Here is a 106,178-nt window from a genome sequence, read left to right on the forward strand (position 1 = left end):
CCCTTGGAAACTAACGCTTGTCTGCCCAGCCTAGGTGCACTGGGTAGAATTCAGTCCCATATAGTCTATTGCTAGAACAAAATGCCTTATGATGCCATTAATTAGCTATATTAATGGCAATAATCTGATGTGTTTTCAATATAGGTTATGAACTGCATGGCATTGAAAACCTACCAGAAGGACCTGGTCTTGTTATTTATTACCATGGGGCAATTCCTTTGGACTACCTTTTCTTCATTGCAAGGTTGTATGTCACGCAGAGGAAGATTTGTTGTTCAGTGGTTGATCGATTTGTCTTTAAAATCCCAGGTGATACACATTTCTTTCCTTTTGCATTCAGTATACTAATTTATATGCCACCTTTTCTGCAAGGAGCTCATGGGGGCATCCACGGCTCTCCTTATCATCCATTTTATGCCCACAGAAACCTCTTCAGTAAGGCCAGGCTGATTTGTGAGGGCTGACTGGGTACCTGCATCTGAGTTAACCCACTCTATGCTGACATTATTACCAGTGAGTCCATTTACAGTAGCACCAGCAATTCTGGGTCATTTCCTCTGTCATCATCTGATGGAATTCATTCTGCTCAGATGGGTGGCCTACCCTCCAGAGGGTCTTTTCTGCACACAGGTCTTGTGGGTAGCATCACTTTGACAGAACTACCACCATAACCAGCAATTTAATGGCTTGGAACACTTCAGTCCTTTACCTTATAGGGAATTTGTGATATGTTTTATTATGTGTTTATAATTATGTGTTTCTATTATTAGTTTATTTTTGAAAAGACCATATAGCTTTCAGCACAGCTTCTAGGGTGGTTTATACAAACAAGATAAAATGCATCAAAACAAACAACATATATGTTAATTAATGCATTAAGGAACCTGTGATAATTTAAAAACATGCAAATGTTTGTGCTGGGGGCCTTTCTGGGAAAGAGATTTTACACTGAGCACTGTCACTGAGAAGGGGCTCTCTGGTTACCAACCACATTAACTTAATAATAGGGAGAGATGTCAGAAACTGGGAACAAAGACTACAGTACATGGGCAGGTTGACCCAAGAACGGACATTGTTTCAGGCACCTGTGTGCTAAGACATGAAAGAGATTTAAAGATGAGCACTCAAACTCTGAAGTGTGCTTAAAAAGGCTATAAGTCAGGTGATGTTCTTTCAGTACTGGTGAGATGTTCCCTCTGAACAGTTCTAGTCAACTGCCCAGCAGCTGTATTCTGAAGAGAAATCTTGGAACTGACTTCAAAGGCAACCCGTTGGTTCAGCCCTACGCTGCAATTAAAGACTTGTGAAAGATGGCTATTTATTTATTTATCGATTTATATCCTGCCTTTTCCCTACAAAGGGCTCAAGGCAGCTTACATCATTCTCCTCCTCTTATCCCCACAACAACCCTGTGAGGTAGGTTGGGCTGAGAGAAGACCAGGAGGAATGAGGCATGTCTTCTACTGCAGGCAGGGAAGCAGGGGTGATATCACAAGTCAGGCTCCCACCTGCCTTCCCGCTTCTAAAATATAGACCATTCTTTGGCAGAAACAATTTCTTCAGTGGACTTCCAGTAAGCATAACCAGCAAAGAGCAAGTCCCTGAACATGTACCAGTTTGCTGAACCCAGTCTAGAAACTATTTCTGAGCATTCTTCTTCTGAGTAGCCCTGAGGCCCCTCCCTCTGGGATCTCTTTTTTGGAGATGGGCAAGCCTCTTCTCTGTCCTTCACCCTGCTAATTGGTCAGCCAATGTTGCATCTTGGGCTCAAGAATTGTACCAGGCTCAGCTGGTTGCAGGAATTTTAATTCCACTTCCTCTCCCTACTGCTATAAATCCTGATTATTCAGGATTTACTTTTGTCTAATACCTGGGGGAAGTGTCCTTGAGATAAATTGTTCCATTACTCTCATTTCAGTGACTGAGAATTCCAGTTCCTAGGGCCCCTTGTTATCTGACGAGTCTCTGTCTGCCTGATCTTAGAATGTGTGCCAAGAATAACTGTCCTTCTTATTTCTAGCAGGGAGTGCTGAATGGCACTACTGGTCTTAGTGGGTTAGTAAAAATGCCCCTTATACCCCATTTATCAGTCCTTGGGAAGGGTACCTTTCATTCTATGATCCTTTCTTCACAATACATGCCTGGAAGGGGTTCCATCTCCATTTTGCTCTTGCACCCAACTCCATTATGCTTCCTTGTGAGTTGTTCCCATGCGTAATGAGGCTGGTAGGCACCACAGGAGAGGAGTCCTCATGCCTGTTGTCAGTGCAGCAGCATCACTCTCTGCTCCAGGATCAGGCAGCTTTGGATTGTCTTGAAGCTGCATATCCCTGTTTGATTAGCAAATGTTGAACAAGATGCAGCAGGACACCATTGGTGGGAGGGGTGGGATTTTACAAGGAAGGGCAATTAATAGGAGCAGGGGTCATTCACTCACTGAGCTTCCTGGGGTGGGTGACTCAAGCAGGAACATGCCTGGTGCCAAGTAGCTCTGACCCTTCATGGTGGCCCACTTCATGATGACCTGGACCTCTAGAATACTCTCCTGTCTGTGACTCAGGAAGAAGAGACTTAAATGGCAAAATGCATTTGTTCACTCAGGTTTTCCCTAACTTGTAACTGATTAAGGCACTGCTCCATTTACTGATTTTGTTTCAATGTTTTTAAGGTATATTTTTAATTTTATTTTTAAACTGTTTTATTGTGGCTAAAGTGTGATTCTATGAAAACACTTTTTAAATCTGAATGATAAAGGATATAAAATGCATTAAATGAATAGGTAAAAATTAATAGGAGTATTTGATCCAGATAGCAATATGAGTCTTGATAAGAAATTATTATAGGAAACTATTATAGGAAAGTTGGGCTATTATAGGAAAAAAACCTTTTGCCAATCATTGCTCTATGGTCTCATTTTCTGATTGGATTATTTTACTGCTTTCTTGAAGGCTTTCGAAGACTTCTTGAGAAATTGTTCATGAACTGTACAAAGGAAGATTGTTATTCTGCTCTCAAAACTTACCTGTTGGGTGTTGCACCTGGAGGAACACGAGAAGGGCTCTATAGCAATAGTGACTATCCTATCGTATGGGCTAAACGAATAGGTTTTGCTCAGCTTGCCATAGATACAAAAGTGGTGAGTAATAGGAGAAAGTGTAAATATATGTAGCAATAGTTGAAGAATATCATCCATAGGACATCAGAAAAGAATGGGTTACAGATGTTTATACACTGTTCCCTGTCTGACACCCTCTAATGTCATCCACGGAGCCCTTCGGTCCTGTGGTGCTGCAGCTTAACACCAGGTTAGTCAGGAAGAAGATTGAACTCCTGCATGATTGGTTGCAGTTCTGGCCACAGGATATTCAGTGCAGCACCAAGATAGGCTGGAGGACTCAAGGATGGAGATAGTTGTAAGGTTTGCCAAGCTTCCAACTCTGTCAGCATGGAACCACTTCATCATGGAGCACACCTTGAGGGGCTGCACCTGCTGGTGGATCATAGGGAATGTAACTAATACGCTAGCTTAGTTATGCTAGCTGAACAGTTTCCCTGACCTACCTGAAAGAGGTAGTCTCAGATATGGTTCTGAAGGAAACCAGGATGGTATTTTCAGTAAATGGATGTGAGCTTGAATGCAAACATTGTAAAACACAAAGTGAAGATGACGGATCGTACCATAGAGAACACGATCTTGCTTACTGTCTGGCAGTGCAGGCAACAAGGAGGCTTACTTTGCTGCCTCCACTGTGCCCTGCGGTAACCACCCAGCTGTGCTTTTGCGGGTAGCCCAGGATCCTGGTGCCTTCCAGGGTACCTAAGTGGTCATGTTTCCCCCGATCAACCTGCCTAGGCACTGAGCTCATCAGAAGGCAAGCTCCTGCAGGTTCCACATGGACCTATGGCCTGAATGGAGTCCATTCTTAAATGTAGTTTAAGGGGGACAGGCAGGCACCAACATTGTGTTTTGTCCAGTGTCTCTTGAAAACATTTTTATTTTGGGAAGCTTTCTTTGGTTGATGAGTGACTTTTATATTAGTATGCATTTTGGTTAAATGGTTTTAATCATATCATCATCATCATTTTTCATTCACTGCTCCAGAATCATTGAAGATGTGCACCAGTGTATCAATGCTGCAAAAAATAATACCCACATTCAAACCCTCATATAATATAATGATTTTTGATTTAATTTATTTCACATATTCGCCTAATACATTCCCTTTGTTTTTGAGAACTGTTGCAAAGTTGTTTTCTGGATTTGTTTTCTGCCTACAGCTTCTGTCTTGCCTGACAAACCTTTGAAGGCTTCTTGTTATGTTAGCTGTCTAGCATTCAGTAGTTGCTGTTTCCCCAGCAGATCAGGCCTTTCCAGCCCATGACCACTTTTCAGATATCTAGAAATATGTTGCAAAACCCTTTGTGTTTTGTAAGTCAGTTTGTGGAGGAGAACCTTCCATGCCAGTTAAGGATGAGGCTGGTAGTTTGCCCATATTCTCACTATTCTTTCTGTTTCACTTAGCCCATAATCCCCATGTTTACAGAGAACCATCGTGAGGGATACAAGGTAATTGGACAATCAGGTAAGATGGATATTTTGTTTGTTGCCATAATTTAAAAAAGGGGGTTAGTCTTCATTTCTGAAGTTGATCTATGCCAGTATAACATGAATACATTAACTTGCTATGTGGTGTACCACAAAGGATTTTGCCTTTGTTTTCAAGATGGCATCTTTGGGGGGGGGGTCATTTTTTCTCCTACTGGAGGAAAGTTTTGTCAGTGACAATATGGTTCATGTACAATTTTGACTCTTTTCAAGCAAACAGTTATATTAATTTGTAAAAACAACCTGTTGAGTTATGGAATCAATCCTATCTATGCAAACAGAGGAGGGAAAATGGTGTCTCCTCCTTCAACTCCCTGAATTGTCTCAAAGCCTGATCTGGAGAATGATCTGGGGTGGGCATGAGAAAGCATGGAACATGGTGAAGTCACATCATGCTTTCATTTAGCAGACTTTCTGTGCTCAAGCACAGTTCCAATGAATGAATGCCTTCCTTATGATATCTGTTAAGATAGGACCTCATTCTGCTGAAATAATCCACCTCAGAGTCTTAGCTATCTAATCATGAACTTCCAAAACTGTCTCATGTATGTTACCTTACTTTGCTGTTAAACAGGACTACAGAAAATGATGTACGAAAAATTTCGATTACCATTTGCTTCTGTCTATGGTGGGTTTCCAGTCAAATGGAGGACGTACCTTGGTGAGCCCATTCCATATGATCCAAATATAACTGCTGAAGAGCTGGCCAAAAAGGTATGCTTTTTTTCCCCTATCCTTCCTATCCATTTTTCTTCCTTCCTTCCTTCCTGAGTGTACAATCTCAGGCCTGTTGATATGTCTGTGGAAGTCCTCATTTTCCCCACCTGATTTTTACTAGGATAGTAATAATGACCTTTCCCAAATTTTAATTGTAGAGATGAATGCCAGTGCCATTCCACACCACTGATGTTCAGGCATGACGGTGAGGATGAGGGTGGTGCTGACTGGCATTTTTGGCTAGAACAGCATATGCTTTCAGGAATCAGGTTGCAAAAATGTGCTGAAATTAACATCAGCGTAAGTGATTACTGCTGCTGGGCTTGCCTTTGTGAGTCCCTTTGAGTATATTGAGTAATTTATGCTGGGATGGTTCTCTTGTAACAAGGTTCACGCTTTTCTCCATGTCATGGTTACTCTGACCTTGTGATCCACCACAAATACAACTAGCAGTGAAGCTGGGAAGAAAAATCAGAGCAGAGACAGGATACTTCCCCTGTTATGTCACCAATCGTATTCAACTTTGTGAGCAATTTAATAAGCAATTTAACAGGTGTCCACAGTTTGATCCTTTCATCTATTGCATCAACAGGCTTGGTGCAGCACCACACAATGAAAGGTAGCTTGCCTTCTTAGCTGAGCTTATAACCACACTTCTGCCTCATGCAAAAACAAAGTGGGAAGTTGGAGTCAACTGGAACACAGTGGAAAGTGGGTGTCAATGGGAATGAACCCTGCCTTCCTTCCCAAGTCTTTCAGTGGCAAATGGAAGTGGTAGTGTGTTCTCTCCCTTTCCTGATGAGGCAGCCTTTTTTATGGGGGCACAACATAATATTCCTGGGTAATTTCTCTTCTATGAGTGGGGCTTTTGCTGGAAGTTCACGGCAGTTGTGTTCAGCAAACAGAAAATGATTTTTACATTCGTGCCAAGAAATCTCTCTGAGGAGATCAGTTCACAACTGAGGGACTCTCAACACAAAAGCTTTCACTTACTGCCACCCTCACTCTCCGTCAAAGGTGGGCCTGGGATGCTGATCATAGCCTGTGAGGGTTAATGGCAGAAGAATTCCGTGTTGTCAATCCTCCCCAGTTACGAGGTGCATGGAGGGCTGTATACACCAGAGAGCACATCATGGGAGCGGATGGGATTGCGCCCCATATTATTCAAAATGAGCACAACAACACAAGGATGAAATAAGGTTTCTTTTGCTTCTTTAAAATCAGCCTTGAGATGTTTAGGCACATGAGGATGCAATAGGCAGGAGCCTGCTCTTCAGTTTATAGAATGTATTTTATTGGCCTTTTCTCTCTCTCTCGACAGGCAAGGATAGCCCTGGAGGCTTTAAGAGACAAACACCAAAAGCGACCAGGAAGCATAGGACGAGCTCTCCTGGAACGATTTCAGTGCCACACGAAGGAGGAGTGATTGTGCTGACTGTTCTAGATAATCGTGCCTCTTGCCTTGTTGTAATGCTTGTTCTGATTTCTTCTGCATTATTGTAATGCTGCTTTATGGCTCACTGGTTTAAATAACAGCTTTACAGTGCTGCATCTTCTACTACTGGCCACTTACTTGCTTAGGATTCATCATGTTAGCTGCTCCTGTGACTGACATGCAGTCGTGGGCAGGAGGAGCACACCGGGGAGGATGGCCTTGGTGTTTTCAGATGGCTGAGTCTGGGCAAGGCTGGAGGGAAGGGGCCCCAAATTCAGAGTCCTGGCTCTGACCACAGAGCACTCCACAGAGTTTCCCAGCGTCGTCTAGACAGTGCCCGGCAGCTGTAGCATTGTACCCTTCGCATAGATACATTTGTGGTGATCTTCCTGTTTTCTGAAAGGAACTTTGTTTATACATCCAGCAAAAAGTTAATGATGCTATGTCACTCAAGTGGCATATAAATTAAGTTGGTGGTGGTGGGTACATGTAGTTCTTTGCTGAAAATAGATTCTCATGAGTTGGTCTATTTTGTCCAATGGAATCGGTGGAGTAGTGGGCAGGGATTAGCCGGGACATTGCAGTCTTTTGGATCCCCGTCTGCCAACAACTCCGACCACAAAAGGAGAAACTGAAGCACATGAACTTTAGTATCATGAGTGCCAAACAGGTTCGTTCAAATGCACTAAGCAACAGAAGGCATTGCTTTGGCTCCAGAGTATCCTGTTCCATTCTCATTGCAGAGGAAATCAAAGGATGTTGTGAGCATGAATGCAAATCAGTGGGCAGTAGAAACTGAGGTACACTAATAATAATATTACAAAGAATATATATACAGTGGTACCTTGGCTCAAAAACACCTCAGTTCATGACCAAATTGGGTTGGGAACAGAAATTTCAGAAAAAATTTGACTCAAGTCACGAACTCCACATTGGGTGATGATTGTGATCGTGCCCATCTTCCCTGCATGATTGTGCTCGGGGGGGGGGGGGGGGAGATGGCCGCAATTGCAAAAAATGCCCTGCACAAGCACACCCACGAGCACACCTGTCTTCCCACTCCCCCCACAGCGTGATCTCCCCCTTCAACCTAGGTCTAATGTACTGTACTTTGTTACTTTGTTGTTCTTTGTTACTGTGTTTCAAATTTTTGTGATTAAAAAAATATTTACAGAATGGATTCACCTTATTTACATTGAACCTTATGGGGGAATTTGACTTGGCTCGAGACCAATTCGGGTAGCGACCATAGTTGTGGAACAGATTAAGTTTGTGAGCCAAGGTACTACTGTATATAAAGAATATTAAGAAACATGTATTTTATAGCATTTATATACAGAAAACCACAAGGGATGGAATTGCTCCTCATTCATTGTTTCATGAATCAGGGGAAGGGGAATAGCAATACTGTTTACTTATTCTATAGTATCAGTTAACATGAGTTTTGATCTCAAAGTTACTTGAGTGAAATATCCTGATTAAAGATGTGGCTAGTGGTTCTCCCCATGTTCCTCTGTTTTATTTAGCTCATAATCCCTATGATTGCATATATTTTAACATGACAGATATCATGCACTTGGAAAACAGGCAACATTGCTATTCCATTTATCTCCAAATTATCAAGAGGGCTTTGATTTGTTTTAATGGAAGGGGGTTGTGTGATTTTGCCAATTTGTGTAAGTGTGAATGTGCCAATATATGTAGAAATTCATTTCCACCAAATCATCATGGACTCAGAGGGAGCATGCAAAATCACACCCATGTTATTTAAACACAAGAACAGCAACACCATGCTGAAATCCATAAACAGAACCTATTGTTTTTGTTCTTTTTGCTGCTTTATAATTAGGAATGAAATGAATACTCTTCAACATCTTTATTAATGATTTGGATGAGGAAGTACAAGGAAAGATAATCAAATTTGCAGATGATACAAAACTGGGTGGAATAGCAAACACCCCAGAAGACCGACTGTAGATCCAGGGTGATCTTGATAAACTTGAACACTGGACTGAAAGCAACAAAATGAAATTCAGTAAGGACAAGTGCCAAGTCCTCCACATAGGAAAAAGAAACCAAATGCATCGATCCAAGACGGTGAATATGTGGCTCAACAGTACTGAAAAAGAAAAAGATCTCAGAGTATTTGCAGACGATGGACTAATTATGAACCAACAAAGACTGAAGATGTCACTTTATACTGAAAGTTATAATTTCATTTGAAATGGATGAATGTTCTAAATGATAATATTGGGAACATCTACAAGAAGACCCCCTAAAATAATATTGGCATATTTAAGAAGACTCCATATTTATATTCCAGACCACTGGCCCTTTATGGATTGACTCCATAAAAGTCAATGGAAAGGTCAATTTCAAGAAAGCTGTGATCATGAAATTACTAGAGAAGGAGGGCTTTTATCACTGGATCACCATTAGTCAGAGGTGACTTGGAAGCACATAACAGCAACAAAGGTCACAGCGAACTGGCAGCAATGCTGATGTGAAGAAAAGAAAAACTGAGCATGCTCAGATACCAATCAGGAGGAAAAATATCACAATTAGACTATTATTACTCTATTGACTATTGGATAAGAAATCAAGTCACACATAGAAGACTTGAGGAAGATATGACCAAATATTACTGTGAGTTCAAAGAAGGAGAAACATGTCAATCAAGAGAACTTGTCATGATAAGTTCATGCTATGTTTTAGGAGGTCTTAGATCAAATCTTCAGTAAAAGGTCATATTGTTGGAGGGTATTTCTGTTTGGTGAATGGGTGGTTTAATGCTCTTCAACATCTTTATTAATGATTTGGATGAGGAAGTACAAGGAAAGATAATCAAATTTGCAGATGATACAAAACTGGGTGGAATAGCAAACACCCTAGAAGACCGACTGTAGATCCAGGGTGATCTTGATAAACTTGAACACTGATTAATGATTGAACACTTGTTAATGATTGAAACTTCACTGTACATCACTAACTGAGGCTTCTATCTCCAGCCAAAATGAATATATCAAATCATATGTAGCAAAAGCACCCTTAAGTCACTGGATCACTGTGTTAAAGAGTTTGACTAAATAAATCCTTCTCAGCCTTTAAAACTTGCACATGATTATAACCATTTACTTTTGTAGAATATTTCAGAACTTGAGATTTGGACTTATTATTTCTAAAGATAGAACTTGGAATTATATCCAGGTTTTTTAAATTTTACTTTCACTTTGACTTCTACAATTAGTATAATTCTTCTCATGCCTAGAGGAACTCAGTAATGCTTCAGCCTAGCTTTTTATAATCAAGTACTATAGGAAGTGAAAAGCAGGAGGAAGTGAAAAAGAATGGTAGCAATTTTAAGACGTTTCATTTCACTTTCGAATATAAGTAGAATGCAAGAATTACAGCATTGAATTTACAAGAGCTGAACAGGGCTGTGAAGGATGAGACATTCTGGAAGGCAGTCATTCAAAGGGTTCCATAAATCAGAGATGATTTGATGAGACATAACAATGGCAACAAATGAATAGATCAACAGCAACAAATTTGCAACTATGTTCTGACATAATGAATTCTCTCTGTGTGTTACTGAGGAAACAAATATAGCAAACACTGCACATGGAGATTTTTTTCTTAGAACTGCATCAGTGTGAAAAGTTGATTAACGTCAAGTGTGTCCACAGTGCAATAATAGATGAAGCCACTATCTGTTCTAAATTATCAAGATCTGTCTATGTCATCCTGTATTGCATGTAAATCAATAACTTACTATGGCATGTTAACAGTCACTTATTAAGACAGCTGTTAGTACTGCCCTGTAAGACTCTAGTGAACCCACAACTGGACCCCTGCATCCAGTTTGGGGCTCCACATTATAAGAGAGACATAGAAGGGTTACAAACAGTTCACTGTAGGGTCACAAGGATGGTAGCCAGCTTGTGGAGAATGACACATGAGATGAAATTGAGTGAGCTTTGTCAGTTTGCTAGCACAAAATTGGACACAGAAGACTAAGTGTAAAGAGAAGCCTTTTTTTTCATGTCTTCCCAGAAAGGGAATCCAACTTGGAAGTCAGTGAATGGGAAACGGAAATGGAGCAGGTGGTTGCACAGCTTGAAGAAGCCAGGTCCACTGATGACTTAAAGCTGAAGCCAGTTTCACATCTTTAAACAACACACATTTTCAAATGCATTTTTATGTCATGTGTGCATTACATTCTACATGTTACATTTTAAGGTATAAACATTTTAAAAATATAAGGTATGGGAAAAGCCCTATGACAGGATTTCTTGCTGATCAGAAATCTTCTCGAATGTCCCTTCTTTCATTTATAGTATCCTTTCACATTATCATTGATGTTTATCCATGTTTATTGTTAGAAATCAGCAATAATATTTGAATTATGACTTTGTTTATGTCTTCAAGAGTTTTTGCTTTGCTTGCTCTGGCTTCCTCATAAGGTGAGTTTTAAAATGGAACAAGACAATTGTGTTTCATACTATCTTAATGTACACATGCACATACAAACTAGTATGTATATATGTGTAACAAGCAACAGATGTCTGTGGGCGCTTTTAGGTAGATTGTGCACAGTGTATTCTTGCTGTTAGTTTTTACTCAAATTGGGATAGCTATTTCTAAGTTGTATCACATGCAGTTCTTTTAAAGGCCAAGCACATTGTCTATTTTGTCCTTACCACATACTTGCCTTAAAAAAGAAAAGAAGAAGAAGAGGAAGAGGAGAAAACTGGTTTGCTTATGTATCCATGCATGAGATGAGTATATGTACCACATGAGATGATATACAGATTCGGATGGCACCATCCCTTGTGGGTATATTCTGACTGCTAAAGATTATAGGCATCCAAAGAAAGGAAGCTGGGACACAGAGGCTAGAATTGCCTCCATGCTCCCTTGTCCTCCAAAACATTTAGGACATCTCTCTAATTTTTCTCTCTCTTGTGAATGAAGAAGAGGCTGAGGCACCATCAGGATCCCTTAGAGGACAATGGTGCCTCCCCAATTTGCTCCCAGAACACCCCCCCCTCCACTCCAAACTGTCTCCACGGATAGTCTTCTATCTCCAGAGCCTTGCCATAGATATATTTATGCCAGCAGCAATGGCAGTGGGTTGTCCTCCTACGTCAGAATCCTACCTCTGACTTCAGAAGGCATTTCCAAGGTCGGACTCTGACTTATTATATGCCTCCCACAGATAATGTTTGGAGCCATAGGATTGCATCCTAAGAGACCCAAATAATAGATAGAAAAGGCAAGGACAAGAGAAATCAGTATATTTCAATTAGGGAGGGAAGGGAGTGCTACAGAAAGAGCAAGGCACTATGTGGCTGTGCAGTCAGGGACCTTGCATTCTGGTGGTGACAATGCTGTAGCTACCTGACTCAGGGAAAGGGCAACACAGCAGATGCCACTTTGGAATTGCTTGGAAGAGTTATAAAAATTCTGTGGGAAAAGACTATCTTGGGATTCTCTGTTCTCTACCAATTACAAAAATGGGAAAAGAGCCTGAAGCTGCTATAAACTTATTGAAAATAGGCTATCCCATGTTGTCCAAAGACATCCAGGGGAAGCATTTCTAGTGAGTGAGGATGGGGAGACTGAATGGAGTCTAAGCCATTATTAAGGACCCTGGAGGCACAAAAATCCATGGATCAAAGCATCTGGAGGCTCAACTAGCTGTTTAGTCCTGCTCTGGATAAGCACACCAAGTAAAGCATGGTTTGACAGGAAAGCATAAGGGTAATGTGGGTCCATTAAACATGGGCTTTGTGCCACAGTAGTATAGAGACGCAGTACAGATAGAGACTGTGGAACCCACATTATTCTTAGAACTGTAACACAACAGCATGAGGAATGCTCAGACAGAAAGAATGAACATCAGCTGTTGAAACTAGGAGGTCATTATAGGGTTTCCCAGAAAGAATACAAACTATTTGATTGTTCAGTCTGTTACAAAAATTTTATGATGTTTTTACTGTTATTGTACTTTATCAATTTCTTTGAATGTTTGCTGTAGAGAAACTACTACTACATGATACAAAAGGAACAAAAGTTTGGCTCCTCCTACTGAATGCAGGAAGGTTCCTTGCCACCTGATCCATGTACACTCAGCTAGCTATTTGAAGTGGCATACCAAAAATTGAAAGCCAAAAAGCTACCAGGATCAGGGCTTGTGTCTTGACATGGCTGAACTAATATGTAGGGATCCTGGTTCCTTTCAGGGCTATTGGTTAGCTAGTTCAAGGTTTCTCCATGGGTTAGATGACTGGGTGCTAGCATGACAACTAGGTCACCGCTGCAAGCACTTCCTAGTAGTAGGGAAACACCCTTATAATGTAATCAAGCGGGAGTAATGTTTATTATTTATCTTCTAATTATGCAGCATTACAGAGCCTTAGTCTTACTTCTGGTAAATTGTTCCTTATTCAGATTGTGCTAGTTGGAGGAAAAAAAAAAAAAGATTCCCCGAACAAGCTGTCATGGTCAAGTCTTTTACATAGGAGGTTTCGGTTGCAGTCACCACACCTTTATTTAGTGCTTTCAGAGTTATTGTTGGGATTGTTTTCTTCATAGTCCCACTGATAAAAGATCTGTTAGCTAATCAGTTTTGTATTATCAGGCCTTCCAGCTGGATGCTAGTCATAGAATTGGTATGAGTCTTGATGGTTATATACCTACTTCAGAATCAGAAGCATCCTGCTTGTATATCCTTGTGGAAACTGGGTGAAATGGTGCTGTTCCACTAATGATCGCTTACAGATTTCTGGTGGGCAACTGGTTGGCTAGTGTGTCAACCATTAGCATTAGGTATATGTAACACTCCCTGCATTCATATTGTCTACTTCTGTCTATGAACCAGAATGGGAGGAAAAGAGTTACTGTTTCCCCTGTCCCTTTTCTCTCCTTCTATCTTTCCTAGAAAGATGAACAGGTCACATGACCTTTTCCGAACCGTCCAACAATGGACCTCCTTTTTGAAACAAGATATTGTTTCAAGTCACATATGGATTGTTTGTGAGTAAATTAACCTTTTTAAAACCCTTTGTTACAAATCTCTCAGTGTGGATTCTAACAAATCTAGGTGTTACCAACAGCCTCTTAAACTACTGTTTAATGCTAACCTGCACTGAACCTATATATAAATAAATAACCTATATATAAATAAATATAGAACAAGTTTCCAATAGGCTATGGGTGTAGGATTTATGTTTGTGAAATTTCTATCTGTTTTTCAAAGTGAGTGAGATAAAGTTTTCTTGGATTGAAATGTAAGAGAACTGATTTTTGGCATGGATTTGATTTTTTATTTTTATTTTATTACATTTAAGAGATGAAAATTCCTTTGATTATTTTATTGTATGCTTCTGGCATGAAACACTGCAGTTTTATAAGCTTTTGAGAGATGTAAGGGAGAGAAGAAAATGCCACCATATTTTAAAATGATGCTTTTTGTCTGGGAGGGCAAAGAATTATTTGAGCTACTTCTCAAATGCAAATTTGGATTAATTACTTTTCACATGGCAAAATACTGCTACTGGTTCAAGTATTTGCAAAATTCCAACTTTGACAAATACCAACTTCAGAATTTGGGAAGGTTTTTAAAATTCAGTCTTAGAGGCAAATTACCTAGTTGGATTCATTATGGAATATTCCCCCAGAAATGAAGAGCAAAAGAAAGGATGGGATAGAAAGAATGAAATAGCTAAAGTCATTATTTTGAGCTATTTGAGAAACTCTGATCTAGAATGCTTTGTATAACTAAAGCAAAAGAGATTTTTGAACAGATTAAGGCAACTTTTTCAAAAGCAGGAGTCCCATTCCTTCCAATTCTTCCTGACTGAGAAGGGAATACATCATATAACTTTTGTGATTTATACCCCTGGGCAGAATGAATCAGCTGAAAAACATAACAGATCTCTTATGGGTGTAATATGATGCCATCTTATATATTCATGTCTCTCTAATAAATGGTGGGTAGAGGATATAATGACAGCTGAATTACCTCCACAAGAGATGGGCCACAAGAGGTGGCAAACACAAGCACCATACAAGGAATGGCACAATAGCAAATCAAACCTAGGACATTTAAAACTGTTTGGATGCAAAGCACACAGCAGTATTCCAAGACAAAAGAGGCAGAAGTTAGACTCCAAAACAAAAGACACTATGCCTGTCAGTTATTACCCTGGAAGCAAGGCCTACCAGAGACTGGTGAAGTCTGAACAAGGTATGTTTCAGTGTTCAGTGAGTTCTCAGGGTTGAGAAGAGGTGTTACATCTGGTGAAAGAGAAGAACCAGATGAACCAAGACAACTCTTCATATTTCTAGAGTTTCCACAGACCTAAACAGATGAGAATCCAGACCTGGTGATGCACCTAATGCACCAGAGGCTGAGTACATTCCAGTAAGAGAAAGCACAGTGGAAGATACCAAGATAAACCGAGGTAACCAAAGGGCCAGAACAAAGTCTCAAATGCTCCTCAAAATTAACGGAGAAATTTCTGCACCATGCTTAATCTACCTCGCCAGATTTGTGCTAGCAGAAGAATGTTCATCCTGAAAATATTGCCTAATGCCAAAGGCAACAGATGAAGGCCAGCAGCTTAGGAAGAAATAGAGGCTATAAAGAAAAATAGAATTACCACCTGGTGAATAGGTAATCAATTGTAAGTGGGTGTTCAAAGAAAAACAAAATGCAGACAGCAAATAGAACAGCTTTTATAATTTGATATAGCTGTGAAAAGGGATATTTGAAGATAATCAAAGCTGTATTAAGATTTTTCAGTTAGAGAAATTCCATCCCCAGATGAAGCACATCAGAGTGAAATACTATCATGTATGTGAAATGAGCAGAGAAAAGCAGATCCAGCTGAAATATTGCCCAAATATTTGGGCAAACAAATAAAGAATTGTTTTGAAACAAGATATTCTGCATGAACATCTCTTACATACAAGACATCTAAAAATGTTTTAATAAATAAATAAATAAATAAATAAATAAATAAATCTATGGATGGTTTGTGAGTAAATAAACTTTTTTACCTTTTGTTGTAAGCCTCTCAGTATGGATTTTAACAGATCCAGGTGCAAGCAACAGTCTTTTAACTAAATCCACTGTTAAATGCTTATTCTGCTGAACCTGTATATTACAGTAGAACAGCTTCCCAACAATTAGGTTGATCCACCATGGCTCTTCCTATGTTCTTGCCTTTCTGCAATCTTGCTTTTCACCCATTAGTGCGCATGTTTGCATGATATGCCTACCCAACTTAGCAGTAAACCACAGTGGGCTGGTTGCTGTGCACCTGAGAGCTGACTGGTCTCACTGTGGGTTGCTGGTCTCCTCCCTCCACCTTCTCAGTCCTCCTAGAGACGTCCTAGGACCCACTGTGGGAGGACCAAATTGTTTCTTCCCCTTTTCACTTCAGCTGTGAGCCATTTGGGGTTCACTGTGGCTTTTTCCACTTTACCCTTTTTATCCATGATGATAATACAAGTAGGTTGTCAAACTGGATTTTGTGATTATTGTTTGGAGAGCTACAGACAATGGGAACTTTCAGATTGTGTGAACCCAGTCACAGTGCTTATTGCTTATGAACATGTAAAAGAATAATTGTTGGAGTTGCTTTGCCCTTGCTGCCTCATGCTTGAAGATGAAGGTGTGGAAGGGCAAGGCAACCCCAATTAAACCCTTGCTGGAGGGCTCTGGTTGCAAACTCGGAGTCCTCTGGGTCTACTTTTCCCATGCCACATCCTCTTGGATGGGTGAATTCACAGTATGCTAAAGAAATTCTTCTATTATCACTGACCATTGATCAGAGTTAACAAACAAATATTTACCCCACCCTCCCAAGTTTCCTCCCAGGTTCCAGCAAGTTTGAGGAGGAAGTGAAGAGAATCACCCTTTCATTTCCACTCAGTCAGAGATAACAGGAAGATACCTGCCACCTTCCCAAAACAGCATGGGCTAGGCAATCTTAATAATTTGTGATAATTTGCCTTGCATACTTTTAGGACTCCTGTGGCAAACATTGTTTGGTTTCTGGAGCACACCAAAGAATTTCAGATCAGTCTGTGCTTTATAGACCACAGCAAAGCCTTTTGACTATGTGGCTCATGAGAAGCTATAGATGGTGGACATGGAGCTACTGTTAGGTGAGAATATGGAGACAAAAGGTTTCCTATAGGTAAAGAATCAGGCAAGGTGCATATTATCTCCTTATCAGTTCAGTCTGTACACAGAACACATAAGGAAAGCTGTATTAGAATTAGAAAAAGGAGTGAAAATTGGCAGAAAACGCAGAAATAATTTCATATATGTAGATTAGATGATACTACTGGTAGAAAGCATCAATGGATTGAAATGATTCCAGATGAAAGGGAAAGAAGAAAGTGCAAAAGCAGGACTGGAGCTGAACATCAGAAATTCACTGTTAAAAATGAAGAAATTGTGAAAGATTTTACATACCTCAGCTCAGTCATCAATTCAAATGGAGGCTGTAGCCAACAAATTTAAAGAAAACTGAGACTTGGAAGGGCAGCAATGAAGGAACTGGAAAAAATCAAGTATAAAAGCACTTGATCATGTACAGCATTGTATTCCCAATCACCATGTAGGGATGTAAATGCTGGAATGTGAATAAGGGTGATAGGAAGAAAATTGATGCATTCAAAACATGGTGCTGGAGGAGAACTTTGTGACTACCTTGCACCAACAGACAGATTCTAGATGGATTCTTGGATTCTAGATCAAATCAACCAAGACCTGTCTTTAGAAATAAAAATGATAATACTGAGTCAGTAACAATTTGAACATATCATGAGAAGATAAGACTCTCTGGGGAAGAGAATCATTCTAGGGAAAGTTGAGGGTAGAAGAAGAAAAGGAAGACCAAGTATGAGATGGACTGACTCCGTAATGGAAGCCACAACCTTGAACTTACCAGAGCAAAGCAGGGCTGTCATGAACAGGACAATCTGGGGGGCTTTCACACACAGGGTTGCCACCAATTGATTGCTCATAACAATAGCAGCAGCAGCTATTTAGGAGAAATGTGATTAAAGAGCAACTGCTACAAATAGTCCACTATCATCCACTGGTGTAATATTTACTGAAACGTTAAAACAGAAGTGATTGCTGCATTAGTGCATTAGTTTATTTTCTATATTTCAATTAAACGGATTGAAATTGTTGTAAGCCATCCTGAGGCTATGCAAAGGATGGGATAGAAATGTTTAAAATAAATAAATATCATTACAATATAAAATAACATGTATTATAGATAGAATTAATATTGATAAATCTGAAAAATATACCATCAGTGAAACTAATTTGGGGTGGAACTAGCTTACAGTCAATATTTATATCTGCTGGGTAAAAGGCCTTTGAATAATGATTCCACTGAAGTGCAGGATTTATTTAGTTTACTCAGAGCTGTTTTATCAGTTTCTTTTGGTACCTGTGAATGCATTAATATTTGCATTGTTTAACATTTGATTGCATGTTGCAATCTAGTAGGACTTATCTTACATTATGGTGATGCACTTCTCTCTCTCCCCATGTGCTAGAGGTGATACAGAGAACCCCTTCACTATCTGGTGCTCCACAACAAGGGATTGAAACACCCTGTGATGTTCATGGAAGAGGACATTTTTCTGACACACTCCCTAACATGTGAGCTAGCTCCTTGCAAGATTTTATGGAATAACAGTACCAGCCACCTGATCACAGAATAAGAATATTTAATGTAGAGATGTGTCTCCTTCTATAGCAGTCTTCATGCTTTTCCACATATTCTCACTGCCTTTGCAGTAGCCTTTGCACAACCCAAAATACCATCTGGTTCTCCCAAAACAAATTTAAACCACACTAGTTCATGCATTGTGATTTTCTGGCCTGTTAATAGCAATGCTTAGGCTGTATGCATTGAGGCACTACTTGAAATGCGTAAACAATTTCCACTCCGTCCAGTTGGCTTGCTTCTCTTATCTGAAGAGGTTTTTCTGTGGTTCACCTGACCAAGAGAGAAACAGTGCCTACATAGACAACCCTCCTTGTAGCAACAGATTTATAAATCCCTGTTCAGTGTTTTTGGTTTTAAGAATTAATTTCCTTGAACCACCCCTCAAGACAGATAACACAAAGTGGTGCCACAAAATATGCACTTATTAATCAAATAGTATTAGAGATTAACAAAATGTTGCAATGATGAAACAAATAAAGCACATATTACATACAACACAATTATAATGATTAAGCATAATAGAAATAGTAGCCAATATATTTCCTGGTAAAATTCTGTTTCTCTCAACCAACAAAGCAGCCATAATTACAATCTTATGTTTAGCATAGCTACACTAATTAGATTTGCTAGTGGGTTCCCCACCCCCACCCCTTCCTGGATCTTTTTGGTCAACTATGTCAAAATCTTATTGCTTATAGCATTCTGCCTAGCAATAGCTCAACTTTCTTTAGCTTAAATACACAGAAAAACATTCTGTTACATTCATATATTGCAACACTGGTGCCCTCTGGATGTTGAGAGTGATGGGTGTTTATGTACAAAACATTGATAGGGTATCAGGTTGTGAGAGGCTGCAACTAAGGAATAAGAAGAAAGACAATCTATCACTAATAAATAGATTTTGATAAGTAGCTACAGTCATATAAGTGATGCAATACCCTGGAGGAGTAACAAGGAGATAAATACCTCCTACCACCAAACAATTACAGATTGAACAGATTCAGTCAGTGGAATCACTATGCCACCTGAAGAAATGAAGTAAAATGCTTGACTGAATACTGAATAAAATCTCTCAGGCTGGGACAACTCTTGTAAGTTCATCAGTTTAAAGAGGAGTGAAAAAGAAGAGGTACAATGGTAATCTGCTTGCATATTTGATAGTCATTTTAAGCTGAGACTGGGGACTGGACTCCAATTTGAAAACTGAGATTGACTTCCATAACCAATAGGCATAAATAGATTGCCTGATGAAACAGAAGATTTTAACTTACTGAATTTCTCATAGCCCAAACTTATGTATGTCCATTCAGAAGGAACACTTACTGAATTCAGTCACAATTATTCTGAGGTAAGACAATATAGGATTACATACTTAAAACTTCTCTTTCGGTTTTCTGTTTAAAAGGAAATAGTTTACAAGTGGTATTGTACACAGTTGTTTGGAGTGTTGTTACATTGATTAAAATAGCATCTATATCATATTGATTGAGAATCTAATAGCCTACTTAAGAAAGCACTGAAATGATTGTCCAACTTTCAGAGGTAAGAAGTGTACTGTTTTTCATGTAATGTCCCATTTCCATGCACTGCTTCATTTGCAGAAATGTATTATGTGTTCCTATTTAAGTCAGGGTGTGTGGAAATGTTTTATAAGTATAGACAAGTGTCAGTGGTGTTAGACCTACTGTGAAATTGATCAACGCATAATCATGCCTATGCTGTGGCAGTAAGAGCAGCAGAATTAGTTATTGACTCCATTGCATCCTCAGGTAGCCGACCAGCAGAGCTATTCCAGGTGGTTTGGAGGTTATTAACAATATCCTAGGTATGCAGGTGGCGCAGTGGTTTGTGCTGCTGTGCTGGTTGATCAAAAGGTCACCGGTTCGAATCTGAACAACGGGGTGAGTTCCCGTTGCTCAGTTCCAGCTCTTGTCAACCTTGCAGTTCGAAAGCATGCAAATGCAAGTAGATAAAAAGGTACCACTTCGGTGAGAAGGTAACAGTGTTCTGTGCACTTCGGTGTTTAGTCATGCTGGCCACATGACCATGGAAATTGTCTGCAGACAAACACTGGCTCCCTCGGCTAGGAAATGGAGATGAACACCGCTCCCTAGAGTCAGACATGACTAGACTTAACATCAAGAGAAAACCTTTACCTCTACCTTTTACCTTTAACAATATCCTAGTGATTGGTAGGTTGGCACCCTCAGACCACAGTAGGGATGGCCTTGCTGTCAGTGTCAAACTCTGCAGAATCCCATCTGGCTGCAGCATGACAACAGGCCTTCTTTATGGTAATGCCCTCTCTCTGGGACAATGTCCTTTCTTCAGTGTGGCGCACACCAACTACCAGGTGCTTTCTAGGATTATTAAAAGCAAACTTGTTCACCCTGGCTTTCCCCAACCATTAACTTACCTTAATGTAAATTTGTTTCAGTTTGTATTGTTTTGTTATATATTGTGAACAGCTTCAGTTTTCTTTTAAATGGGAAACAATATATAAATATTCCAAATCAATAAAATAAATAAAGGGGAAAGATTTGAGTGGCCTTAGCAAGATTGCAGATGGAAAACAAAAAACAAAACAGCATATAACAAGAAACAGCTTATACTTCCTTGAAGTATATTCCTTGAAAAGATAAAACCACTCTGTGACTTAAAAAGATAAACTCTATAAGCAATTGAATGGAAAATATAATTATGTTACAATGGATTGAATATTGTGAATTAAAATTTAACATCTGGAAGCTATTCTAACTACTAGAGCACGGGAGGGCAACATGACAGGATGGTGGAAGAGAGGATGGTGGATGTAGTGAAGACAGTGGTGGCCATGGCGAAGGCCAGAGCTCCTCTGTTTCCTCTGCTCTCTCTCTAGATATCTGTTACACACTCATACACACAATGTATACAGTCTTACATCCTTCTGAAATCTTTAAAGACATGGTGGAAGGAAAGGACAGATACATCGTGATTGTACTGTATGTCATACCTATACCTGCATAGGTAGACAGTGACAATGTTTGATGGGATATAACAACCCATCATGGGTAACTACTATGTTGTGCTGCCATGTCATCTGAATCCACACTGGCTACATTCACTTAGTATTACAAGAAAGCCTGCATAGTTTCCATGATTTGCAGTTTAGTACCACGATCTACCTGAAAATCAAGTCTGTCTACTTTACTGTGCTTTCCATTTTCCCTGTTCAGTCCTCCTGCTGTTAGCACATATACAATCAGTCACTGCACCTGAAGTTCATTCCCTGCCGATGTTGTCTGCCTCTTCCTCTTAGGCTGGGGTGGCTTCTGCAATTACAGCCTTTTCCAGAGAATTCTGTGGCAGCTGCATAACAGGACTGTGGAATCCGTGGTCCTAGGCTCAGGCAATGTGACAAGTCATGGTGGTACAGAGAAACCATAGAACAAGCCATTGTTTCTTTTTATGGTTTCTAAACCCCAAACTTATCATGATGAAATACCATGGCTGGGCTCAGACAGCATCACAGACCAACAATGGTACAAATTCACCATGGCTTGTTGCATTGTCTGAACTCAGCCACTGAGGGACAGCAAACTACCCTCAAAACCAATGCTTTGTTGTAGTGGTTGCTAAGTCTTGTGTTACCTGTGCCCAGCAGATTTATCTCATGAACTGCTGTGGCAAGAAGTAAATGAATTGTTCACTAAGAGAGAGGAAAAACCTCATGAAAACTTATGTGGTATCCCTAGTATAAGCCCTGGGATGTGCATTTTCCAGGGTATCTAATGTCCATGCTAAATTCTTAGGAACACTGGAAAAATTGTACTTCTAAAGATCTCTAATATATAGGGACTGTAACCTTGTTATTTTTAAAAAATATATCAATACACTCAGTGATTGTACCCAGTTTCAGCAGCCCAGTTTCAGCAGCCAGTCAGGATATACTATTTTAGAATAGATGGACAGGTAACATATTACATAAGGGAGAATTTTCAATAAAATTAAGCAGAGTAGTGTGAGGGGCTCTCAGGCAATGATCCTTGTGACAGGCTCAGAGATATAACAGTCCCCTTTTCCATGAAGAGTTGGAATGTATGGGCATGGGCAATTTGGGTGCCATGGCAGTTTTGACATATGTGGAGAATATATATATATATAAAATGGAGCCCCATTGATGGAGAGTCCCATCCCTAGTGAGAAAGCAATATCCACCAGTGAGTTAAGCAACTGGCCAAGTAAAACTTACTGATATCCTTTATATCTATATATAGCAATTACTCTATATAACCATCCTAAACTGATAGATTAATAAGTGAAGGCATGACAAGGGCACAAATACAATTAAAAATCCCATAGGTTTTTCAGGAGTACAAACTCAATGATGCCAATTAAACTAATTATGATGGTTGAGATCCAGCAAGGTATGGATGCTCTCCACCACTGAATGCCACATGTATAACTAGCTGTCAACTGAACAGAAGGTGTGGGTTTGTGCTCATGGCTCAAGCATTCCCTTGAAACCAAGGTTGACCATTTGGAGGATCAAAGAGAGGCAGAGAGGTTAGATGATAGGACAACTCCTGAGTGGCAGCTCCTCTGCTGTCATGGAAAATGGAGGTGTCAGGGAAGGAGGGCATCCTTATGAGGAAGAAGAAAACGATCCCTTTGAATGGACCCATTCCTTGGAAGGCATGTATGTATCCTCTCACACCAAGGATATGCCTACTGGAGTTGATACTACAGGTAGTGGGATATTCAGTCATTAGACACATTGATAGCTGAGCTTGCAATGGGCATGTAGATCACATGGTGAATTGTCTGCCTGCTGTGAAGGTTGCAGCTATCTAGATAGCCCTGTAAATAGTGCAGCGATACAGTCAGTGGTCATGATCCATGTTGATACCAAAGCTGTGGCAAAATGTATCTTTCCAAGCTAGGAGAACAGATATCAAAATGGCAAATGAAGTTTGGTGTAAGCAAGTGCAAAGTCATGCATGTTGTTTTGTTGGGGCAAAATTCCAACTTCAAGTATAAGCTGATGGGATTTCAGCTACCAGTGACTGATCAAGAAAAGGATTTTAGGGTTGTGGAGGACACCTTGATGAGAAAGTTGGTCCAGTTCATAGTTACTTTGGAAAAGGAAGACTCCATGCTAATCATAATTAGGAAAGGAATTGACAATAAAACTGCCAAGATTGTACTTCTATACAAATCATTGGTATGCCCACACTTAGAATACTTTTTACATTTCTGATTGCCTTATCTGAAAAAGAACATTACTGAGTTGGAACAAGTAGAAAAATTATCAAGGGGCTGGAGCAACTCCTGCATGCCTGCATATTCCAGTTGCTGAGGAGCTTGGGCAGGTTGAGGTCTTGTACCCATCCTGCTTGAGGAGTTCTGTGGGCAGCTGGTTTGCCACTGTGTGAACACAAAACTGGACTGGATACACCATTGGTATGATCCATCATAGCTCTTTTAATGTTCTTATGTTCTTTCTCCAGCTTATTTTGACACATTTTGTTTTGTTTTGTTTTATCCAGGAAGTAAAAAGAAACACATCCTGAAGTGTTTTCACAGAAAGCATACCCATGATTTCCTCCACAAACCTAACATACATATTTGGAGAATGGATAGGCATGATGCATTCTGAGAAATACTTACTTTTGGGGATCAAGTGGTCTCTGTTGGCATTAATAGTTGTTCCTATCTGGATTTTTTGTTATGTCTATCTATCTGTTTTTGTCGTCCTGATTTATGATAAAATTCCTGTGATGAAGGAACATTTCTCCAATGGATGTGTTTTAACGTTAGCATATCTGTGGGATATCTTTGGAAGAATATGGCATGGTAAGAAAAAGTGGCCTGTTTGCCTTTTTCTTCTTTTACTGTGCATTGTCTGTCGTGCCATTGGCCATACTGGCTGGGCAGGGTGGCAGCTGTAGTGCATGACATCGGGTGTATCCAGGCTGCATATTGCTCCGACAAATTAAAAGCGAGGCATCCAATAAGGAGGGAAAGTGCCTGACCACTTCTTTCTGTTCTTGGCTCCATTTCCAACTCTTTCTTTTCTTTTCCCCTCAACATAATCCAGTTTCATAAACCTTTATCTTCATCGAACTCTTGTTGTACATATTAGCAAACTAGGTCCAAACTTAGGAACTCCATCCCCGCAGCAGTCTTCTATATTCTAACATGAGGAAAGACTGGTCCACTAGATAGTTTTCCTTTAACTACCAAATATATAATTTATTGTGTAATATAAACAAACTTTTAATTACACCATCACTTAGATGGACAGGCATACACTGTCAATATACTGACCTTAGCAATCAGGAATATATAGAGGTTTATATATGGCATGGGCAAGCTGCCTAGCCAGCTTGTATCTTCATCAGTTTGCTATCTCAGGTCTGAGAGCTATACCTACATCCATTCATTAGATAATATCTGTATTGATAAATTTATATAAATATTTTAGTCTTATCATGATGGGACTGGACTCACAAGCAAAAACTAATGTTTGTGTACCAAGCCTAAGCACTATTTGTAGACTGCTGTATCTTAAAATTCTTGGTGCTACAAAAATGGCTTATAATGCACTTCTCTAGATCATTGACTTTATTCTATGTTTTATAAATAGGTTATGAACTGCATGGCATTGAAAACCTACCAGAAGGATCTGGGCTTATTATTTACTACCATGGAGCTATTCCTTTGGACTATATTTTCTTCATAGCAAGGTTATATCTTGTGCAAAAGAGGCTTTGCCATTCTGTGGTTGATCGATTTGCCAAAAAATTCCCAGGTGATATAAATTTGTTTTCATTTGTATTTAATTTACTAATTTAGACTCCATCTTTCCTCCAAGCAGCTCATGGTGGCATACATGATGGCATACCTCAGCATGCTATCCACACAACAACCCTTTAAGGTAGTCATGCTAAAAGACTCTCACGCTGTGTTGCATGGGCAACTTAGCATTTGAACCTCAGTCAATCTGCTGTAACTGTGACTCTAGCCAGTACACTGGCTCCAGCTGATTTGGCCATTTCGAGCACCCCACCAGATACTTTTCAAATGGCTTTTCCAGGCACCAAACATCAAATCAGCAAGATTTGCAGATATCAGGATCTGAGCGATTGGCTTTGGTAGGGCTGCCATTGTGAATGGCTATTTAAATGCCTGAAGCACTGCAGTCTGCCTTACGTGGTACACATTTCTGCAGGCTTGCAGTCTAGGAACAATATACAGTTAATTCATTAAATCATGTGGATATTTCACCAATTATTCTGGTTCCTGACTTCTAACAGAGCAGAGGAAGCTGCCCAACTGGTCTAGGGACACTATAATAGCAAGGAAGCAAACTCCCAAAGAGAAGCCAAGAAGGAGAGCTAATGGGAGTTTCACAGCAGAGTTGCAGAGGAAGAGGACACAAAAGCAGAGGCAAAGGAGGGAGTGGCCTGGAGTAGCACAGGGACTGTCTGTTCCAAATGGATGTGCTCACCGTGTGTTGCTGAGAGCTGCAATTGAAGGGAAGTCAACTCATTACTTTCAGCAGCTGTGTGGGCAGGAAGATTCATTCTGGTCCTGACTCCCAGGTGAGCAGAGCAGAGCAGAAGCAGCTGGCCTGACTGGTCTAGGAGCTTTCTCTACATTTGGCACTAAAACGACAGAACTGGGAGTGCTGATAGGAGTCTGGCAATGGAGTTGTAAGCGGGAGGTAAAGAAGACTCTGTTGTTAACCTTCAGGAAAGACAGGAAAAGCACAGGCTGTTACAATAAGATCATCAAAGAACGTATCAAAAACGACAACAGAGACTATGGACTGAGAAGACTCCCCAGTGGTGGTGACCTGCAAGGACTGTGCAATGCTTGTTTCCTTGCTTAAACTAGAAGTCATCTCATTCAACACCAAGCAAGAGGTTGAGGGTTAGTCAAGTAGTGGCAATGATGCCCAGGCCTGCAAGAACAAGACGAATCTGAGTTGTGAGAGAAGAGTGCCATGTGGGGAGACTCCCTGCTGCCTGAAATGGACAAACACATGCCATAAAGAGCCATGGACTCATCAGGTATGCTGTCTCCTTGGAGGACAGATTAGATATGTAGCTGAAGAATTGCCAAGTCTCATAAAGCTCACTGATACATATTCCTTCCTTTTTATTCATGTGGGAACAAATGACACTGGCATACAGAATTTTGAAGAAAGCATGTCAGACTTTGAAGCCTTGTGGGGAGAAAGTCAATAAATTTAAGGCCCAGACAGTTTTCTCTTCCATCCTTTCAGTTCCTGGAAGAGGAATAAAAGGGAAAAGAAGAATACTCTTCATGAATGCCTGGCTTCAAAGGTGAGGCAAACATGCAAGAGTTGGATTCTGACACCGTGGACTACACCTCCTGGAAGATGGCAAGGGATGGGTTGCACCTTACAAGGAATGGAAAGAATGTGTATGGACACAGCATGAAGAAATTTATCAGGAGGGCTTTAAACGTCGTCATAAAGGGGAGAGAGAGGTATACCTGGTGGTAAAAATGGACAAAGGCACCACAATGGAAAAGGCAGGTCTAAGAGCACAATAATAGTTTTCCAAAAGTATAGACAGAATGCTAGAGTATAAGCACATGGTTTTCACTGTATATATACTAATGCCTGGAGTTTGGGAAACAAACAGCACAAACCTGAACTCTTAATACAGGAGGGTGAGTTCAACATGCTGTATTCCAGTGATCTGGACCAACCATTCCCAGCTTTGGTTGGCGTGCCAGTACTGCTGGAGAGTGTCTAACTACAGTGATTTGTGCACTGATAACTTCAGAATTAGACTACTGTAAAGTTCTCTGTGTGAGTCTACCCTTGTGCTTGGTTCAGAATCTGTAGTGCATAATGCAGCAATGAGGATGTTCAATTGAATCCTTGGTTGTACACATATTACTCCTGTGAAGAAGAACTGTAGAAGAACTGTACTGACTGCCTCTTAACTATTGAGACATTTTCAAGATTTTGTTGTTGATATCAAACAACTCAGGATACCTAGTTGGCTGCCTCCCCCTATATACTCCAGATCATACTCTGAGACCTCCTGAGGAGGCTATATTGGTAATTAATAGGATGTGACCACACAGCTTCCTTGACAGATGCCTGCACTCATTGTAATGCTCTTCCATGTGGGGCTGAAGAAAAGAAATTGTAGCCATCTTTAAATGTCTTCCTTCAGTCTTTAAAATGCACTTGTTTGCTCAGGCTTTCCTTGACTTGGAAGAGTTTATGGTGCTGCTCTGTGTACTGAACTTGTAATATATTTAAAAAGTATGTATTGTTTTTATTGTTGCTAATAGTTTTTGACTGGATCATATAATTTTATGTAAACCACCTGGAATCCTGAAATGCCAAGTAGTAAAAAAGTAACTTTATGTAAACAAATAAAACTATTTAATCCAATAGTAGGGATAAAAAGGGATTTTACAAAGAAAATATATTTGGTTTGAAAGGAAACAAATATTCTTTTAATTCAACATGTTTGGCTGCCATATTTACTGATTGTATAATGTTACTGCTTTTTTACAGGTTATCAAATCCTTTTTGAGAAATTGTCTATGATAACTGGTACAAAGGAAGCTTGTCTTTCTGTTCTCAAATGTAATTTGTTGGGTGTTTCACCAGGAGGAACGCGAGAAGCCCTCTTTAGTGATGAAAATTATAAAATGATATGGGCTAAACGTATAGGTTTTGCTCAGCTTGCCATAGATGCAAAAGTGGTGAGTATATCCTGTGACAATCAAAGTATATCTCCCTTAATACTCATATTTATCATCTTAAAAACATATTTTAAGATACTTGAAAAAATGCTATCATGCCCCTCCCCATTCTACTTTTCTCAAAGGTAAATATACACATTTCTTTCATCTTTCCAAATAGGTCTTAGTTTCTAGTCTGCTAGAAAACTTTGCTGTACTTCTCTAAACTTGTTCCAATTTATTCTACTCCTTCTTAAAGTGTGGTGGTAAGACAGTTGCTTTCGTGATCTGTCTGCTTTCTCTAGCCTTCATTGTGTTTACGGGCTCATTCTTTATGAAGGCTAGAGAGCAGAGCTGTCACTTTCTTATACTGGGTTCTCCAACTGTGTCCATGACCACATTTGTGATCCCAAGGAAGTGTTGTGAATGAAAGTCACAAAATGGCAATGCAGCGGCCACCACAAATCAAATAAAGGCACCCCACCTCCCACTCCCACCCACAAATAAAATAAAGTTAGAGAGCAATCCTTTACATGCCTTTGTTGCTGTTCTGTGCTGTCGTCTCTGATGCATGGTGACCAGCTGTTTTTGCCCCTTTTTGCCTGAGCATGAATCAGGCATTCCCCTCCTACTCCAGCAGTCACCTCTGGACAGAAAGTAAGGGTGCCCCATCAGCTCCCTTGTCCTTTCTGCGGCACTTCAGGACATAAGCCCTGTTACTGCAAGAAAGACTGCTTGAAAGGCCCAGCAAGCTGAGCCCAGCTCATAATTGCAGTTCTCAAAAGGAGAACTCTCATTCCTTCCTGTGGTGTCTCCTGGGAGATCACATGGAAGACTGAGAGGGGAGGAGGGAGGGAGGAGCCTGATCATCCGATGGGTATGTTACAGAAAAAACACAATGTGGGCTAAGCACAGTTGCTTATTTTGATGTGTGAACCCTACCACTGAGAGCCAGTGTAGTTTAGTGGTTAGCATTGCACAGAATACCTGGTTCCTATTCTCCACTTGATCACAAAGTTCCCTTGATGACTTTGGGCCAGTCACTGACAGTCAGCCTCAGCAGGTTGTAGTGAGGATAAGATTGAGAGGAGGAGGATGTAAGCCATCTTGAGTTCCTTGCAGGAAAAGAGGCAAGAAATAAACATAATAAATAAATAACCTGTAATTAGGTGGGTAGGGATGCAGGTGGCGCAGTGGTTTAAACCGCTGTGCTGCTGGGCTGGTTGATCAAAAGGGTGCCAGTTCGAATCTGCACAATGGGGTGAGTTCCTGTTGCTCCTTCCCAGCTCCTGCCAACCTTGCAGTTCAAAGGCATGCAAATGCAAGTAGAAAAAAAGGTACCACTTTGGTGGGCAGGTAACAGCATTCCATGTACCTTGGTGTTTAGTCATGCTGGCCACATGACCACGGAGATTGTCTGTAGACAAACACTGGCTCCCTTGGCTAGGAAATGGAGATGAGCACCGCCCCCTAGAGTCAGGCATGACTGGACTTAATGTCAAGGGGAAACCTTTACCTTTACCTTTAATTAAGTAGGTATAAGATTGCAGCCTAAAAGATGCATCAATAAAAATGAACTGCAGCTCATCCTAACCCCCCACCTTATTTGAATCTTAAGTTCGAAAATGTATGTATGTATTTATGTATTTATTAAATTTCTATCCCACTTGTTAGCCAAAATGGAACTGAAGATATTGGTTGCATGCATAGGTGGAGCAGGCATATCAACAGGAATGTGTTCTTTTTGCAGCTAACAGATTCGGGATAGAGGGATCAAGAAGGGGGCAGAGGCAGGGGACAGCATAAAGTGCAAGGTGCACATGTACTGCAACAGGGGTCTCCAAAGTGTTTGGACCCATGGGCACCTGGGACACTGCTATGGGCATCAGCACAAACTGCTTCCCATAGTAGATGCAGCTTGTCACCTAATGGTTACCATGGATACATTGCTAATTAAAGAAGTATGGGATCAGAATAATTGGACAGCTGCGTGCTGAAGTACCTCCTTTAAAACAAAGACAGAAACCTTTGACAAGCCATTTTGTTTTCAGGAGCAGCAGCTTGTCAGGGTCCAGGACATGGATAGCGGGACTCAAGACAGAGGCACCAGGACCCAGGCAGCAGAAATTAAGGCACTGCAGTCTAAATACTACAGTGGTACCTTGGCTCACAAACTTAATCCGTTCCACAACTCTGGTTATGAGCCAAATTGGTTGTGACCCAAGTCAAATTTCCCCATATTGTTCAATGTAAATAAGGTCAATCTGTTCTGTAACTATTTTTATCAGAAAAATTTGAAACAAAGTGACAAACAACAAAGTACAGTACAGTACAGTGGAGAACACTAACCTAGGTGGGGGAAGGCTATTGTTTTGAGGGAGAGCCCCCTCCATAAGGACATTGGGGAGATCTCTTTCAGGGGTTTCCTCTCTTCTTTGTCTCTTAGCTGCAGGGTCAATTTTGGTGAAAAATCTGTCTATAGTTACTTGTTTTTTTCCTGTGCTGCATAACCCTTCGGAAATGAGAGACCACATTATCGTTCATCAGATTCAACACTCTGTTCGTTACAGTTACGTTGGGGTGGTGCTTCTCAAAGAAATCCTGGCACTCATTCCATGTTTTCATAATGGATTGTATCACATCACTGCTAACCTCCTCCCTGTCTTCCTCTTCCTCAGAGGGATCCTCCTCAGCAAGTGCCTTCTGCTGCTCACTCTGGAGTTCAGCAAGTTCTTCTGTCGTCAGCTCCTCTGTGTCTTCCCTACATGAACGCAACTGCGAACATGGCCATCTCCCCACTCGGGGTGATGGGGTGGGGAGATGGCCGCGATCGTGCTGCTTGGGAAGGGGGGAGATGGCCGAGATTACGCCCATCTTGCCTGATCATGCATGTCTTCCCTGCACAAACGCAATTGCAATCATGGCCATCTCCCCACTTGGACAGGTGGGGAGATGGCCACAATCTTGGTTGCCACCCAATGCGGAGTTCACAACCCAAGTCAAAATTTTCATGAAATTTTTGTTCATGATCTGATTTGGTTGTGAAACAAGGCATTCGTGAGCTGAGGCACCACTTTAGTAGTTGGGTCAGGGGCAAAACATGGTCAAGAAACAGGCCAAAGTCCTGAACCAGGAGTGCCTATTAGAAAACGACAGGAGCATGGTCATGAGCGAGGCAGAGATCAAGAATCAGGAAGAAAAACAGAGCAGAGAACAGATACTTGGGGCAGAATAAGCAAGGAGGGATTCAGGAATGGCAGAAACTGCAATAAGCAAGTCAGAATTGGCACAAGCAATTGGCAGGTTACATGCTGTGGGTAGACCACACTACAGGAAGCAGAAAGACCTATATTGCAATGGAGGAAAGAGCTTGCTTTTACATGGCTCTTCCTCCATAACAGCCAGCTGGTACCTACCAGGAGGCTGAGAGCCCCAGCAAGAATGGCAGGATCATCTGGGACTGATCCTGCCATTCCTGTGGGGGCCATTCTGGTTGTGACCATCATATGGAGCCCCAGAGTTGCCCAGAGTCTGACACAAGTGCAGCTGCAGCAAGAACATCCTTTCCCAGTATGGCAGCTTCCTTTTAAAAATTGCTCATGCATGCACATGTGTGGAGTCTGATTCCAATAACTAAGAACAGACCAAATAGTCCTAATCAATTAATTGTTTTACTCTCCAAGTATGAAGTAGTCTAATTAAAATCAGGTTGGTATTTTGCTCATGTTCTCAAAATGTTTTTCTCTTTACTTAGCCCATAATTCCCATGTTCACACAGAATAATCGTGAGGGATATAGGACGCTTGGAAAAATAGGTAAGATGGATATTCTATTTGTTTTACTAATTTCCTAAATTGTTTGGGTTTTTTTTTAAATGAGACATAGATCTACAGCATTAACCACACTGGCCTGTTGAATAATGTTGAGCACTAAAGATGTCAAAGGGCTTTTGTCTTCATTTTCAAAATGGTAAATTTACAGAGATTCTTTTCCCTTTGGCCTAATGTTGTCCATCACAATCTGGTTCACGTACACTTATTTATTTTAAGCTAACAGCTATAGAAATTGGTTAAAATGTTTTTGTGCTACTGGAAGCAATTTTAGGAGTGGAACCAGAAGAAGGATGATGATTGTTCCCCCTGACTACATTCAAACCCTGAACTAGAAGTCTGGAACCCCCCTAGAGCAGGTTTTCCGGCAGTACAGAGGAGGCAGAACATTCCATTGTGCCTGCAGACTTCTGCTAGTACGGCATCAGAATTAATTTCCTACATCTTTATTAAGTGGACTGTAGATTGTAGTGTTCTGTTCAGTTTTCTATTGCTTGCTGTTCTGAGAATGCCAGTGGTGAAGGTGAGGGATATAAACTCTGGAAAAGCTAGGCTCTAACCTTTGCATGCTTCTCTTTCAACCAACATTTTCATCAGGGTATAAGTAAGCACGAGATCAACCCTTCCCAACCTGAAGCCTTGTAGATGTGTTGGACTAAAATGTCCATGACCCCAGCCATAGCATTACCATCTGGGTATGATGGGTATTGTAGGATAACAGCTCTGGAAGGCATTAGCCTGGAAAAAGTGTGTTGGATGATATGTCTTGCGACCAACTTTCCCTAATAATGCATAGTACAGTATTAAGTGACTCTATCAGCATGCCCAGGATTTTATCATCCTTGCAAGTGGCAGGCATTTGATCTAGTGGACAATGAGGGACAGAGGCCAGGTTGTACACACAGGCATCACATCTCTGTAGCTGATCTAGCCACCAAATTATTGGGTTCCTGGGCTATTGAGGGGGAAGCTGCATCATTTTGCCCCAAGTCTGTTTCCATAAGCCTGTTTTCAGGAGCCCTTTGGCTCTCATACCTCGGGCTGAGCCACCAGCTCTTGCCTCCAACAGCTTGGTGGTTTGATGGACTTGCAGAAAGTAGGACAGATATAAACATTCAGCAGCCAATCATGTTTTGTCAGCATGTTTAACATTTTAGCACCCCTTCAAATGGCAGCCTTTTGATCTAGAATATTCTGGAACAGGGGTGGGAAAGTAGCAAATATGGTGATGTTGCATCACAGTTTGCCTGTTAAAACAAAGGTCTGCAGGATAAATTCATTCTTATATTGTATGTGCATGCGCGCGCACACACACACACACACACAAACAAATGCACATTAGGACTTCAATTTGCAGATGTAATTTCATATTAGATTCTTACCAATCTGAAAACTGCTTTATGTATCTTAGTACATCACCTTTCTTTACTTTTTATACAGGGGCACTGAAAGAAATGTATGAAAATCTTCGAATACCAGTGGTTCCTATATATGGTGGATTTCCTGTCAAATGGACAACATATATAGGAGAGCCCATTCCACATGATCCAAATATAACTGCTGAAGAGCTGGCCAAAAAGGTATACTGATTTCTTTCTTAGAGTATAAATCTCAGCAATATTTACTCTACCTCAGGATGTCATTACGTTTTATTTATACTGATTTTCACCAGTAAAATAATAATGACAGTTTCCAAAGTTTAATTTTAAAGATAAAGGCAAATTAGTTTAAAGGGACATGGGGCCTGTTCATCAAAATGGATCTACAAGCCCCCTGATGAGGATGATGCCAGTGTCTGCTGGGTCTTAATTCACACAGAATACCCTACCACACGACAGGCTGCAAAAACCATTCACTGTAAACCAAATATGTAGCATCCTGTGATCATTCAGCCTCTGCCACATTATATAAAGCACAATTCAGCCAAATATGCTTGGCACTCCTATCTGGTCCCTACTCTATTAAATTTCCATGTCCCCCTCCTCCATTCTATTGTAATAAATTTCCTTTGTATCTCTAGATTTGTCTGGGTGTGTCTTTTCCAAGTAACATAGAGCTAATTTCAGTGCCATTGGGTGAACCTTACTGAAACTGATTTTGGACTGGGGGACATGGGACAAGAAAAGAGTGGGAGCTCATGGCCAGTCATCCTTTATATCCATGAGACTCGAGGCTCCCCTACTCTGAGCTGTAGTTAATGAGCTGGGGTGCTGGTTTATTCCCTGCCTTCCTTGTAGAGAAGTGGGGTAGAGTTCATCTTTCCTTTACATGATTTTTTTTCTTCTTGTAACAGGCAAAGCTTGCTTTACAGGCTTTAATAGACAAACACCAGACACGACCAGGAAGCATTGGGAGAGCACTGTTGGAACGATTTCATCACTATAGGAAGAATGACTAATTATACTTAATGTACTATATAATATAATGTGTCGTCTTATTCCATGTCATGTTCTTATTTCTGGTATGTTATTTTAACAATGCTGCTTTGGATAATCAGCTTAAACGGAATCTTTAAAAAATTGTAACCTATCTTCTATGACTGACTCCTTAGTCGATTTGACTTAGTAATTGTTAGGCAAATGTTTGTTACTTAAAGTTTTATATCCAACCCTAAAGGTGGCTATTTTGTGGTGTTTAGCAAAATTTTGATTGCAATCTTACCTTTCTAAAGTGGTATATAAATGAATTTGCCCTGGTGGTGGTGGTGATATGTGGTCCTTTGCTGAAAATATCAGCAGAATGGAAACCAGTGGAGCAGAGAGCAGGGCCACCTGTGGTGCAGCAGCCTTTTCAGCCTAAAACAACCAGCAATCCATGCCACAAAAAGTAAAAACTGAGGCACATGAAGTTTACAAGCACTGGCACAAAACCATTTCTACTCAGCCACAGTGAAAATGATAATGCTAATAATAATACCCCTACAGTCACACAGAAAAGCAGTCTTCTGAGTAGCAAGTATTGTGAAGATCCAAACCTACCCTCCTCATGCTTTCACCTGATGTTGCAGATTCTGAGTTATTAGAAGGTGTTTTAAGACTTGGTCATGAAATGGATTGGAAGGGCACTGGGAAATCATCTCTACCCAGTTTCATAGTAGACAAGGATAGGGAGGAACCTGCTTGTTCTCAAGCATCACCAGATCCAGCCATGGGAAAAGTGTTTGAAGAACATTCCTTGATAACTGAGCAGGAAAAAAGGAGCATGTCCAAGCTTTCTCCTATGGGATGGCATTTGTTGAAGAGGCAAAAGTAAAAGCAACTAGCCCGATAAAATTCAGGCCTTCAGGCCATTTCCTTGTATAATTAGGTTGAGTGAGGCTCTCTAGTTGCTCTAGCCCTGCATGAAAGCTAGCATGGAGGCAAAACCAAGTTTATTAGGATTCTGCTAGATCCTGGACATTCCTTTGCAGGTCCCCTGTACTATATCACACCCTGACTCCCATTAATGGGATCCTGCTATGGATTAAAACCTTGGATTTTAATATTTTGCTGCTGGCTTCTGTTTGGATTCCCTCAGTCTACTGAACTTGGCCATGCTAAAGACTCTGGAGGAGTGTTTGAATTATGCTATAGTAAAAGAGTGTGATGATTCCTTAAGAAATCACACTGAAGTTGCTGAAGTTTTAAGGGAGCAATCACTGGTAACTTTTTTGCATATAATGAACATCATCATAAAAGCGTGTCTTTGGGACCATAGCTTTTGTTCTAGCAACAACCCAAGTGACTGTAACTGTATGAGTGCAAAGCAGGGGAGAGGCAATTCACATAGCTGTACAGAAGCATCTGTTTAGCCCACATTCTCCTGTTCCACCAATAAGTCTCATTACAGAGAAAATCAGGTGACTTTAAGATCATGAGTGCAAAAGTAAATGCGTGTGCACATGCCTGCACACACATCGGGATAATCCACAGTGCAACATACAATGACAATGATATACCATCATGGAAAAAAACACTATTTTAACTCAGTAGCTTGTTCTAAGAACTTCCAAAATCCACCCATCTGTATGTATTCATTATCATTGTCTCTTCAGGGCAACACAATTGAAAATTAGTCTTCTGTGTTTTTCTGCACAGGTGTTCATTGGCTGTTAAGCAGCTGCGGCTCTTTTCAGTTTTGTTACAGAACTGAGATCTGAACTACAAAGTAGTTCTCCTTTGACCGAACCCTAAGGATTCCAATTTGAGACAAGCCAGCCGTATTGTCCCCACGTTCAGCAAAAGTAGAGAAAAGGAACAGGGAGTTGAACTGAGAACAACCACATAAGACTAGGTCAAGCAGTTCAGTTTCTTTTTTTCCATGAAATTTTATTTCCTTATTTGTTTCCAAATTAAAAGCAACAAAATGAGTGTAATTACGAATGTAATTCTTATAATAATTACGAATGCTGAAGAAACTATACCCATCCACTGGGTTAAGAATGAGTTCCATTCCTGAGATAATTTTAAAGTCAAATTTGTATGTAAGTTGATCACATATATAAAAAGCATATAAAACAATAAACACTTTCTTATACACTAAAACATCTTAAACAAATACAGCATTTTCACAATGCTAACAATATAGTAATGATAAAGTAACTACAGGTACTGAAGAGAGAATATGTATGTGTGTACAGTACAGTTCTTAAAACAGTTTAGATAGAAAGATAGGTAGAAAAAATAGTAAAGAAATTATTAAAGGTTAACACTTCTTGGGCTAATTTTAAGCCTAACATTAACTGGATGATGATGGAGATAGGCCTGGTATTGGAGAGGATGGATCTGCTGCTGGAGTGTCAAGGCTTGCTAGTGCTGCTGGGGGGGGGGGGGTTACTGCTTTCTAGTTCTGACTTCACTGCTGTCCAGTGCCCCTCACCACTTTCCCCCCTTTTTACCTCTTTCCTCACTTCCTTCCTCTCTTCCTATTCTACCCTTCGTTCTTCCCTCTCCATGCTGCCTGCATTCATTGCATGCTGCCTGTGGGCACCAGCTTGCTGCTTGACAGAAATTCTGAGTTTGCTTGTTCATAAATAGAGGTTGTTCTTAACTTGGACATTCATAACTGGGGGACTGGGTTTATAACTGATCTACTTATGCCAATTATGTGGAAGCTCAATACCAAATGAAAGAGTAAACATAAAAAGTATCTAACATATACAAGAAAGTATGCAGGTGCATATGATTCTCTCTCTCTCTCTCTCTCTCTTAGTCAGAAAATATATAGGTAACTGAGGGTCAGTGTAGTGTAATGGTTAGAGCACTAGATTGGGACTCAGGAAATCTGGATTCTAGTCCCTGTTCCAACCATGAAGCTCACTGGGTGACCTTGGGCCAGTCACAGACTCTCAGTCTAATTATTTCACAGGGTTGTTGTGAGGATGAAATGGAGAGGAGGAGGAGCCGGATTATGTAAGCCACAGGAAAAAGGAATGTGGAATATAAATATAATAAATACAATAAACAAACCCGTACTTGTTTGAAATTTGATCAAAAGTTTGAAGAGTTACAACACAGAAAATAAATGGAAGCAGTAGTACCCTAGTACCATCCTTAAAATTGGGATTGCTTGCTTGCTGAACTTCTTAGGTTTATACATAATGATAGTCATAGTGAGAGTGAAGGTCACTTCCTTTCTCTTCCATGCCTTTATATCCTTCTCCACCAGGGGCAGGGGGAAGAATGCTGGGCAAAAGCTGCCCTCCTAACATGGAAGGCTGAAGATTAGCTCCAAGATACAAAGCACAGTGCTTGCCTTCCTTCAATACTATTCTTCACCATACATTCAAGGCATGTTGGCTTGGGAAGCATTTGCAGCTTCTGACCAATCATATTAAATAGGGCATTTCATGCAACTGAATGGATTTTTGGTTTGTTTTGAAGTAGCTTCCTGGTGACTGATCAGCACTGATCCCATTTTGAGGCAAAGATAATAGACATCTTCATCCCCAGCTTCATCCCCAGTTAATGATGGAAGAAAGGCACAAGAACAGCACTGAAATTCTAGATCAAGCAATTCGGTTTCTAATGGTGTTGCTAAAATGCATGTTGCAAAGGCAAGGGTAAAATGTAGTAAAATATGAGCATGCTGGATAGCAAGAGTGGCATCTGGTAACATTTTTGGCCAAATGTCTGCAATATGAGCCTGTTGCTGCATACCAGCCTTGAGACCTGTTGAGTCATTGCAAGAATCACTCAGAGGGCTGATTAAAACGTTGCAATAAGCCACACTGATGATGGTTACAGGGTTACAACTCACATTACAACTCACATTTACGGATGATCACCCATTCCATGGCTTCTTGCTCTCCCCTTCTCTCTCAGATATCTTTGTGGTGTCTTTATTTGTCATCACCTTAGTCTCTGCATCAGCACTGTTTTTGCACTGGACTTGGTCCACTGGGTTGCAGGCTACTGAGGAAAATCCCTTCTACCTGCATCAGACGAGCACATGGAATTAAAGTTCAGGGCCCTTATGACTTTTTATTTCCTGTAAAATTTTGCTCTAGTGAAAGAATACCTTTCAGATATTTAACTGAGCATACTGATATCCTTTTCTAGTCAATGTCCTTGTAAATTTCATCCTCTAGTTTGGGGCTGGCCTAGCTACTGCACACCATTTTTAAAGGCTGATTCATATCACATGGTAGTAGGAACTTCATTTTATACGTCTCCATGTCCCAGCCCAAAACCACAATTTCCCTCTCAATCTCCTTCTCTTTTTAAAGACATCCAGAGACTTAAGAGCTTCTTATCGAAGCTGTTAAAATTCCTTTTTTCCTAAGGGGAAAAAGAGAGATCAGTGCTCATTAGTGATTTTCCAAGCACCTAAAGGCTTGGAACAAAGAACAAAATGCACACCATGATAAAAACTAAATGTGGCTACAGTATTTTCCAAATACTTGTTTCCAGTAAGGGAAGTCTCTTCCTAATGGTACATCACCAGGCAGGTCTGAGGGTCCTGGTACCACTAAAGTATCCTCACTTTTATAAAGTGCTTCTAGTATCCGGCAGGGCCTTTACTGTTTATCTGCATCACCAAACCTTCGCTTACAAAGGGGTGGGGGTGTCTTCATTTATCTCAGCTAGCTAGCCTGTGATGCAGATTCCAGCTAACCATATCCTATCACAAGCTGTTTTCTTTGACAAAGTAAAACTTTGCCCTGTTTTGTCCCACATTAGGGGCTCTCTGTTACGACTCTTTCCTTTTCTGTTTCTTGACTTGAGATACCTGTGTTATTTTAACTTCCTTTGGTCATACAAGACTTTCATGTGGGAGAAATATTATATCTGATTTAACATTCCTATGCAGGATCAAGAGCTTTGGGTCATTTCTCTCAACAAGGATTTGTTTTGTTCTTTACTATTACCAGCCAGTTGTCTATTGTCTTTTCTAGACTGAAAAAGATATTTCCACTGCTAGATAATTGTCCATGAATGGGCAGCAATATGCAGCCCCAGATTTACTTGTAAGAATTGTGTGATTACAATGTTAACCATCATAGCCAACCCATCTGGTTCTGCTGGTTTTAACCATTTTCATACCAGTTCTTCTAGTGTGTTGTCATTTTCATGGGAGTGAGGAGGCCTTTTCTTTAGATCTTAAATGCCTGTCTGAAAATTTCCCAGTTATTTGATATTTATCCAAAATGAACAGTTTTATTTTTCCATAGTCTAAGACATCAACATTATGAAGTACATGCTGCTTGGTGGGCCCTGTTAAATGAGATGATATTCTCTAGGCCACCTGGTCATTGCCACTACACATTCAAAGGCAATTTCTGTGAAATCATATTTAGTTAGCTATGTCACCCTGAAGGTTGCACTGGGCATCTGCTCAACTGTCAAAGGAGCCATTAGCCCTTTTAGGCATATTTCTCTTACAAAGATGTCCTGTACTACCTGTTGACTCAGTAGTCTTTCTGACAGTTCTTTCTGGGATTTTTCCATCCATTGATCCAGGTGCATCAAAATATTTTCCCCTCCAGATTTCTCTTTCTGGAAACAGGGAATTATATTTTCCCTTCTGTTTACCACTTGTGATAAATTGTTAAAGAGAATGCCTCTCAGACTTATTTTAATCTTTCTGAGCAATTTCAGAAAGCTAAATAATTTCCAGCATGGCCTTAAACAAGAGGTAGTTGGATCATCACAAGGGAGGCACAATCTCATATATAGTTCCATCACCTCCATTCTTTCCAAAACAAACATTTCCTGTGTAGTGTTTCAAATACGGCACTACTTGATTTCTCATCTTTCCTCCACCTGCTTCCTTCTGTCTTCAGTTAGTTTATACTTTCCCTCTTGTGGCTTGATCTTATTAACCACACATGACAAGCATATCCCACCTACCCTGAGAATGTCACAGTTACTTTCATGTGGTGCAGTGAAACTAACCAAATTTCTACCTACACACAGTCTCTCTCAGGCTTTAAAGTGGATACATCTGTTTAGTTAGTATACTATTTAGTTGATTACTTTGTATACTACATTTTCCACAATATATTGTTCTAAAAACAGTTTACAAAAACAAACACAGTGCTCATCATTCTTATACATTACATACAGCATTAACTCAACTACAGTTCCTTGGAACCATGACAGAAATGTAAATATGAGCAAGACATCGCAGTAGGAACATATGCAATATGGAACACCAATAATGCCAACATTACACTTGCGTTAACCAGTTTACTAAACAGTTTGAGTTACAAAACCTAACAAGATGATCCTTTCCCCATAACTCACAGAAAAAAAGGGATGTAAACAGACCCTCAGCATTTCAAACTGTCTACTGGCAAGTTCTCTCCCCCCCACACCACATGCAAATTCCCTCATCAGACACGTTCATCCCCATGCAACGTCTCCCCTGGCTGCCTCTGGGTGCAGCAGAACATCAGGAGAGGGAAAACAGAAGTATCTTTGAATACGGATGGCTTCAGGTTCTCCTAAAGGCGACATAAAGATCTTCACATGCACCAAAACAGAAGCATCTCCTTTCCAACACCCTACATGAAGTATGGAAACACACATATAAATGAGAAATAAATTGTCTGGGTTTACATGTCATGACAAGCAACCCTGTGTGGTTACTGTGCTTTGCATGTTTTTCTTCAACTTACTGGTCAGATGAAAAGGGTCATGACAGTAAATCTCTTCCCCCTCCAGGTGGTATCCCAGAAGACACTGTGGGGAGAAATAAGGCTTCTTTCTTTGACAAGCATGAGCACAAGCCACCTTAGGTTTCTCATGACTGTCAAGCAGTCTTTGTAATGCAACCACTCTTGCCAAGCAGCTCTCTGGCTCTGATCTTCATACTGTGATGGCTTGATTTAGACAATAGAACAAGCCATCGTGGTATGGAGAAACTATAGAATTGACCTTTGTTTCTGTTTGCAGTTTTGAAAGACCAAATGTACCATGCTAAAACACCATGATGGGGTTCAGATGACATCAGAAACCAACAATTGTAAAATCCATTGGGTCCTACCATGTCATTTGTACCCAGCCACAGAGTTCATGCCAAATTGTTTCATAGTACCTACCTGTTAACTATTTTATTTTAGAATTGTTGAAAAATAAAACTAAGGGAAATGCACCCTGTGCAGCAGAATTTTCACAGTTTGGAAGGGTGTTCATGCGACTTGGCTTGGCCTTACTTTCGCAAGTCTGGATATCCCAAAAGCACAATGGCAGCCTGTCACATCAGAAACCAAGAACCTGCAAGAAAGAGTGTTTGCAGGTATGCCCCCTCAATTTCTCTTCTGTGCAGGCACCCCAGGGCCTTTGGAGGGTTCTGGGAAGTCCCAACTGTCTTCTCAGTTTTGCCATTTACCCCAATTTGACAGGACCTCAGGAAGTGGCAAAATGGTAGGAAATTCTTCTACTCTGTGTGTGAGTGTGAGAGAGAGGGCGGGGGGAGTTACTTGCATTAGCATGTACAATGCTTGTCTGCCTTCCAGCAGGACAGTTTCCCCAAGATTAGGAGTGTTCCCTTTCAAGAGCAGGAGGAGCACCTGAGGAACACCAGGAACATAGATCTCTCCCAAATAAGGACATTACACTGTGAAGCGGGAGAAAAACTCCCCTTCCATGAACCATATTCTCCTGGAGCCTTGTCATCCCATTTGACAGCACAATCAGAGGTACTGGTGCTGGCAGTTTAGGCACCTGCTGGATTTGGACAGCATGCCTCCACCTGCCCATGATTTACCTGTCCATGTTGCACTAAGGTGACTAATCCCAATGGGATTAAACAACCCGGTCCCTTTAAATGACAGCCAAAGTTTTTGTTTAAAAAATCAAACAAAAAGACTCCAATGTTGAATACACTTGCTCATGCTCAGTATTGGACTTTACTTAAAAAATACTGGGTAAACATAGACATTCCCCTGAAGTACTGCTGGGAATTCTTAGGGAGAGGACACCTTTCAGATTTTCTGCAACAGGATTCTCATGGTGGCTTTTGCAATCTGGAAAAAACCCCAGATAAAATCAAACCACAGCCCACAGAAAATGGCTCACTGGGACACTGGGATACTGCAGAAAGGAGAATTGGAGGGACACAGCCCCCTCCACCCCCATGCATGGGGCATTTATCCACAGTGTGTGGGTAAAATTCCCAGGGGAGCTGTGTGTTGTGCAAAGCAGCCTACTTTACCCCTTTTTAAAAATGTCACATCAGTACATTAGGGGAAAAAATAGAGCACTAACAAGATTTTTATTTAAACCAAAAATAATGAGCAAGCTTTTTAGGGCTCTTCCAAAAACTCAATGTTATGTTAAACTGCAAACAAACAAACAAACAAACAAACAAACAAACAAAAGGCTGTGTTATTTTGGGGGCTGATAGAAAAGTACCACTGTGAACAATCTTGTAGTTTCAGAAATGTAGAAAATCCAAGTTCTTTATGTCTCGTGAGACATGGGCTTATGGTATGTGTTTGGCAGAGGAACATCTTGTTACTTTGCCCTGGGTATGTAACAATTATATTTAGACTGTGGGGTAGGAATTATACCAAGTATAAGGGATGTTTGCTTCCTGTTGAGGTAGCCCTCTTCTCCATTCTCCCTTGCATTCAGAACATGCATGTAAATAATACTTGATTCACAGTACATTTCTCTACTTATCCAGTGATTTAAATGAACTTTACTCCTACCAATGCAGCTAGGGCTGAATCTTGGAGCCAAAGTCCAGGACCCTGCTCCAAAGGACCACTCAGGGAATGGCAGGTGATTAGGACAGCAACAAACAGGCCTAGGGTGAACAGCTGGGCTGCCATGTGCCTGCCAGGGTCAAAGGAGCTGACACTGGTCAGTATAGAATCATTTCTGCTAAATTTGAAGAAAACATTGCATGGACAGTAGAAGATAAGCCAGTCATGTACATGATTATGGCTATGGATGCACATTTTATTCTTCTTATTAAATAAACTATTGTTCCTTTCTAAACCAAGCAGTGCTTATTTCCAATTTTATGTCTTCTGCATCTGAACCACAAGAGAAAACACAACTGCGACATGTTCAAATACTATTATTTTTAATCAGGGTTTATTATTTTTAATCAGACATCTGAGTGAAGCTGCCTTTCCCCTTCCTCCCTACCTGCAGATATTTAAAGTCTGCTCTCGCCAGAAGCTGCATGTCTGCGGTGGCGCCCCATCTGTGGAATGCAATCCCCAGAGAGGTCCGCCTGGCGCTGTCGTTATTTGTTTTTTGGCACCAGGCCAAGACTTTTTTATTCAAACAGTATTTTAATAATCTTTAATATTTATAGTTTTAATTATGCAGCCAGTGTGTTTCCAAGTTTTAATTGTAATTGTATTGTTTTATTTATTTGTTGATGTGAACCATCCTGAGGTTATGTAGCAATGGGGATGGCATATAAAAACTTTAAATAAATAAATAAATAAATAAATAATTTAGGGTGCAGCTGGTTGGAGGAAAGACCTGTTTTACAGGCTGGGACACCTAGCTGAAGCTGTTTCCTTCTGCCTTCCCTTGCAGGTATGCAAGGGCTATTCCTGACAGGCATGATTCCTCAGCATGAGCAGAAGGGGCTATTCATCTCTAATTAACTCAATACACTATCAGAGGCCATATCTTGGAGAACAAAGGAGCAATTGCAGACATTCACTTGCTCCTCTGTAGCTGTTGCATTAAGGGACAGTGCTCTCTGCTTTATACTGTTATTTTGAAATGTTCCTGGGAAATGTATTACATAATATATTTGGAAGTGGGTGCAGGACAATGGCATTCAATGTGTATAAGTGCAAGGTCTTGCACTTGGGACACAGGAGTAAGTGCCACAGGTACAGGATGGGGGAAAAGTGGCTGAAGATCCCAAAAGGGATCTTGGGGTACTGTTGAGAGCAGTCTGAATAGCAGTGACACTGCAGTTAAGAAGGCAAACACCACCTTTGGATGTATATCCAGAAGTGTGGCTTCCAGATCTTGGGAGGTGTTGATATTGTTCTACACGACTCTGGTGTGCCACAACTGGAGTACTGTGTCCAGTTTTGGGCTCCATTATAGGAGAGACATAGCTAGGTTAGAATCGGTTTAGCATAGCATCACAAGACTGTTAGCTGAGTTGGGAGGGATGACATATGAGCAGAGGTTGAGGGAACTGGGTCTTTTCAGCCTGGAGGAGACTCTGAGGGGATCTTTTAGTAACTTATAGGTATGTGGAGGAGGGTTGTGACCTGTTCTTCTGTAGAGAGCAGGATGCATTCCAATGGGGCAAAGCTCAAGGAACCAGGCTTCAGGTTGGATGCCAGGAAGTACTTCCTGATGGTTAGGACCCCTAGGATATGGGATGGGCTTCCAAGGAAGGTTGTTGAGGCCCTATCAATGAGCAGTGAGGGTGTTCAAGGACAGATTGGGCAACCACATGTGGGAGATTGCATGAGTGGAGCTGGCTGGAGTCAGAGGGTCAGGGTAGATGACCTAGGAGACCCCTTCTGACTTACTTTGTTTCTATGTTTCTATAATCTAGGTGGGGAAAGGGGATGCCTTATCAGTAGAGAGATGGGTAGGGGTAGGTATGACATTGGGGATTTACAGGGCAATTGAAGAGAATAGAGACTAGTCATTGTATACCTATCCTTCTTTCTGGTTTTCTCTCCAACCTGTTTCTGACTGTCTGGAATGCATTCTTTCCCAGCTGTGCTCTCCTGCCACATGATCACGTAATCATGTGATGGGAGAGCACATGAATGGAATGGTATTTGCTCTGGTCTGTGGGAATTCAATCTCCCTCTGTAGGCTTCTTGTCCACTCAAGTGTCACTTGAGTGTTTGGACCTTGTATTATTAGGTACCTTACACAGATTAAAGATTCCACATCTTGCTATTCTTCAGTGTCCCTACCTAAACTGATGAGGTGGCTTGGATTCAGTTTTGTAGACACATAAAATAATGGTTCTAGTTCCCAGCCAAAGCTACTGGATCTGGGCTGGTTCAGGATTTCATGGACCCCATGATAACCATACTTGATTTGGATTTCCTCATAGGGCAGGGATAGTGATCTGAAAGTGTGGGAATTTATATCTCTCACTTTCAGATCATTTCCTATTGAAGTTCAGACTCCCACCAACTTATCCTCTCTTCAAGAGTGAAGAACCTTTTAAAATGCTCCACCTTCAGAGACAAATGGTTTCTACTGGATGCCAAAGGGCTCTGGGATATTTTCTTGCTGGTATTCTTGTAAAAGCCCAGATACCACAGGACTCTACACTATCTCCAGTGTTGATCAACTTCTACATGAAAGTGCCAAGTGAGATTATCCAGAAACCCAGTTATAACACTTCTCCTCATCTATTCCAGTTAAGGAAGTGGATGTTCTGAATCGGTACTTGCTCACAGTAATGGATAGGATGAGGGCCAGTGATTAACTGAGACTTAACTGAGACATCACTGTTAGTGGTGATTTATCTGCCCAGCTAGGTGATATTTCAACATGTTTGGGCTGTGCAGAGGAAGGTTTGTGCAAGACGAGGAGCTTTGCTGTACAGGCACTGATTGGACGAATGCCTAGAGATTGAAAATGACTGATAAGACACACAAGCTGGCACTCCTCTCTGCAGCTGCAGGAGAGCATCATGGGCACAGCGGAAGAGAATGAAGTAGAGAATCACGCAGAAGCTGGCATCAGGTTGGCAGAACATTTGCTAATGCCCGGCTAGCTTGTAGCTATAAATGCCATGAGGCCATTGCTGTTATTATTGTTTCAATATGTTTGCCTCCACCTGCTGCTTTGCAGCCCTTACATAGAAGGTCATATACTCTAGTTTATCCTGAAAGGCTGCCTTCACCCATATGGACTGGCCTAGAGTAGAACTTTGGAGGGGGCCCTTCATATGCTACTTCTTCAGAGGTGCATTTGGTGGCAACCTGAGAGTGGACTTAAAGGCATGGCTGAAAAAAAAGGTGCTGAGATTGAAGAATATATTCTCACTATATATGCAGAACTAGACTTTGCAATTCATTGTAGCCAGTAAATTATAGCACAAGAAGGAACACTTATTTATTCAAGCTGTATCCGACTTCCCACCAAGGAAGAGGCACTCGAAGCTGCTTACAATCATAGATACATACAAATGCAACCAAAACAAACACCCTCCAGTCACTTTGAAATGTTTCTTGCTGTAGCACAGAGAAGAGCCGGCACAAAATCTCTGCATGACTAAAACTCCAGGTACAGGTGCGAAGCATTGTCTGCTGGCCTCAAGGTGCATCTGGCTGGTGGGTGACTTCTTCCTTTCCTGGTTGCCTGCCTCAGCAGTCTCGTGGGCACCCACCAGCCTTCTTCAGAGCTCCTCTGAAACCAGCGGAACTGCCTCCCAAGCTTGCTTCTAGTAGGAAAACTGTCCTGTCTATCCCAAAAACCTGCAGTCACATTCTGAAAGAGGACACGCAGTCACGTACCGCCGGCTGGAGGCCACCTTCTTGCTGATGTCACTCGCCCACACTACACCTGGAAGGGCCATTTCTTGTCTTGTGATCCTGTAAGCACGGCAGCGGCTGGAGAACCTCAGAGCTCCGTGGAGAGCGCCGCGCGAGAGCGGCCCGCGCCTGCTGCTGGAAACAGAGCAGAGGGCGAGGAAGGGGAGCGCTTGTCCCGCAGAACTCCCAGGCCCCGAGACGCACTTCCATCTTGACCTGCGAGAGCGCCCCGGCCGCGCTCGGAGCGCCGCGCGTGGAAGCCGCTTCCCCTCCCCGTGCGTGGGCGCCGAGGACGCGCCTCTCCCTCGTTCGGGAAGGCTCGCCGCAGATGCCGTGCCGCCGCCGCCGCCGCTAGCGGAGCCCTTCTTGCCCCCACTCAGTGCGAGCGGGTGGATAACCATGAGCAGCTATGAGGTCAGCCGGTGGGTGGCCACGAAAGAGCCTTGAGGGGGTTCCCTTCGCATGAAAAGTGGGTGCGCCGAGCAGTCCGGAGAGGTTGAGTCAGGGCTAGGCGTGCGAAATGCTGGCGGATGCGCGGTGGTGCTTCTCGACTCGCATGAAATCAGACGGATGTGGCGGAGAGGGTGGGAGCGGGAGGGTCTTCGCAGGAGCGCTTTCCTTTCTGCCTGCCTCTGGATGCCTTTCGCGTGTCTAGCCAATGCGCCGAAGCTCAGCCTCGGTTCCTGAGAGCACCTGACGGAGCGTTTGCTTCTTTGCGGGAGCGCTGATGGCGCTCTTTGCGAGGTTTGTGCCACGGAAGGCCCTCTGGGCAACTTCTTGGGATCATCTGTGGAGACGGTGCAGAATGGGGCTTTCTTTGCACGAGCTCCAGCGCTCGGGAGTTGCAGGCTTCTTTGGAGTCTTTTCTGCATTAAGGATTTAAGAAGTGCGATCCTTAAACGTTCTCGAACTGGGGTATTCATGGAGGCTTTTTTGGCCTTGCTCCCCATTTAATAGAAAGAAATATGAAGATGGTGTTGCTGGTACAACTATGGAGGCCAGGAGCACAACTATAGGGGATGGATTTATTCACAATGTCTCTGGGAATAATCATGCTGACTCATAGGGCTGTTGTAAATGTTGTCACCCCTAAACACATGCCATGCATTTATTTGTGTTTATTGGGAGTGGTCATGCTTCCCCATCTGATTGGGTATGATTGCTTCATGGCAGACACGTTTTGCAGGAAACGACAGTTCAGGTGGAAAAAAAACATGTCCCCTTCCGCTTACATGCCAGTGCTTATGAACTAACTCAATTGATCAGGAAGCAGAAGAAATGTGGGCAGATATAGTATTAGGGAAGAATGCAGAAAGACAATTCATGTAGCAAAAAGAAAAGAAAAGCCTGGATGGGTGGTTTAAGAAATACAATTGTTGAAGACAGGAAAGAAGCAAAAGGTAACAGAATCCCAAACATAACTTTTCAGTGACTATCATTTGAAAGAAAAAGAACCATTACAAAGGCTAGTGTAAAGAAGTACAAAAGAACAATAAAAGAGGAAAAATAGGAGACCTCTTGTAGAAGATTCAAGAAATCAAAGAGGAATCCATACCTAGATTAAGAATACTGAAAAACTAAATGAGATCATACCATCTGACAAGGATAAAATATAGAGAGGATGGAAGCAATATACAGAAGAAATGAAAGGATGGCAGATTCTTTTGAAGAGGAGTCCTATGAGGAAGAACCTGCAATATCAGAAAGTGAACTGAAAGCTGCTTTGAAATCACTTGGAAGGAATAAAGCACTCAGAATAAAATGAATAAAACCATTCCAAGCTGCAGAGATTGAATCAGTCCAAATCCTAACAATACTATGCCAATATATGTGAAAAACAAAACTATGATTCACAGGCAGGAAATATTCAATATACATTCTATTCCTCAAGAAAGGAGATGCTAAGGTGTTCAGCAGCTATAGGACTATTGCATTAATTTCCCATGCAAGCAAAGGGATGCTGAAGGTTTTGCAGCTAAGGATTTTATCCTGTATAGAGTGAAAAATGTCTGACATTCAAGACAGGTTCTGAAAAGGAAGACATACTCAAGATCAAGTCACAAGGAAATGTCGGCTACTGGAGCACACCAGTTTCAGAAGATCAGTCCACAATTTATAGACTTCAAGAAAGATGTTAGTGTAAATCATGAGACTCTATGAATGGTCCTGAAAGAAATTGATGTGCTTCTGGCTTGATTTTCCTGATACATAAACTGTACACTGGACAAGAAACTACTTTTAGGACAGAATATGGAGAAACAGAATGGTTTCCTTCAGGTAAAGGTGTTAGACAAGTGTGCATTTTATTTTTTTTTATCTGTTGAATCTGTACACTGAACATATAAGAAAGCTGGATTAGGAAGGAGGAGTGAAAACTACAGACGATACATCAATATTTTAAGGTATGCAGATAATCCCGTATTAATGGCAGAAAGCAGCAGTTCAATGACTCGACTCCTGATGAAAGTGAAATGAAGTGCAAAAGCAGGATTTCAGCTGAATATTAATAAAACAAAAACATGACTGCAGAAGAATTACTTTAATGTCAGTAATGAAGAAATTGAAATGATAAAGGATTTTCCATACCTTGAGTCAGTCATCAGTTCAGTTCAGACTGTAGCCAAGAAATTTGAAGAAGACTGAGACTTAGAAGGGCAGCCATCAAGAAACAAGTGAAGTTGTTTCATTGGAAATGAAGGCCAAGATAATCCAAACTATTGTATTCTCCACCACAGTGTCTGTGTGTAAAAGCAGGACACTGAAGAAAGTTGACAGGAAAGACAAGCTGATGCATTCAAAACATGGCACTGGAGGACAGTTTTGTGAATACCATGGACCAACTGAAAGAGGAACAAGTGGGTCCTACAGGAAATTAAGCAGGAACTTTCTCTGGAAGCAACAATGATGAAAATGTTGTACTTTGGGCATATCAGGAGGAGGTGAGACTAACTGGAGAAGCCAGGTGAAAATTGAAAGAAGCAGAGGAAGATCAAATATGAGATGAATCAATTCCACAAAGGAAGTCAAAGCCTTGGGTTTACAAGAGCTGAGCAGGGCTGCCAAGAACAGGACATTCTGGAGGTCATTTATTCATAGGGTTACCAGAGGTAACTTGATGGTATGCAAAAAGACCAAAGTGCAATGGTACCATTGCAATGAAAATTAGTAATGAGTATGGTTAGAATGTTTGACCAGGAGCGATCTGGTCTCTAGCCCCCACTTAGCTATGAAACACACTGGGTGATCCGAGGCCAGTCATTGACTCTTAGCCTAACCTACCTTGTAAGGTGTTGTGAGGATAAAATGGGAAAAAAGGTCTTATCATACAAGCCTCTCGGGTTTCTTGGAGGGAAAAAAGGCAGGCTATAAGTGTAATAATAAACAGCATAAAATTTGTTCCTATACATCTTTCTGTAGAGTGTGGGGAAGAAAGAAAGGGCCAGAGGGCATAATTATGCTGCTATTTCCCCCTTTTCACCTGAATGGATTTTTTGCAGGAAGAAAAAAGATTGAAGAAGTGGTGGATAAATGCTGATGGTTAATGGGTAATACTAGATGATATCTGGATCCCCAGTTAAATTCTGTGAATAAGGCAGGGTGATAGTGTGACATAAACTGTTGTCTGGAAGCACTCTTTAATACAGGATACTTCTAGCTAATAAGGTAAGCAGGATGCCAACAAGGGGAGGGAGGCAAACAGGAACAGAGTACTAAGGAACAGATTAACTAAATTTGACTGTAATATCATAATAATAATTATTATTATAATTATTATTATTAGAACATTTCTATGCCGTCCCTTGCCGAAGCCTCGGGGCAGCTTACAACACAATACAACACAATACAATACAAAAATAACAATATAAAATTAAAATTAATAATATAAATAAATAAGAAATATAAACGATATAAAAGAAGTTATAAAAGAAAAGAAAAGAAAAGAAAAGAAAAGAAAAGAAAAGAAAAGAAGTCGCCCTGGCCAGATAAATAAGTAAATATTGTTAACAATTAAAATGACGTTTAAATAAAAAGGTCTTCACCTGGCGCCGAAAAACAAATAACTACAAATAATGTAGTTTAGCATTATGAGAATGAGTTGCATAGGCTCATGCACAACTCCTTTCCCCTCTTTCTGCAGAAAAGGGTTCTGGCTCCTAGGAAAAGTCCGAAAGCTTTTACTTCTGTTTTTGTTGAGCCACAACTGGTTGTGTCATCCAAATCATAAACTGTGGTTACTCTTAACGATGGTTAAAACCATATGGTTGAAACAAACTGGCTTTTTAAAATATGGGCTGAAGTTAGCTTGTTTCCATTCATTAGCTAACATTAGTTGTTTTTGAGCAAGACGGTAAGCAAACACTTCCAAATTTCTCCTTGAAGGCATAGTTGAGGAAAGCAGAAAGAGAAGAGTGTGTGATTCTACCAAAGGTTCTAATCTCTTGTGACATTAACCAGTAGTTTTGTGTTATGCCTGAGTCTCAACACTATGTCTTCTGTATTGCCAGTGCTTTCTGAACATTACTGGAAGGCATCCCATTAGCAAATATGTGTTGGCAAGCATGGTCCTCCTGCTGACCACTGTGGTTTCTGCATTGGCAAATGCAGACTTGCCGTTACCTTCTGGCAGGCAGTGCTCCTTACACCTGTTGTGGTCTAGTATCTCTTGCTCCTTACACCTTTCTGCTCTAGAATCTGAGCTATGAATTGAAAAGTCATCAGTTCAAGTCTTGGATGACCCATGAGATTAGTCAAGTCATTTATACCATCTGTAATATGAGTAGACTAATACTTGGGATAGTGTAAGCAAATAATACTCTCTGAAGCTTGATAAAATTTACAGCAAAGGATAGCTCAAAGGCTTTAGCCTTGACTTGGGATAGACTAGATGTGGATTAATTTGTCATGTAAATTCTTTCCTTACCAAATTTGCTTAATGGGAAGCATTAAAACCTATTGTTTAGTTTTAAATTAGTACAAGAAGTCAGGCAGCCATCATGGCTACACTTAGGAAGTAAGTCCCATTCAACTCTGTAAGACTTACTTCTATGTAGATACATTTTGTCATTCTGCCAAAATAAACTGCACTCCACACCATCTTTTGTCTCCCAGAGAGCTGTTATGTAGTAGTCTCTAAACATGTAAATAATACAGATTGGCTAGTTTATGTCTGAATGTCTTTGGACAGTTCAGTGGCTTCTATTGCTTGTTGTGAGTGAAACCTTTGGCAGCACACTTTAGCTTTTCTGAGATGAAACTACTATAATTCCAATGGAAAGAATTTCATTTCACTTTTCTACTTTTTCTTAACAGGAGGTGATTAGTGTGAATAAATGCTATGTACCTGGACAGCTACTTGTGACTGACTCTGAATGCCTGACATACCTGCTAGAAGAATGGATTGTTCTGAAATATCTTCTATATATGATCATCTGTATAATACTTCTATGGTGTAGCATTGCAGTATTTTCTAGTATTGTTCCTTTATGCATTATGCTTTTTATCTACCTTTCTGCTTTATTCCTCCTGATCTATCAGAGGACTCATAAACTAAATGGACCTTATTACAGTGATGCATGGAATGATGTACGATTAATTTTATCAACCATATGGGATGGATTTGCAAGATTTTGGCATGGTAAGTAACTTTGGATATGTGAACCCTAGCATCTAAGACAAAAGATCTCCCTTCTATAGATACTCACCATACAGGTATGGATGTATTAGTATAGAAAAGAATGTTTTTTATTGCTAAGGATTGTTTCAAATGATGCATATGATGTGAGTCAATCAGCCAAAGTGACCTCCAAGGGCCACTTCGGTACAAGCTTTTCTTCAAAGTCACCTAGCACTGCTACCTACTGAATTTCAGAGAATAGGAGGACTCTTCCCTTTATATATGTGGCAATGTAATTCAAAGCAAGCGTGCAGAGTGAGATAGAAGTCCATCAAAGACACTTGTCTGCAATCCCCTAAAGTGGAGAGAAAATGTGTGCTTGCCTATAAATGCCCTGCATTTCCCTGCAAACCCTTCAACCAAAAATGACTAAAATGCCATGGAACATGGAAAGCAATAAAAATGTTCACAGATTGCAATATTCGAAACAAATGGTTATTGATACTGCATAATGAATAATGGTTCTAATAAACTGTCCAAACTCCTTTCTTTAACTCATCTCTTTAACACCAGCCTTTTACTTAATAAATATCTTTCTCTCACCCCTCTAACTCTTCTCCCACCCTTCTGACTTCTTACTGTCTTAACTCTTCTAATGCTTCTTGTTTTCAACAAATGGAAGGAATGCTTGGACATTCTCTGGCAGGCAGTAGGACAGTTTGGATTCCCATTTCCAAGGAGAGTGAGAGTACCCTGACCTTAGAGCTGGGAACTGAAGCTCCAGTCCCCCTTCCCCACCATCTGATAGCTGGTGCATCAGCTGTGCTCCAAGATTGGGAAGGTTTAAAGAACACTGGGCCGGGAGGGAGGGGGCAGCCAAGACACAGAGAATACCAAAACTTTTCCAGCCTCCTTCTTTCCTCCTCCAAATTGGCCTGCTATGTGATTTTTTTAAAAAAAGATTACCTAGCAAAGATGCAAAATGGGAAGGTGAAGATTGCATCTGCTGTTCCTCCCACTCTGTAGCAGATGCCTCCAAGCCTCCAAATTTGCCTATAAGCCTCCAGATTTCCACATACATGTAGGCATAGAAAAAAGTTGCAACTCCTAGTGTGCGCCAGCCAGCCATGCTAAATGTCTCTGTCAACACTGATTTCTAAGGCGTGAACCTATGTCTGTTTAGGCAGGAAAAATCCTACAACTTCCTGGCTGGCTGGGACGTGCTGGAAATTGGACTTTTTTTGTGTAAACTTTCCAAACTGCCTCTCACTTTACAAGTCATTTCAGCAGCTTTCCTATTACCATTCTTATTTGTTAATCAGACACAAAATGTGAGATTTTCAGGTAGAACTATTTGCATAGGAAGTTATATGGTTATTGTGTGTTTTCAAATAATTGTATCAATTGGACCTATATTACATAATTCATTTCTATTCATTAATTTCATTTCTACACTGGCCAGTAGCATAAGCTGTTTGGGAGGATGGAAAAAAAAAACAAACCTCAAAATGCAACCTAATAAAAAATATAATATAAAGCCTTTAACAAAGAAAAACTTACTCCCCTAACATTAGAAGCCCTACCATATATCTCTAGATGCCTGGGATTAGAGAAAAGTCTTAACCTGACAGCAAAAAGTAATGTGCAAGCAGGGTATCAATTAATCGAACTTGAAATAATCCATTTATATTTTGCATTCCGAACAGGATATGAACTACATGGCACAGAAAATCTGCCAGATGGACCAGGTTTAATTATTTATTACCATGGAGCAATACCAATAGACTACCTGTACTTTTTAACTAGACTTTTTGTTCTGAAACGCCGATTTTGTTACTCACTAGCTGATGACTTCCTGTTCAAGTTTCCAGGTGATCTATTTTGTTAATATAAAAGGGTCACATATATCAGCTAATACATGTGATAAAAAAATATGTTTTCATGCTTCTTGTTTCCCCAAAGTTTGCAACCTCAGGGAAGCCCTTTAAAGAATCCTTTTCCTAGTGAAGAAGGAACGACAGAGAATCAAGGAGTAGGTTGTAGCAACCAGTCACCAAATGTTTTTAATGAGTCTCTTAATATCACACAGCCTTTGTGGCCATTCAAAATGCATCATTACAGTGAAAAGCATGCAAAGAAACTTATTCCCATCTTTTGGGTCCTTTCCTGAGTTTGTTTGTTTATTTAAAATATTTATATGCCATCCTGTCGCAAAAAGCCTCAGGACGGTTTACAGCATAAAATATAACATAAATAAATTCCCAACCCACACTGGTTGCAGTTAAAAACATAGAAAAGACAGTATTAAAACTTATTACAATATCACTGGAATAAAAAGGCCTTAACCTGGTGCAGAGAAACAAATAATGATGGTGCCAGGCGGACTTCTCTGGGGAGCGTTCCATTGAGTTTATCATCAAGTGGAGCAAGTTGATGCATCCATCTATAATAGGTATTAGAATTAAAGTTTGGTCCACACTCATACCTCTAGATATGATGCTCATGCAATGAAGTGGAGATGGCACCCATTTCTCATTGGTAGCATCCATCTTTTGGGACCGTTTTCCACATGTGGTTCCGAAGGCAGAAATTGTGCCAAGTTTCAAATGCCTCTTCAAAGCACACATTCACAAAGGCTGTCCCTATCCTGTGAGGGATGTTATTACCCCTGCATTTTATTATTAATTTAACTTTAATAACCCTGTGTTTATGTCATGATACTGCATTTCTCATGTGACCCACAGGAAGCACAATCCAGTGTGACTGCTCCTAACCTTCAAAACTTGAGTGATGATTGGCATCCTGTTAAGGGTGGAAGGAATGTGGAGATGAAAATCATCAATAAAGATGACCCACTTACAGCTCTCTAAGTGTTTTGATGTGGTTGATGAAGAGGACAGGCTGAGGCACTGTCCTCTTCCCCTCCCTGCCCAACCTTGGAAATGCCTACCAAATGGAAGCTTCAAGGTCACTATTACAACCTTGGAGCCACAACCAGGGTGCTTCTTTCCATGCCAGCTGTGAGGGCAGATGGAGGGGCCTCCAATATGCATGTGTCAGCTTCAACTTCAGAGCAAGTTTCTAAGATCAGACCTGGAAATCCATATTTTTCTGCAGCCATCTAGACTTTATCTAATGGCCATAGCAGTGCACTCTTAAAGATGTTACTATATTAGCTAATATTAAAGCATTATAAATAATACTAAATTATCTGCCCATTTTCTGCTCATTTTCTAAACACTGGATCTCATTTAGTAGTTCCAAATGCTGGTACAGTTTCCAGTTGTACATGAATGGCAGTTTTGATACTTAGCCTTTAAAATTTAAGGTACAAGAGCTAATATATGTTCTCTAAGGCTACAATTTTAAACATATTTTCTTGTGACAAATCACAATGAACTCAGTAAGACTTATAGCTGAGTAGAAATACCTAGGATTGTGCTGCTTGTTTCACACCTCTGATGGATATGTGTAAAAATTAATAACTTTTACAGATTTCTGTTATTTTATGTAACATGTGATGGGATTCTTGTCTAAATCATTAGAAGATGAGTTACATATTATCTGCATTTTACATGAGAGCACCTGGATTTTTCATTTCTAATGATTCCCTTCCTTGACAAGCACTATACTAGGATTGTTGGGATTATTAATTGGGTGAAGTGTATGTTTAAGTGCATTTGATCCTTACTCAAATCAGAGTTCAGACTGTGCAGGACCATAATTCAAAATTGTATATATTGGAAAGGAGAGAGAGAAAGGGAGCACTGGGATTTCCATCTAATTCCTGCAATGCTTATATTTCTTGTATTTTACTTGTACTTGGGCCACTTTTCCAAATATACTACATACCCCAAAACTAGATTTTCTTACCCCAGAAATAATTTAAGCCCCAATAAATTCTACCCTTCTGAGCATGACTTTATATGGCCAAAGAGATAAAATACTCCCATTCCATGCTGTTACTAAGCATGAGTTCCAAAGTATCATTTTGCAACAGTCTCCAATTTCTGGAATAAGAGGACATATATATAAATCACAGTTAGAAATTAATCTGATCACAGACTCTTGAGAATAGATTCTGTGAATTTTTCTTCATTACATCTCTCTGGAATAGCCACAGCACACTGAGCAACAAAGAATTCTGAAAAAATGTATACTTGAATTTTATTTACTAAAAACAATGTACTAGAAGTATCTTAAATCTTTACTTAGCTGGCATCTTGGCTGCTGGTCATTTAAAAATATGTAAAGCGGGGAGCAAGAGTGAGATTTCCTATTGAAGGTTTCCATTATTCCTCTTTTATGATCCTAGGTAAATAAAAGATTCTTCCCTAATTCAGTCCACACACACTTTTCTATTTTCTTTCTCTTAAATTATAATAAAGTTTTATTTGCTTGCCTTAAGAAAAGAAAATGTAACATTATGGGCTCAATCTTATATAAGTATACTCATAACTAAAACCCATTGAGTTAAATATGACTTGACTTCCAGGTAAGTAGTTATAAGGATTACAATCTAAGTGCAAATGTAGAGTAGTTGTATGTTACTGCATTGCCATTGCATGTTACTTATTTCTTACCGATTTACTTTTTAAAAAATTTCTTATAGGTATTAGAGCATTAGCAGCTATGATGAACATTATCCGTAATACAAAAGAAGGGGGCTTAAATGTTCTAAAAAAGGGACATCTACTGGGAATTTCACCAGGAGGCGTTAGAGAAGCACTCTTTAGTGATGAATCCTACAAACTCGTTTGGCATAAACGTACGGGCTTTGCTCAATTGGCTGTGGATGCTAAAGTGGTGAGCATTCTGCATACGCAATATTACATCCAAATATAACTGAATTATTGCACAAAATATGAAACTCTATAGTTAGAGGACATCTTTTTATATTTAAAATATTTACTTAGTATCAGCCATTTGACAATTATCTTCATGCTTCTAGTCTTCAGTGTAAATGAGATCCCTATTTGCCAAAGACAGGTAAGTGGCAAAAGAAATGAAGCAAGGATTATTTTCTGTGTTTTTAGACCTGTTTCTTATAGTGACACAGTACAGTTTATCTGAAAGGATATTGATGAGATTGAAATTTGATGAGAGGTCCAGGAGAATAAACAGAATTGCATTCTTCTTGTCCTCTCAGCAAAGGTCATCCTACAGGGTGTCCAAAGCAGTTTCTGCTCCAAAAACAGACTTGAAACCCAATTGAAATTGAATCAAATAATCAGTCCCTTTCAAGAGGGTCTGGAGTTGACCATCAAATATTCACTCAAGCTTGCCTGGAAAGGGGAGGCTGGGAACTGGCCTATAGTTATAAACATCTTCTAGGTCCAGGCTGAAAGTTCTCCAAAAGTGCCCTAATTACTACCTACTTTATAGAACTTAGTCTCACCCACTTTCTTCAAAAGGAATTGACAACCTCCTGGGCCCCATAACTACATCTCAGTGCCAGCTTGTGTTTGTATAATGAAACATATAGGCAAAGAAAGTGGGTGGGGAAGCCTGGGTACTGGAGCCAGTCATACTCCTGCAAAGAATCTGGAAGCATGAGCTTCAGTAAAGAGGTATGTTAAAAGACTCATGTAGAGAAACCCTTTCACAGTTCATTTTATTGCAAAGCCAAATTAAATAATAAAAGTAGATCATGCAAAAATATCTAATGCCCTTTTTGTCCCTCAGTTTTGCACTCAAGTAAATTCCTGGACCACAACTCTCACAACTGCTTGCTCTCTCCCCTTCAGTTGTTAAACTCCCCAGAAACCAATGGATCCATTGCAGCTTGGGAATGAATTCTCCCAGCAAGACAGCTAACCCCAGAAACAAATAGAATATGAATTTTAATAAATACAGCTGTTGCCCATTTGGCCATAAGATGGCACAGCCCTTCACAGTTCTCTGCTGCCATTCCTGCTGCCAAAAGCTAAAACAGTAGCAATAGCTTTGCAGCCCTCCTGAAGCATGCCTGCTCACATTGTAAGTTTCCCTTTCTCTTGTCTGCTTCATTGGCTGGAAGGGAAATGTCATTCCATGCACTTGGTTTTAGCGCAGTGGAGAGGCGTTCTACAGGCGTATAAGCTTGATCTTTGTGCCTAGAATGAAAAGGAGGAATAGAAATCAAAGGGAAAGCACTGCTTTTTATGCAGAAGAGTAAAAGAAATCTCTGAAATGTTAAAGCCAAATACATGGAATCAGATATAACATCACAGGGTGGACAAAATGTAATAGTTAGGGCCAATAAATTAGAAATATTTTTACAAATGTCTTTTGAAAGTTTTGAATCATAAATGATCTTCAACAGCATAATTTGTCAGAGACATTCAAACTTCCTTAAGAGAGAGAGACAGCATATAAAGTTCATGGATACATAAAACAAGCTACACAAGCTTTGCAGGCATGACTGAGCATGAAATATCAATACTCAAAAGTTGTCAGATGTAGATGTGCCTTGACAAAGTTTTCCAGTTTTGTACCTAAAACCAGCTCTTTCACACCCTTTCTGAATGATATGATGCACATCCCTGCTAGTTTTCAGCCTAAACATTTATCCAAGTATTGTTCACACCACAACAATTATGATAATTATTCACTATAATGTTTTCTGGAAGACTGGAAGTTTGCAAGTTTCTTGCAGGTTGCAAGTTTCTTGCAGGTTGAAGGCATGGGATGTTCTCTACTAGCATTCCAGAGATGTGTTTTAAAATAGTACAGAGAGGTGGAGAGATACAGGGAACAACCGTTGAAACAGAAGAAGGCAGAAGGAAATGTAGCAACAGGAGACAAATAGATCATTATGAGGGTGACTGGTATAGCAAAAGGTTTGCTGACCTGAGGTTACCTCCCTACCTGAGCTAGTGCCACCTTATCAGAAGTAGCTCAGGAATTCAAGGCCTGCATGGTAACCATGGGTCTGTCCCTGTAGTAGCTGGCCCCATCGATATGGCAAGATATACTTAGGAAGGTTCCATTTGGATGCCAGGAAGCACTTCCTGACAGTCAGGACCCCGAGCGTGTGGAATGGGCTTCCACGAGAGGTCGTTGAGGCCCCATCGATGCGGGTGTTCAAGGATAGGCTGGATGTCCGCATGGTGGGCATGTTGTGAGTGGAGCCGGCTGGTGCCAGAGGTCAGACTAGATGGCCCGGAAGGACCCTTCTGACTCGCTCTGTTTCTATGTTTCTAAGTGGTTTCTGTATAGGGTGGAATAATGATGACCTGGACTTAAAAGAACTTTCTATTGGTTTGGTGTCATTAACAAACCACAACCTGATGTGGTTTAAACCTGTTGGTACTCAGAGCTTCTGTAGGTGTGGGGGACCAATTAAGATGGTATGTTCCAGATATTTGAACGACCCAGATGTTCTTCTGATGGCTATTAAGAATTTTCCTGTTACACAGAAGGCCCGCTGTGACGACTTCGCCAAGCATATCAGGGAGAAAATCGCTCAGATTCGTCACGAGCTTGACTCTACTATTGAATCAGATTCTACTGGGGAGGTGCCAATGATGCCGTTGAGTCCACAATTAATGGATGACTTTCAGTTGTTGAGGCCTGATGATGTGGACAAGGTGCTTGGAAAAGTACGTCCTACCACCTGCTTACTAGACCCTTGCCCATCTTGGCTACTCAAGAAAGCCAAGGACGGGAATGGGACCTGGATCCTGGAAGTGGTCAACGCCTCTTTAAGAGACGGCCGGGTACCAGCCCCTTTAAAGGAGGTGGTAGTCCGGCCATTCCTAAAGAAGGCCTCCCTGGATCCAGAGGTGGCCACCAATTATAGACCGGTGGCCAACATCCCGTTCTTGGGCAAGGTGCTAGAGCGGGTGGTGGCGGGACAGCTCCAAGCACTCTTGGATGAAACTGATTATCTGGACCCATTTCAGTCTGGCTTCAGACCCGAGTACAGTTCTGAATCTGCCTTGGTCGCCCTGTATGATGACCTGTGCAGGGAGAGAGACAGGGGGAGTGCGTCCCTGTTAGTTCTCCTGGACCTCTCAGCAGCTTTCGATACCATCGACCATGGTATCCTTCTGGATAGACTAGCAGGATTGGGAGTTGGAGGCACCGCGTTGCGGTGGTTCCGCTCCTATCTCAAAGGCTGATTCCAGAAGGTGGTGCTGGGGGACTATGGTTCAGTACCATGGCAGTTATCCCATGGAGTTCCGCAGGGTTCCATTTTGTCCCCCTTGATATTTAACATCTATATGAAACCACTGGGAGAGGTCATCAGGAGGTGTGGGCTTATGCTTATATGCTTATGCTGTGAGCCACCCCGAGGCTTTGTTGCGATGGAGGCGGCATAGACATGTTTTAAATAAATAAATACTTCAATAGGCAAACCTTGGTTGATCTCAGGAATGAGAAATGACCCAGGCTATTAACACAATGACTCCTGAATGTCTTCTCCCACAGACTGGGGCCAAATGAGCCCCCAGCTTTCCAGGGGACCGTAGGTAATGAAATGAGTGGGACAATGAGAATGTGTTTGGTTGAAGATGGACTAGACTTCACTATAAAGCCTATTCAGTGTTAATGTGGCTAGTGATAAAATTGTGCTTTTCTGTCACCACTGAATCTCCACAGCAGAGGTTTCTGCATGGACAGAAGCCTATTGCACTTTGTCTCACAAGAAGAAAATGCTTGATAGACCTTTGTCACCAATGTGTGGCATTTTGCAGTTAAAATCCGTCATATCTATTCCCACTTGAATGCTATAGTTGAGATAGTCTAGTGGCCCCTGCTTGTCCAGTTACAATTGAAACATTTCAATTTGTGCAGCCCAAGGATGAGGACATTAACTTGGAAAGGTGAGGGCTACCACTTGTGTGTGAGACACTGCTGTTCCTGGTTTTTAAAAGCAGTGTGGGTTGTGGGGTGGTGGGGATAGGCTGAGTGGATACGGGTAGTGGTCAGCCTCTTTACAGAAAATTGTGATTCCATCTTGCCTACAAGAGGGGATGATAAGCTCTTAAAAACAAAACAACCCCTCCATGGATCCTAATGTACTGCAGCCAGTATCTGGTGTGCAGCTGATACAGTTTTTAGAGAGGCCGTCACCTGCTGGATCTCAAATAGAGAACTATGGATATATTAATATGATTATTAATAAACGTATTTATTGTAACATGAAACTAATCTGCTCTTAGCATAATGGCTCCCAAAATTAAAATGATTAAATAAATACTACATTTATAGCAAATGAAAGAGGCAGAGGCTAGCCAATTAGGGTATGAGAAACCATATCATTACAGAAATATCAAGACAGGCAAAACCCTGGCTTGGGATTTGAGAGACCACTATTATTTGGCTTTCAGTAAAGCAGTCATCTCCACCTGTTCACATATTGTTTTTCAAAGTTGTGAGCCAAATGTGTTTGGAAAGCTGACAAACAGATCTCCACCCCTTTTAATTGTAATTAAGAAATATTTTCACAATCCCAGCTAAGTATATTGGCTCATAACAGGCTCCTTAGATGTAGGTTTGGGTTGGGAAAGAGAGTATGACATCTTCATGGGTGGATCCACAAAGCAGTTTGACAGTGTGCATTGAAAGTTGCAAAACCTGCTTTTGGAAGCACCAAGTAGGCTTGTGTGTGTGTGAGAGAGAAAGATGCTGTGTGGGGAACAGCACAGGAGTTTCAGGTAGGGATGGATGGAAAAATCTAGCAGTCTAGTTCTAAAGTTCATCCTTTTCACATGTGGTCACCTGTAAGTCCATTGCATCCTGTTTCTGTAATATTAAGCAAATACTTGTTTTAAAAACCCCATGTAAACCGTATTATGAGATAGTCAAAGTATTCCTGCACATGCCCCTGGTGAAAATAGACATGATGCCAAGATGTGACTTTCCACCCAAACACATTATACAGGGGGAAAACATGACCACTGCACTGTAGTGTAGCTTTGTGAGCCAATGCATCATGTCTATTATTGATAAAATTTGCTTGTACTTTCCTTTTGTGGTCTGGATGTTTGTTCTTGTTCATACAGCCCATATAACCCTGGTAAATCTTTATATAGTGTTTAGACCTCCGTCGGAGGCAATTTATGTAGGTATGCTTTGTGAAATTTAACAATGCAATATTAAATTTTCACTTTCTGTCTCCTTCCTTAGCCCATCATTCCTATGTATACGCAAAATGTACGGGAAGGATTTAGAGTTTTTGGACGAACAAGTAAGTCATATTTCCATGGTATATCTATATACATTTATATCTATATTTAAATTTTAATTTGAAAAATGAATTTAAAATGTAGCTTGATTTTTAAAAAAATATCCAGTCTGCTGCAGTTCTATGCTTTCCATAGCATCCAATTCCCTGTGCAAAGTCATCCAGTCCATTGAACAGAGAGTGTCAGCTTTGTGTGAGTATCAGTGTGTAGGAAGTTCCCAGGCATACAAGCCAGATCTGGACAATTCTTTTAGTTCTGGAATTACGAAAAAACAAAACAAAAACCCAGTTCTACTCAGTTGCTGGGAAATGGTGGTATGGGAGCAGTCATCATATCTGGAATAGGACTTCTCCTTGACTAAGCCACCAAGATGGCAGACAAAAACTACTAGGTTTTCTATGCAGGTCCAGTATCATAGATGGGCGTGATTGAGAACCTGCCAAAGGTTTATACTCCAGCAGGGTTCCACTGACAAAAGCATCACAGAGCTGCTTTTCCTCTTCACCAAAGCAACCTCCTTGTTTACCTGCCTCTGTTTCTGGCTAAGATAGTGGTGCTGGGGGTGGTGAGAAGGAGTCATATCAGATAGCACTGCCTGCTTTCTTGTTGCTTCCAATTTCTGCCTGGCTGGACAGAAGCCATCAAGAAGAGGAGGGTTAATATCAGCTAGGAATGATGATTGCGAGAAGGTAGTCATTGAAGGGAACCATTGAAAATATGTTTACCAAGTACCTTCAGAAACTGGAGCTAGCACTGTTTCCAAAGCAGCTCTTCCTGGTAAAAGAGCAGAGGAAAATATTGGTCGGTAATTTTTACTCTCATCCTCTTTTGCTTTAATTCCAAGGGGGTGATGTCCAAAAGAAAGATTCTTCACAGGATGCAAGAAGTAGAATGTATTGCATGGCATCATCTCTTCCCTTGCGACTGAGCAAGGTGCTTTCTTGAGGCCCAAACAAAGTGTTGAAAAGGCTTTATTACCCATCACCCAACTATAGCAGAAACAAGCCAACTTCAGCACGATGTAACCATAGGTTCTCGTTGACCTCCATTGTCCTTGTCAGGGAAGGAACATTTGAGTAAGTAGGTGGCTGGCCAGTGTCAAAATTCATCTGACAGCAACTAGTGGCCATGGATACCTGAACAGCAGTGAAAAGGTTGTAGGCAATTCCCTGAAAGGGTTACAAGTGGCCTCTCCTGTTTTCTGACTTTTAAATTTCAGAATTAGTACAAGAACTGTGACCAAAATGTGATTGACTACTTCCCCCCCTCAGTACCTGAAAGAGATAGATTCAAGTGCTTTCAGTCTCCTCCTGAGTAAGCAATTCTTCTTGTAACATACAAAACTGGAAAAGCTAAATACCAGTATTAAGGCATAGACACTGAAGCACAAATATATTTTCCTTCTTGCTTGCCCACCTTCTTCATTCTTGGACACGAGTGGTAAAAAGAACCCAGACACATTTTAGGAACTAACTTGAGAGAAGTGACTTAATGAATTGATATTTCTGGATTGGGAAGCTTCCCTCTAAAAGATATTTATCCTCTTCAGTATTGCCACCACCTATGGAGAAACTATTTCTCCTCTAGGCATTTCCACCAGTGCAGTTTCTTATTTCCAGTACATGCTTATAGTTCAGGATCTAAAGAACTCATCTAACCTCGAATTCCCCAAAATGATTTTTTTGCTACTATTTCTTTTAGAATACCTAAAAAGGTTCTAGTAGCCTGGTATAAGAGGCTTAGGCAGGAGGTGGCCAGTAACACTAGAGACTAGATGAACTATTAAATGAGTTAATATATTATTAAGTTTATACTTCATACATAACAAAATACCAATATGTATTCAGGGTTTAAAAAAGATCACTTGCTGACAGTTCTTAAGGATTTAAGAGACACTGATCTGGCTTGCACTATCATGTGATGCACTGCAGATTTTTAAATAAATGCTAGGTTGCTTATGCAAGCTTGGGCCATAGTTTGGCATATCATCTGAACCAGGATGGCATGGCTTGCTGGTTGGGAAAACAACCCTCCAACCCAATTTACATCCTGTTGTATGGTTATTGTAAGATTGTTTCCTCCTCCATCAGGCCATGATGTCCAAAGTCAGATGACAGCAAACCATGGCAATGTCCGGCTGCCAGAGCTGGAATGTTCAAGAAGGCTGCTGGCATGGTGAGCTGCAGTTGTGATACACTGCACTGATCATGCAGTGCACTGTTGCTACTATGCACCTTGGAGGTAACAATCCAAAGGCCCCTAGTATCACCTTAGGGGAGGGTACAGGATATTTTAGATTCCCAGATCAACAGAGCTCCATAACAGGGTACCTGCAGCCTGAATCCCCTCTCAGTTGGTACAGAAAAAGCTACTCCAGCTGCATTTCCAAGGTCTGGTACACAGTGTCAGAGATGGGCTAAAGGGATTGTTTTAGGGTACCGAGAGAGGAAGAGACTATAGACCACAGGTTATGGTGTATCCTGTGTCCTTTGAAACCTCTTCCTTCATAATCCAGGCCTTAGCTATTCTATTTCTTCTCAGTTTTTTCTTAGTCCTTCTACAAGCCAGGAGACCTTCTCACTTATTACTCACTCACTCTGTCGTCCTGAACTCCTGTTAGCTCCTTAAATGTCATTCCTTAACTTTTATCCTTATCTTTTTCTACCTGGCTGGAATTTTCAAGCAATCAAAACTGAACTTACCTGATCAGGGTCCCATCTATAGATATTCAAAGAGATACTTTCTTTTTCAGAGCATCACTAAGCAATTGTTACACAGATATTCAACAGTAACAAAACAAGGTCTCAGGCCTATCCAGCTACAATATAGTTTCTTAGAGGCCACAAAAAGTAAACATATGGAAAATCCACATCCCCCTCGCCCCCAGTCTTTGGGGGTAATTTGCAATAAATTCCAAATAACAAAATTTATGTATGTATGGGCATGCAACTGTTAAAGCCATCCTAAACCAAACATAGAAATATGTTCTGCTGAAAATATTATTTCAGAACATGACCACAGTTCAGCAAAATGCTTCGAATTTACACTGTGCTGCAGATGTATTAACAGAGTTGTTGTTTTAATTTCCTTCTCTGAATTGAAAGCTGTGGAACTGCATAGACTAGGGCCAGCCTTCCTTTCCCCATGCAGTGATCATTCTGTATCCAGGTATTCCACTGACTTCAAGTTCACAAAACTTTTCCCATTAACTTTAACAGAAAGCTTGTTTGTTTGTTGGCACAAAAGGATATGCATGTGAATTTCCTGCTACTACTGAAATGAATTCTGGGTATGGTACATTAATCAATGTATTACAGCTGTAAACATGGGTGATCCTCCCAGGGAGCTTCAGCTATGGGGTGGTAAATATAGCCTGACTTCAGTTAAGAAAAATTTTCAGTTCCAAGAACTGAGAATGAATTTTTAAATATTTTAAACGTACTTGTAAACTATAGAATGAAAATTTATATTTTGGATGTAATTCAGTTTCTTTCTCCCCCTTTTAACAAAATAGTACTAAGTAGGTGGCTATATGAATATGTTAGATGGCCTGTCCTTCCTCCATATGGTGGATTTCCTGTCAAATTTCGTACCTACATTGGAGAGCCTATTCCATATGATCCAAATGTAACTGCTGTGGAATTAGCCATAAAGGTATTATGTTCTCTTTATGTATGTTTTATTTATGTATGTTCTTTTATCATCAGTACTTTTACTTTATAGGTCACATTTCCATACAATGCATTCAAAGCTGCTCACAACACTACAGCAATACAAAAGCAAGAATGCATATCAATACATCAGCTGCACCAACACATCATTACAATAACAACCCAACTATTTGTTTTTGGTGCCAGGAGAAGACCTTATTTTCCTAAACATTTTATTCATTATTTCTGCTGTTTTAACTGTTACTTTGTTTTAAATATTTTCACAGCTGATAGGTTTTGTTTTGTTTTTATATTTTATAGTTTTCATTTTTTTTAACTTTGATATTATTATGTTATGGCAACTAGATTCTGAGAAGTGAGAACTTTTAGGAGTTCCAAAATGTAAGCAATCAAGTTAAATATTCCCTAAGAATTGAAGATAGAAATGCTTCTGATTACTTGGACTTCAGTTTCCTAAGCAGCAGTACATGCAATGTTTGTTTCATTACAAGTTTATTTACACTGAGGTCAAGATGAGGAGCTACAATATCACTAATTCAACAGATTTCTGCTTCCTCTCAGCTGTCTAGGAATTTACTGCAGGGATCCAAAGTCATATATCTTCTCCATTTCTGTGCCACAGGGCTCACTCAATTCCTTCCCTACGCCTTGTAAAACAAAACCTTCCAGTTCAAGAATTATTTGATTGGGAGAGACTCTTCAGTCTCTTTGTAATCAGTGGCACTGAGTTGTAAGGCATCCCAGGAAGGTAACACAAACTGAAGTCAGCACTCAACTCATAACACTATTCTCCCTTCTGAAGAGTTGTGGACTTCAGAGCATTAACAACAAACAAGCAGGCAGACCAAAATAACTGTGGTTGCTGCAAGACAAAAATTAAGCAAAATGTGGAAGAACATTTTAGCAAAAATCTAAGCAGTATACTTCCACAAAAATAGGTTTAAAAATCCTAGTAATACTACCCAAGTGTAGCACAATGAGAGCATTCAGTTTGGAAACAAACTCAGAAATCTAGGGAGGTTTTGGGGCAGGGGGGAGGAGGGCATTTTCCCGTTTCTTTGAGGCATTGTAAAGCACTGGGCAATTGTTTCATCTCTGTTTTTAGTAGTCACTGTTGTGGAGCCACCTGGTTAGGTGAAGCAAGTAGCTCCATTCCTAGGCTCCCACAGTCCCACTGACAGATAGTAGAGTCAGCCATATACTTTCTCCCCTTGATACATATTTAGTGGTCCTTACAAATAATTTTAGGCTTGTTTCTGGATCTGGTGTAGCACATTTGTTTTCTTGAGCACCAGCAAATGGGCACATAAATTTCCTGGATTAACACCCCCCACCAAAAAAGCGGTGTCGTATGTACACTGAAACACATACAGGTGATAGATCAGAGCACATGCACTTTTCATATGAATAGCAGTAATATGATGGGCTCATACAGGAATGAAAAGCCCCAGAAAAATGGCTTTTGCCATTTTGGCAAATGGCCTGTTCAGTTATTTTTTCCTCAATGTACACTACTTTCAATACCCATAGAAGCATAATAGTGAAATGCTCTATTTTAATCCTCATTTTTTCTTCATTTTCAGACCAAGGCTGCACTCCGGTCATTAATTCAAAAGCACCAGCAAATTCCTGGAAACATCTGTGATGCTTTAAAGGAAAGATTTCACAAGGAAAAGAAAGGCTAAAATGGGCCAGCACTATCATCAGGCAGTGTGAGATAACTTCCTAAAGGCAACTGATGTGGAGTATGATGAAGGACAGCAAACTGTTTATATTGCCGGGGAATGGGAGAGGAGCTTGTGGGATTATATTTTGCTTATTTGGCAAAATAACTTGACTGGCCTCAGATACTATAAACCTTGACTGGATGTGTGGGAGGTGTCTTTTGCTGCTCAGCTTCAGGCTGCAAACTTTCTTTTTTCTAAAGAAGAATTAATTGACTATAGGGGCACATTCCTTAGTTGTATCAAAGTTAGTCGACTGCTTTCTGTGCTACATGGAGCAGTCCATGAAAATTGACATGAATGATAGTTGACATGAATCTTGCAGTCATGCTTTTCACTGGCACTATTTATCAGGACTGGCCCCTGAAGCAACAGCTTCACTAGTGTTCTGTTAGTTTCCAGGCCCAGTTCAAAGTGCTGCTTATTATCTTTCAACTTTAGGAACAAGATAGCTAAAGAAATATTTTTTCCCATCTAAGCCTGCCTACTAATTAAGGTTTACTGGAAAGGCTTTTCTTTACATCCAGCAAACATCAGAATTCTGCTTAGGCTGGGATATAGGAAGACTGTAAAACTCCCTACAGAGGAGAGGTGAACAATGCACAGCTGGTAGGCCTGTTCCATTGTGGCCCCTGCTTCTCCCTTTTTCTTATTGTTCAGTAGTCTGACAAATCTAGAGGCAACCAGGTTTGAAGACAAGCTTAGATTATCATTTTCCTAGACTGACTGTATAAAACTTCCAAGGTCAGTGTTATACAGCAATTACACTGTAGCCCTGAGATTCAGGACTAGATGAGCTGGAAGCTATCTATTAGAAATTGCATGAAATTTTGCTTTGGCTTAGTTTCTCTTATTTGTCCTCACTGTTCATTCCTAATTTTTAATGTAACAACAAATGTTATACACAAATGCATATACTATGTACGTCCTGTCTACCTCATAAGTTTCCATGGCAAAGGGAATTATATATAGCAAGCACAAACAGGATGATTGTACAGTGATAGATTCCTAAAATGCTCTAGAGAGCAAACTCCTTGAGGTTATTATAGCACAAATTATTGTTGTTAGGTCACTGGGCAAACTTGGTTCTTAAGTGATAGTTTAACTACATGGAGATATGCTTAAATTATTTATATTATTACATTTCTACCCTGCCCAATAACTAAAGCACTCTGGGTTGGTCCAGAAGCTGTGGCTAGTGCAAGAGACAACAGCTCAGCTCTTGTTGGGAGATGTAGCTCTTCTGGTGAGGGAACCACACAGCTGCAGATTTGTTCCTGGGTCAGGTTTCAGATTTTGTAATTGATTAATAAAGCACTGGAGAGCACACTGAGAGCAAGAGTGGTGTAGTGGTTAGAGCACTGGACTGGGACTCAGGAGACTTCTGTTATAGTCCCCACTCTGCCAGAGCTCACTGGGTGACTTTGGTCTAGTCACTGCCTCTCATCCTAACCTACCTAATGTAATATACATTATATTACTAATATAAGCCTAATGTAAGAACTAGTGCAGCCTCTGGGTGCAGAACAGTATGCATAGGTTTTGGCAGATAGTTGTCATTGTAAGAATAAAATGGAGAGAGGGCTAACCTTCTCTTTGACTTCCTTGAAAGAGGAAGAAAGGCAGAATATAATCCAATAATTTTTGAAAGGGAGTTTCTCCTTTATTATCTCCAGATATAGAAATAATTCTATAACAAAACAGTAACACAAACATTAACTGGAATGGTGGAAAACTGCTACAATGGGTTCTACATGCAGCTTTGATCCCAGAAGGCCAGCTATTGACAAATTGGAGCAGAAGGGCAAGTTTGTGTGACGGATTTATGTTATGGGACTGGGAGGAGGGTCAATTTTCCTTCTGATAGGCCACTTCTTTTCAAGGGCTTCCCCAAAAACAATTTCTGATACGTGGTTGTTAGTCAGGACAGACCCTAGCCTTTCCAGCTGCTTTGAGTCTTTGAGCCCATTTACAAAGGACCCTATATGCAGTTCAGACCTAGGAAAAAAGAAGGTTCTTTCTTTCTGAGAGGTCCAAATCATAGACCTTAACAAACCTTTAAAAAAATCACTAGTGGTAACTTGGCTACCATACCTCTTTCACATGATGACGAGTTTAGTAGGAGAAGCACATCTAAATAAAAAAAGAGGTTACTTTGGGAAAAAAGAAAGGGGAAGGCAACAGTTATGTTGTTAGTCATGAAGTCGTATCCGACCCATCATGACCCCATGGACAACATTCCGCCAGGCCTTCCTGTCCTCCACCATCCCCCGGAGTCCACTTAAGCTCACACCAACTGCTTCAATGACTCCATCTAGCCACCTCATTCCTCCAGTCTTCTTTTGCCATCAATTGTTCCCAGCATTAGGCTCTTCTCCAGTGAGTCCTTCCTTCTCATTAGGTGGACAAAGTATTTGAATTTCAACTTCAGTATTTGGCCTTCTAAAGAGCAGTCAGGGTTGAGCTCCTCCAAGACTGACTGGTTTGATCTCCTTGCAGTCCAAGGGATTCGCAGGAGTCTCCTCCAGCACCACAATTCAAAGGCCTCAATCCTTCGGCACTCAGCCTTCCTTATGGTCCAGCTTTCACAGTCATACATTGCAACTGGGAAAACCATAGCCTTGACTATATGAACTTTTGTCGGCAGGGTGATGTCTCTGCTTTTTGGTATGCTGTCTAGATTTGCCATAACTTTCCTCACAAGGAGCAAACGTCTTTTAATTTCTTGGCTGCAGTCCCCATCTGCAGTGATCTTAGAGCCCACACATGCAATTCCAAAATAATGTCAATTTAATCTAGTAGCATGTTATTGACTTAGATACTCCACAGCATATGCAAATTATACTGCAGAGCAGGCTGTCTGAGACAGCATTAGCTAGATAATGTATGGAATAATCTAGAAGGGCTGCATTAGGCCTTTTATGGAAATGCCAGCCCCTGTGCAGAGATGGTTATTTTCTCCGGTAATGTGACTACAGTCTTCATCTCTGATGTTGGTGATATACCCAGTAAATCAAAATTACTTATCTTTTGATGCTACAAATTTACATCCTGAAAGCCCAGATGATTTGATATAGTCAATCTATTAAAAATTTAAAGGATCAAATTTCTGGTGGCTTTTTTGAGGCCAAAAAAAGTGAGAAAAGGCTGTTCACGTTGACCAGAAGGAGCCAACCAAACTGGACCTCTAGAGGGCACTGTGGAGCTATGTCACTAGGGAAGAAATAAAGTATTTCCATGTAAGAACTAGTGAAACCTCTGGGTGCAGAACAGTATACATAGGTTTTGGCAGATGCAATGAACAAAATACATGTGCTTACTGCACCTAATAATGTATACATGATCTATATATATTATGATATGATAACGTATACATGATATATACATTATTTCCTGCACAGGAGTGCTTTATAAGGTAAAATGTCACAGGTGTATTACTAAAATAAATGGTATTGTATTCCTAGGTTGGATCACAAATTAATCATGTTTTAATAAAATAAATAAATAAATAATCATTCTGTAAGTAAATGTATTAGTGTGTTTTAAGATCTTCACACTGCTGCTAGCTTTTACTTTGGCTGCTACTTTGGTTTCATTCTTTTAAATTTATGTTTCTATGTTTTACTATGTTACGGTATTCAATGGCTTTAGGCTTTGCCTTGTAAATGGCTCAGAGAGCTAATGGGAGGTACAGAAAAGAAATAAACTAACTGAATTAAATGGAATGAGTTTTTCACATGAATTTGCAACTAAGGGCACAATCCAAGTTGCTGCTCATAACACTATGAACTCGGAGGATTATGGGCATCAGGTGCAGAGTGAGAAGAGCGCAACAGCAAAGTTTGTCTCTGCTCTACTCACTTGGAAAATAGCTATACAGTCAATTTCATCAGTCTAAATTTGGTATGTTATGGGGAGGTGGGGAGATAAAGAGACTGAGGCGCTGCCATGTTATACACTAGAAGTGCTGGCCTCCTCCATTTTCCCAAGGTCTTCAGACCTCAGAGGCAGCCAGAATGTTTCTATCTACACTAGCTCTGTGTGTGTGTATATGTGTGTATGGGGGGGGGGGGGGGGGGGGGGGGCAGGGCACAGATGCAAGTATGGATTCCTGATCTGTGGTCAAAGCTCTTTTCTGGCCTTGGATCTGGGGCTCTGAAAATCCAGTAACCCTGTAGATGTTCACTAGAGAGCATAGGATTGCTCTCTATGCCAGAGGTTCCAAACTTTTTCAATCATGCAGCCTTTCTGAAGACCATTTTTTCCCCATGGAACCCCAACTGTATCCTCAATTTTTAGTAAGCATTGTGAACCCACAACCTTTTTCCTTCTTTCATCTGCTCCTATTGCCTGAGTACTTTGCATAACATAGTAGGTTTGGAAATAAAGAGAAAACATTTTAAATATTTATTTTTATTTATTTAAAACTTTTATATGCCGTCACCACATGCCTCGGCATCTTGGGACGGCTTACAACATAGAATTAAAACAATAAAACAGTAACAAGTACAGTAAAATTATATAAAAACAAAAACAAAAAAATATAATGAATGAATAAAGCAATTATATGGAAATATGCCAAATGAATTCTTTTGATTATTCCCAACACTATGCAATAGTCCTAGGAAACAAAGGGTGTGATGCATCTCCTTGTTTGCTGCCTGGATGCCAACTGACAATCAAATAGTTGGCCTAGTGTGATTTTATTTTTAAATCCGTTTTAAAATTCTTTTTCGAGATTTTTTTTGCAGAATCTCTAGGGGGCTTTTGCAGAACCCTAGAGTTCAGTGGAAAACAGTTTGGGAACCACTGCTATAAGAGGTTTAACTATAAAATCCTTAGCTGAACGCTTAACTTGCTGTTGGCCTTAGGAAAACCAGTACATTTTGGCTCCAGAACGCAGACTTATCCCCACGATATTGACCTTTTTTCAGTATGGAAGGAATATGTTGTATGTCAAGCATGAAAACTCATAAAATGCTAAAATATTTCCTTGAAATCAGTTTGCCAATATCCACACCCAACTATGTCCAGGCACTATAAAGGTATAGTCCAAAATTGGCTGCATCAGCAAATAAATACTCAAAATACTCTAGAATTCTTAATAAAACACCCAAGTGATGCTAAAAATAATAGGATCTATGTATACTTGATTTATTGGTGTCTAATTCACTCTGAAAAGAAAACATAAAAACTGCAGCAAAACAGAATAAAAAATAATTTAAAATAAGGATAGCATCCTCCACTAGCCAGGTTTCTTGTATGGATGTCTTGTTTTTGCGATAGTAAAAGACAGCCTCATGTATTAAGTACATTTTCTTGTAGTAGCCCCATTAACAAAACTTATTTCCAAGTAAAAGTGGATCACTTCTGGTTGCAGCAGGGATAACTCAAATACTTCCCAATTGTCTTTTGACCCAATGTCACAGGCACTTGTAAACTGCACAGTCTTTGGCTAGATGGGCTAGAAGGAAGGAAGGAAGTTTGGAGGTCCTAGTTTGAGCAGGGGCTGCTCCTACCTCGGACTATGTTAAGTCTACCAATTCAGTAGTTTGGATTCTCATCTCATTCTATATGGAAATGGTATATACATAATTCACCAAAGACATTTCAGTCTTTAAGAGATTAACAAAATGGATTATTGCTAAATTTATGAAATAGCTACAGAAATAAAAGAACACTAAAATAAAAACAATGATGTCGGTGATGCAAAAGCACAGGGGCATAAACATGCATAACATAAACCTAGAAACTTTTTCCATATTCTTCCATATGCTCAAGATTTCTTCAGTATCTTAACCTCAAATTAAAATCTTTTAAGGTGAGTTCTTTTAAGACAGGAGAAAAGTGCCACAACTCCAAGCATTCATTCACTTTCTGTGGCATGCCAGGAATTATTGGATTTCTTTCTTGTTGAAAACTGCCTCTTGGATGCACATGTTAAGATGATGAAGGGGTTTAAGCATATCAAACAAGCGAACAGTAATGCTGCCAGGAAGCCAGACTCCCTCAGTAGCCTGAAAGACTAAGATGCATCCATCCTCTTCAGGAGTTATAGTCACATTAGCAGAAGAGAAATGGGAGTGGAGAAGCACAGCTACTGGACTGCAGTAGTATGAAAGGTGACACTGGCCAACAATCTTTTGCAGACAACAGCAGTGATGCTCAGTCCAACTCTGTGAAAAAAGGCAATGGTAACCACTTCTGAATAGTTTTACCTTGAAAGCTCTATGATGAAATAAACCAAAAGCAACAAAGGATAGTGCCAGAAGATGCTAGGTCAGAATGCTTTCAAGGAGTTACTGAGGAACAGGAAAAGATAAGTATGGATAGTACACAACTAGATCAAAGCCAAAGGGAAGTGGAAGTCTAGTGGCTGACACACACAGAGGCAAAAGAAACGTCTGGTACAGTTCAACACATAGAAATGGAACATGCAACATGAGGAACAGTAAACTGGAAATTGTAAGGTCAGAAAAAGAACAGAGAAATTTCACGGTACTTGGTATGAGGAAACTAAAATGGGCTGGAATGGGACATTTTCAGTCAGACAAAAACCAAGTGCTTTACTCAGGAGATGACAAACTCGGATGAACCACAGTAGCTCTAATTCTGAGGCAAGAGATGGCAGAGGCAGTAAGGGGCTGTAATACTAAGTTCCATATCAGTTAGAATTCTTAGAAAATTTAGCAACATAACCATCATTCAAGTCTATCATCCAGCAAGAGATACTGAAGAAGAATTTGAAAATATTATTCAGGTGTTCAAGAGGAAATCAATTATCAACATATACTAGTAATCATAGTGATTGCAAGACAATTAATAAATAAAACAGAATCAAATGTTGTGAGAGAATTTGACCTGGAGGGTCAGCAGTGAAGCTCCCAGCAATGACCTGGGAGAGACACTCACAGAATTCTGTGAAGCCTACAGTCTATTTATTGCAAATGCATACTTCAGCCAACTGGTCAGACCAGACATGTGGACAGACAGCCAACAAAGAAATCAATTAGCCTATGTAAATGGAAGTTATAGACAGAGAACATGTATTCTTACTTCCAGAACAAAACTAGGAGCAGATTGTGGTAGCAAGCATGAGCTACTAATATTAAAAAATCACAGTAAAGCTAAAAAGATCACTAACAGAAGCATAGTGCCAAAATACAATTTAAACAAAATTCCTGAGAAATTTTAAGTTTGCATTAATAGCAAATGTGCATCACTGAAATCAATTCAAATCAATTTACACATCATTTTAATTGTTAGCTTATTTACTGATTTCATATCTTTGGCCAGGACGTTTCCAATTATATTGTTTTTATATGCTTAATTGTTGCAAGCCGCCCTGAGGCTTCGGTGAATGGGGTGGCATAGAAGTTTACTAAACAAACAAACAAACTGTCAAACAGAAAAGCTATGGATTGAAACCAGTGACATTTTTGGGAAAGAATGAAAAAAGGTGACAGAAACAGGGTCAGAACCTGAATGAAACTTTTCAGAGACTATCACATAGAAATAAAAGGAACTATTACAATATCCAGTGCAAAGAAATGGAAGAAAACAACTAAAAAGGGATGGGTGGGAAACAGATGTCTTATGGAAGATCCAAGAATGCACATAATTCGTACATGGGTTAGGAAAGCTGAAACAGGGGAACATACTAGATAACCAGGATAAAATAAAAAGAAGGTGGAAAGAACATACAGAACAGTATACGATACAGAAAGATCCAAGGATGACAGGCTCCTTTGAAGAGGAGCCCAGTGATGAAGAATCTACAATATTATAAAGTGAATGCTGCCCTGAAAACACTCAGACAGAATAAAGCACCAAGAGAAAAATGAACTATTCCAAGCTGCAGAGAGTGAATCGGGCCACATCCTAACAAGAATATAAAAAACAAAATAATAATCCACAGGGAAGAAATGTTCAATTGCACATTGCAATCCTGTTTTTTGGAAGCAAAAACAATAAAACTGAAGCTGTTGGACTTCCGACGCAGCCACAGCCTTGAAGTTACAGGAACTCAGTTATCCTAGAAGACATTTATTCAAAGACATTTATTGCAGTTTATTAAACAGGAGAAGACTTGGCGAACAGGAAACTTACCTACGATTGCTTTTCAGGGCATGCTAAAGAGAGAAAGTTTCAGCAATTCGCAATGGGCATGTGCAACCGCATTGCTTTGATAGTCGGCTTTCTTATTTCTAATCTCTGAATTCCAGCAAGAGAGAGAGAGAGAGAGAGAGAGAGAAAGAGAGAGAGAGGACAAGCTGCTTGATTTTCCTCTTTTCGTACCTCTTCACCTGAAGCGAGAATCCCTGAACAGCCCCGTTCAAAACATTTCTGTAGAACTATTAGAATACTTAGGGAAAGCCTCTGAGGGCGACGGAAAGACCGCGACAGAGCCCACGAGGAGGACCGAGCGAGCTTAGTACCTCCTTTTAAGATCAAACCTAATAAGGAGTTCTGGGAAACTGGAAAGGTGCGCAGTATTTCCTGCCCTTTGAATTGACCTACCGAATGATGTTATCCTAGGATAGATTCTGCAATTTCTTTTAAGGTCCCCGCCTGTAAAAGTTTGGAAGGCATGAAGGATTTTGCTGTAGGTGTAAATAGATGATAGGAGGCACTCGCTTCCTTCAAACCATTGCTACCACGAAGAGTACTGTTTAGGTTAAAATATTTACAAGGCAGTGCCTGCTTACTTTTCAGTACAGTGTACGACTTCCGCGTATAGTTAAGCTAGGCTGGGTGAGGTCTAAGCAAGTAAAATTTATTGAATACACTTTGCTATAAATTAGAGGTGTTTTGGTTAGAATCCCAAGTTTATCCTCAGTTCCACCGCTAGCATGCAATGTTAATAATGGATAGACGCAGGGTGGGCATATTACACTTAGTGCGCAATTCTAGACAGGTTTAGACAGAAAAAGAAACCTTCAGCTGCCAGAATGTTGCAGCTAGTCAATTATATTACAAGAACATCATAAGAACACTGGATTAATTTATAGGGCTGTCGCAAACTGGCCCCACAATCTCACTGTAGGTGACTTACAATATTAATAGTGGATTGCATTTCATAACTGTTATACCAACACTTCCCCCTCCCTTCCCTAATCTACAACACGGTGATAGACTATGTAAGTTGCAGCGGCAGAACTTTAATCTTTTAAAAATACAATACTCACTATTATTAATAACAGAACGAAGAAGAGGTTAAAAAAAAAACAGAGCCCTGACTTAGAGACCCGCATGTACGCAGTAGTATAAAGCATCACCAGAGCTAATAAATCGATGGGTTTAGGTGCTATATTAAAAAAAAAGGCCTTACAGCGGACCCGGAAATGTTCTACTTACAGTAGTTCATTCTATCTTTATCCCTATGGTACATTGGCATACAAAGCCGGAAGCAGCGCCCTTCAGAGTTTTGTGGGGAATCGGTCCTACAACGAAATGGGTCCGGGTGGAGCTGCAGTTTTAAGATTTAGAGATTACCTTTCCCTCTTTGTGTCCTTTCTTGCAGCAAGGTGATACCAACTGTTGCTATAACATTCCTGGAAGCACCTGTTCTTAACACCGCCCTTCTGAGGGCAGTAGGAGTAGAAGAAAAGCACCGGAGCGCTGGTCGACGGAAGTGTCATCGCAGCGGCTGACTGGTGACAAGCTTCTTCGGGACAGGCGAGGTGAGTCGGTCTTTTTATCTCTTCTTCGCGCTTCTCTCCCCGCGCCCCACCTGAGTGACAGTTTGTCTAACTTGGAAGGCAGAAAATTAATTCTGACTCAGGGCGCAATTCTGTGCATGCTTAGACAGAGCAGTTTAGAGTTGTAGGATTTATGTTTTGTCTCCACATGCATAGGGTTATGATCCTATGAGTAGTTTCTCAGATCTTTAATCCACAACCTTATGTTGCACTACCTAGGCAGCCCTTTTTATGACCTCGCTGAGCATGGGACTTTCCCCTCTTATTTTGTTCTGGAGCTTTTTCCTCCACAGCTCTAACTTCAACTTATTAATTGGGGAAGCAGGTCCTGGAAACCACCAGACTCTGATTCATGGTCTGATAATGATAAATGTGTTTCCCGTGCTTATACTTCAGTACTTTTCAGGCACATTATATTTGTTGTCGGTACAATGACCCTAAAATATAGAACGCTATCCTTGCTTTACTCATATTGCAGATAAGGTGCTGAATGTGTTTCTGGTTGCTATAAGACCCCTAGGGAATTTATTGAAGAGGCAAGATTTGAAATGGAGACATTCAGATTTATGGTATAGTTTTATACTTTATATTTAGTTTTACTATAGCTTTATTTTTCTCAAGTGACTCTGTGGGCTGTTGTTTGTGCACTAGGCAGTTGTGCATAAACTTGCATACTCTGGGAGTGTTTCTAGACCCAGAATTATCTCTGGAATCCCAGGTGACTGCTGTGGTGAGGAGTACTTTCTATCAGCTTTGACTGGTCTATCAACTAAGTCCTTATTTAGATGAGCAGAGCCCAGCAACAGTATCCCACACTGTGGTAATCTCCGGATTAGAGTATTGTAACACGCTTTACATCGGGCTACCCTTGAAGATAGTCTGAATTCTTCAGTTGGTACAGAATAGAGCTGCAAGATTGCTTACTAAGACTGGCAGAAATGACCATGTAACATAAGTCCTATATCATCTTCATTGGCTACCAATTGAAATCCAGACACAATTCAAGGTGTTAACTTCAACATATAAAGCCCTAAATGGTTTAGGGGCTGGATATTTGAAGGCACATCTCATTCCATAGACACCTGTCCAACTCTGAGATCTTCAACTTGAGGTCCTCCTTCGGGAGCTCTCTCTGAAAGTGATTAGAAAAGTGGCCACCCAGGGAAGGGCCTTTTCTGTGGTGACACCCCAGCTATTGAACTTGCTCTTCAAAGAGGTGCACCTTGTGCCAACGCTTTATTCATTTCAGTTTCAGGCCAAAGCCTTTTTATTTACCCAATATTTTAATGCTTGAATATTTTCAATCTCATAATGGAATTATTTTATTGCATATTTTATATATTGGATTTATAAATGTGCTGTAACATTTTTGGTTTTGTAACCTATCTTGAGGTCCATTTTGGATAAAGATGGGATAAATTTTTAAAAATAAATAAATACATATTTTTTAAAGGGGTAGTACAAATGTAGGTTTTGGAAGGATTATTTTTTTACATGAATTTCACTGCTTCTTGTATAGTGTTCTGCTGTTGAAGAATGAAATCAAGTAAAAGCAATTGGCCAATGGAGCATCTTTTTAGGTGCATTTCTACTGTCATCCAAATAAAGTGATTGGTCCCCTGTCAGATACACAAATCTAGTCTAAATATCCTAATACATTTCTCCTTCAAAATATAGGATGATTACTGAGATATCTGGGAAAACCTGTTTAGGATTAGACTCTATTAACATAAATTGGTCTTTATGCCTGAAAAAATACAGGGTAAGCAGGTATGACAGGTTTGGTGTTCTCCAAAACTTGGTAAATATGAATATATGGTAATTATTACAGTCTATGCTCCAAGTATTTGGAGCTCCCATAGGAAACCAATCCAATTTGAATGCTGGGAGCTGTAGGCCTTTTTTTCTGTCTAAACATGCAAGGGATTGCATCTTAGTCATTTTTCACCAAAGGAAAAACTAGCTAACAACTCAAACTGACATTTGTATAAGATAGACAACACAATATTTATTTTCTTTAGAGATTTTATTTGTTTTGTTTTCTCTTTTAACAGAATATGACAGGCCATAATGAATCCTGTGGTGCAGAAGAAATACCCACATCTTATTTAACATGCCTGCTTTACATACTGGAAAGATGGACAGGTGTAGAACACCTGGAGGAATATCTGAGTTACGTGGCCTACCTCATATGGTTGTTTATGCCTCTGATAATTGCTTTTATGCTTCCTGTAGCCACTTTTGTGCTCCTTTACATTTCAATTATAATTCTTCATATTTACAAGAGACGGACAGACTTTAAAGAGGCTTATTTGAATGATTTCTGGGATGGTGCAAGACAGGTGGTATCAACTATGTGGTATGTTCATGCAAGAATATGGAATGGTAAGCATCCTCTGAAACACTCTTCTGATATGTAAGTTATCTGGATGAATTCATCTTCAGGTACAAGTATGCACATTCATGAAATCAATGTTTGACACTTAGTTATAGAGGAATTTTCCCCTTGTATTTTTAAAGAGCATCTTTTGTACAACTTTAGAATTTATTTTGGCTTCTAACTTTCAACATTCTTGGATTCAGATTGAGTCACTAAACATTATTAAGCCCCCTAGGAAGTACTTGGTAATTATAGGTGGCCTATAAGTATATGTAAATAAAAATAAATAAATAATTTGAAAAAGAAACATCAAGTAGGATTAAATGAGGACTACATACAGTTTTGTATCCTCTGGGGGTTTGAAGGAGACAGAGTACAGCAAGGTTTGTTGAAGGTTTGTTGTAGAAACTCCATTGTTTCAAATTGTTTCCCAGCTACAAATTATTCACATCATTTATATGCGTCCAATTAACAAACCCCTTTAGGCAGTTGAAGAATAGATATTTAAAAATCATAAAAACCAGCAACAATAAATGCCCTAGGATAAACAAAATGAAACAAGCCACACTAAAACAAATAAAACAATAAGAGCAATTCAGAATATCTAGCTACTTGCAATCAGAACAGGACCTGTTTGAAGTAGATCTAGAATATCCATTTTTTTAAAAAAGTGAGTGGTTATAGCTAATAAGTACCTGCTTGCACACCTTGCTTAGGAAATAAGCAAGAAACATAGAAACATAACAAGTCAGAAGGGGCCTCCCGGGCCATCTAGTCTGATTCCTGGCTCCAGCCAGCTCTGCTCATGACATGCCTACTACCTAGGCAGTATAGAAATAATAAAATAAAATATAACCTGGTAGGACATGTTTCTCTCCTCTTACCTTCCTGTAATTTACAGACACACAGGACAGTTATCCTCTGCTCCCTATAAAGCAGCAACCTGCTTCCCCACAAAAGTAGTGCAACAGGAAGTCAGCAGTTCCCAAAGTGGATGGAACTGAACTGAAACACCCTTTCCCAGAACAGGGCAGCGCAGCAGTATTGGAGCCCCACTGACTTTTTCAGTAACTGTATTAAGCTGGCATTAGCACATGTTTCTGAAAAAGGTAACTTGTTTAAGTGAAAATGCATTTCTCCTGTGTCTGACCAGATGATGTGAAGTTGGTCTTTCTAAAATAAGTAATATTTTCTGTTACAATAAGTAATATGAAAATATTGGAAAAGGTCACAAATGAAACAATAAAGTATTTATTTATAAAATTTGTATGCCGTCCAATTACTAACGTCTCTGGACGGCTAACAGCATAAATAAATTGATGACCCACTCTGGCTGCAAATTAATAAAATACAATAATAAAATTCAATATTAAAACATATTAAAATATTGATTAAATAAAAAGGTTTTAACCTGACACCGAAAAACATATAATGACGAAGCCAGGCGGACCTCTCTGAGGAGCACATTCCATAGTCAGGGTGCCACCTCAGAGAAGGCCCTCCTCCGGGTACTCTGTCTCCTAACTTCTTTCACAGAGCCCGAAAAGGGCTTCTGTTGCTGATCTCGGGGCGGGAGGGCAAATAGGGAAAAAGGCGTTCCTTTAGGTATCCTGGTCCCAAGCCATTTAGGGCTTTATAGGTAATTACCAGAACCTTGAATTGAGCCCGGACTTTGATGGGAAGCCAATCGAGCTGATAGAGGACTGGGGTTATATGAGAATAATGCCCAGTCCCCGACAGCATCCTGGCAGATCTGTTTTGAACCATCTGAAGTATCCGGACTGTCTTCAACAGCAGTCCCATGTAAAGCGCATTACAGAAATCCAACCAGGAAGTAACCAATGCGTGTGTTACTGTTGTGCAGTATGTGCAGATACAATGGCTAGATTATGCTGTTCCTCCTTGTTTCAGTAGTATTTGCTAATGAAAGCACTTCTTGAAAGGAAAAAAAGAAAACAGCATGATAGATCTCTTTATATTTGAACAGAAAAGAAAAAATTGTTTGCCTGTGAAACTATAAATTATTGGAAGCTCAAACACGTCCAAATATTCTAGGAGCATATTCTCAGAAAAAAAAATCCCTTGTATGTCACTGTAATGAGCAGCTTCATACTGCAAAACATATTTGTCTCCTAGCTTAGCCCACTAATAGAATCTAATGAATTTCAAAAGAAGTAAACAATATTTTATTTAATTTATGAAAAAAAGACAAAGCATTTCCAAAATTGGAGGATTCATTGATGGTCATCACAATAATGCACTTTAGCAATAAATTTTGGCAAATGCCTACATAACTATCATATGCACCAGCAACTACATAAACTTGTTGGTCCCACAAAACCTTGGTTGTTTTTAGCAAGAACCTGGAAAGTTTATCCAAGCATGCTAATGATTGATGATTTCTAGAGTTGTGGATGATTACTCAAGAATTCTGCATAGCATTTAGGCTACAATCCGTTGGGTTTCACCCTTGATGTCATTAGGTCCCCAGAATCAGAAGCTTATAAGTATTGTATGAAGGGCATGAGAGAAAGCAAAGGTGATCATTGCTTCCCCATTCTTCTGCCCTGCATGCTTCACTGGACTGGCTTTTTTGACTATCTGCCTAAGACTGGAAGGGGAGGATGCTTTAAAAGCTTCAGGATAACTCATATCTCTAGAGTCCTCTCCAACCACCGAAATGCCCCCTTTATCATGGTTGAATTCTTGACCCCAGAAAACAGCTGGAGTGATTCTTTCTGCTGTGTGGATGTGGGACAGGGTCGGAGTTCCAGTTCCCACTCTCTCCAGCTTGGTTCACTAACTTGGAGTCATAGGATTATGACATACACGAAGAGTTGAATTTGTTTTAAGTAGTGGTCATTGTGACTACAATGTGATATGAAACTGTGATATAAAACTGTATTTTGGCCCTTTTATTGTTTTACAAGAATGCATAAATAAAATGATCAGAGTAATATGCATGTAACTACTTAAACTGCTGGCCATCAATAACATTCTACAACATGCTCTTCCTAAGGTTCCCAACCATCCATCCATCCATCCATACATACATCCATTTTGTAAGCCATCCAGAGACTTTTAGTATTGGGACAGCATATAAAAACTTTATATAAATAAAAAAATAAAAATAAATTACAACCAAACAATTAAAACTATCATTGAATAATAATACTAATAATACTAATAATAATATAGGCAAGATCAGTTTCAAGAAACATGTCCAGGTGATATGGACAACCAAATACTAAAATACAATAAAGCTTAAGCATCTAAAAACCCATTATTAAAATCAATTATTCAAATTATTAAAATGGGGGAAGAAATATGTTATTGCCTGGCACCAAAATGATAACAGAGTTGGCTGCAGGCAAACTTCTTTGGGGAGCCTGTTCCACAAGTGGGGGGCAGCCACTGAAAGGTCCTTCTATTTACCACTCCTTTCACCTCCTTGAGGGATGGTACATTAAGAAGGACCTCTTGGTTGGGTAAATCTTATACAAGAGAAGGTGGTCCTTCAGGGTTGGAAAATTTATGACATTATTTAGAAGTAGCAATGCATAATTACTAATTCAGAAACTTGATGGTGAAGGCACAAAACTGAATGAAACTATAATGGCATATCTCTGTGAAAAATGTGTGGCATTGTAAAGAAACTGTTGAGTAAGTGTGAAAATACAGAAAGAATTAGGAAAGCAATTGATAAATTCATGTTTCAAAAGTACTAGAACTATATTTGCAAAGCCATTTAAGGCCTTAGAGAAACATTAAGGGAATGATTTTATGGACACTTTACTGCTGAATAAATATGTATATGCTCAGCAGCACATGTTGGAACTGTGAATATCTTTTAACAGATTACTTTCTATTGCATGTAAACTATAGTGAGATTTTTGATAATGTATATTATTCTGGTTGCTAAAAATGGTAAAAACTATGTATGAAGAAAAATAAGCTGTCAGCTCATTTTCTTAAATCACTATAGAGAGGTATAAACAAGAATATGAAAGAGCTAATGCAGGTAATTTTAATGGCTGTGCATGCTAATACTAATACATCTTTTGAAGAATTGCTTTAGAAATGTTGGCATGTTTTAATATGTGAAACTATGGAACTATTCACATGCATTCCCTGATTTATTCTGTGCAACACTGATAGCTTATTTCAGCAACAGTAAACATCTGTAGGAACAAAAGGTGCATTGCTTCCTCAGGGTGATGGTTGTATATAGCCTGATGACATTAATGTTATGAATATTTGCCAGACTTGTTATTTAGCTGAATAGAAAGACTGCAGCTTTTATAAAATGATAAAAGTTGACAAAGCTGTCAGCAAAGTTAGTGGAAGCAATATAAGGTGTCAAGTGGGCTAATTCACTGTCCTTGCCTTTCTTCCCCATCTTTACCTTACCTTTACCTTCCTTGCCTTTCTTCCCCATCTTTACCTTACCTTCTACTTTTCTTTCCAAGGGACATTCAGTATTTTGTTGCTCCCAGTGATCACTGGCTTTGGGTAGCATGAAGTTTACTAGCAGTGGTGTTTACACTTTTTTGGTTTTGTTATACCTCTTTGAGGCTTTCCCTCATAAAACATTAAGAAACTATCCTTGAGAATTCTTAAGGGATGCTCTTTAGAGTTCTGCTTCCTTGTATAACACATTTGCAATAGGTGCATATATACTCCATCTTTATAAGCTTAAAAACAGTGGCAGCTCTTCTCCACCCTCCTCCTACAACCAGTGCAGTTTCCCTGATTGAAATATCTCTTCCCTCATAGCTGTTATTAACCGTCTGGGGCAAAATACACACATCAGTTGATAGTAAAATACTACAAACATTTCAGATATTCTTTTTTCAAAGACGTTTTTAAAATTGCACCACAATTTCCTCTTCTCTGGTTTGAAATAGCACCAGAAACACATATTTCTCAACCTGAGAGTGGACTTGTCTCTCTGTTCTCTAAGTTCCCCCAAGTATTTTTCATAGAAGAAAAGATACTGAAAGCCACTTACTGTATCCAACTATAGTTTCTGAATTAATTTGTGCAGAAAAAATGTAACCTCTGGTTTGGATGAAAGTGTATTTTCCCATTTACCCCTTTTCTTTCAGATTTCTTGCTTTTTTGTACCATATTATACCATACTATCTTAGTTTAGTCATACTGATTAATGGAAACATCAGCAGGACATTTTTCAGTAATTTCATTCAGAGAAAGTGATAAGTAACTGAAAGCCAAAGGGTATATAATTGATAAGAATTGTTTGCATATCTGAAAAACAAAAACATGCTATATTTCTCCAGGCCAGAATCATGCTTTTAGGAGACAGCATTATGGTATGAAGTGATATCAAAATGCCAGTCACCAAAATTAAACTTGAGGTGGTTCTGTAACCAGACATCTAGATTCCTTCCCCACCCCCCATCTCCTTAAACCTTATCATACCAAAACCGGCAGAGTATTTGTATAGAAATCTTCCAGTGTCTATTTGACTCACTGGCTGGTGTGTAATCAACAAGACTCATATTGGATTTGCTGAACATTCACATTCTCTTCATTCAGGTATGATTGTTTGGCAATTTAACTTATCTGCATGTGGATCTTCATCTTGCAGTGTTTCAAAATGCTCTGTGGTGCATATTGTCCCCACCTCAAAATAGTGGTTTGAGAAACCGAGTAAAACCTGTACAAATAAAGATGGAAAGAAATAGGAGCTAAATGTTGTACAGAGCCATCTTGAGCGATCTCAAAACCTCATCTTGTTTAGGACAACCCTATAAGGGCACTACAATCCAAAGAAGTGGGTCAAGTGTGCTTCCTACAAGAGTACAAAATAGCTACAATGCAATCAAGTCTTGGCAGTCAATTTAGGCATGAAGCAACTACCTTTGAAATTCTTTCAGTTTTGATCTGGAAGTGCAAGTGTTGCATTGCCACACACTTGCAACAACTGCCTGATCCTCTTAAAATTTATTCTGCAATCTGTTGTGGCTAATCCCATGGCTTTCTTTGCACCCAGACTGTGTGATCATCCTTTTACATATCTATTTATTTGTCTTACATTGGCAGGAATGGGCATAAGTGTGATGTGAAACATAATTTATTTAGAAGATAGAACAACTAGTTGTATGTTGTTGGGTTCTATGTAAGAAAGTTTTGATGTCACCCTGGTTAGGCAGCTTTAAACAAATATATTTGGTTCTGAAATACAGAGATAATTACTGGTCTATTTTACATAGTTCTAAGGGTTACTGAGAATATGTGTGGAAATCTTTTGAGCACTTTGGCAAATAAACAATACCTAATCCTAGGCAAAATGGAGAACTGTTAAATCTACTTCATAATCTATAACAATGCAAGATACTGCAAAAGGAACAAAATAACATTCTGCTCTGTTCTGTTATGTAACTAATTGTGTTCCCATCTTAAAAATTACAGAATCACCCATCTCTGATCTCTGTCTCTGTTTCATACACAAGCTATTCTCCCCACTTTGCAGAAGTTGTCATTTGGAGGGTGAATCCATTAAGTAGTCAGTGAAATCTTTGAGTCAGATGGTGCAGGTTGCTTATCAGAAGAATAATTTCTTTGAAGGTAAAATGATTCGTAACTCTTTTTGAGAGACTAGAGCAAACATATTTGCATAAACTTGCTTCCATGAATTGAAACACTTACACTAAAATGATCAAATACACTTTTGTTTGTCTGCTATCAGAAAATAAAAGTGTCTCAAGGAAACATGGAATAAGATTATTCAGTAATAAAATGGTATCATTAATAAGATATTGCCATTGTAATCTTGATGGTGCACCATAACTTCTGTACAGAATACAAATGTTTTCTTTGGAGATAGTATTTAATGACTACAGCATTACTTAAAATGCATATGTATATTGAGAATTAAGATAATGAAATAAGTGTCTAATCATCCCCAGTTCATTCATGTTAATTAGCATTTTGGTCATTAGCTATGCTTAAATTGCTGTATATTTTTGAAAAAGCCTTTGAAATGCAACTTTCATATCATCTGTTAACCTTGAGTATCTTCTGCTCTTAACAGGGTATGAGATACATGGCCTAGAAAAATTACCTGATGGACCAGCTGTGGTTGTTTTTTATCATGGAGCAACTCCTGTAGACTTCTACTATTTGATGGCCACCATAGTTCTTAGAAAGAAAAGAATCTTCCATATAGTTGCTGATCACTTTGTCTTCTCACTGCCAGGTAAAATTCATCAAGTACAATTGTGATGTCTCTTGATCCATTAAGATTGCAATCCTATAAGTCTGCTGATCACCTAACCTGGAAGGTTATGGACCTCCTATGCATGATAGGAGGTGTGTGGAGGCCAAAATCAGCTCTGCTCCTTCAGCCATGTAAAGCACTGAGATGGACAATTTCAGCTAAGTATGCACAATGCACCACCAAAATACTGGGTATGCTGATAGAGGCTGTCTCCTTCCTTCCCCAAAAGCCAAGTTCATTCATATGGCCTCAGTTGCATCCAGTGAGGTTTTTTCTATACTGGTTGCAAGGTCAGGGGAGTACATTCTTAGCCTGAAGTCCCAGTTTCAATCTAGGAACAGATTTTCAAGGATAGAGCTGGGACTTTAATTATCCTATGGCTGTCTAGATTCTGTCTCACAGCCAAAGCATTGCAGAGAACTTCAGTTTTCTCAAAACATGCAGATATGGATAGGATTTAATTTATTTATTCAGTGAATAATTACACTGTGTGTGGGTTTCTATTCTGCAAAGTGGCTTCAGGACTGAAAACCTGAAATTAGGTTTGTTTTGATGTGATTTGACTAAATATTTTGGGGTTCTATCTTCACTTGTGAAATCACTAACTTTTATATAGAGAATGAAGAGTTGTGCCTTTTCTAGTTGTAGCAATTTAAAGGATTAAAAGTGTGTGTTTTAAAATTGTTTAAATGTCTCCAGGAGATTAGTGTATAGGAAGATGCAAGCAAGGAAAATATAATGTAATATGAACATAGTTCACTTGTTAAATATAAAGTAAGGTTTGTGAAATTGCTTGTGCAACGGGGGGATTCAGTGGAACCCCAGAAGCAGTATTGGAGGTTGCAGCATGCTACCCTTAGATGCACAGAAGCCTTAAGAACTGAAATCTACAAAATGCTTAACAAGTTTTTGTTTTTGTAATACATGATGCCTTACCTCAGAGAAGGTGTTGGGTGGGTATTCCAGGGTGTAGGGTAAAAGAGGAGACTGGTGCCACAGTAGGAAGAATCCTAGAGGCCTTTCCTCATTCCATGCTAGAGCAAAAAACTTAGGTGAAATGAGCCTTCTAAATCTTTTGCAAGAAGCACACTTCTCTAAGTTTTGAGAGTTATCAGCATCTGGATTAGATTGGCTTCTTAATCTGATTGTTATAACATTATGGAGACACTTTTATTAGAATACTTCTAAAATTTACTGTTTAAAAGTAAGAAAGATACAATAGTACTACAAGCTGTTGAGACACTAAATCAAGTTTCTACAACTTAGTCCTCTCCAAATAGTTAGAGTACAACTCCCATTAGGTTATAAACAGCTGCACTAAGTACTTTTAGCAACCAGAAAAGCTCTGCATGATATTCTGAGAACCACTCATCTATTTCAGCAGAGTTCATTTCTCTTCTTCTGAGGTTATAAGAGCACCTTCATCTTCACTGTCACTAGGTATTAGTTCCATTTCACACGGAGACATATATGTAGTAAAAAAAGTGTATTCTCTCACATACATACTAGGGATAATCTTCTGTAAAATGTCAGTTACAGCTTGGAAACTGATCTAGCCAAACATTGTATTCATCCAATCATGGATGCTAGTCATCAGCAGTTATATGAGTTCTTACCTGTTTAAAATTGTGCATATTTTTTTGTTTTGAAGCTAAACATTTAATTAGGTACCAGATTTTAGGTGTGAGGGGAAGAAGACAAGCAACAGATAGATAGATATTTTATTGTGAACCTCGTACTTGGAATAGTATACTCTTTCATGGTCTTTATCAGTATTCACAGTTATTCCTTTGTCTTTTGCTTTTACCATATTTTTATAATTAAATATAAATTGGTAAATTATAATTTTTATCCTGTGTTAATGTTACCAGTTTCTTAACATTTTCAGGTTTTCAGTTATTACTTGATGTATTTGGTGTTCTGCGTGGATCACAGGAGGAATGTGGAAAAGCCTTAAAAAGGGGGAATTTATTAGCCATTGCGCCAGGAGGATTACGGGAAGCACTCTTCAGTAATGAAAATTATACCCTTATATGGGGAAATCGTAAAGGATTTGCCCAGGTGGCTATTGATGCAAAAGTGGTGAGTGTTTTCAGGGCATAAAGTCCCTGTACAGTGATTTTAATGAAGCAAAATAGAACCATTTTTGGAGTTCTTTTTCTTTGTAAACATGCATATGATTGTATCATTAATGACTTTTGAGAAAAAATCTCTTAAACATGGTTTATTTAACACTATTTAAGTAGCAGACAAAATCCTTACTTTCCTATGACTATCACTCTGTCTTTATTCTTGCATATATAACTGATTTGAACTGATTTGGACTGATTTGAGTCCAAATGCAGTTTATACATTACAAGATTATTATTGGGGTGTATTGCTTAAAGGTATTTCAGCTTGAGTCCTGTCCATACAGTCTGAGAATTAAGGAAGATAAAGCAGAATTGGCATTTTATTTTGGTTTGTCCAAGTACAACCAAACTTTCCTTGTATCACTCTACCAAAAATTCATTTTGCCATTGTGAAAATGCTTATGTATTCAAGGATTCAAGGATTTAGGAATCTTCTCTGTCTACTTTTTAAAATTGCATTGAAAGTGTTATTTTAACCTTAAGCTTAAACAGTTTACAGGTTATGCTAGGGATTGCCAACAGATAAGGTATTGAGGACAGTACCAATTTTAATCCTTGTGCAAGTGTTAAATCAATACCAGGATTCTGTTTGTGAAAGCCAGAGCCTTTATATAAGACACACAGAGATCATGAAGAAGAATTTGCATTTTTATGATTCTGTAGCTAAAGCTCTTGGTTGGAGTAGATGGTCCAAGTTCAAATCTTAATTAATCTCTGAGGTTTCTTGGATGATCTATTTTACAAGTTGGTTGTGAAGATGGGAGAGATGAAGGACCCTTTTTCATCTTCTTTGATCAAGAGCAGGATACAACTGTAAATGTAATAATAATCTTAGTATCGCCAGTAGATGATTAGTAAAATCAATGTTAGACACCTGTCACTTTCAATACTGAAAAGATATTCCTAGTATATATCTTCTACCTTTTTATTTCAGCCCATCATTCCTATGTTCACACAAAATATTCGGGAAAACGTTCGATCACTTGGTGGACCAAGTAAGCTACTTCAGTTTGTTTTTCATATTTTGTTTGCTAGTACATTAATCAATTCCCTGTTTGAGGCTTTGTCTACCTATGTCTGATGCATATGGTAGTGATCTTCAAAGGAAAAAGTGTAGTTACTTGCACTTACGAATGCATGGAGACTTTGGGATTTCTTATACCAGAATTTAAACTATTAGCCAAAGGTTTTTGTTGGCTTAGAAATTCTAGCTTGTTTGATAACAACAAATATTAATAATCAGGTTTGGGTGCCATTCTATGATGTCTCTGCCTGGTTTCTTTAATTTCTTAAGTGAAGATAAGAGCCAAAAGTCTCTATACAGTGGTACCTTGGCTCACGAACTTAATCCGTTCCACGACTCAGGTTGTGACCCAAATTGGTCGTGAGCCAAGTCAAATTTCCCCATAAGGTTCAATGTAAATAAGGCTAATCCGTTCAGTAACCATTTTTTTAATCACAAAAATTTGAAATAAAGTGACAGAGAACAACAAAGATCATGGCCATCTCCCCCCCCAGCGATCAAACCTGTCTTCCCTGCATGAGCGCACCCACGATCGTGGCCATAGACAGGCGCAATCGCAGGTGCCCTTGGGGGGAAGATGGGTGCGATTGCGGATGTGCTCGGTGGGGAGACGGGTGCCATCACAGGTGTGCTCAGGGGGAGATGAGTACGATCATGGGTGCGCTCGGGGGGAGAGACGGGCAGTCATCATGGGTGTGCTCAGGGGGAGATGGGTGTGATCATGGGTGCGCTCGGGGAGGGGGGGAGATGGGCAATCATCACCCGATGTGGAGTTCGCAACCTGAGGCAAACTTTTTGTGAAATTTCTGTTCGTGACCTGATTTGGTTGTGAAATGAGGCATTCATGAGCCAAGGTACCACTGTATATGAGCAGACTGCTCATTCACTTTGTGGCTTCATAAACCAAAATAGTTTACTAACTGTTACTTAGGAACACAGCCATTATGCCAGAGCTGAGGATAATGTTTAGTGTTAAGTATGTTTTAGACATTTTTCCCTAGTCTGCTAGATTATTTAGACTACTAACCCTAACCCTAATGAAAATGGGTGAGTTATAGGGAGGTAGAGATTGCCCCTACTATTCCTCACTCTACATAATGTGCTCTCTTACTTTATGGTCTTATAGACCTGCAACCTATAGGTTTGCACCCTGACTCCTCTGTTTGAAGAACTCTTGCTTAGAATGCTTATTGTACAGGGCAGCTCTGGACTGAGATCCAAATGTTCTGGATTGCCATGTATAACTAGACATATGTTAAAGTTGGAAAATATTGCTGCCAATATATTTGTAATAAATTAAATAACTGAGCAAGATGACCTTATCTGGTATCCTTTTAATGCATCTTTTTAGAACTATTTAGGTGGCTATATGAGCACCTCCGTTTGCCACTAGTTCCACTGTATGGAAACTTCCCTGTCAAAATGCGTACTTATATTGGGGATCCTATTCCATATGAGCCAAATGTAACTGCTGAAGAACTGGCAGAAAAAGTAAGTTGAAGTAGCAGAGTTAAAGTCTTGCATCCTAAACATTTGCTTAGTGTCATGCTGTCCTAGAATGAAGATCCATGAGAGGCACAGCAGACTTCCAATAGCACCCTGAGGTTTCTTGCTTCAAGCTCTATGGAACTGCCTTGTACTTACTTCTGTAGCTTCCTATTGTCTACAGTGAAGGGCAGCAGCTTTCCAGTATGTTGGGAAGTAGTTTTTCCCGGGTCTATGTAGAAATGTTGGGACCTTCCATATACGAGACAAAAATTTCATCAAGTCAATGACCCTTCATTCCCTTTAGAACAAAAAATGGCATCAAATCCACCCTTTCCATTAGAAGGAGAGAATTGGAGTGGTGAGTCGACCACATGTTTGACTTTTGCCCTTTCTGCCAGATTAGAAACGACCAGGTATGAGCTGCCCAAGTGAATGATGGCAGTAAATGCCTCTTCAAAGGAGAATTAGTCCCAGCAAGTTTAAATGGTAAAAGGCATCTTGAATCATTGTACTGTGTAATTTCCGGTATTTAAATACATTAATACATTGATTATATCAACTGAAGGAAACATTCCAAGGTCAGCTGTTCCTGCTTAAACAGAATTTGTTTTTCTCAAGTTGTATGCAAACATATGTGTACACACTATATTAGTGTGAGCAAAAATTGTGCCCAATCTCTTTTAGGGCTTGCCATTGCCTGGCAGGGTTTGTGCCTCAAAAGTTTCTTCTGTGTAGCATAGAGAATAGATTGCTGACCAAAAGATTAAACATCAGTGGGACCAACAGCTTTATTGCATTGTAGGTATTGGTTGTTGTCCACATATCCAAAAGAGGAAGTCACCTCATGAAGTACAAAAGGTTGAGGACTCTCAACATAGTCTATTTTTATGTATATTATGCTGCTTAAATAGACTATATTCATCATAGGGAATTCAGGCAGTTCCCAAGTTATGAATGAGTTCTGTTCCTGATAAAAAGGAAATTCATCTTTAAGTCCAATTAGTATGTAATAGCATTACATATCATTGTCCTTCCACATTCATGGGGATTAGGGGCACAGGACACCTGTGAAGTGAGAAAAATGCAAATATTGCATTTTTCATATTGCGTATTGCCACTCCCCCTGCCCAAACTCACCAGTGTCTCTTCTTTGCAGCAAGGACATGCCAGAAAGATTTCCCTCTCCAGATGCATGGAGCAGGAAGGCATGCTTTGGAACCCTCCCTCTGTACCCTTTTACTTCCTTTCTCTCTATGGTGATGCTTTGGAGGCCTTCCCTCTCTCCTCTTTCTTCTTCTTTCTCCATGGTGATGATTTTCCACAGTAATTTTTTGAAATTAATATCCTTTATGGCAGTTTGTTAATTAGTATGGGCTGTTTATAACTTGGGGACTGTCTGTAATATAGTTTGAAAGGTATTAAAGCTTGTTTTTTCTTATTCACTTTGATTGAAAGTTGCAATAGTGAACTATTCTTTTTCTCTTTTCCTTTTTCCTACCCCCTTTGCCCTTTTCTTTTTCTTCTAGGCAAAGATTGCAGTACAGTGTTTAATAGACAAACATCAGAAAATACCAGGAAATGTATTTAGGGCTCTAATGGAAAGATTTCAGACACAGACAAAGGAAGACTAATATTACTGTGGCATTGTAGCTAAATGTAAAATATTTTAGAGTTATGTTTATATTATGATTGTAATATTTACAATTATGCAAATTAGAATATTTTTCCAATGATCTTGCTTCACTCTGGGGTTTAGGCATTTTGCTACTTCAATATTAATACAAGAATTTGATATTTAAAAGCACATACAGCTTTAATTAGGACTCACTTGAAAAAATAATATTTTGGTTTGTATAGAAAATATATAGAATTTGTAATTTCTTCCCACCCTTAGAGAGCAACTCTGTGGCCTTCAGGCAGTGTCTGAGGATCCCCCCTGCCCCCCTGGGATCCCCCCCTGCCCCCTGTGTCTTCAAAGGTAGAAATGGCCAGTCATATTTCTATTTTCCTGCTGTTCTGGTGCAGCTTCTGTCCTGAATTGGGAACTCTGTCCTTGGGATGAGGATGGAAACTATGTGTGGTGATGTACCATTAAGGGAAAAAAGGATGGGAGAGGCCACAGATCTACTTGAACCAAAGGTTCCACATACTACTCATCTGGACAAGTTCAAATGCCATGGAGTGAAAAAAACAGAGTAGGGGAAAGCTTCTGTTGTTTCTGTACTGTACAAATACACCCTAGAAGACTAAAGCTGCAATTCTGTGATCTGTGAGAAGGCTTTAGTATGTGTTAGGCAAAAATTTGAAGCACATAACAAACATTTAACATGTTTTATCTGTATAGAAGCACTACATTTTACTGAGATTCAAACGAGTGCAGTTAAAATTCTTTGCATTCTTTATGCACAGCAGTTCTTTTGTGAACTTTTCCTCCATGTCTTTACCCAGTACCATAAGAAAAGCGGCATCCATAATGGCACAGTGTAACAAAGGGTATTTTCTTTTTAAACAATCATATCCATGAATCCACTGGTTGTCTTTGATGTATCAGAAAGATAAACTATGTATAGAAATATACTGTTGTGATCAGCCTTACATTTCAGCACTTCCTGGAAGCCATAGTAGGAAAGAGTTATATACGGCTGAACACCAGGAATTCCAAGCATTAAATAGAATAGTGTACTGACAGAGAGGGATAGAACACACTTGTTCTCAGTGTAAAAATTTCAGCAGGCTGCTGCAGGAGGATGTTATTTTCTCTTTTTGCCTTCCCTTGACAGTCTTGGAAAGTTTGGCGATCTAGTAACCTTTTTGGATTTGTTTACAAGACTGAAGTATATGTTTTCCAAATATCCTGGAAGCAACATTGCATGGTTATAAATATAGTTCCTGTGCTTTGGCACCATGAAAGTGGAGAAGTATGAGGAATTTTGTTTCTGTTGGTTTTGATAACCAGTTTGTACCTTTCAGAGTGAACATTAATTTGTATGCGATCATGGTTGAAGTCCTGTCATTTCCAAGCTTACAATATGAGTCATAGACCAAAAGAAGTGCACAGAAGTATCTACATTTGGAAAAATGTGCATGACTGATTTTCGTGTCAAAAGGGGGGAAAAAGCTTGTAATCTCATATGAATGTGTCAGAACAAGCTTCAGGATGGAATTTGCAGAACTTTGGCAAGCTTGGGTTTTGCTAATTTGAACATACCTACATGGAACCCATCAAGAAACCCATGCATCTAGTTTGAAACTTGTTCTCGTGGGTCAGCCTTATACCATGGAATCTCCAGGATAGCACCAGCTACTGCTGGAAAATTATGGGCTTTAACAAGTAACTGCTACCACACAGGATCATTTTCTTGCAGTCTCATCTTGGCTGCCATAACATGTAAAGTAGCCCTGTGTGCAAACTGATAGATCATGCTCCTTGGATTGGAATTCAGCTTTCTGTACCAAAACTAATAACCTTCAGGCTTTTGTTATAATCTCTGAAAATACCTGTTGAAATGTGATGACAAATTTACAAGAAACAAACAGATTTCCTTTATAACTAATCAGGAGATGGTGAATATCCATGGATGTGACTTTTTTTTAGACCTGCCTTCAGAGTAATAGCAGTAATTCTTATAAAAACAGCACAAGGATAATTAATTATTTCTCAGCTTACTAATTCACTCTGTACTCTTTTGGTCTGCTTCAGATATTCTAAAATTATGTATAATTATGCCTGTTAAAATTAATATTTATTTATTTTATGTAGTAACCTTCTAAAAAGACATTTATCTTGCATTTTGGTTTAAATACAAGATACTTTTTAAATTATTGGGAGCAATAATGTTCTAGCAATGGGGGTTTTGTTATTCATACATTTGAATATGATACTGAAATAGACATATTACTCTTAAATATTAAAGTCATTCAACATCATGTATATTGTAAGCTTTTGAGCTCTAAGTTTTTTTAAAACCTTTTTAAAGCATAATTTAAGTGATGTACAAAGAAATGCTGATAGTACCATTTTTGCAAAGCAGAAATGTAGCTTTTTCTTATTTTTCAAGTTTCAAAATGTATAAATAGGGCCCTATCCAAACCTTTATCCAAGCTAGAGCTATTTGAACTGGGTAAGATATCCCTTCACTGGTAGAAGCAGTCCTGTTGAATCTGGATTAGGAATAATCTTTGGAAAGAAAAGAAAAAAAGTTTTCTTTCCCATATAACATCTCCAGTATAACTTTCCCCCCTAAATTCCTGAATAAATAACATAATTTTACATATTTTATTATAGTCTCATGACACTGAGAGCCAGCATGATGGCATGGTTAGAGTGTTAGACTGGGGCCCAGGATCTAGAAACTGAGATCCTGGTTCTAGTTTCCACTTGGCCATAAAGCTCTGTGGGTGACCTTGGGCCGGTCACTTAACCTAACGGAGTTGGTTGTTGTAGAGTGGAGGAGGACTATGAAAGCCTCTCTAAGTTCTTTGCAAAAGGAAAAAAGTTGTATATAAATTTAATGTTTATGTTTAATTTCATTTGCATACTGCATAATAGCCAAAGTGCTAACCCTAATAATTTATGCAGTATAGTAAGCTAACAAAAACAAATGAGCAAAGAAGCAAAACCTAAATACAATAAAATTGTTTAACATTTCAGTACAAAATTTAACACAGTATTCCAAATAATTAGAGCAACCAAAACATGTTCTTTGAAGTAATGCCTTCCAAACTGTAACTGTAGCCATAGCTATAAGGTAGTTGGCAATGGTGAACAGTAAGAATGTCTCACCCTTCAAGGAAAAGCATCTCTTCTTCTACAGCAGTGTAATGTAATAGTATTGTATCATATGTAAGTTGAAGGTTGTACAATCGTAGCCAGGGAGCCAGTGTCTACCCCTTCCCTTCTCCTGATTCGAATTGGTATCAGTACAATACACCACTTCTATTTTAATTCTCAGTATAATAAAACGTCATGAAGTTTTTTTTCCCATTAAGACCTGAAATAGCATCTTTGTTAGTGTGCAAACTGTTCAGCAAGTAGTCTTTTGGCACCCCTGTTGTGTATCATTGCAGGCTACATGGGTGTTTTCAGGGATATTACTCTTTGTGGTTTCTTTTCCTGACTAGGGTGGGAGACGTTGATGTTCTTATAATTTAGGAAGCAAATGAAAGGACACAATCCGGTGGTCTTTTGATATCATCTTGGAAACAATAGGATGCTCAGATTACAGCGACGTCCTCTGATTATAGTGCTCAGAATCAGCCAGAATGGAAAGAACCGTGCCAGTATTTATTTATGCAAGGTCATTCCTGGCCTCATAGAGGGTTGGAGACTTAAATTCATCTACTACAAGGGTGGTATGATTGCACCAAATATGCTTAGTGTAATAGCTAGCTTGTATAGTTTTGCTGCTGTGCCGCAGGCTCACTGCTCCTAATTTATTTTATTTGTATCAGCCTTAATTTTTTATGGTCTTTCATGCTGCTTTTATCTTTTGTAAACTGATTTCCAAAGTAGCCTGTAATTATTAAATCATGTAGTTTTCTGTGGAAATTTAAACCTTTTGTTCAATGTTTTACCTATTAAAAATCAAACTTCTTAATGCTGAAGTGTTTAATGAGGCACTTCAGTAGGGATATGGGTTAAAGCACTTTCTCTGTATTAAAAGGTAGCACTATCTGTAATAGCCATTTCAGAGTGCAATCATACACACACTTAAGGGAGTAAACCCCTTTAGTACAGAGTGTACCTTTGAGTAAACATACATAAGTTTGTAAATTAGGACCAGTTCCTTGTAAGTTAGCATTAGATTAGTGGAAGCTGATAAGGGAAAAAATGTATGTCTTGTGAACTCCATCTCTGAAATAAGTGAAGCTAGAAGAGAACATCGTGTGACCATTTTGTTTTTACTCCCAAATGACATTGCTGACTTGAATTACATTGGTGTTTCACATTCTGTTTACCCTACTGAATTCTGTTATTCAACTGTTAATAAGTGTGTGTCGCAAATACAAAGTGAGATGAGGTCAGGTGGATGAAGCAATTTTGAAGTTCCAATTTCACACAGATATTAATGCTTTGCAGGCTCTTGCAAATTTGAAAGATGGGGCCAGGCTTACTTGATATTACTTTAAGTGGTTTGTTTTTCTAAATTATTGAACCTACATATCAAAACGCAGTATCATTTTGTATAATTAAAACATCTGAATAAAGTTAAAATGTCAGCTAGAAAATATCCTGTATGCATTTTATTGCTGCGAATGGTTACCACTGTCTTCTGCAATGAATAACATGGACAACTAAATTATTTTAGGGTACAATCCAAGGCCCTGCCCTTCATGCAGATTGGCTTCCTGCATGCATCCAATGCACAGTGCAAACATGGCACTGTATTTTATCCAGATAGCTGTTTTTGGACATCTAAATTAAGCACTAAGCGAAAGAAAAAGAGGTGGAGGTACTGATACAGATTAGTGTAAGCCTTTGCCCCAGCCTCTCCCCCTGCTGCTCCATAGCATTCCCCTTTCCCAATTTGCTTGGAGTATGTTTTTCCTCTATGCTCTCTTTACTGGGGGTGGGTAGTCAGCCTTCAGATACTGAGTTTCAAGGTCACAGGACTCCACATAAACCTGTGGGCCCTCAGACAGTCTCGGGAGGGCATAGAATTGTCCCCTTGGGTGCTTTATAAATAACAAACTGCTGAGTGAAAAGAACTTGCAAGCATTTTCAAATGAAGACAAATTGAAATGTGTATCGGCACTAGCCGGAATCAGAAAAAAAAAAAAAGATATATACTGTAGACCCCTAGCATAATGGATATCCCATGGTATTAATTACCTATCAGTGATTACTTTAGATTTCTTCTCTGTTTAGAGTATCTTTTTTAACACTGCAAGCAATTTTTGTAGACAGTGCAACAAACATAAAGCAAAAGTCTTTGCTGATCCATAGTTTCAACAGGTTGAGCCCAATGTGGTGGTCCACTGATCAGGGATTAGCAGTGGTGCCCACAGCTTTTCTTCAAACTCTGAAGGGTTCCTGTGGGGTCTAAAGGTTGAGAACTCTTGCTCCAGAGAATATTGGAGTTAATCAGAAGGGTCTTTAAAGAGTTTGGGAATTAATATTTGTGTAATTATAAATTATATAATTATATATTTTAAAAATAATTATAAAATTTCTTGAAGAAATTTCCTTTTAGTAAATGGAAGGCCATACATTTTGATGAATGCAGACATTGTGGAAATGTAGTCCACAGCTGTTTATATGAGGAAAGAAGGCTGTAGATTTGATGGGTTAATGGTCAGAGTTTATCAAATGTTTAGATGATATAACAGTAAAACAGAAACAAAGCAATTTGAAAGTTCTAGTACCTTGGATCCATGTTCAAACAAAGGTCCTTTGGATTTTATACCCTATGGACATACAACTTAATCAAGATTTCTGTATTATGGAAATGATGATAGTAGATTAAAGGTAATATATGTATCATGTGGGCATATATAAAAACAAGAAATGTCTCAACAGGATTTATTAAAATGTAAGATATAGGAGTAGCTCTGATGGATCAGACTTGAACACTATGTCATCCAGCATCCAGAGCCAAGGTGCCTCTGGGAAACCAAATAGCACCTTTCCATTTGTGTTCTTCAGCAAATATTTGTTTTTCAGTTTCTGCCTTTGGTATGCAACCTAGTAGCATTTGCCTAATCCCTTTTTAAATTGCTTAAAGCTGTGTAAGTAAATTCCATACTTTAATTACATTCCTTTGCCTGTCCCAAATTTCCAACCATTTAGCCTTTTTGGATGACACCAAATTCTGGATTTTGAGCAAGATGATTAAGGTCAGAATCTTACATCCTTTGACCTCTATGCAAGGATGTAGCCTCTGAACTGGAGGGCTTCCATCCTTTCAGCCATCATCACACTCTCTGTGGTTACATGCATATGATGCACAGAGCTAGGTGTGGCAGCAGTTATCTCCACTGCTGTCACCCTTTGTGTCATGCATTTCTTCTAAACAGCTGTTTAGATCTGGATTAAGCATCAAGGAAGAGGATGGAAGGAGGATGGGTGCTGAAAGAATTGGCACAAGGAGGCAGCCTTTCCTGTCCCTCAGCCCTACATCATGCCCCTTTTCATCCTCTCTGAGGCCCATTTGTGACCTCAGGGAAGCAGTTTGTACAGTTCTTTCTGCACCAGCTATGAGGCTGGGGGCCCAGCAAACAGAATCCCAGCTCCACGGTCACAAGGTCTCTGAGCAGGGATTCCAGACAATCCTATGCCACCACAGACAATATTAGGAAGACATAGGATTATACCTTAAATTATGGTTTCAGGACAGCAACAAATCTCAAAAGAATAAGCATTGTGAAGCAGCCATTTGGTACTGAAAATCCCATTTCACGCAGTCAAATGTATTTTGAGATCAGAGTGATGGTTAGTCTCACCACAGTGTCCAGGTTAAGTTAGGCCAGAAGACTTTATCATACTAATTCTAGAAAATAAGATGTTCTAAACCAGCACTCCACAACCTGTTGTCCCCAGATATGCTGAACTGCAACTACCTTCATTCCTAGCTATCATAGAAGTTGCAGGCCAATTCATCTGGCAGATAAGAGGTAAAGGAAGGCTTAAAAAGGAAGAAGTAAGTGGCCGTAAATTGTACATCATCAGTTTCTTTGCAACCCCACCAACCTCTCCATATATATTTTTCATCCCATCCATCTGGTTTTGCTTCTTCTGAACAATGAGAATTTTATTTTTATTTTCTGCTTCCTTAGGAGGAATGTGCCGATAATGTTTGTGATCCTTAGCTAACGGTTGCACTCTTTTTTAAACTTCTTTGAAAACCGTATAGAGTTAACATTGGTTGGTTGTCAACTTTTTTTGTTTTGTTTAACGCATTACATTTATATTCTATGTTTCTTTCAGCATGGAATGTACTGTACAAAAGGCATTAGTCAATGTAGACCTCCAGGCCATGCCCCAACAGCTCCCTATTTCCCAACTTCAAATGTAATTGGCCATGATTTTAGTTTGTTTCATTTATATTTTTCATAACTAGATCTGACTGCCTATTCTCTAGAATAAACCAGATGTTTAAATCTGCAATGAACTCTCTAGAAATCAAGTTTGAAGAACATTTGGCTCTTTTGTAAAGTAACATAACAGTTGGCAGACATGGCATGGTTATCAAACTTTTTTTATCATTATTTCTGGTTGTGTAGGTTAGAAAACTGGACTGCTCCCTGTCAGTGAGCCACCTAAGCACAGCAGCATTAGACCCGACCAGTGTGGCTTCAGTTTTCTGAGGGCCCTTTGAGGGCCCTTAGGCAACCATTCTCAGTAAGTTGACCTTCTAACTGTCCTTGTTACCAGTTTCTTTTCTTTTCAGCCTCTTCCTCACAATTTTGTTTGCTTGCTTGCTTGAGAGGCAGAGACCCAGTGAGCAAGTAGGCTTTGGCATCTCCTGATCCTCCTCATTGCCATCAGTGTCTAGGTCAGAGGAAGAAGTAGATGGACAAGTATATTGCAATGGTGATGAGGAGAAACTCCAGGTGGTCTTGTCAGTGAGCCCCTGCTGCAGTGTGGGCCTCAGCAGGTAAGCATCACTGCTTACCTTTGATGTCAACTCTAGTCCCAGTTGATACAGTGAATTGTTAGACAGAGTTCAAGTCCTGGGGAAGTCCTTTTGAGTTTCCCTTCTGTTGCAGTGATTTCAAACCACAGCAGTTCAACCATCCCAAAATGAATGGACATGCTGACTTAAGTTGAAATAGCTGCTTTCCCATGCAGTTTTTATACCTTGCATCCCACGACTGTCTAATTTGGATAAGGGGTGCATGCCTGCATTTTAGGTTGCCAAAAAGGTGTCATTCATTTCAATTCTACTTTCTTTGACACTACAAATTGCAGACATAAAGGGGAATTTTCTATAATAGGAGTTTTAAGGATTATAGCCCACCTTATCCACCATGCTACACTTTAATCCAGAGCTGTGGGCACAGAACTTTCCCCCTGAAATAATTTGAAACTCCTCCACCACCAACTCATAAATCTTTGCAGTAAAGGCCAGGACACGCCGCTCAGGTAAAGTGCAGTTCAGTATGCAGATACATGTACTGTACTGCTGTTGATCACATCCATGACTAAGTAAGGTCCATTAAGTATTGTTGGGCAATCTGTGGAAACAATAAATTTATAAGCAAAGAATAACCTGCTAAAAAGAATCCACAGCATCAGTAAAATGACCACAGTGTACTTTATTTAATGATTTGGTACTTTGTGTTGCAATAAAATAAAAAAAATCTACAAAATCCAAATATATAAAATTTTCAAGTTTTCCTTTGAAGTTTTACAAGAAAAAATCAAGTTGTAACCAAAGAAATTTGTAAGTATGAAGCACTACTTTCAACTTCATTTCATCACAAATTGCAGTTTACTTAACAGACCAAAAGAACTATGGTACTGTAGTACATCAAATACTTCACACACTGTGTTCTTTACTATAGCACATGTAACCACTGCCATGCAAGACAGTGGTCTCTAGCCAATAAAGACACTCTTCACAATTGGGACTCTAAAGGAATGTTTGTATACATGAAATCTGAATATAGCTATTTACAGGAAGGATTTCTTTTCATTAACTATTTTAAGTCTGCATTTCGAACGAAATACCAAATATATTTGTACAATGTTTACAAGTCATAGCATGAGAATTGTCATGAATATCATTCAACTCGAGTCACTGTGCTTGTACTGAAGGAAATATATCTACACATTTCCATAAACACAAAGGTGATCTTTCAGAACTCGTTTCTGATAATGATAACTATTGAGGGAAAGCACAGTAACAATTAGTTAGCACAATCAGGGTATAATGCAACAGTTTACAAGAGGAGCTGAGAAAGTATTGGTCCACGCTATCCCTTTTTCTAGGCTGCTTCCAACAGTAACTTGTCATTTTTTTCTTTTTTCTTTTTGGTAAAGTGTCATATAATTATAGTTCTGATTCAGGATAAACCAAAGGAAAAAACACATGAATAGGCAACTTAAGCATATACAAGTGGCTTATGTGGTTTTGTGTGTTTGTTCTTGGATATTTAAACTGCCTATCACATACCCAAGATCCTGATCCAGCTATGCATGCACCTAGCAAACATCCTACATCACTAATCAAGATGGTTGATATTAAGCACATCATCCATTTGTTTAAAGGAAAATTGGTCTGAGATCAACATCCTGCCACCAAACAGGTGGTTGGTGCTGTTGTTGTCAGTCATTCATTCCATTTATCACATTTATATTCCACCTTTCATCCAGCATGGGACACAAGGAACCTTCCACGTGGTTCTCAGGTTGCATCCCCTGTCAAAGTATCAGGTCCAGACTGTTCCACTTCAGGATGATGCCTCACATCATACTCAGTTGTCTTACCAGAGTTTCCGTGTTTCCAATCCAGCCCCATAAATAAGATGCAGCCTAGGTCCAAACACATAGCCTGTTGTTTCACAGTACAGCATGGGAGACATGTGCAGAAGCCACTCTCTGTGGTTCATCATTCAGACTGGATCAGAGCAACAATAGTGCTGTGCAATATTTTGCAACTACGTTTTGTCCAGAATCTTCTACAAACTAATTTGCATGGCTTGTACACAGGGTATTGTTTTTCAGACTGGAAAGGAAAAGGAAAACCTGTCTAATACAAAGTGCATGATTTAACATGTTTATAAAGAAGAAAAAATGGTTGCTGAGGTAGTTCAATGTAAAACAAAACAACAGTTTGTCAAAATAACTGGAGAGACAGTATATTTTTAAAGTTATTTGGAATTTACTTGCTCAGCAAGTCATTATACATCTTTAGGATATTAAGTAAAATGTGCATGATCCACTGAAAATTAAAGAACACACATAACAAGCAACAAAATTTGTTTTAGGTGGGGGAGGGATTTAAAAATTCTTAACAATTCTGTGAAGCTCTTAACAGCCTACCTGGATTTCTCAACATTGCCTGGATCATGCACAGGAAATGCTAGATCACTTACTTTAGTATAATCCCAGTTACTCAACCAGTTCTGTAGCAATATAGGTAATCAAGTCCAACTCCAAGTAGCTTAACTATATAACCATAGAGAAATTTTTTTTTTTAATTTTTAAGTATTGATGTGTTTTTGTATACATGCATGTTTTACAAGTTTTAAATCATTTATTTAAGAAAATTATGTTTATACCAGTTGTATTCCTTTTACTATGCAATGAAAACTTTAATGCCCCTCTGATACTGTAATAACCATGTCTTGGTGGCAATCCCATTTGAACCAAAATCAAGTCAAAAGTTCACATTTAGCAGAATTACAGCATGATTTCCCAAAAGCACCTCTTTCAAAATATGCATTTATGAATAGCCTCTGATAACTTTAAGGTGAACAGCAAAAGTTTGTTGAAGTTCTTCAGTCAATTTAGCCCATCAAAGTCCCAAAACAGTCTGGGAGGCCATAGGATTTTTTTTGGAGTTCCTGCTCTACAGTCAAGCAAGCTGGGATTCTGAAGGCCAAGACCCACCCGGTCTCCTGAAAGCCAGCATGAAAAGAACCACATTAGCCGCCTTCCCATAGTCACTTGGAGATGGCATAAAGGGGTGGTGCTGGAGGGTAGGAAGGGGAGTTGCTGGGCCTGTGGACTTGTGTGAATTCCTATCAGCTTCCCAACCTTGTTCCCTTCTCTTCCCTAGTGATTTATCTGGATTGCAAAAAAAAAAAAAAAAAAATCTAGATAAAATACATGGCATGAGCCACTGAATGTGTGTACTTACATGAACCAAGGGTGCAGGGCATTAGACTGCACCAAGGATGAGCATTGCTGCCGTCTGTTTCAGGAAATAGTCCAGAGAAAGAGCATATATTTCAAGTATTTTTCTCTGGATTTTGTACATGATCCTCCCCATTATTCCCACCCATATTCTGTGCCATTGTTGATGGCAACATTAGTAGACAGGGCCAGCTGCAGGAGGTCGTCATCACCGAGCCCTTTGTGGACTTTTCCTTTGTTGCTGCTTCCTCCATGTGCCTTGGAAAGCTTATGTGGTGTGAAGCAGCAGAAACTTCTCATGAATATACAGAATTTTGGGCGCAATCCTATTGCCTTGTTCTCAGTACACATAATATGCACACATCTAGATGAAGTGTCTTGGAGGGGAAGCACTGTCTGTATACAGCCCAACTCATTGCTCCGGACTCCTCCCTGCCCTGCCTCAACACCCTCTATTTCTTATTCTGTGAGGCTATCTGTGACCCTTGAGAGGCACCTGGTGTGGTTCTTTCCAGCTGTCAAAGTCCCAGTGCCAAGGTCGCAGGACCTCAAAGCTGCAAAACCAAATAATCCTATGCTCCTTCCTCCAGATGTCAGGAGCCTACAGAATTGCACCTTCAAAAACATTGACTAGGTCCAGACAACATAGTAACTCACACCCAAACATAAAGCATAGGTTGAGGGTGTAGTGTTGTTGAACCATTGGTTCTTGTTGAAATGTGAGTTGTAATGTTATTTGAACTCAGCTGTGCTAATAAATTGTGGGTTGATAACCAATAATGTTTTGTTGGTGGCTTGTGAACACCATGGTTTATATTAGCTGGATTCAGACAACAGAAAAACCCATGTTTTGGCAGTTCAGTAATAACATGATTCAACTCTCAAATGTGGGTTATCAGGATCTCTGAACCCATTCACTACTTAAATTTTCTGCAATGTCTTGACACTCCACAATGCAGCATTGCTCCGGGGAATTATGGGAAATGTAAATAACATCTCCAAGCTGCTTGTGATGCCTTTCAGCTGTGCAGCCTGCCAAGAATGCCTGAGGATGGCAGGGCTGATTCTGACCCTACTAGTAAAGGAACAGGCAGAACACACATATCCCATTACAGGGGAAATCTAAAGGGCACAGACAAGCATAGTTGTCATGTCTTTAGCATCACAGAGCCTGGGAGTCATGAGGAAGAGTGAGGTGATGTCACAGAGCTTCTACCATATATAC

At 39.7% G+C, this 106,178-nt stretch overlaps 4 protein-coding genes across 6 annotated transcripts in view; all 4 read left to right on the plus strand.

The window, feature by feature from the left end:
• LOC123020522 (transmembrane protein 68-like) overlaps nucleotides 1-6,749 on the plus strand; it is a 16,187-nt gene extending 9,438 nt beyond the window's left edge. The window contains exons 2-6 of the mRNA XM_044424350.1: nucleotides 145-309; nucleotides 2,949-3,136; nucleotides 4,523-4,583; nucleotides 5,181-5,320; nucleotides 6,645-6,749. Of these exons, the coding sequence (XP_044280285.1) occupies nucleotides 145-309; nucleotides 2,949-3,136; nucleotides 4,523-4,583; nucleotides 5,181-5,320; nucleotides 6,645-6,749 (659 nt within the window). The remainder of the gene's footprint in view (nucleotides 1-144; nucleotides 310-2,948; nucleotides 3,137-4,522; nucleotides 4,584-5,180; nucleotides 5,321-6,644) is intronic.
• Nucleotides 6,750-24,102: 17,353 nt separating this feature from the next.
• Nucleotides 24,103-34,602, plus strand: LOC123020455 (transmembrane protein 68-like). The gene is made up of 6 exons (XM_044424223.1): nucleotides 24,103-24,361; nucleotides 25,155-25,319; nucleotides 28,077-28,267; nucleotides 32,001-32,061; nucleotides 33,517-33,656; nucleotides 34,370-34,602. The coding sequence occupies exons 1-6, from the start codon at nucleotides 24,103-24,105 to the stop codon at nucleotides 34,472-34,474; spliced, it is 921 nt and encodes a 306-aa protein (XP_044280158.1). The 3' UTR covers nucleotides 34,475-34,602.
• Nucleotides 34,603-45,706: 11,104 nt separating this feature from the next.
• Nucleotides 45,707-68,144, plus strand: LOC123020523 (transmembrane protein 68-like). The gene is made up of 8 exons (XM_044424351.1): nucleotides 45,707-45,830; nucleotides 47,223-47,413; nucleotides 52,310-52,634; nucleotides 54,320-54,484; nucleotides 57,226-57,419; nucleotides 62,730-62,790; nucleotides 66,303-66,442; nucleotides 68,043-68,144. Exons 1-8 carry the CDS (start codon nucleotides 45,707-45,709, stop codon nucleotides 68,142-68,144), a joined length of 1,302 nt encoding a protein of 433 aa, XP_044280286.1.
• A 9,549-nt stretch (nucleotides 68,145-77,693) lies between these two features.
• LOC123020404 (transmembrane protein 68-like) lies at nucleotides 77,694-98,379 on the plus strand. 3 transcript variants are annotated; one of them, XM_044424104.1, is made up of 7 exons: nucleotides 77,694-77,866; nucleotides 79,939-80,269; nucleotides 87,322-87,486; nucleotides 89,396-89,589; nucleotides 90,574-90,634; nucleotides 92,015-92,154; nucleotides 93,678-98,379. In XM_044424104.1, exons 2-7 carry the CDS (start codon nucleotides 79,942-79,944, stop codon nucleotides 93,780-93,782), a joined length of 993 nt encoding a protein of 330 aa, XP_044280039.1. In that variant the 5' UTR covers nucleotides 77,694-77,866; nucleotides 79,939-79,941; the 3' UTR covers nucleotides 93,783-98,379. The 3 variants fall into 3 exon arrangements, with proteins under 3 accessions (XP_044280039.1, XP_044280038.1, XP_044280040.1); XM_044424103.1 differs by lacking the exon at nucleotides 77,694-77,866 and adding an exon at nucleotides 78,398-78,453; XM_044424105.1 differs by lacking the exon at nucleotides 77,694-77,866 and adding an exon at nucleotides 78,398-78,453 and having other exon boundaries at nucleotides 79,939-80,056.
• The last annotated feature ends 7,799 nt before the right edge of the window (nucleotides 98,380-106,178 follow it).

The sequence above is a fragment of the Varanus komodoensis genome, unplaced genomic scaffold (assembly GCF_004798865.1).
Source record: "Varanus komodoensis strain SLA01 unplaced genomic scaffold, ASM479886v1 scaffold14_1, whole genome shotgun sequence".
Taxonomy (NCBI): Eukaryota; Metazoa; Chordata; class Lepidosauria; order Squamata; family Varanidae; genus Varanus; species Varanus komodoensis.

Coding starts and splice junctions, on each gene's coding strand:
- LOC123020455 (XM_044424223.1), top strand. CDS start 24,103: ATGATTTCCTCCACAAACCTAACATACATATTTGGAGAATGGATAGGC. Junction 24,362..25,154: donor CTTTGGAAGAATATGGCATG/GTAAGAAAAAGT, acceptor TTTTATAAATAG/GTTATGAACTGCATGGCATT. Junction 25,320..28,076: donor ATTTGCCAAAAAATTCCCAG/GTGATATAAATT, acceptor GCTTTTTTACAG/GTTATCAAATCCTTTTTGAG.
- LOC123020523 (XM_044424351.1), top strand. CDS start 45,707: ATGGTTTCTACTGGATGCCAAAGGGCTCTGGGATATTTTCTTGCTGGT. Junction 54,485..57,225: donor CTTCCTGTTCAAGTTTCCAG/GTGATCTATTTT, acceptor AATTTCTTATAG/GTATTAGAGCATTAGCAGCT. Junction 66,443..68,042: donor CTGTGGAATTAGCCATAAAG/GTATTATGTTCT, acceptor CTTCATTTTCAG/ACCAAGGCTGCACTCCGGTC.
- LOC123020404 (XM_044424103.1), top strand. CDS start 78,433: ATGGAGACATTCAGATTTATG. Junction 87,487..89,395: donor CTTTGTCTTCTCACTGCCAG/GTAAAATTCATC, acceptor TAACATTTTCAG/GTTTTCAGTTATTACTTGAT. Junction 90,635..92,014: donor TCGATCACTTGGTGGACCAA/GTAAGCTACTTC, acceptor GCATCTTTTTAG/AACTATTTAGGTGGCTATAT.